The 144,179-nt window shown below is 42.2% G+C and overlaps 1 long non-coding RNA gene and 1 pseudogene across 2 annotated transcripts; one reads left to right on the forward strand and one right to left on the reverse strand.

Annotated features, from left to right (window-relative positions):
* Positions 1-9,930: 9,930 nt before the first annotated feature.
* LOC126484293 (uncharacterized) lies at positions 9,931-115,021 on the reverse strand. 2 transcript variants are annotated; one of them, XR_007587833.1, is made up of 3 exons: positions 114,894-115,021; positions 55,816-56,017; positions 9,931-10,060 (listed from the first exon to the last, which is right to left on the reverse strand). It is a non-coding gene; the product is annotated as an uncharacterized LOC126484293 (long non-coding RNA). The 2 variants fall into 2 exon arrangements; XR_007587834.1 differs by lacking the exon at positions 9,931-10,060 and adding an exon at positions 19,481-19,610.
* LOC126485720 (5S ribosomal RNA) lies at positions 98,833-98,950 on the forward strand (annotated as a pseudogene).
* Positions 115,022-144,179: the final 29,158 nt, after the last annotated feature.

Raw genomic sequence — 144,179 nt, forward strand, 5'->3', positions numbered from 1 at the left:
CAGAATGACGATGCACTGCGGCGACTACAGCCGTTATGAAATACATGAAATATATTCGCAGTTGCGATTATGGACAACCATTAGCTGTACAATGTATTGGAATGACAACAATGAAAATTTGTGCCGGGCCGTGACTCGAACTCGGATTTCCCAATTATGCGAACGGTCGCCTTACAGTTGAGACTATCCGAGCACGCTTCATGGCCAGACCCAAACTTCCATATGTCGTCAAACACGTGTCTACAACCTTCACTCGTACATCCTCCTTATATATAAAATTCTCGTGTCACAGTGTTAGTTGCCATACTCCTCCGAAACGACTCGATCAATTCTGATGAAATTTTACATGTATATTCGGTACGTCTGAGAATCGGTCGTAATCTATTTTTCATACTCCTAAGTGATAAGGGTGGTCCACCCCAAAAATTTTCTTATTTTTCGGACAAAACTTTTTATTTTTTATGATGTGGCATTAAGAAATACACACAACCCTAAATTTTCACCCTTCTACCACCACCCCCTATTTTTTAATAGCGACTTTAGTAATTTAATAATTTTCAACCCCGGTCGATAACTGATTAATTATGACTTGATCAGTTATCCCCGCCAGGTGTCTACCGGTGATAGTCTTTTACCATTCGATAGATAGGTAGTTGAAGAAAACGTACCAAAAGCAACGACTCGAATGTCCCTCTTTGAATCGACGTAAGTAGACCGAGAAGCTTAATTAGGTAGCACGCGTCATTCGCCAAACCGACATTTAGGCCTAGCGCACAAGCATCGATTTTTATCGTACGGAAATATATAGTGCGATCAAATTCTTTTAGTGGAACAAAGAAGTTCCTATGCTCTCCTTTTAATCGTACAATATTTTTACGTACGATAAAAATCGATGCGTGTGCGCTTGGCCTTGTTCATAATGCTGGCGAACACGTTTCGACACGAAATTGCCGCTATGGTTGTATGCTCATGGACGAGCCGTGTATCGCCTGCAGTTGTTAAATCCGTAGAAACGCTAGGACTAACAGTGGCCGATACTGCCGGACTTCCCCTTAAGCCTCCCTACACAGTTTTCGGCTATTATTATTGTTTATGTCCCGAGCTCCCGCCAACAACGGCTATTGTGTTACGCGTATACATTATGTTGCTACACGTTTACATTATTCTTATAGAGAGAGATAATTTATATGACAAAACAACGTTTGCCGGCTCAGCTATAAGATATAAAGATTTTCAGAGGCGCAACGAAGTTCGCCGGGTATAGCTAGTTAATTATGTATATTGTGGTACAGGGGAGACATTTTAGTTCAAAATCACTTGACCTGTGTCGATGGATATATACGACATTGCAGTGCTCAGAGTGACGATGCACTGTTCCTCCGGACATGGCATGTTATTATTTATTTAGCGTATGGCTCATAGAATTATTGACTCTAACACAAAAAAACAAAAGACGCACTACGAAAGATTTATGTAAATTTGTTACAAATTTATATTCATACAGGTATCGGCGGAAAATGCAAAATTGTAAACTTTGGCGGCCGATGGATGAATGTGTGACGCTTAGGTGCAGCTTCACGGTGCAGCTGGCAAGAATAGAAAACTGTCGACAAATCGAAATGTTTGCAGATTACTCTTCTTGTACTCAGTTGGACAGTAACTATACGCCGCAGGCAGACGCATGAGCAACATATGCAGATGTCAGGATTTGACAGAGGGCGTGTAGTTGCGCTCATTGGAGTAATCGGCGAGTCGCTCGATATGTGAATAGGGACGATGCCACTATACGACGATGTTGGCAGAAATCGAACCATGGCTGATCGCAGCAAGAAGGAAGCGATCAACCTAAAGAGACGACAGAACGAGAGTACCGAGTAATTGTCAGAGAGGCACTCAGAGCCCGGGATTCATCATTTTCTTCGATCCGACATTTCGCTGGACCACTAATAGGTGGCTCACAGTAAAAGGGCTGAGCTCACGAAGCCCTTTACCCCAACTACCAACGACCTCTGTACGCCAACAAACCCGTCTTAGTGGTGTGGGATACGTTCGGTCTGGAATCTCACTGACTGGAATAGAGTAGTTGAAAATGCACACGGAATAGAATTATCATTAGTGATGAGTCCCTCCTCGAACTGAGTCCGATGACCAGCGAAGACGTGTCTGGAGACGCCCTGGACAGCGCTGGGATACAAACCTGAGCGTCGCCTGCCATACTGCCCGACAACCAGGAGTGAAGGTCTGAGGTGCCATTTCTTTTCGTAGCAGGAACTCTCTGGTTGTCAACAGCAGCACCCTTAAAGCACATTGGTACGTCGACGATATTCTACGCCCCGTTTTGTTGCCCTTCGTGGCAAGCCGTGAAGACAATGTCCGCCCGCACATGGCGAGAGTTTCTGCTGCTTCTCCTCGTGCTCGCCAAATCGTACCGAGGCCAGCAGGGTCGCCGGACTTCTCCCCAGTTGAGAACGTTTGGGGCACTATGGACAGGGCTATCCAACCAGCTCGAAATTTTGACGATCTAACGCGCCACATTGACAGAAATTGGCACGATATCGCTCAGCAGGAGATCCGACAACTCTTTCAATCAATACTCGCATAAGGGTCAGAGGTTTATTAACGCGTTATTGGCTCGATCGACTTGTGACGTTCTTTCTCTTGGATAAATCATCCAATTTTTCTGAAATTGTAATAATTTGTCTGTACAGATACTTCACATGTACCGAATTCCGCCCGTTTCGGATAATTCCTTCGTGTTGGGTTGTTTTTAGATCTTAAGTGTAATTTACAAGTACGTAAAATTAAGTTGACATAAATATATAAAACATTCTCGGTATTCTTGCCGCGTCAGTTCTGGATAAAATCTCGAGCTTTCGACAATTACCTCCATCGTCATCATCAGGAGCCACAGTCAGCTCCTGACGATGACGATGGAGGTAATGGTCGAAAGCTCGAGACTTTATCCAGAACTGACGCGGCAAGAATACCGAGAATGTTTTATATATAAGTGCAGTCGCGAAAAACTTCGTTCCCATAAGTTGATATAAGATAAAATGATATGAATCAGTACAAACAGATACATCTACATATAATTGTGTATAGGTAATAATGAAAGCTGGAGAACTGCTAGTAGATAAAATAAGTTAACTGTCACAAGTGTTGCGTCTACGAAGACTTTCCAAGTAGGCATGAATATTCTTTTTGGGCAGTCGTGCAAAATATGCGCCAGTGTTAATTCCGATATTCCACAATCGCACTGGTCATCATCGGTAATTCCCCACTTACGGAGCGGTTCTTTGGTCAGGCCTGACCAGTTCTGATACGATTGAGCAAGTTCCATATTTCTCTTGGTTGGTTCACATCCGGGAGTTGGGTGGTCGGACTGTATTACCTCTCTTATGACCATGATGAACATCAACAAAAGCAAAACGAGGATAATGGAATGTAGTCGAATTAAGTCGGGTGATACTCAGGGAATTAGATTAGGAAATGAGACACTTAACGTAGTAAAAGAGTTTTGCTATTTGGGGAGAAAAATAACTGATGATGGTCGAAGTAGAGAGGATATAAAATGTAGACTAGCAATGGGAAGGAAAGCGTTTCTGAAGAAGAAAAATTTGTTAACATCGAGTATAGATTTAAGTGTCAGGAAGCCGTTTCTGAAAGTATTTGTATGGATTGTAGCCATGTATGGAAGTGAATCGTGGACGATAAATAGTTTAGACAAAAAGAGAATAGAAGCTTTCGAAATGTGGTGCTACAGAAGAATGCTGAAGATTAGATGGGTAGATCACATAACTAATGAGGAGGTATTGAACAGAATTGGGGAGAAAAGAAGTTTGTGGCACAACTTGACTAGAAGAAGGGATCGGCTGGTAGAGCATATTCTGAGGCATCAAGGGACCACCAATTTAGTATTGGAGGGCAGCGTGGAGGGTAAAAATCGTAGAGGGAGACCAAGAGATGAATACACTAAACAGATTCAGAAGGATGTAGGTTGCAGTAGGTACTGGGAGTTGAAGAAGCTTGCACAGGATAGAGTAGCATGGAGAGCTGCATCAAACCAGTCTCAGGACTGAAGACCACAACAACATGACCATGGAAGGACGCCCACTTATTCCGTCAGTTATCTCATAGATTATTGCTTCCTGGGGCGCATTGGCATAGTTTACCCAGATTGGTTCTCTAGATTTTAGTTGGGTGTGTGATAAGGTGGCCAATGTTTCATGAACTGATAAGTCTCTGGATCTTTTGAGTTTCATCATGAGTTACCGCTTGATGTCGGAGATTTGGAGGGGCTATGGTAGAGTGTATTCACAGACATGGTGTTGGTATGGATTTAAAGGTTCCTGTCACGATCCTCATCGTATCATTTAAGTGATATATATTTTGTTTACATGGCTACTTGTTCTCGAAGCACAACAACAGTATGCAGCGAAAGGATACACAAGTGCTTGTGCTGTATTTCTTAAGGTGTTTGCCATAGATCCCCAACTACGATCAGCCAGCTTCCTTAATGTTATTTCTAGATTTTAGCATCTGTCCTGTTAGTTCAAGGTGTTTCCTTAATGTCAGGGATCTGTCGAGAGTCACACTCAAACGTTTGGAAATTTTGAAATTTGTCGTAAGGTCTATGGGACCAAACTGCTGAGGTCATCAATCCCTAGGCTTACACACTGCTTAATCTACCTTAAACTAACTTACACTTAGGACAACACACACACCTATGCACGAGGGAGGACTCGAAATTCCGCCAGGGGGGAGCCGCGTGAAGCGGGACAAGGCGCCTCAGACAGCACGGCTACCCCGCCCGGCTCTCAAGTGGTTCAAATGGCTCTGAGCACTATGGGACCTAACATCTGAGGTCATCAGTCCCTTAGACTTAGAACTACTTAAACCTAAATAACATAAGGACATCACACGCGTTCATGCCCGAGGCAGGATTCGAACGTGCGTCCGCAGCAGCAGCGCGGTTCCGGACTGAAGAGCCTAGAACCGCTCGGTCACAGCGGCCGGTGGCTCTCAAATGTTTCGAGTGTTGACAGTGCGATAATATTTGAAGCGGAAGATTATAATCAATTCTCTGTTTTCCAATTCTGTTGGTTAGGTGGAATGAGCTGACTTCTGTTTCATTAGGTCTCTGGTGAACCCTCCGCTTCTTGTAATGCTGGTCGGACTTTTCTAGATCGTAAGTCTTTGTCTACATTCTTCAAAGTCATTATTTTCAACAACAAAAAAGGAGAATTTAAAGTAGGCTGGAGAGGCAGTGAGAATTTGGATCGAAGAGGGAGGCGCGTCAGGGTAATCCGTGCAGTTGCGTAAAATGCTGTGCCAAGGTGGCTTAGTGGCTAACGCAACTGCCTAGTAAGCAAGAGACTCAGGCTCGATTCCTGGCATTAATACAAATTTTCTCTTGCCACTTCAGTCTATATACATAAAAGAATCCTTCGTATTTCATTGTCGAACAATGAAAATCATTCTTATACTCAAGACAGCAGCATTCAATTTTTGCGGAAGATCTTGAAAGCGATACTTCCATCTACTCTCATGATTTAAAATGGTCGATCTCATTCATTGTTTGACCAGCTAGAAAAATAAAATTTCGTTTTCACAAGAATTTCGTGTTACATGCTTTACGCATTGCGTTTTGCTGCAGTTAAGCCTTAATCAGTTCTTGAAAATAACTTGATGTTTTTGGTTATCCTGTTAGCTACAGCATTTACACTATCATCCGTACACTTATTAAAGGATATTGATATGGGGTGTGTACACCCTTCGCCTTTATGACGGCTTTAACTCTGCTGGGAACTATTTCGAAGAGATGCCTAAATGTGTGTGCAGGAAAGATACTGTTGTTCTTCCTCAAGAGCCGAAACCAGAGAAGGTGGTGATGTTAGACATTGGTGTCTGGAGAGGAGTGAACGGTCTATCTCATCCCAAAGTTGTTACATCGCGTTCATACCGGACTCCTCGGCAGGCCAGTGTATCTGAGAACTATTACTGTCCGCAAACCACTGCCTCACAGATGCTGCTTTATGATAGGATGCATTGCCACACTGATATAAACAACCGTCGTACACAATACACAATGCTGTGAAATGTATTCATATCATTCCGCATCTAACTTTTTTTAACTCAGTAAGGGGACCCATGCCAGATACGAAAAACACTCTCATATCGTTGCAGCATCTCCTCTTCACCTCCTCTGTACTACACTGTTGGAACTAACGTTGACCAGGAATTCGCCAGACCAAAACTCCTCCATCGGATTACCACAGAGTATAGCGTGATTCACCACTCCAAAGCACTCGTTTCCAGTGGCGACGCTTGTTGCACCAATTCAAGCGTCACTTGACACTGCCTTGAGAAATGTGTGGCTTATGAGGAGTTGCTACTCGGTACCGCATTCTTTTTACCGACGTAGGCATTTTGTGCTAGCTGGACTGTTGACAATACTTTGTAACTCATTTTGCTGAGGCCGACCGGTGTGGCCGAGCGGTTCTAGGCGCTTCAATCTGGAACCACGCGACCCCTATGGTCGCAGGTTCGAATCCTGCCTCGGGCATGGATGTATATGATGTCCTTAGGTTAGTTAGGTTTAAGTAGTTCTAAGTTCTAGGGGACTGATGACCTCAGATGTTAAGTCCCATAGTGCTCAGAGCCATTTGAACCATTTTTGATTACACGAGAAATTCCTTTGGCTTTTAATGAGTGGAATTGTGAAACAAGTGATATACTGGGTCAAGACTAATCAATTACTTATAAAAGTGGTCGCGTTACCAACATGTTTTCAAATGGCTGTAGCACGGAGATAGTACGTTACCGGACTTAGGTTACAGTTCAAAATATTATCTACTCACTCCCCCCTACAAATCGAAGTAGTTTGTAAAGGGAATTTGCTAGCACCCTGTATAAGGGGAATTCCAATAAAAGTCCAACAGCCGCTGCAACGGGATCAAGGAGTGGTTCAATTAAAAATAAATAAACAGACGCGTTAAGACATTTATCCCACTGGGATACGAGACGATTAGTTCCTGTTTTGTAAAACGCGGTCGGCCACTTACAGATCCACAGACGCACCCAAATCCGCACTTCCTCGTCCGACTGAAATGTATATCCACACATGTCTTTTTTCAGGTCGCCAAACATGTGGGAACCGCACAGTGAAAGATCCGGGCTGTGCGGAGGATGCTGCAGTGTTTCCCAACCAAATCACAAAAGCGTAGCCTTCGTTCGATTGGCAGCGTGTGGACGGGTGTTATCGTTCCACAGGATGCTTCCTGTGCTCGTCGAGTTCCTGGGACGTGTAACGAGATTCAGTGCGCAGCACTACGAAGACTGCAGAAACGGCCACGCACCACGGAGTCAAACGCTCAGGAAATCACCAAGCAGTCAAACGCCCAGGACTGCTGTCGAAACGGATCATCCTGTTGCACGATAACGTCCGCCCCCAAACTACCAATCGGACGCAAGTTACGCTTAAGTGATGTGGTTGGGAAGCATTCCAACGCTCTTCGTACACCCCGGATCATTCCCCGCGAGATTTTCACATCTTTCGTGACCTGAAGAAATACATGTGCGGAGGTCGGTTTCAATCGGACGAGGAAGTGCAAGAGTGGGTGTGATTGTTGATCTGTCAGCGGCCGACCGCGTTCTGCGAAACAGGAACTGATCGTCTCGTCTCCGAGTGGGATAAATACACTACTGGCCATTAAAATTGCTACACCACGAAGATGACGTGCTACAGACGCAAAATTTAACCGACAGGAAGAAGATGCTGTGATATGCAAATGATTAGCTTTTCAGGGGATTCACACAAGGCTGGCGCCGGTGGCGACACCTACAACGTGCTGACATGAGGAAAGTTTCAAACCGATTTCTCATACACAAACAGCAGTTGACCGGTGTTGCCTGGTGAAACGTTGTTGTGATACCTCGTGTAAGGAGGAGAAATACGTACTATCACGTTTCCGACTTTGATAAAGGTAGGATTGTAGCCTATCGCGATTGCGGCTTATCGTATCGAAACATTGCTCCTCGCATTGGTCGAGATCCAATGACTGTTAGCGTTGGTGGGTTCAGGAGGGTAATATGGAACGCCATGCTGGATCCCAACGGCCTCGTATCACTAGCAGTCGAGATGACAGGCATCTTATCCGCATGGCTGTAACGTATCGTGCAGCCACGTCTCGATCCCTGAGTCAACAGATAGGGACGTTTGTCTGACAACAACCACTTGCACGAACAGTTAGACGACGTTTGCAACAGCATGGGCTATCAGCTCGGAGGCCATGGTTGTGGTTACCCTTGACGCTGCATCACAGACAGGAGCACCTGTGATGGTGTACACAACGACGAACCTGGGTGAACGAATGGCAAAACGTCGTTTTTTCGGATGAATCCAGGTTCTGTTTACAGCATCATGATGGTCGCATCCGTTTTTGGCGACATTGCGGTGAACGCACATTGGAAGCGTGTATTCGTCATCGCCATACTGGCGTATCACCCGGCGTGATGGTATAGGGTGCCATTGGTTACTCGTGTCGGTCACCTCTTGTTCGCATTGACGGCACTTCGAACAGTGGACGGTACATTTCAGATGTGTTACAACTCGTGGCTCTACCCTTCATTCGATCCATGCGAAACCTACATTTCAGCAGGATCTACATCTACATCTACATCCATACTCCGCTGTGCTCGTCGAGTTCCTGGGACGTGTAACGAGATTCAGTGCGCAGCACTACGAAGACTGCAGAAACGACCACGCACCACGGAGTCAAACGCTCAGGAAATCACCAAGCAGTCAAAGGCCCAGGACTGCTGTCGAAACGGATGATCCTGTTGCACGATCCTGTACGGGCCTTTCTGGATGCAGAAAATGTTTGACTGCTGCCCTGGCCAGCACATTCTCCAGATCTGTCACAAATTGAAAACGTCTGGTCAATGGCGACCGAGCAACTGGCTCGTCACAATACGCCAATCCACTATTTTTGATTAACTGTGTTATCGCGTTGAAGCTGCATGGGCAGCTGTACCTGTACACGCCATCCAAGCTCTGTTTGACTCAATGACCAGGCGTATAAAGGCCGTTATTACGGCCAGAGATGGTTGTTCTGGGTACTGATTTCTCAGCATCTATGCACCCAAATTGCGTGAAAATGTAATCACATGTCAGTTCTAGTATAATATATTTGTCCAATAAATACCCGTTTATCATCTGCATTTCTTCTTGGTGTAGCAGTTTTAATGGCCAGTAGTGTATCTTAACACGTGTGGTGATTGCTTTTGAATGGAACCATTCCACTGTCCCGTTGTGGCGGGTGTTCAGTTTTCATTTGACTGTTGCTCATACTTGCAGTCCGCCTCTCGTGACATTTAGTGATCAATTCCGCGTAAAATAGGGGTGTCCGGATGCTTCTGATTAGACAGTGTGCAGTATGTTCCACATCTTTCACAATAACACTTGCTTCTTCTACAAAAAGAAAAATTTTGGAATCATCTGCCATATTTAGTGGCAAATCTCGGATATTTATCAAGAAAAGTAGTACATCTGGAACAGTACCCCATGGCAGCTACCACTTAAGATGACCGCATTCAGATTGAAACACGTATGTAACGCAGCAGCGATGGCGAGGCATTGTAGCATCTGTGACCAGAGAGTATGCGCTTGACCGCGCGAGTGTTGCGAGCGGTTCTCAGTCAGTAGTAGTCGTTGCGAGTCTGTCAGTTCAGTCGTTGCGAGTCTGTAGCTCTGTCTAGTTGAGAGCAGTACTCAGTCTGTAGTCGTCATGCAGACCGGTCGGTCAGTAGTAGCAGCCCAGTGCGGTTGTGTGATGTAGGCGGTCGGCAACAATGGTCAAGATGAGGAATAAGGTATACTGTTAATTAATATAATCATTAGATAATGAAAAATTTTATTTATTGTAATTATTCTCCAACAAGTCTCCCAATAATAATTTTTTATTTCAAAAGCATTTTCTCAAAAGTTTAATTTTTTTTTTGAACTAAAGATCTCGTTGCACTTCCCATTTCATTCCACTTCTTTTGAAGGAAAATTTCACTAGAATCAAAAAAAAAAAAAAAAAAAAAAAAAAAAAAACAGAATATTATTATTTGCAATGCAGTTCCTCCAAGCGGTGCGCAACAACAAGAGCAGATATGTGACATCCATTTGTTCTGAGGTAAGACTTTAATTCTGATTGTTTTTACACAGGGCCAAAGACCGATATTTCGGTTTAATTGAATTTTCTTATCACTGAACGGACTTTAAATTTTGTGAAGAATTTATATTTGAGTCAGATTGCGAATTTCACATTTTTGTTGCCATTTTCAATACCTCTCATTGTGGGCGAGGTTACAATTAGCGCAATGTCCATTAGCATTCATAATTAAATATTGGCGTGTTTCTTTCTTTCAAATTTTTGTGGGGAGGTTACACTCGGCTCCCATTTGTATTGAGTATTGTCATTTTCATTCCTTTTAAAATTACGGTGGGGAGGTTACACTTGGCGACACCCAGTCCAGGATCGAATTTCGTTGAGAGTCTTTTGAGCGACAGTCAGATATCTGCTCTTATTTGCTTAAGTATAATTAGGATTTAGCGCAACGCTTTTAATAATATTGTGACTTTCTCTCTACAGGTCAACGGCAATTTGTTGCTTTGTTGTATTTGTGTGTTGCTTTTGCATTGTGTTGATTTGTTTTGTGAAAAATTTTGACTATTGTAAAAATGCCGCGAAAGACTGTGAATAGTGTATCGCGAAGTATTGTGAATGAAATTACCGACTCAAACAGCGTGACCGATAGTAATTATGACACGCAGTGTGATGATGACAATCCTGCGTTCACTAACAATCAGTGCAATACAACCATTAATGATGACTTTCACCTTAATGATGAACAAACGAACTCAATTGTCTCGTCTGTTAACTTGACGACAATTGATGACGCAGAATGCTCTATGGTAATGAGCGCTGCCGAGTTTAACACACGCGATTTAGAAAATCCAAGTAACGTACAGGCAAATTTGTCTAAAGAAAGTGATCAGGATACACAAAGTACGACGGATTTATTTAATTCCGGAACAGTGTCTGACAATGTACATCCGACTGATAAACGTTTTTGTAAATTACAGAATGACCAAATGGTCACACAAAACGCGACAATTGTAGATACACCATCAAACAGTAGTGAGAATAAAGTAGGTAATGTTACTTTGGAACAATTTATGACAATAATGCTACAGTCTAAGAACAAAAATGACGAAAATTTCAAACAACTTAGGGAAGATTTCAAACACTTAAATGAAAAACTTGACAATAATGACAAAAAACAAGACAAACTTAGTGAACAGGTCCGACAACAGAGTGAAAATTTCAAACAACTTAGGGAACAGAACAGACAGCTTAGTGAACAAATTAGAGACGTTGCCGCGCAGTGCCATGACACTAAGGAACAGTTGCGCGTGGAAATTGAGGCTTGTTCACAAAAAAATAGCGAAGAAATAAAGTCTGTTGCGCAAGAATTAAGGGAAATGCAAACAGCCGCGACAAATACACTCAGAGACGAAATTAGCGGAGTCGCCAAACAGTGCTCTGAAAAAGCTACACAATTACGGGACGAGTTTAGAGCAATGACGGTAGAACTTTCGCGCACTATGGACGCAAAGATAGACACGAAATTCGAACAGCAGAACACTCAGATTAACGAGCGCTTTAATCAGCACATACAGAACAGTGATACGCGTTTCCGCAGATTTATTCAGGATCAAAACAAAGTAAAACGACAAGTCATGGAAACAATCACTGCACAGAGACAAGAGGACAAACGTAAAATATTCGCGAAAGCGAAGACGTATGTAGACAATAATATTACTACAGTGTCCGACAAAATTAATACCATAGAACAATTGAACGCGGAATTACGGGATGAAATTTCTGACCTTAAAGCAAAAACAGATACACACACAGTAAATATTCAAACAGTGACAGATAGATTCGAAAAACTAGATCTAACACAGGATTGCGATGTCATCAAAGCTGATGTTAAAAAACTGAGCGAAACTACGCGCAAGTTGCAAAAACAGATTAATGCGTCTGATTCTAAAACCGATGATCAGGTTAAAATACTGACTGAAAAATGTGATGAATTGGCCAGTCGTATTGATGTTATCGAAAATACTAATGACAATAAATCAGACGATACTGCACCGGTTTCATTTATCCAAACGCCTGAATTTCAAAATTTACAGCAGACAATTAATGAAATCGATTCATCTAACAACACGTTACGTCGGAAGTTATCAAATTTACAACAAGAAGTAACAGAGATGAAAAACATGTCAGTTAATAACATACCACAACAGACGCCACTTTATGAACATGTGTCAGACTTACGCAGCGTGTATAATGTGAACAATTTACAGCAACTACGCGACTTAAAATCTGAAAAGCTACGCAACTTGAAATCCGAAATCACACAGACAAACAGACTTTCACACAAACCTGAACGTATTATCAAACTAAGTGACGAGAACGTAGATTTCGAGCAATTTGCATTTGTAAGCAAATGTAAAGAATTTAATAATGACAGAACACAGATACACGATGTGCACTGTATACGACAATTTATCTTTGTACATTCACCGCTATTACCTGTAATGCAGAAGCTAGCTTTGAACCAGATGCGACAATTTGCTATTGTATTTTCATCAGCATTACGTATTATGCAGAAACTGGAATTAGCAAGAATACAGCGATTTACTTTTGGAATTTTACCGCCATTGCCTGTAACACAAAGGCTAAAATTTATTTGCAGAGCGTAAATGACCTCAGGGGATTCATTATGCTTTAATGAATATGTGCCGTAGCGAGCATAGGGCCCCGAGCTGTAGTAGTGCTGTTTCATCTTTAGTTTTCTGCACTGCTGCCTTTTCTTCTACTATCCTTTATATCTATCCAAACTGCTCTTTAACTATTGCTCTACCTAGTATTAAGAAACGTATGTAATGAAAACCGGATACGACAAATCTTTTACCGAATGTGACAATTTTCAGTAGGCACTCCAGTACCGCCGTAATTTTAATTACGGATAAAATCGTAATCATCAGTATGTGTAAAAGTAAAATTAACAGCAAACGCATTTTTTGGTAACAATAGATGTTTTTCACCACAATAGCATGAAAGTCAACCGCTTAGCATACGTAACCAACAATGCAGTCTACAAGGTCAACCAAACTTTAATGTTTCGCCGCGTGCACGTATAGTCCCAGCCCCAACAAATAGTAACGCATGGCAGCAAAGAAATAACTACGTACAGACAACACACTATTTCAACTCGCATCGCTATGCGCCGTATAGAAATTACTATTAGGACAGACGTAAAAAGAATGATGAGCACAATTTTCAGCGTACATTTAATAACAGTCGATCTTATGAGCAGCAACAACATCAGCAACAACAAATAATCATGAATGGAACAGACAATAGGTGTCATCCATAGCGTAACACGTCAGTAAGAAATAACAGAACAGTTCATATAGTGGATATGCCACAGCATCCTCTCGTAAATAACAGGACGAACGATAGAATTTAACCAGATACAGCACAGATTGCATACTACAGTAACGCAAACATTACTTTTGACACGCAGAATTTTGTTCACGAGAATGTTATTTGAAACATGCTTTATTGAATGCTCTACTTTTATCGCACCCAGATCTCACCAGAAATTTTTCCATTGCCACTGACAGCTCTAACACCGCTTTAGGTGTACATATTTTTCAGGAAATTGAAGAAGATGGTTCTACAGTAATTAAAAACATCGTATTTGCAAGTCGCATTTTGTCACCTGCTGAACGAAATTATTCCGTTACAGAACTGGAAACATTTTGTGTTGTATGGGCTTTCACGAGATTTAGGCACTTTCTTTACGGCAGACATACCACCGTCTACACAGACCATAGAGCGATACAATTTTTACTTTCAGCTAAATTCACTCACGACAGGTTAAGCAGATGGAAACTATATTTACAGGAATTTAATTTTACAATAGTTCACATTCCCGGTACGCAAAATGTTATAGCAGACGCACTATCGCGTTCTCTCAGTAACAATCAGCAAGACGTAGCAACCAACTTCTGCAAAGCAAATTTCAGCGTCATGTACATTCAACAAGTTGCATTTGAAAATTTCATTTCGTCGTCATTACGAGACATAGTATTCTTTTTTTTTTTTTTTTCACATGCTTTGGTCAGCTGCGCGAGCTAATGCTTCTGTCCGTCAGCTGTGTTGTCTTCTGCTGTCACTACCAATTTACGACACTCACAAAACACAAACAAATGTTTTTCAGCAAATGATTAATTTTGACACGTGCAAACTATTACGGATAGTAACAAAGTAGAATCGGAACACAAAAGAACATGTCCGACCTCACTACCATGTTTTTGCTACATCTTTGTCGCTGTTGAACTCACTTCAAAATTTGTTACTTTCACTCCGTTACGCAAAGCTACTGCTAAAACTGTTTCAAATGCATTTATAAAACATTTTCTATCTCATGTAGGGCATGTAATGAAAGTAATTTCCGACAATGGATCACAATTTCGTAGTAGTATATGGACACGCATGTTACGAGCTAGAAACATTTCTCCGATCTATATATCCAAGTACCACGCTTCTTCGAACCCTTGTGAAAGATTAATGAAGGAAATTGGTAAGCTGTGCAGAATATACTGCCACAAAAGACATATTGATTGGGATACACACATACTCTCATTCCAAGATGTAATTAATTCCATTCCAAATGAATCCACTATGCTATCTCCGACTGTTATACTGAAAAACGTTGAACCACCGAACAAAATTAAAGAATTAATAGAATTCCCCAAAAATCGTCGCCTACGACACTACGAAATAATTGACATTGCGCTGAACAACATCAAACGTGCCGCAGAGCGCCGGAGAAGACAGCAAAAACAGGTTTGTACACGCCGCGACTTTCACGTTGGACAGAAGATATTAGTACGTACACACTATTTATCCAGCAAATTAAAAGGTAAGTGCAGTAAATTTGAACTTCTATACGCAGGTCCGTATCGGATTCGCAGCATCCCTCACCCCAATGTTGTACACGTCGAAACTTTGAGAACCAGAAAATCGAAAGGCAATCACCATATCTCAAACATTAAACCGTTTATTGAGTGAAACCACTGTATGATTCAACACACTATGATGCCATTTACTAATGCAATTAATTCACCTGACTAATTACTGATGATTATCGTATTTTTTCTTGGCAAGTGCCCGGCAAGGTAAGGTTAGCAGGTCGCTTTTCTTGTCGTTACACATCAGACCATGCATATTTTTCCAGATGAATTTACACATTTACGACTATTTCTGCAATTATATTTATGTGACTACTTATTGATGATTATCGTATTTTTTCTTGGCAAGTGCCCGGCAAGGTAAGGTTAGCAGGTCGCTTTTCTTGTCGTTACACATCAGACCATGCATATTTTTCCAGATGAATTTACACATTTACGACTATTTCTGCAATTATATTTATGTGACTACTTATTGATGATTATCGTAATATTTTTTCTTGGCAAGTGCCCGGCAAGGTAAGGTTAGCAGGTCGCTTTTCTTGTCGTTACACATCAGACCGTGCACATTTTCCATTTTTTGTGTATATGACTGTACTCCAGTTTTGTTTGTATGCACTATGAACTAGTTAAGATATAACACACACCAGTCGACTTTGACATTTTTTTTTTTTTTTGCCTTATGACATCTCAACATCGTGACTGTTTCACATTTTTTTTGCTACTGCATTGTATTATTCTGTGTACATTTTTTCGCATCCGAACACTGTCAATGTCTTGGACATATTACGTTTTCTGTCATGTTATGCTGTATGGTTAATTGTGTCACCATAAACCAGTCATTATTTAGTGGGTATAGGATTTAAATGCAAGACATTAATCTTTGTTCATCAATTTCAGAAAGGAATGATGATTCTAAGAAATAAATTTAACATAAATGGGAATTTCACCTACGGAATAAACGAAAGGAGATGCAATAACTTTATGAGGAAGAGTAAATGGATCAGGATTAACAAACATTAACAAGAATATACTATACTCATCACAGAATAGCAGTCTTAACTAATTTTTTCTTTCAGATTACAAGGTGATTGATGCAGGCTGTCAGACTGAACTACACATCTTAGTTTTAGTGATGAAATATGCTAGAGATAAGGAATAGTTGTATAATGAGTAACGAAGTGATTTTTTTGCAGATGATAGTGAATACTGATGAATAATGATGAAGGAAATGGTATTATGAATAATGAAGTTTTTCTTTACAGGTGATGATAATGGTGAAGTTGATGATATGGATAATGAAGTTTTTTTTTACAGATGAGGATAATGTTGAAGTTATGTATTTATGCTACGTAGTTATTTAAGTATTTGTTGCAGTTTGCTTTGACAGCAGGTGTTACATTGCATAGTAGGATGACGGAAAGTTTTGGAAAGGACAGCTATGGAACACATTTTATACACATTTCACTACTTGTTAATTCGAAGTTCACTACTTTTCAGCATAGTGTGCGTTTCTTCTTTCAGGTCAGTAATTTGTATTTTTTCCAGGAGAAGTTTTTCATGACACTTACTAAACCTGTTACTTATTATACCTGTTCTAGTACTTGCATTTTTATATTTTTTACCCATTTGTGTTTATCATTTATAAATGTGATCACATGTACTGCCTTGTTACATAATCTTGCTACAGCTGACTCATGACGAATGACGTTACCTATCCTCATTTGCAGCAATAGGTCAAAAGCAAAAAGTATTATGCCTCAGCAATTAATTATCGATCCCAACGCAATGCATTGCTACCAAAAAAATGTATTACCAGTCCCACATAATGTCACTAGTTTATGATAATTCTGAATAATACTGATCAACTCTGAATAGCACGTCACTCGAGTAATGACCTCTTAATGAGACTATATTCAAAATAATGCTTTGTCACTAGCTAATAACTGCCACTGTTTATTGTAATGCCTGTGATTACTAATGATTTGACTGTAATTAACTGATTTTTAATAATGACTTTGTAATGATCTGAATAATACTGAATGATGAACTATGTTTTATTCTATTCAATACTTGATGGCCACTGAGTGCCAATAATTAATGTCAATCAACGAAATTGTTATTAATTATGCCATTAATTAACTCTTGTTTTCAATGTTGATACTTTGTTGTTGGAAATGAATGTGACTGTTTCATAATGCTTTGTAATTAGGAAAAGACTAATGATTCTTAATAGATTGGAATGACACATAATTAATTAACTATGGTACTGTTTAATAATGCTTTGTAATTAATTAAGGCTAATAATTCTTAGTATATTGAAATGACAAATGATTAATTAATTAACTGTAATTAGACAAATGATTAATTAACGACAAATGATTAATTAACTGTAATTAGACAAATGATTAATTAACGACAAATGATTAATTAACTGTAATTATACAAATGATTAATTAACTGTAATTAGACAAATGATTAATTAATGACAAATGATTAATTAACTGTAATTAGGAAAAGGTTAATGATTCTTAATTATACTCTGTAACTGAAAAGAATGCGATTATTTCATAATATTTTGTAACCAGGAAAAGAAGGCTACTGATTCTATGTAAAACAATTAATGAACATTTTTCTGTAATACTACATACTTGGTACAGAAATGTTCAATAACTGGGCTATGAATGCCACGAACTATCAATGAAGACTGTAATTGTCAATATTATGTGACTTGATGTCCTTCACCTCATAAGCTGACTACCCTGAATTACTGCAATGTCCATTTGTCCTGTTTATCCCAGTGATCATGGAGCACTATATTTGGTTTTGCACTAATTCTACGTTGGTGTGCCTTGTAAGAGTGTGGTGTTGACACGACATGCTGTCCACCACCATGAGCGATGAAGACATTATTATGGTCCCACTGTTTGGTGTACCTAATGTACTGCCAAAATGAAAACATGGAACATTACTACGACAGTTCAGTGTCTTGGCTACACTGATAAATTCTGATGGGAAAAGAACTTCAAGTTGTGTCACTTGGTGTTGTACTACTGTGGAAAGATATGGACTTTCAGAGCAGCTGTGTGCAATCTAAAGTGCTACAACCATGATGCAATCCTTCCCTTTCCTATCCTGATTCTTGTCACATAAAAAAAAAAAAAAAAAAATTTTTTTTTGGTAACATCATTTATGTTCATAGGTTATACATTTTTCGATTCGCTAAACTCCAGTGTGAGTACACTTATGTCACTGGTCGACATGATGTTTGCCATTATGTTTATTTGTTGTGAAAATACTAAAGACATTTTTCAGTGCATGTGCACTTTGGACATGAATTTTTTTTTTTTGCCATTATGTTTATTTGTTGTGAATATACTAAAGACATTTTTCAGTGCATGTGCACTTTGGACATGATGTTTGCCATTATGTTTATTTGTTGTGAAAATACTAAAGACATTTTTCAGTGCATGTGCACTTTGGACATGAATTTTTTTTTGCCATTATGTTTATTTGTTGTGAAAATGCTAAAGACATTTTTCAGTGCATGTACACTTGTCAACATAATATTTTTTGCCAGTCTGTTTATTTGTTCTGAATATGCTAAAGAATTTTTTCAGTGCCTGTGCACTTTATCTGTCAAATAATTTGTATATACTTTTCTGATTTGCTACTATGTTTTGTACTCACATTTTGTCTTTGTCTGATATATTTTGTACTTAGTGCGTGTGCACAACATTTACTTTATGTACTACATCTAATTATTCTTGCCAGTCTGTTTATTTGTTCTGCATATGCTAAAGAATTTTTTCAGTGCCTGTGCACTTTATCTGTCAAAAAGTTTGTATATACTTTTTTCTGATTTGCTACTATATTTAGTATTCACATTTTGTCCTTGTCTGATATATTTTGTACTTAGTGCGTGTGCACAACATTTAAATATTCTGTAAGTTGTAGGATTTTGTTAATTAAAGAAAAATTTTGCCGCGCTTGGCAAGTCCAAATGACTCACCATCGCTGCCAAATTTTTGCCCTCCGAGTGGAGGGTTATGAAACACGTATGTAACGCAGCAGCGATGGCGAGGCATTGTAGCATCTGTGACCAGAGAGTATGCGCTTGACCGCGCGAGTGTTGCGAGCGGTTCTCAGTCAGTAGTAGTCGTTGCGAGTCTGTCAGTTCAGTCGTTGCGAGTCTGTAGCTCTGTCTAGTTGAGAGCAGTACTCAGTCTGTAGTCGTCATGCAGACCGGTCGGTCAGTAGTAGCAGCCCAGTGCGGTTGTGTGATGTAGGCGGTCGGCAACAATGGTCAAGATGAGGAATAAGGTATACTGTTAATTAATATAATCATTAGATAATGAAAAATTTTATTTATTGTAATTATTCTCCAACAAGTCTCCCAATAATAATTTTTTATTTCAAAAGCATTTTCTCAAAAGTTTAATTTTTTTTTTGAACTAAAGATCTCGTTGCACTTCCCATTTCATTCCACTTCTTTTGAAGGAAAATTTCACTAGAATCAAAAAAAAAAAAAAAAAAAAAAAAAAAAAACAGAATATTATTATTTGCAATGCAGTTCCTCCAAGCGGTGCGCAACAACAAGAGCAGATATGTGACATCCATTTGTTCTGAGGTAAGACTTTAATTCTGATTGTTTTTACACAGGGCCAAAGACCGATATTTCGGTTTAATTGAATTTTCTTATCACTGAACGGACTTTAAATTTTGTGAAGAATTTATATTTGAGTCAGATTGCGAATTTCACATTTTTGTTGCCATTTTCAATACCTCTCATTGTGGGCGAGGTTACAATTAGCGCAATGTCCATTAGCATTCATAATTAAATATTGGCGTGTTTCTTTCTTTCAAATTTTTGTGGGGAGGTTACACTCGGCTCCCATTTGTATTGAGTATTGTCATTTTCATTCCTTTTAAAATTACGGTGGGGAGGTTACAAGATTAAAACCTCTGTGGCGAAATGTTAGCGTGCTCTGCCACAGATCTGTGCGGTGTAGAAGTGACTGTAGATGAACCGCACGCGCAGCCGGATCGGAGTAGCGTCACGGCCGCCGTGACAGCGCTTTGATTCAGACAAAGCACGCGTGTGGGACGGTTCGGCGGCTTATTGATTACGGTGACTCAGTGTCGCGGAAAGCGGCGGCTAGGGGCACGCCGAGGGCTGCAAGTGGATGGGACAGGGACAGACGGCAGCTCCCCGTGTGCCGCTCCACGCCACTTCACGACAGCCCCTGCCTGCTTGCTATGTGTCACTTCGTCACTGCGCCTTAGACTCGGTCTCGCTCCAAGCGACTGCCCCGTATGGCTCTCAAAGTCTTAATACTCCGGCCAGCTTTATATGCGACAGCCAACCATAGTTACATGATGTTCAGATACCGTCAGGACTAATCGGTTTATTGAATAGTAAGTCAGTCACCGTTTCTTTTAACTCTTATGAGCTCGCTTTCTGGACATCTCCACCATGTTGGTGTCAACTAATCTGCTTACTGTAAATGTCAAGCTAAATAGCCCAGTGTTTAAGACACTGAACTCACATTCGGGAGATGGACAGTGTAATTCCCCGTCCCAGACATCTTGATTTGGGTTTTGCGTAGGGAAGAAGGATGAGTGGATTTTATGGTCCCGTCAGTAATGAGGTCATTCAAGAGACACAAGTTCGGAGTGCTTGTAACATGGGCAAGAACATCCGTCGCGTGAAAGCAAAATTTCACACTCGTGCTCCCCTTATGCTCTCTTTTAGCACTGCCGCTATTAATAACAGCCGCGCGGGGCAGCCGCGGGGTCTAGGCGTCTTGTCACAGTCCGCGCGGCTCCCCCCCTCGGAGGTTCGAGTCCTCCCTCGAACATGGGTGTGTGTATCGTCCTTAGCGAAAGTTAGTCTAAGTTAGATTATGTAGAGCGAAAGCTTACGGATCGATGACCTCAGCAGTTTGGTCTCATAATACCTTACCACAAATTTCCAAAAGAAAGTTATAAGTTTGTTTCTATTCCTGAGAGTGCGCACAGAAAAGTAACACCTCCGAATTTTTTATGTGAAAACTCTTAAAGATTTTTAAATACAAGGGGCGTTCAAAAAGAAACATGTCGGAGGCATTATTACAGAAACCAGACCCTGTATGTTACAAGTATTGACCCTGACTGTTAAGACACTTGTCCCATTGTGAGACAAGGCGGTGAATGGGTGTCTCATAAAATTCCCGGAGCTACGATGTTAATTAGTTCCGCATGCCGGCCGGGGTGGCCGAGTAGTTCTAGTCGCTACAAAAAAATGGTTCAAATGGCTCTGAGCACTATGGAACTTAACTTCTAAGGTCGTCAGTCCCCTAGAACTTAGAACTACTTAACCCTAACTAACCTAAGGACATCGCACACATCCATGCCCGAGGCAGGATTCGAACCTGCGACCGTAGCAGCAGCACTGTTCAAGACTGAAGCGCCTAGAACCGCTCAGCCACACCGGCCGGCCCTAGGCCCTACAGTCTGGAACCGTGCGACCGGTACGGTCGCACGTTCGAAACCTGCCTTGCGCATGGATGTGTGTGATGTCCTTAGGTTAGATAGGTTTAAGTAGTTCTAAGTTCTAGGGGACTGACGACCTCAGCTGTTAAGTCCCATAGTGCTCAGAGCCATTTGAACCATTTAGTTCCGCACGTACAGCTGGACGTCGTCGTCCGATGTTAATCGTTTGTCCCTCAGAGCTTTTTTTAACGGGACCGAAAATGGTGTAATCACAGGGAGAGAGCTCCGGACTGTATGAAGGGTGGCCGAGGACCTCCCATTTTAATTTTTTGCAGTAGTGGCGCGACTGTGTTGGCCGTATATGGTTTTGCATTCTCTTGGAGCAGAATGACCCCACGTGTGAGATTGCCAGGTCGTTTTGATTTGATCGCTTGGCGAGGGGTGGTCGAGGTTTGCGAGTAACGCTTGGCATTCAGTGTTTGTTTTCCCTTGCTGCAGGAAGTGAATCAGAAGGGGGCCATCTTGGTCCTCTTAAAAGGCTCTGAGGGACAAACGATTCGTCTCGGACGACGACGTCCAGGTGTACGTGCGCAACTGGTTAACATCGCAGCCCCGGGAATTTTATGAGACAGCCATTGACCGCCTTGTGTCACAGTGGGACAAGTGTCTCAACAGCCAGGGTCAATATTTCTAACATACAGGTACCGGTTTATGTAATTATGCCTCCGGCTCGTTTCTTTTTGAAGGCCACTTATAAAACAGACGTTATTAACACTCTACAACTTCGTTTTCCGTGTCTGCATATTTATTTCTTCACGTACTCACTCTGACGTCGAACACATTAGTCTCAACGAGACACCAGTTTGTTCATACCGTGACTGTAAAATGTTTGGCTTTGTTGACTCTTGCACCGCTTCATCACTATCAAAGTGAAGTCCTCGAAGACGTTCTTTAAGTTTTGGAAACAGATGAAAATCGGTTTGGGCCAATCAGGACTGTATGCGCGATGATCGATGATAATGAACTCAAGGCGTCCGATTTCTGCAGATGGATCAGCGCTCGAATGTGTCCTGGCTTTGTCATGCCGAAGAAGAGGGTGCTCCATGCGTGGAGAAACTCTTGAAATTCGAAACTCAATTACAGCAAGCTGTTTTACACCCACCGACATAGATACGTTACCCACTGCCATGTTACACGTTGCAATTCGTAGCCCTTTAGCGGCAGAGGGCTGCAAATAACGTTCTGGACAATTCGAGTGAATGATTTGGTCACCCACACCACTCATCATGAATCCCATCGAACATTTAAGGAACATAACCGAGAGGTCAAATCGCGCACAAAATCCTGCACCGACAACACTTCCGCAATTATGCACGGCTGTAAAGCCATCATGGCTCAATATTTTTGCATATGACTTCCAACGACTTGTTGAATGCATGCCACGTAGAGTTGCTGCACTACGCCGGGAAAAAGAAGATCCGACACGATACTATGAAGTATCCCATTACTTCTGTCATCTCAGAGTATATCAGTTGATATATTTAGCCCCCTAGAAAGTCGTGGGCATTGGCATGCTGCTTCTGGGGTTCGGGAAGGCAGGCCCATCACGGATTGTATCCGCCCAGCGGATTAACGACGAGAGCCGTTGTGCCGGTCAGCCTGGCTGAAGTTTCTAGGCAGTTTCCCACATCCGGATAGGTGAATACCTGGTTGGTACCCATCGCCCCTCTCAATTACACGATTTCTAAACATTACCAAAAGGTTTTCAAACTTTCACATAAAGTGACACTGGACGTAGACAGATGCGGTACACAAATTCTGTTCCGAAGTGAAGCGGTTGCTACATGAAGAACAGCTGGCGACCCTCTACCACTAACAAAGCCAAATCCGGATTGACATACCGATCCCGTGAAAATACGGGATAAGGCCAGGAAAAAGACATCAGTTAATATATTTGTCCATCAATTAATATATTTGTCCATCTTTCGCAGTAGCTGTTATATATCCATTATTATCTATTTTCCGTCTTAAGCTCAAGAGTGCTATTCGCCAGACGCGTTTCACTTTTATCTACAAAACGTTCTGGAAAATTGGTATATATAATTTAGGGACCCTTTCGGTATACTAAGTATATCATATTTCCAGAATCGAATCTGGTGAAAAATGCCCTTTGATTGCATTACGCTGAAGACGGGAAAACCAATAACAATTGATGTACAGGATGACTTAGCACTCGTACCGATGTCGTTTTATGCAATTCCACATAACAGAACAATGTTACTTGCGAGTTCGCTCTGGACTTGTGAAGCACGTTGTCAAAATATTGCAGAATAACTGGTAAAGTATACGAAGACATCTTAGACCTACTGTGCAATTTTTGTTTATTTAACAGCTTTAGCACATTACTGCGTAGAGTCATACATTAATCTTTTCATTGGGTTATATACCAGCATGCTGTTACTTCCACATTTCCCATTTTTATGTATCTTTTTTTGATCTTGTAGTTTCCATTGGTGAAACACACCGTATAAGCCAACGTTTCTGAACCATTTAGAAATGATTAAGTACCATAAAAGGAATAAACATACAGAGATATCCAAAACCGTATGACTCACCGCTAATTACACAAAGGAAGATTGGAAACACTTGGATAACTATGGCAGAAGTAGGGTAGACCTATATCTTGGTCCAAAAATACCACGTAACTCAATGGCTAATCCTCTCTTGCACTTTTTAAAGTATAATTCCATTTGCTAACAGTCGCCGAAAGTTGTGAGAGGGAACTTAGCGATCACGTTCTGTCGTCTGTCTGGTTGTCGTTCCTGATATACAGGTAGTGCAAGTTGCATAAAACGACATCTGTAGGGGCAGATGAATCACCCTATAGATCAGTTAATTTATATACTTTTATTCTTCATTACTTATATATCTATTTGCCATTTATAAATAAAATGTTTACTTTCTGCTTTGATTCATCCACACCCAACCAGTACGTCACCAATATTTCAGGACAAGAAAAGAAGTATAGCAGGCATGGAACAATTGAAGAAGCTATCCGGGTATTTAACTGCAGTGATTTAACTGAAACACTCGTAAACAGATTGAGGATGGCCAGAGGTATTTGAACACCATCCCTACTGAATAGGAGTCCAGTGTCTGAACTAATGCGTGGTGTAGCTCTGTCGCTGAGCGGTAATGAAGAGAACAGCAAAAATCTGCTGCGTCTCAAACACGAATGTACTGTGACCCGTAGGTGTTGGTGCACATATAGAGTGCTATATCCTCAAATAATGATGATAGTTTTTCTAGTCGTCGTTTGCCCTACATCCCCTAGAGTAATTGTATTAATTATCGGCCTGGCTGATGAGTAATGATAGCAGGTTACGAGAAAATAATATTACAACGGGTTACTGAATGACATTTTTCCATGGCGCCAAGCCGTTTCTATCTCCTGCTGCAAGCTTATTTCTCTCGTAAACGCTTAACAGATTGTGAAAGTTGTAAAAACGCGTAGATGTAAGCAATCAGAAAAGCGACAGCGGTAAGCATCCAGCGGCTAAAGTCGCCGGATCTCTGGCCGCAAACATTGAATTATGCATGATGCGCGTGGTGAGAGGCGGGGGCGTCCCAATAAATATTCAGCGTCCGTCGGGCCGATAAACAGGCAGATCAGCTTGCCTATTGGTTGCGAAGACTGTCAGATGCGGGCTGGGCAGTTGATGCGATACTCGGGGGAGTCGAGAGCAGACCGTGACTGCAGAGTGCGAGTAATGTTGCCAGGCTGCGGGATTTCATAAGGCGTTTGACACTGTACTCTCACCAAGAAGGTGGCGTTACATATGCGAAACTGGTTTTCCATTGGATCCTTAAATCACTTCTCGAACGATTTTCTTCTCTTTACTTGTTCAGAAGAGCAAATGGTGGCCCATTGATAGGGACCGGGCCAAATATCTCACGAAATAAGCATCAAACGAAAATACTACAAAGAACGAAACTCGTCTTGCTTGAAGGGGGAAACCAGATGGCGCTATGGTTGGCCCGCTTGATGGCGCTGCCATAGGTCAAACGGATATCAACTGCGTTTTTTAAAGAGGAACCCCCATTTTTGTTACATATTTATGTAGTACGTAAAGAAATATGAATGCTTTAGTTGATCCACTTTTTTCGCTTTGTGATAGATGGCGTTGCAATAGTCACAAACGTATAAGTACGTGGTATCACGTAACATTCCGCCAGTGCGGACGGTATTTGCTTCGTGATACATTACCCGTGTTAAAATGGACCGTTTACCAATTGCGGAAAAGGTCGATATCGTGTTCATGTATGGCTATTGTGATCAAAATGCCCAACGAACGTGTGCTACGTATGCTGCTCGGTATCCTGGACGACATCATCCAAGTGTCCTGACCGTTGGCCGGATAGTTACGTTATTTAAGGAAACAGGAAGCGCCGGCCGCGGTGGCCGTGCGGTTCTAGGCGCTCCAGTCCGGAGCCGCGCTGTTGCTACGGTGAAAGGTTCGAATCCTGCCTCGGGTATGGGTGTATGTGATGTCCTTAGGTTCGTTAGGTTTAAGTAGTTCTAAGTTCTAGGGGACTGATGACCACAGCAGTTGAGTCCCATAGCGCTCAGAGCCATTTGAACCATTTTTTTGAAACAGGAAGTGTTCAGCCAAATATGAGACGTCAACCACGACCTGCAAGAAATGATGGTGCCCAAGTAGGTGTTTTATCTGCTGTCGCAGCTAATCCGCACATCAGTAGCAGACAAATTGCGCGATAATCGGGAATCTCAAAAACGTCGGTGTTGAGAATGCTACATCAACATCAATTGTTCTCGTACCATATTTCTGTGCACCAGGAATTGCATGGCGATGACTTTGAATTTCGTGTACAGTTCTGCCACTGAGCAAAAGAGAAATTACGAGATGATGACAGATTTTTTGCACGCGATCTATTTAGTGACGAAGCGTCATTCACCAACAGCGGTAACTTAAACCGGCGTAATATGCACTATAGGGCAACGGAAAATCCACGATGGCTGCGACAAGTTGAACATCAGCGAGCTTGGCGGGTTAATGTATGGTGTGGCCTTATGGGAGGAAGGATAATTTGCCCCCATTTTATCGATGGCAATCTAAATGGTGCAATGTAAACTGATTTCCTACGTAATGTTCTACCGATGTTACAAGATGTTTCACTGCATGATAGAATGGCGATGTACTTCCAACATGATGGACGTCCGGCACATAGCTCGCGTGCGGTTGAAACGGTGTGGAATAGCATACTTCATGACAGGTGGATTGGTCGTCGAAGCACCATACCACGGGCCGCACGTTCACCGGATCTGACGTCCACGGATTTCTTTCTGTGGGGAAAGTTGAAGGATATTTGCTATCGTGATCCACGGACAACGCCTGACAACATGCGTCAGTGCATTGTCAATGCATGTGCGAACATTACGGAACGCGAACTACTCGCTGTTGAGAGGAATGTCGTTAGACGTATTGCCAAACGCATTGAGGTTGACGGAAATCATTGTGAGCATTTATTGCATTAATGTGGTATTTACAGGCAATCACGCTGTGACAGCATGCGTTCTCAGAAATGATAAGTTCACAAAGGTGCTTGTATCACATTGGAACAACCGAAATAAAACGTTCAAACGTACCTTCGTTCTGTATTTTAATTTAAAAAACCTACCTGTTACCAAGCGTTCGTCTAAAATTGTGAGCCATATGTTTGTGACAATTACAGCGCCATCTATCACAAAGCGAAAAAAGTGGTCCAACTAAAACATTCATTTTTCTTTACGTACTACACGAATATGTAATAAAAAATGGGGGTTCCTATTTAAAAAAACGCCGTTGATATCCGTTTGACCTAGGGCAGCGTCATCTAGCGGGCCAACCATAGCGCTATGTGGTTTCCTCCTTCAAGCTAGACGAGTTTCGTTCTTTGTGGTTTTTTCGTTTGACGCTTATTTCGTGAGATATTTGGCCCGGTCACGATCAATGCACCTCGCTGTATATGTTGGCAGCGGTTAGTATTGTATTTTGAAGAGAAAAGACAAATTTCCGAGGAAAGTTCAACTGCAATCATTCGTGCGTGAAACGATTCTTTTTGTTTTGTATAGCCCCGGTAATGTAATAGTATATCATAGAAATTATCGACATTATTAGTGAGACATTTAAAGTACCGAAAACGGCTTGTTAGATAACAAGTGCTGGAGACTGTAGCCTCTCTTTCCGAGCCTCGTGGGTTGTGTTAAGAGTAGTGTGCGGACTGGGAGTTTGGAGAAAGCGGCTGCTGCCAGTGAAGACAACAGCTGGTCTGTGGTGTACCTCCTTCCGGCCTCCACGGGGGGAATGGAGTGGTTCTCATTGAGCTGGCCGCTCACACCAAGGTACCTGCAGCAGCAAGAGGGCGCGCTGGACTGTGGTGTTCATTGGTTGCCACTCACATTACGCCACATTTTAATGCTGTTGATATTAGAACACACTGGTTCACTACTGCTAGCGTTCCTCGACTTAAAAAATTGAGACTAGTGTAGATTTTGGTAGTCCATCGAGATTCTAAAGTTATTGGGAATTGAAGTTTTCGTAGTTATTTTCTTACGCATTTGCGTCGATTTGCTGTTTCAAATTGCATTTTCTCCTCAATACAAACATATGGACGCTAATGAGTCCCATAAAATAAAAATCACCCAGCTACAGATCCTGTGTGTGGAGACGTGGTCAGCAGTTCAGCGGTCTTCTCTACATAGGCCTACCTAGGGAGAAAAGTAGAGAATGTAATCATCCAGCTACAGCGTCACTATACTGTCACATTGAGTCACATGTACTGTCTTTGTGATTTCTAGACACATGCATATGCATATGTACGCGTAATGCTGACACAGCAACTGATAAACACAGTAGTTAAATGAAAAATATGCAGGTAAGAACCACGAGTCCCACTCACCCTCTCCGGACTATGGTGTGAGACAGAGCGCAAGAAATGAAAAATACAAAAAATATTGAATATATTTACTACCTTAAATACTCACTTCCCCCTCCCCCCCTCCCCCCCATGAACCATGAACCTTGCCGTTGGTGGAGAGGTTTTCGTGCCTCAGCGATACAGATAGCCGTACCATAGGTGCAACCACAGCGGAGGGGCCAGACAAACGTGTGGTTCCTGAAGAGGGGCAGCAGCCTTTTCAGTAGTTGCAGCGGCAGCAGTCTGGATAATTGACTGATCTGGCCTAGTAACACTAACCAGAACGGCCTTGCTGTGCTGGTACTGCGAATTGTTGAAAGCAAGGGGAAACTACAGCCGTAATTTTTCCTGAGGGCATGCAGCTTTACTGTATGGTGAAATGATAATGGCGACTTCTTGGGTAAAATATTCCGGAGGTAAAATAGTCCCCCATTCGGATCTCCGGGCGGGGATTACTCAAGAGGACGTCGTTAACAGGAGAAAGAAAACTGGCGTTCTACGGATCGGAGCGTGGAATGTCAGATCCCTTAATCGGACAGGTACGTTAGAAAATTTAAAAAGGGAAATGGATAGGTTACGGTTAGATATAGTGGGAATTAATGAAGTTCGGTGGCAGGAGGAACAAGACTTTTGGTCAGGTGAATACAGGGTAATGAATACAAAATCAAATAGGGGTAATGCAGGAGTAGGTTTAAAAATGAATTAAAAAATAGCAGTGCGGGTAAGCTACTTCAAACAGCATTGTGAACGCCTTATTGTGGCAAAGATAGACACGAATCCCACGACTACTACAATAGTACAAGTTTATATGCCAACTAGCTCCGCAGATGACGAAGAAATTGAAGAAATGTATGATGAGATAAAAGAAATTATTCAGATAGTGAAGGGAGACGAAAATTTAATAGTCATGGGTAAATGGAATTCGATAGTAGGAAAAGGAAGAGAAGGAAACGTAGTAGGTGAATATGGACTGGGGGTAAGAAATGAAAGAGGAAGCCGCCTGGTAGAATTTTTCACAGAGCATAACTTAATCATAGCTAACCGTTGGTTCAATAATCATGAAAGAAGGTTGTATACATGGAAGAAGCTTGGAGATACAACAAGGTATCAGACAGATCATATAATGGTAAGAAAGAGATTTAGGAACCAGGTTTTAAATTGTAACACATTTCCAGGGGCAGATGTGGACTCTGACCACAATCTATTGGATATGAACTACAGATTAAAACTGAAGAAACTGCAAAAAGGTGGGAATTGAAGAAGATGGGACCTGGATAAACTAACAGAACCAGAGGTTTTACAGAGTTTCAGGGAGAGCATAAGGGAACAGTTGACAGGAATGAGGGAAAGAAATACAGTAGAAGAAAAATGGGTAGCTTTGAGGGATGAAGTAGTGAAGGCAGCAGAGGATCAAGTAGGTAAAAAAACCAGGGCTAGTAGAAATCTTTGGGTAACAGAAGAAATATTGAATTTACTTGATGAAAGAAGAAAATATAAAATGCAGTAACCGAAGCAGGCAAAAAGAAATACAAACGTCTCAAAAATGAGATCGACAGGAAGTGCAAAATTGCTAAGCATGGATGGCTAAAGAACAAATGTAAGGATGTAGAGGCTTATCTCACTAGGGGTAAGATAGATACTGCCTACAGGAAAATTAAAGAGACCTTTGGAGAAAAGAGAAACACTTGTATGAATGTCAAGAGCTCAGGCAGAAACCCAGTTCTAAGCAAAGATGGGAAAGCAGAAAGATGGAAGGAGTATATAGAGGGTCAATGCAAGAGCGATTTACTTGAGGATAATATTATGGAAATGGAAGAGGATGTAAATGAAGATGAAATGGGAGATATGATACTGTGTGAAGAGTATGACAGAGGACTGAAAGACGTAAGTTGAAACAAGACCCCGGGAGTAGACAACATTCCTTTAGAACTACTGACAGCAATGGGAGAGCCAGCCCTGACAAAACTCTACCATGTGGTGAGCAAGATGTATGAGACAGGCGAAATACCCTCAGACTTCAAGAAGAATATAATAATTCCAAACCCAAAGAAAGGAAGTGTTGGCAGATGTGAAAATTACCGAACTATCAGTTTAATAAGTCATGGCTGCAAAATACTAACACTAATTCTTTACCGACGAATGGAAATACTGGTAGAAGCCGACCTAGGGGAAGATCAGATTGGATTCCATAGAAATATTGGAACACGTGAGGCAATACTGACCCTACGACTTATCTTAGAAGCTAGATTAAGAAAACGCAAACCTACGTTTCTAGCATTTATAGACTTAGAGAAAGCTTTTGACAGTGTTGACTGGAATACTCTTTTTCAAATTCTGAAGGTGGTAGGGGTCAAATACAGGGAGCGAAAGCTATTTACAATTTGTACAGAAACCAGATGGCAGTTATAAGAGTCGAGGGGCATGAAAGGGAAGCAGTGGTTGGGAAGGGAGTGAGACAGGGCTGTAGCCTCTCCCCGATGTTATCCAATCTGTATATTGAGCAAGCAGTAAAGGAAACAAAAGAAAAATTCGGAGTAGGTATTAACATCCACGGAGAAGAAATAAAATATTTGAGGTTCGCTGATGACATTGTAATTCTGTCAGAGACAGCAAAGGACCTGGAAGAGCAGTTGTACGGAATGGACAGTGTCTTGAAAGGAGGATATAAGATGAACATCAACAAAAGCAAAACGAGGATAATGGAATGTAGTCGAATTAAGTCGGGTGATGCTGAGGTAATTAGATTAGGAAATTAGACACTTAAAGTAGTAAAGGAGTTTTGCTATTTGGGGAGAAAAATAACTGATGATGGTCGAAGTAGAGAGGATATAAAATGTAGACTGGCAATGGGAAGGAAAGCGTTTCTGAAGAAGAGAAATTTTTAACATCGAGTGTAGATTTAAGTGTCCAGAAGTCGTTTCTGAAAGTATTTGTGTGGAGTGTAGCCATGTATGGAACTGAAACATGGATGATAAATAGTTTGGACAAGAAGAGAATAGAAGCTTTCGAAATGTGATGCAACAGAAGAATGCTGAAGATTAGATGGGCAGTTCACATAACTAATGAGGAGGTATTGAACAGAATTGGGGAGAAGAGAAGTTTGTGGCACAACTTGACTAGAAGAAGGGATCGGTTGGTAGAGCATATTCTGAAGCATCAAGGGACCACCAATTTAGTATTGGAGGGCAGCGTGGAGGGTAAAAATCGTAGAGGGAGACCAAGAGATGAATACACTAAACAGATTCAGAAGGATGTAGGTTGCAGTAGGTACTGGGAGTTGAAGAAGCTTGCACAGGATAGAGTAGCATGGAGAGCTGCATCAAATTAGTCTCAGGACTGAAGACCACAACAACAACAACAACTCACTTACCGCTGGTATAGTACTTTTATCTCCATTTACAATAACAACTGCGAATTTGTTCTGATGCAATTGCTAAAATAGGTGTGAGATGTTCGCAAGAGTTCATCAGTATTAATATATATTTCGCTGTAAAGAATCCAGTTCGAATCTCATATTTCAAGTTGTTATCGTAAGTTTACGATACCCTAAACATTTTTCCAAGTGCCCAGTGAACGACTTTGATACTGAGACACAAAGTTCCTGTCTCTTTACTGAGAAGCTCTCCTGTTACCTTTTGATCTGTCGAGGAAATGCCGGCCGTGGTGGTCTCGCGGTTCTAGGCGCTTCAGTCCGGAACCGTGTGACTGCTGCGGTCGCAGGTTCGAATCGTGCCTCTGGCATGGATGTGTGTGATGTCCTTAGGTTAGTTAGGTTTAAGTAGTTCTAAGTTCTAGGGGACTGATGACCACAGATGTTAAGTTCCATAGTGCTCAAAGCCATTTGGTCGAGGAAATGCGCTACACGGATGGTAAACATAATCAAAATGAATGCTATGGCAGAAAAAACAGTTGCACTTTGTCAATAACTTGCAGCAAGCAGGAAAACTAGGTCTGCGCACTTCTGTCTCCAGTTTCCTCTGTGAGAAATCTCGAAGTGATCTGCATCGCTTACAGTTGAAGACAACATTGTGAGAAATGAAACTGCTGAAACTGTTTCCTTTTCATGTTAATGTTCATGATTATAAGCTTTCCGACAAAAATAAGTTATTTCCTCGTCATTCTCAATGACAGAGCCGTTATTTAACCAAAAAAGTGGTTGAGTGATCACACAATGCCTTACATATATCCTAATATTGTGTGTGAAGCCTATTTAACGTTCCCCTTCTTTAGTTAGAAGTGGATGTATTATAAACTTACATGATCTAACGTATCCTTCAGGCTGTGCACTTCTTTTCTCCTTTTTCATAAATTTCCGTATAATCTTAGGTAGAAGAACACAAATATCTGAGATTACACATTTACGCATCTGTTATCAAAACGATAGTGATACTACTCTTCTGAGACTAACATTATTTTCGTCTTGATTCTACTAGTTGTAAAGTAAAATTAGCTGCCGGATAGTCGTGACACTGTCCAAAAAATGGTTCAAATGGCTCTGAGCACTATGGGACTTAACATTTTAGGTCATCAGTCCCCTAGAACTAAGAACTACTTAAACCTAACTAACCTAAGGACATCACACACATCCATGCCCGAGGCAGGATTCGAACCTGCGACCGTAGCAGTCCCGCTGTTCCGGACTGCAGCGCCTAGAACTGCACGGCCACCACGGCCGGCGTGACACTGTCCAAATGATGCAGCCTGGTTAGAAACGACGGCACCACAGTTATGAAAGTGACAGGTCCAACGAAATCTGTTCATATTCTACGTAGTAGATATTTAGTACTGATTAGATAAAATACAGAACCGACATTCACCACAAGCGCTAATGCCAAGGACTTTTACCGACTACATTAATAATGACAACACGGGCAGGGAACCGAGCGAGGTGGCACAATGGTTAGCACTATGGACTCGCATTCGGGAGGATGACGGTTCAAACCCGCGTCCAGCAATCCAGATTTAAGTTTTCCGTGATTTTCCTAAATCGCTTCAGACAAATGCTGGGATGGTTTCTCTGAAAGGGCACAGCCGATTTCCTTCCCTAGCCCGCAGTTCGTGGTGTAGTGGCTAGCGTAGCTGCCCCTGGATCACAGGGTCCCGGGTTCGATTTCCGGCCGGGTCGGGAATTTTCTCTGCCCGAGGACTAGATGTTTGTGTTGTCCCAATAATTTCATCATCATTCGTGTAAGTGACGAGACTGAACAGTGAAAAGATTGGGAATTTGTACGGACGCTGACAGCTCAGCAGTTGAGCGCCTCACAAACCAAATGTCGTCGTTGTCATCATCATCATCATCCTTGCCTAATCTGAACTTGTGCACCGTCCCTAATGATATCGTTGTCGACGGGACCTAAACACTAACTTGCTGCCCCATAAGCATGGTGACGCGTATTACGACTTTACCGATATACAGAGTCAATCGAAGACGTGTTGGTGTTTTTATTTATGTTTTCTCCACTTCTGCTCCTAAGCCACTGGATCGATTTCAACTACACTTGGTACACATATCCCTTACTGTAGCGCAACAATCGCTGTCGGTGTAAGAAAAAATGGTTCAAATGGCTCTGAGTTCTAAGGGACTTAACATCTGAGGTCATCAGTCCCCTAGAACTTAGAACTACTTGAAGCTATCTAACCTAAGGACATCACACACAGTCATGCCCGAGGCAGGATTCGAACCTGCGACCGTAGCAGTCGCGCGGTTCCGGACTAAAGCACCTAGAACCGCTCGACCACCGCGGCCGGCGTTCGCTGTAAGAACAATCTACCTATCATGGTTCAGAATGATATGACGTCATACACAATGAGATGCATCAAAAACTGCCGCATCACGTATGATTTTTAAATTTACTACTTCTTTGCTAATAATTCTATTCGCAATAAATTTTGCAGGTAGTATTCACAGATGCATCTGCAAAATTTTGTCATGTTACGGCACACACAGTAGTTCAAGAGGTACGGCATCATAAACAATGAGATGGGAGAAGAAAATGCCGCATCACGAATTATGTTTTAATTCATTTATTATATATTGCTGAGGCACTTCAACTGTCGGGTCAACTTAAGGAAATCCCTGACACCTGGCAACACATTGACAGCTTTCGACTGCGAAGCGCAAATGGCTGTAGGCGAAAGCAACCGCCAGCTATAAAGCTATGAAGAGATGTTACCATAAAGACGTTTACAAAATCGCGTTCTAGACACGTGAAGCAGCTGCGCCCAGCCTACAGAAACTGTCCGGGATATGACACTACACAGCTCATTTTTTGTTTTCGTTTCTAATAGTAAATTGACAAAATGAATACCAGGGCAATGCAATGCCTCTTTGAATAATTCGACCATTTTGAAACGTGCTAATGAATACCATTTCTTCAGAATAGCTCTTTTAGTTTACAAGTGTTGGACTGGTATTGAAAACCAAATTAGAAATAATACAATCACAATGCAAGCTTTCAAAACTGTTACATTACCTCACCACATGCCCCCTGAAAAGATGGCGCAATGGCCAAGACATTCGACGCATAGTCGTGTACGGATAGTTGATCTGAAAAGGGCACGGTCGATATCTCTTCTCTTTCTTGTCCACCTAAGCTAATGATCCGTCTCTACTGCCCTTTCGTCGAAAAGATGTCAAATACTAACCTTCATTCCTCCAAATCGTCCAGGATGGACACTAAGTAGCTCAAGTGTACTAAACAATCAGTAAAACCGCAGCATTCCTCACCCCAATGTAGTACACCTCGAAACTCTGAGAACCAGAAAAAGTAAAGGCAATCACCATGTCTCCAATATTAAACCCTTTATTGAATGAACATACTTAATGATTTATCACACTGTAATGCCATTTCCTGATTTTTATATGACCAATGATGCAATTATATTTATATGAATACTTACTGATGATTATCGTATTTTTTCTTGGCAAGTGCCCGGCAAGGTAAGGTTAGCAGGTCGCTTTTCTTGTCGTTACACATCAGACCGTGCACATTTTTCCAGATAAACTTACATATTTTATGACCAATTATGCAATTCTATCTAGTGACATATTAATTTTATCAAATTCTATCTCCATTAAAATCTTTAACTCTCGCCTCTATCAACTACACAGCATACAAGCTGAACACAAAGAAAGTCATTTCTTGTCGTTATATATCAGACCGTGCACATTTTCCATTTTTCATGTATGTATGATTGTTTTCCTGTTTTGTTTGTATGCACTACGAAATCTTTAAGATATAACAAACACTTTGACATTTTGCCTTATGATATCTCAACATCGTGACTATTTTACATTTTTTTTTTTTTTTGCTACTACATTATGATACTCTGTGAACATTTTTGCACCTGAACACTGTCTATGTTTTTGACATAATACGTTTTCTGTCATGCTATGCTGTATGCTTAATTATATCACTAGAAACCAGTTTTTATTTAATGGGTATATGATTTAAATGCAAGATATTAATCCTTATTCATCATTTTCAGAAAGCAATAACGTGTAAAAGAAATAAATTAAACAAACCACAGTGGATTACTATGAAATGGGAATTTCACCTTCGGAATGAACGAAAGAAGATGCAATACCTCGTCATGAAGAGTAAATGGATCTGAATTAACAAGCGTTAACAAGAATATACTATACACATCGTATGATAGCAGTCTTAACTAATTATTTTTCTTTCAGAATACGAGGCGATTGATGCAGGCTGTCAGACAGAACTACACATCTTAGTTTTAGTGATGAAATATGCTAGAAATAAGAAACTCTGTACTATGAATAGTTGTATGAAGTAAATGGTGATATGAATAATGAAGTGTCTTTTTTGCAGATGATAAGGAATTGTGATGAATAGTTATATGAAGAATATGCTAATATGAATAATGAATTTTTTCTTTGCAGGTGATGATAGTAATGAAGTTATGGTAATATGAATAATGAAGTTTTTCTTTGCAGATGAGAATAATGATGAAGTTTATATATTTGCTATTAGTTAAGAGATGCTATGTAGTTATTTAAGTATCTGTTGCAGTTCGTTTTTGACAGTATGTCTTATGTCGCATGGTATAAGACTGAATGTTTTGGAAAGGACAGCTAGAGTACATACATATTGAGTACACGTTTCATTACCTGTTAATTCGAAGTTCACTACTTTTCAGCATAATATGCGTTTCTTCTTTCAGCTTAATAATCCATTTTTGTATTTTTTCTAGGAGAAGCTATTCATGAAATTAATGTGCTATAAGCAGTTAGTCATTAAACCTGTTCTAGTACTTGCATTTTTTTTTTTACCCATTTGTGTGTGTCATTCATGAATGTGATCACATATACTCTACTTGTTTCATAACCTTGCTACAGCTGACTCATGACGAATGACGTTAATAATCATTATTTGCAGCAATAAGTCAAAAGCAAATATTTTCATGTCCCAGCAATTAATTATCAATCCCAACGCAATGCATTGCTAGCACAAAAAAAAAGTATTACCAGTCCCAAATAATGCTACCAGTTTAAGAGAGTTCTGAGTAATACTGAATGATGTTTTCTAATCACAGACCTTGAATAATAGTTACAGTGTGTTACATTTTAAATATGTCCTATGTCACTTGAATGATGAGTTCTGAGTAATACTGAATGATATTTTGTAATAATGCATGCATGCTATGCCAATAATTTCTGTAAATAATATTTTTGTTATACTCTATAAATGCTATGCCAATAATTAACTCTCATTTTGAATGATGACTTCTGAATAATACTGAACAATGTTTTATAAAACTATATGAATACTTTGTAATTGGCCAATGAATGCCACTGTTTCTTATACAGGGTGATTCAAAAAGAATACCACAACTTTAGGAATGTAAAACTCTGCAACGACAAAAGACAGATCTAAGCACTATCTGTCGGCGAATTAAGGGAGCTATAAAGTTTCATTTAGTTGAACATTTCTTCGCTTGAGGCGCTGTTGACTAGGTGTCAGCGTCAGTTGATGCTAAGATGGCGACCGCTCAACAGAAAGCTTTTTGTGTTATTGAGTACGGCAGAAGTGAATCGACGACAGTTGTTCAGCGTGCATTTCGAACGAAGTATGGTGTTAAACCTCCTGATAGGTGGTGTATTAAACGTTGGTACAAACAGTTTACAGAGAATGGGTGTTTGTGCAAAGGGAAAAGTTCTGGACGGCCGAGAACGAGTGATGAAAATGTAGCACGCATCCAGCAAGCATTTGTTCGCAGCCCAGGAAAATCGACTCGCAGAGCTAGCAGAGAGCTGCAAATTCCACAATCAACTGTATGGAGAGTCCTACGAAAAAGGTTAGTTATGAAACCTTATCGTCTGAAATTGGTTCAAGCACTGTTTGCAGCTGATAAGATTAAAAGAATCGATTTCTGTGATTTTATCCTTGCTCAAATGGAAACAGATGAATCTTTCGTTTCGAAGATTGTGTTTAGTGATGAAGCAACTTTCCACACTAACGGGAAAGTCAACCGTCACAATGTCTGTATATGGGGCACTGAGAATCCGCGGGAAACAGCTCAGTATGAACGTTACTCGCCTAAGGTGAACGTTTTCTGTGCCATTTCAGCCAATAAAGTTTTTGGTCCCTTTTTCTTCGAAGGTGCTACTGTAACTGGACTACAGTATCTGGAGATGTTAGAGAATTGGCTGTTCCCTCAGCTCGAACAAGAAGCACAACAATTCATATTTCAGCAGGATGGAGCGCCACCACATTGGCACTTATCTGTCCGTAACTACCTGAACGTCAACTACCCGAGGCGATGGATCGGCCGCCAGGCAGCCCGTGACAGAGCACTTCATCACTGGCCTCCAAGAAGCCCTGATCTTACACCCTGCGATTTTTTCTTATGTGGGTATGTTAAGGATATGGTGTCTCGGCCACCTCCTCCAGCCACCATTGATGATTTGAAACGAGAAATAACAGCAGCTATCCAAACTGTTACACCTGATATGCTACAGAGAGTGTGGAACGAGTTGGAGTATCGGGTTGATATTGCTCGTGTGTCTGGAGGGGGCCATATTGAACGTCTCTGAACTTGTTTTTGAGTGAAAAAAATCTTTTTAAATACTCTTTGTAATGATGTATAACAGAAGGTTGTATTATGTTTCTTTCATTAAATACACATTTTTAAAGTTGTGGTATTCTTTTTGAATCACCCTGTATTTTAAATTTGTCTTATGTCACTTACATGTTATTATATATGAATACCAGTAGCTTGATGCTACACTCATTAGCTCTTGTTTTGAATGATGACTTCTGATGGTTTGTAACTGGCCAATGAATGCCAATGATTAGTATAACTAGATGAATTATGTAACTGGTATGCCATTAATTAACTCTTGTTTTGAATGATCACTTTTGAATAATGCATAAAAATGGTTTGTAACTGGCCAATGAGTGCCAATGTTCACTGTAATCAGATGACTTATGAATATTATTCTGTAATACTTCATACATAGTACAGAAATGTTTAGTAACTAGGCAATGAGTGCCACCAATTACTCAAATTGGTTGATAGACTAGTGTAATTCTCAATGATGACTAGCATAAGACTTAATGTCCTTCACCTTCTGACCTAATTAACAGAAATTACTGCAATATCCGTTTGTCCTATCTATCTTTATGATCATGGAGCACTATATTTGGTTTCTGCACTAATTCTACGTTGGTGAAAGAGTGTGATGTTGACACATCATGATGTCCACCACCTTGAACAATGGAGATGTTATTATGGTTCCACTGTTTGGTGTACCTAATGTACTACCAAATGATAACATTGAATATTAATACGACATGTCAGTGTCTTGACTACACTGATTAATACTTCAGGGAAGAGAACTTCAGATTGTCTCACTTGGTTTTGTGCTTCTGTAGAAAGATATGGACTTTCAGTGCAGCTATGTGCAACCTACTGTGCTACAACCATGATGCAATCCTTCCATTTCCTATCCTAGTTATTGTAAAATGGTAAAAATATATACAGTGCGTGTGCACTTTATGTCATTTGTTAATAGGTTTTGTACTCATTGCGCATACATTTTGTTATTTCTTGATATGTTCTGTACTCAGTGCATGTGCACTCTATTTCATTTTATGTTCTGCACTTATATATATGTATATGCTCTGTGACTGTAAACTTAGTTAATTAAGAAAAATTTGTTGCTCATGGGAAGTCCAGTTGACTAACCATCGCTGCCAAATTTTGCCCCCAGTGGAGGGTTATGTAAGAGGTGTGAGCAGATGTAATTTCGATGTATTGCTCATGCGCTGCCTGCGATATGCAAGGTATAAGAGAATCGCTGACCAGAGAGCAGTGTTGACTGAGTACGAAATGTGTAGCTGTAGCAGTAAGATGTTGCTAGTCTGCGCTTGTCTGGAGACTGCTCTGGTATAGTGTATTGTGTTGGCTGGGCCGGTCGCGGTGCAGCGATGCCGGAGACTGAGTATTATTGTATAGGGTAAAAAGCAGCCTCGCGCATATCTAGTAATGTTATGTGAACTCCCATGTAAATCTTTTAAATTGTATTTCCAACAAGCGTTCATTTCAATTTAAAGAATTTACTAATTTCTCCAATCCATGATCATTCTGATTGTTGCAAAAGAAAAATCAGTTGCTTCCTTTCATAAATGACAAATCTATCGGGCAGCATTGCACAGAGCTGTGCCGGAAAAAGTAATTGTAAGAGCAGATAGTTGGCGACTTTAATGAGGTAAGAATTTTTGCTTTTTATTCAGAATGATCTTATAGGGCCATGATGCAGCACTGCTGTCGTCCAAAATTTACCAGGTTACTGAATTTATTTTTTATTACGAAGTTTAGGAATTTTTCTGTTTCGAGCTTACATTAAATGAGAAAAGAATTTTGTGGGTACATTAAATGGGAAACAAATTTTGTGTGGAGGTTAAATGTGAATGAATTTCTGTAGGGAGGTTATAAATGGGAACCAATTTTGTTCTGAGCTTACACTAAAATTAGAATCAATATTCTTATTCATTATTATTTATTTATTAAATTTTGTGGGGAGGTTACAACTGGTGTGATTCTAGGGGGATAGCGAATAAGTACCAGATGACGTTCTATCACGTTGTTGTAGATTATGCAGTCGAGACAAGAGAATCATCGAACAGGGTGGAAAGTTTTGTCTCTTTCAGACAGAACTAGAAGTAGCGTATTTTGAATTATAAGTGGAAAGAGGCAATGAGAACTGGAAAAAGGTAACAAGTAATAAGCGAATGTCAGATATCTTGAAAGGTCTCTGTTGGATTCCTTTCATGTTTAATTTCTTAAATCTGTTGTCATTTATGGAGTAAATTCCTCTTCTAAATTTACTGTGGCGTTTCTGACTATCTGGGAGGAGACTGAGTAGTGGAACGTGTTACTTTTACACGTAAACAAGAACGATCTGTCACACTACTACACTTTAAAACACAGTTTATATGTAATTTCATGTCACACAGTCTCATACGGAACCTACATCCGCTTTCTGTTATATACTGTATATGATAAGATACTGTCATCCCCCTTCCCTTCTGTGTGAGAGGATGAATGATCAAATGTGTTTGTAGTTGCATGCTTGAGGGTAGCAGACAAGGCTGTCTGCTAGAGAACAGTAGGACCAACGTCGGAACAGGTAGCTACGCTTTCTTAAAGCAGAGAGGTTTCTATCCTTAGTATGGTTCTGTCCGTCCGTTGTCATGTTGGTATAGGAAGCTGCCCCTCTGGCCACTTCCGTTTGTCTTTGTGAGCAGTCTCAGGAAGCACGCTCGGCAGTAGGCAGTTGCAGTCTGGCGGTGGCGAGCGTCTGAAGTGGTAAGATCTCCGGCTAAGCGCGTGTCTGCTAAGTCCATAGGACAATGGATTTGTTAAGTTCAGCCTAACTGAAAATTTAATCATCTTTATCTCGGGTTTAGCTCTAAAATATCTAAGGTTATCTTAAATTGCAGCGTAGTGTAATTCTCGTGTGAAGTTCAGATTATTTTGGGGTAGTTGCTTTGTCATTACTTTGCGAGTAAAGTGGAACCACGTGTTGATCAGTAACTCTAACTAAGTTCATCAATCTTAAATGTGAATGCTTGTGTGATTATAACGTCTCGTCTTGACAATATTTTACAATATAACAACTTTTCTTTATGCTTTTCTTTATGTTCAACCCACGTGGAGTGTACTTTGCGAGACCAGTACCACGTGCTTATATAACTGTTTGACCCATCAGGTTAATAGTAAGACGTTAGTAACCAGTTCAAGGTTTTGCTTTTGTCAATTGCTTTTCGATCTAATGTATTTTAATTATCAAAATTATTGTGGAGTTGTACGCTTTGTGTAAACCAAGTTGACCACGTGGAGCATGTGGTGTAATCATCAAAGTAGCCTTCAGCTATTCTTTTTGGGAAGATTTCACAAAGAGTTAATATGAATTTAGTATACCAGTGTGTGGTAATTACATGACGGACAGGATTGTGTTACGAACGTAATTTCTTTGGGTGGAAACTGAATCTGTTGGTTGTGGTTAATTTCTTCTTGCTTATGTTTCAATTTCTTTGGGTGTTGTTTTGTGAATGCAGGGTTGTATGCAGTCTCCCAATCTTGGCTCCATATTTGATGTGTTCCGTAAGATTTTCACCATCCTAAATAAGGCACCAGCTTGTTACGAATAGAATTTAATATGCTGAAATTTCGATGATCAATCTTAAAATAAATTTCCAAATATAAACTGATTTCTTTCTTTTTATTTAAATTCTCCTTTTATATATATATATATTACCGGTTGTTGTATGACTGTTAAAAGATTATCATTAATGTTAGTCTGCTTGGTAAACCTAGACTAAATATCTGATGAAACAGTTGCCCAGTAATCCACGGTTAACGTCCCCAGACAGATCACGGCTTTTGACCCACTTTCATTGTCAATTAGCACCGATATCAGCATACCAAAATTAAAGTTACAACATTACACAGCAGCATAGCAAATTAATGTAGCAATATTACACATGGCGACCCTGTTCTGTGATTCCGCTAGACTCTGGAATCTCTGAAACGTTAGATTGCGAGCGTGTTATAATCTTAATTTTTTTCCTACAGCGCTCAAACAACTTCTGTGTTGTTTCCGAGCAGACTTTCAAAAGATTCACGGCGTTGTTGATCGGCGTTGCGTTGTTTGTCTTGTTTTGTTTTTTATATTTGTGTGTTTTATATGTCTGTGTGTTTTTTATTCTCGCTTGTAAATTCCACTGTTTCGATCAAAGATAAAAATTTGTTTTGCGTGTGAAAAAGTGTGTACTAGGTTGGGTATCTTTCGTGTGACTGTCGTAATTTTTGGGGGACACATTTATTGTGATTAGTGTGTTGCGTACTGAGTATAAATTGCACTAATGCAAACACGTAACCAAGCTAAAAGTAAGCGGTCCAACAACTTAAGCAACATGGACCAAGGGGATAATTTGATTTCCAATATTAACGCGTCGGGCGGTTCCGAAAATGCAATGGGGAATACTTCAGACGAAATGCAAAACAGCACGAACGGGCTCACAGCAGAGCCAGAAATTAATTTGCCTCCAACTAACCAAATTGATTTAGCAGAACTCATGAAAGCCTTATTGCAACAAAATAAAGAAAACACAGAGAAATCGATCCGCGAGCTAGGGGAACAAATGACGCAGAAATCAGAAAAATCGTTCGAACAGATGACGCAGAAATCTGAAAAATCGATCCGGGAGCTAGGCGAACAAATAGACGAAAAACTAATCCAGCAGACAAATAAAGTCGACAAGTCGATGCAGAGAGTGTCCGATGATATCTCACAAAGAATAAACAATCTGGCAAGTGAGATAAAAAGTGATATTATGAAAGAATTAGGCCGTACATTTGAACAAATCGATGATCGTCTGCAAGCCTTAGAACAGAGCAAGCGGAGGGGCGATGCCGAAGCTAAAGAAAGCGAAGAACGGCTACTTAGGAATTTCCAAGAGCTGAGGGAAGAATGCCAAAGGGAGCACCAGCAGGTACTCTCGAGGGTCCAAGAGGCAGAAACGCATTGTCCCACGTCCGTTAGCAACACAATAGCGGACAACAGTTTAGCGATCCACGCGTTAGAACAGCAAGTAGAACAATTGAAGCAGACTGGGGCGGAGGACAAGAGACAAATTGATGATAAGATTGCGGCATTAGCGGACATTGTAGGCACGATGAAGCTGACGGAAAGCGAGAACAATACTACACCGGTAGCGGCCGCAGAGACCGAAGAAGTGCGTTCGCTTCTGAGATTTCAGAAGGGACAGTTCCAAGTGAACAGGCAAAACAGAGCTGTAACAGGCGAATTACAAGAACGCGTGGCGCATCTGGAAAACCGCATGGCGTGTGATTCCGAACTCGTCAATAGCATTAAAAATAGCCGTACGAACAGTGCAGAGAGGGACTCCGGCCACGAGGGAGATTTTGACGACAGGGAAGAATGTAATTTGAGGGGCAGACATGAGAATAATAGAAACATTCAAGGGCCTCGCCAGGAGGAAATGCGGGGATTTGATTTCAAACATTTCCTTACGGTGAGAAAGTTTGAGATATTCCGAAATTCGCAAAAAGGAATACATCCACGAGCATGGCTCGAGCAATTTGAGTTCTGTCTTCCTCCCGACTGGGCAAGTTCACATAAGATAGAATATATGTGTGGCTATTTAGAAGGCGAACCGGCGAGTCGCATGAGGTCGGCAGCGCGTCACTGCAACTCCACTCGGGAGTTTCGACAAGCCTTTCTCTCCGCCTATTGGTCGGAAGCGGCACAAGACAGGGTCAAACATGGCATAATTATGCTGCCAAATTTGAACCAGTCTGGTTTCGGCAGCCCTGCACGCCTATTCGACCACATGCTGCAGGCAAATCAATTTTTATACGACCCATACGGGCCTGCGGAACTAATTAGGATATGCATCACCAAATTGCCGATGCACTTGCGGCACGTCATTCTTGCGGGACGATGCAAAGAGGACGTGGAAACGTTTAAGACGCTTCTCCAAGAGTTGGAATACAATACAGCAGAATGCCCGCCTAATCAGGCACAAAGTTATTACGGGGCACAGCAGCGCAATCGCAGTCGTGGCCGTAGTACTATTGAACGGCGTGACTGGTCGTCGCGACGCGAACGGAACAATAATCGGGACAGGCCGTATAGAAACTGGGGTAACAGTCGCGAACACAGGTGGAACAACGGAAATGATAGAGGACGTGGACAAGATCGTGAACGCAATAGTTATACAGGAGACTGCCCGACTAATCAGGCACAAAGTTATTACGGGGCACAGCAGCGCGACCGCAGTCGTGGCCGTATTACTAATCAACGGCGTGACTGGTCGTCGCGACGCGAACGGAACAATAATCGGGACCGGCCGTATAGAAACTGGGGTAACAGTCGCGAACACAGGTGGAACAACGGAAATGATCGAGGACGTGGACAAGATCGTGAACGCTACAGGTACGGCAACCAGAATCGATACTACGACGAATACGGTGGGAATAGGACTGTAGGCGGAGCACCTCATGATGTGGAAATTCGGCCGGCTAACCCTAGACATAATCCAGCAAATAGAAATGAGCAAAACCGGAAATGACTAACGATCAGCGCAGAAGGCGCCCAATCGGAACAAATGAGCGACATGGCAAATGTGTAGAAAGGACAGTGGGGAGTAGAGAGGACGGTGGAGAGAATGAATTGATTAGTTTAAATTTGTGACATGCATTTTGAATAATATGTTGGTAAAAATTAATGATAAAGATGTTTTTATGTGATTGATTGAAGTGATGTTGTTAATTTGTTTTCTTTCCTTGTGCAATTAGGATTTAGTTTGATTCAAACGTAAAGATAAAAGGTTTCCTTGTAAACGAGTAAAATGCTGTTTATGTTTTTTTTGTGTGTAAATTGAAAAGAGTCGCTCCTGAGGAAAGCAAGATCGTTGCTGAATTAGTGCATAAACTCAGGGGAATATCCGATCTGTGGGTATTATGGGTCTGGCAAACCCAGGTCCCCAGCTGTTAGTAGCCTTGTTTCCGATTTTCGGCTTTCAGTGCTACTATCTATCTATTACTATTCTATATCTGTCAGTATAAATGAGGATCTCCTACTATAGTATGCGTGCTGTATGAATATTTTAAGATAGGAGAACTCTGAGAAAGGAATGAGTAAGTTTGGAATCTTGAAAACAGGATGCGATAATACGATTGTTGAACCATTGGCTTCCAATATGCGATGATATGTTAATATTGATGATATATGTCTTTGTTGTTCTTTATAGCTGAGTACGTAAAGTGCTGTCTGTGGATTTCGTAAGTATATTGATTCCCGTCAAGGTGAAAGAAGAATTGTGGTTTGTGTAATTTACGTGGCCCTGAAATATTATTGTGGTAGTCAAATACGAGCAGTTTTTCAGCAAATGGAGAATGGAACAGAAATATGGATCCTTTCTGTACTCTTGATTGATGTTGAGCCAAAGCCTAAAAAAAAAAAAAATTATTCTGCGTTAATACTTGTCCTAGAAAAGCGACGTTTATGTGTTTTGCTGATGCTGTGAGCATTACAGCTTACTGTTTTCGCTGGTGCGGGATGCACTGCAGCCTATATGATGTGTACTGAGGAAATTTCCCTCTTGAAGGTAGAGGATGATTAAATAATTTTGATTATGGGACAGAAGGAAACCTTGGTTTAAGGTAATAAGGATGAAGCAAAACATTTGTCATTTAAACTGCAGGAGGATTCGGATCTTTTGTGTCTGTTGTAAGTTCAATATGTTAAGATGATACTGTTTTACAGAATAGAGGTGACCACAATTTTGCCATTCATGAGAAATGAATCCAGAATAACCACCACAGGCAAAATAACTGATTTGGAAGCGAAAGGTAACTTAAAGAAGGAACGAAATCGCAACGAAATGGGTAAGAAAATGTAGTATAACCTGTATAATTAAAATATTTGTACCCTTCTCAGAGCCATCTGTGTGATTAATTCTTGTGATAACGTAATTTTAGATGAAATTTTCTTACTGTTTTATGTGTGAATATATGAGTATGATAAATGTATAACTGCGAGTCTCTTTTCAGGTGTGCGAACTGGTATAAATGTTTTGGTGTGTAAATAACCATTGTTCTTTTTACTGTGTATGTTTAAGGAAAGTTTCTCCATATTTATCATGTGACAAGACGTATGCCACGAGCGTCAAGAAGAGGACGAATTAGAACAATGTTGTAGTGGTATATACATGGTGTTGAAATAGCATTGAAGTAGCTTATTGGCTTAACTAGTAGTGGATAGAAGTAGAATATTGAGTAATGCATGTTTATGGGTAGTTAGTTTGTAGAATAGACAACAGGTGTGCATGTATGTGTGTGTAAATAACATGTGAACCCTATGCTGTCCTGACCTATACTTGCACAAGGCATAATCCTATTCATTTTAGTGAATTAATAAGTAGCATTGGATTTATTAAAACGTAAGTGAACCACATTAGTGATGTGGATTTAAATATTATATTGTCAGTTCATTTAATTTTTTATTTTTTTTACATTGTAAAGTCATTTCACTTTTATTTTTTTTTACATTGTCAAGTCATTTAAATTTTATTTTATATTGTCGATTCATCTAATTATTTTTATAAAAAAAAAAAAAAATTAAGTCTCACTTTGTTCTTAAAAATTGTGAAAGACAATACTAAGTGGTAATATGTATGATATTGTGTAATCACATAAGGATGATGAAAAAATTTCTGTGAATGCAGTTGAGAACGTGAAAGCGAACCGGCAAAACTCTTAAGAGACAGCGGGAGCAGCCGGACTAGTGTAAACTGGCGGGTTTCCCAGCAGGACACGCTGTCAGCTAGGCCACTTCGGGAGCGCGGCCGGCAACAAAAGAACGCGGCAAACACTTTCCCTTGTACCTGGAGCTAATGGGCGGCCGCCCCGGGCGACCCTTCCTCGAGGCGATGACCTGAGATGGGCGAGCGGTCCACCGCGCGGAAATCCATCTGCTGGCAACGCACCACACGCACGCGACCGTGACGAGACGGCCGCGGAGAAACAACACAAGGGGCGTGGAGCCTTTTGACAGGTACTGTCCAGAGAAACTGGCAGACTGCAACGACGCCTGTCAACATTTCCTGAAGGATGCCTACTGTCAAGCGACAGTAAATCATGGTTCGATGTTCTCTGGTCGCTAAGGGTGGCACAAAAGAAGAGCCATTAAGTGTCATCCTTGCCCAGGAATATCAAACTGGCGTGTCAATCGAGGATACCGCACGAATTTGACAACACAAACATGGAACCAAATCGAGATGTACGTGACACAGACCACCAAGAGAAACTTCATGAGAGGGCAGAGACGGCGGGATTGCACGCAACAGATGGACAAAAAAAATCCCTACTGACAGCTGCGGCGACGCACCCCCTTCCCCACCCCTTATATTGTGCCTCGGAACAGTGGAACTAGTGAGTGTATCAGTGAACAGTGATTATACGGTTCTTAGTTCAATGCATATACGTGTGATTCTGTCACAGAAACTTTGACTCGTGTGTTTTGCAGGGATTCGATTTATTGGTGTTTATTAGACTGACTCTTGTATTTTGCAGGTGTTCTATTTATTAATTTTTTTTAGACTTTGACTCTCGTATTTTGCAGGTGTTCTATTTATTGTTTAGTTTAGACTTTGACTCTTGTATTTTGCAGGTGTTTTATTTATTGGTGTTTTTTATTAGATATTGACTATTGTACTGTTTTATTGATCAATGTTTGTTCTTGTGTGATGTATTAGATTTGTGTTATTTTGTTTCGTAAATTCATTCATGTGGCATTGCATAGTTTATCAGTCAGATTGCTATTCATTCTCATTGGACTGTGATCAATTAGCCTTTGCATGGGGCATATTTATAGTGAGGAACCCCTTAAGGGTAACAATCACATAATTAATTGTATTTTCGGTATAATGACACAGTGCTCATTGTTTGCTAACTAACTGAAATATAGTAGAGTGATTAAATTAATGCCACATAGTTATGTTAATTCTACAAATTATTAGTTTTATAAGATATAGAATTTTTTTGCGATAACCACTTTGTAAAACATGTTTTTTCTCTTATCAATTTTTGCTTTTGCGGATTATGCATTGTAATGTTCTGCTTTATAATACCGATGTTATTTCATGTTCGTTTTTAATTGCTGTGGCACCTTTGGTATTTTCATAAATTTTGCTTGTTAATAAACAGTCATAAATTTGCCTGTGATCAGTTGGCTCTTGCAATGAGCAAATACTGGTGAACTCCATAAGGGTAACAACCAGAAATTGTTTTCATATTAATGACACAGGAACCATTGTTTTTACTTGCTGACCGAATTAGGTCTACACTATCTTTTAAATAGGTGTCACAGATTGTGTTCTTTTTTTCTGTTTGAAATTAGTAGATTTTAAAGATTTGTTGAAATTATTGTTTTAGCAAGTAGCTGGTGACCTTTTGCTTTTTCTTTACACTTTTGGTTTAAGTAGGGTGTGAGAAGCCTGCTTGGGAATGTCCTAGCATGGCCAGAAAATTCCCTGCACAGTCTTTTCCCGGAGCGTTGGGGTTATGAAAGGTCTCTGTTGGATTCCTTTCATGTTTAATTTCTTAAATCTGTTGTCATTTATGGAGTAAATTCCTCTTCTAAATTTACTGTGGCGTTTCTGACTATCTGGGAGGAGACTGAGTAGTGGAACGTGTTACTTTTACACGTAAACAAGAACGATCTGTCACACTACTACACTTTAAAACACAGTTTATATGTAATTTCATGTCACACAGTCTCATACGGAACCTACATCCGCTTTCTGTTATATACTGTATATGATAAGATACTGTCATCCCCCTTCCCTTCTGTGTGAGAGGATGAATGATCAAATGTGTTTGTAGTTGCATGCTTGAGGGTAGCAGACAAGGCTGTCTGCTAGAGAACAGTAGGACCAACGTCGGAACAGGTAGCTACGCTTTCTTAAAGCAGAGAGGTTTCTATCCTTAGTATGGTTCTGTCCGTCCGTTGTCATGTTGGTATAGGAAGCTGCCCCTCTGGCCACTTCCGTTTGTCTTTGTGAGCAGTCTCAGGAAGCACGCTCGGCAGTAGGCAGTTGCAGTCTGGCGGTGGCGAGCGTCTGAAGTGGTAAGATCTCCGGCTAAGCGCGTGTCTGCTAAGTCCATAGGACAATGGATTTGTTAAGTTCAGCCTAACTGAAAATTTAATCATCTTTATCTCGGGTTTAGCTCTAAAATATCTAAGGTTATCTTAAATTGCAGCGTAGTGTAATTCTCGTGTGAAGTTCAGATTATTTTGGGGTAGTTGCTTTGTCATTACTTTGCGAGTAAAGTGGAACCACGTGTTGATCAGTAACTCTAACTAAGTTCATCAATCTTAAATGTGAATGCTTGTGTGATTATAACGTCTCGTCTTGACAATATTTTACAATATAACAACTTTTCTTTATGCTTTTCTTTATGTTCAACCCACGTGGAGTGTACTTTGCGAGACCAGTACCACGTGCTTATATAACTGTTTGACCCATCAGGTTAATAGTAAGACGTTAGTAACCAGTTCAAGGTTTTGCTTTTGTCAATTGCTTTTCGATCTAATGTATTTTAATTATCAAAATTATTGTGGAGTTGTACGCTTTGTGTAAACCAAGTTGACCACGTGGAGCATGTGGTGTAATCATCAAAGTAGCCTTCAGCTATTCTTTTTGGGAAGATTTCACAAAGAGTTAATATGAATTTAGTATACCAGTGTGTGGTAATTACATGACGGACAGGATTGTGTTACGAACGTAATTTCTTTGGGTGGAAACTGAATCTGTTGGTTGTGGTTAATTTCTTCTTGCTTATGTTTCAATTTCTTTGGGTGTTGTTTTGTGAATGCAGGGTTGTATGCAGTCTCCCAATCTTGGCTCCATATTTGATGTGTTCCGTAAGATTTTCACCATCCTAAATAAGGCACCAGCTTGTTACGAATAGAATTTAATATGCTGAAATTTCGATGATCAATCTTAAAATAAATTTCCAAATATAAACTGATTTCTTTCTTTTTATTTAAATTCTCCTTTTATATATATATATATTACCGGTTGTTGTATGACTGTTAAAAGATTATCATTAATGTTAGTCTGCTTGGTAAACCTAGACTAAATATCTGATGAAACAGTTGCCCAGTAATCCACGGTTAACGTCCCCAGACAGATCACGGCTTTTGACCCACTTTCATTGTCAATTAGCACCGATATCAGCATACCAAAATTAAAGTTACAACATTACACAGCAGCATAGCAAATTAATGTAGCAATATTACAATCTCATTTCAAGTTCCGGTTTGGAAGCAGTTTAACTTGTTACCCTGAAGAAGAACAGTCCCAACCTGTTTGTGTGAGCAAAGCAGAGTGCAGCAGACTTGTAGGAACAACTTTAAATCTAGGTTGATAGAAAAGTCAAGCAGAAATAAGAGCCCTGCCGCTAGGCAGCAGTCACGAGGTGTGAGTCAAATGCTGCAGGGAACAAGTAGTTGTAGAATACCAGGTCACAAGCATCGTGAAATCTAGTGCCAGTCTTAACTAGGTGGCAGAGAACGTAGGGGCTTTGTGCAGAGATTTTGATGGGAAAGATCGGGAGCAGGAAAGAGCCTTGCTAGCAACTTATATTACATTGTTTAAGATGCTTTGGATGAAACAGCAGCAGCAATACCACATTATCCTGTGGGGTTTTTGGACCTCAAATTGAGGCCACAGTACCAGATGGCTTTTGACGCTGTACCTCACAGTAGCCTTCTAATAAAATTGCGGTTCTGTGGGCAACTGCAGCAGTTTTGCGAGTAGCTTCATGTTTTCTTATCATAAAGGTCACAGTTCATAGTAAATGAAGGAAAGTAATCGCTAGAAATAGAAGTGATGTCTGGCGTTCCCCAAAGAAATGCCATGGCTTATCTATATAAACGAGTTAAGAGACAACCTGAGAAGCCCTCTTGGGTTGTCTGCAGATGATGTAGTTGTTTACCGTCTAGTAAAATCGTCAGAAGATCAAAACCAACTGCAAAATGATTTAGACATGAGATCTATACTGAAGCGCCAAAGCAATTGGCATAGGCATGAGTATTCAAATACAGAGATATGTAAACAGGCTGAATACGACTCTGCGGTCGGCAACGCCTAATAAAAGACAAGTGTCGGGCGCAGTTGTTAGATCGGTTAATGTGCTACAGTGGCAGGTAATCAAGATTGAGTTTGAACGGGGTGCTATAGTCGGCGCACGAGTGATGGGACACAGCATCTCCGAGGTAGCGATGAAGAGGGGATTTTTCCCGCACGACCGTTTCACGAGTATACCGTGAATATCAGGAACCCGATAAAACATCAAATCTCCGACATCGCTGCGGCCGGAAAAAGATCCTGCAAGAACGAGTCCAACGACGACTGCAGAGTATCGTCCAACGTGACGGAAGTGCAACCCTTCCGCAAATTGCTCCAGATTTCAGTGCTGGGCCATCAACAAGTGGCAGCGTGCGGACCATTCAAAGAAACATAATTGATATGGGCTTTTGGAGCCCGGAGGCCCACTCGTGTACACTTGATGACTGCACGACACAAAGCTATATGCCTCGCCTGGCCGTCAATACCGACAGTGGATTGTTGAGGACTGGAAACATGTTCCCTGGTCGGACGAATCGCGTTTCAAATTGTATCGAGCGGATGGACGTGTACGGGCATGGAGACAACCTCATGAAACCATGGACCCAGCATGTCAGCAGGGGACTGTTCAAGCTGGTGGAGACTCTGTAATGGTGTGGGGCGCGTGCAATTGGAGTGATATAGGCCTCCTGATACGTCTACTTACGACTCTGACAGGTGACACGTACGTAAGCATCCTGTCTGATCACCTGCATCCATTCATGTCCATTGTGCATTCCGACAGACTTCAGCAAGACAATGCGACACCCCTCACATCCAGAATCGCTATAGAGTGGCTCCAGGAAGACTCTTCTGAGTGGAGAGATTTTTCAGCTCCATGAAAAGCCCTAGTCCTGGGTAGACAGTTGTCAGCCATGTAAATAAAGAGGTGAGTGGAGTGCCTTTGACTGAAAGTAAGTCTAGTATCTGTTTTGCAACTGTCGCTGCAATTTCAGGGTGGAGTGTGCAGATCATGGTCTTCACCCCAAAGAGGGCAGATTAGCTGAGTAATCTCGCAGAAAGTGTGAAGGAGGGGAAAGGTGGTACAAGCACACAAGTCAAAACCCCTGTGATCACTGGAGCCATAGGGGCACTTTTTTTCGGTTGGTGTCCGGTTATAGACAGACAGTTTTTAAAGAAATCAGAGCAGAATAAGATCTTATTATACGCAACAGTTTCCAAAAAAGTAAAATCACCTTGTTTCGTTAGAACGTTTGGGTGCTGTAAGACAAGATAGCCGAGCTCCTTGTATGATCAGAAGATGTGGAAAACTCTGAAGCGATAGATGTTCTGAGTCTCTTTAAACACGATGTAACCACAGGGATAGAGAAGTTAAGTCATTATAGACAAGTACCATTTTCTTGTAGACTTAACATAGAAACAAGAGTTGCAACATATGTGGAAGTTGGGCACAAAGTCAATAGTACTGAAACAAGCAGTTTTTGAATCGAGTAGAACCTAGCATCGTTGTTACTGCAATATAATTTTCTTGTAACAGTCTACGGATCCTCTTTAGGAAACTTTCAGCTATTTATGAGAAAATTTTATTCATTAGTGAGCTACCTGTCAGACAAAAAAGAAACACACACAATAGTTTGTAAAATTTCCGGTGTAGATTTCTCAACAGATTCTGACAGGAAAACAAATATAATCATTATTTGGGTGTCTCGATGTGGTTTTAGCAATTAATTTTTCAACTTATGTACACAAAGACACCAAGACCTTAACTGATAACATTTGTGTAGTCAGTGATCAGCTGAAACAGTTAACGTGTACCAGTTAATCGAAATAAACAAGGTAGCACCTCACAAGTCTGAGGCATGTTCATGCAAAGCCGTGAGGTTCAATTGTATCAAAATACAACGCATCAAGAATAAGTTAAACGAGGTGATGCGGAAGATTATATAACATGGAAACACAAGTAGTTTCATATACTATACATACGCTAATGAAATTCATCGTAAATACATCTACAACACGAGAAGACAAAGAAGACTTTTTATTACCCATTATTAAAGCTGTCAGTGGCTCAGAAAAAAGCTCAACTTGCATAACCCAAAATTTATTATTTTCCCAATGACATAAAATGTATGTAAGGTTGCAACACAAGTTTTAAATCTAATCTGAAATCATTTCGTCCGGACAACTAGTTCTCTTTCATAGACGAATTTTTATTTAAAACTGGTGGCTTGTAAAAAAATACATAAAATTTTTAAAAAATCTGGTTTGAAGAAAATACGTAATTTAAAAAAAAAATCTAATTTGAAATGTAGTTACATGAGTTTGACATGAAAACAAATGCCCATAAATGTTAAAACTGATCATGACTACATATCCCGTTAACTGACTCATTCTACATCATTTATGTAAAAAAAATCATTCAAATGGTTTATGTAAAATGTATCGAACTGAACTGAACTCTTATGAGTATCTGTTTTGTTAGAAACCATACTATGTACTAAATTGTGAGTTGTGAGATTCTGGCTGTTAGCTTTGGTTTTTCTCTCCCAATGGTAACAAGAAGTAGCGAATGTCCAGTGATTTTAACAATACTGGAACATCATCGCCTAAACGAAAGATTGTTCATCACAGCTTTTCGCTTTTTTGTCCGATCATGAGCCGAAGTCTTATAGGTTAAATCACTTTTATGCAAGGGGGCAGCTAGGCTGCAGCAAGCAGGGCATTACCGCGGGGCCCCGAGTGCGACGGGCACCTGCCGCCAGAAAGAAAGATACGAAAAAAGGAGGGAAAGCTGAACTGGAAAGATGTTAGTAAAAATCGATCAATCAAGCGAAGCCTTACTCTATAATGAGATAGTCAAGTTTGTTTTGGACGTCATTCTGAAGTACGTAAATGTACCAAAATCGTTTACTCAATCTTCAGCTGGCAGACGATGCTGTGTTCAATGGATCTATGTACTCATAAATGAAAGTAAGCGTAATACGCGTAGTTTTAAGATTACAGAAATGTTACATGTCTTTAAATTTGAAATGGTTGAAATTTATTCATACTTTCACTTAAGATACTCTGTGCACACAGTACTGAAAGCTAAGACTGGTAGCGACTGGAAAGAAGTAGACACCAATCCGAAGTCATACACAATCCTTAGGCTCCTGCCTAAACAGTTACTCCCGTCTGCCTCTGGTCCTAGAGTCTTCTCAGAGTGAACAATTAACATTATTGTGTCAAATCAGGGCTTACACAATAGCGTACAAATGACACTCACTGCTAGAAGTTACTAATCACTGAAATTAATCCCAGTACGCCCACAATTTCTTGACTTCACGTCATTACTCAATGACAACTATGGTGACGGGCCTCTTGTGCACAGTATCATTTGATCAAAGTCGGGAGCGAGAAGAATCAAAATATTAGCAGCTCGAATTTCATCGAGGTCTACCAATTCAGTACTAGGGAGACGTGAAGTCAAGAAATTGTGGGCGTACTGGGATTGAGGGTGCGAACTGCGCTGGCACAATGACGAAATCTAATCGACGTTACCTAAATATTCGTACGCAGAAACAATATTACATCGCATTTGATTCTCTTTATAAGACACCCGTGGTTAAAAAGGCAGGTTAGTTTTCTGACAAAAGTGCAGCTTAATGTTCGACATTTCCATATAATGATTGGAAATTCTGACAAAAGTATCCTTTTATGCATATGAAAAATCTTATGTTTCAGGACACCGCGGTTATACATTCGACTTCAAGAAAAATGTTTATACGAGCAAATATAGATCACTTGGCGCGGAAACAAAGCAGAAAATTCATGATCTGTAGTAGTCCGATTTACTTGTAATCACAAGATGTAACGAAATTCAAGCTCCTTCAGTACAAACTACAACACTCAAACATTGATAAACAGGCTGTCTGACTGGTTTGCAAAATCAGATTACCCTCAACGTAATGCAATGTCAAATATATTAAATATATACTTGCCCGTAAGAATGTGTGTTACGCATCCGCAGAACGTTCTATCAATCTGACGCCTGTGTTTTAGGTACCATGGATTGGTGGAACTCAGATAGCTTACCTTCTAACTGCTATCGTGGCTCTGCATTCTTACTGCAGTTCGCGGCTTTCTTAAGACACTGTTGACTAGAGGACGGATAGATTCGCGCCGTTCACCAATCGCTCCAACTGTTGCTCGGCAACGGCGTGGGCCGCTGCAGGATCCCCTCTATTGTTGAGGTCTGCGGCACGTCGCGATACGTTGTTAACTCTTGGAGGACGTGCTGAAAATAATCGCCGTTTAATAAAGGAAACTATCCAGTGATAACAGCAGGGGCATGACTAAGTTGGGATGACCGGGGCAATGCCTACGAGAATAAAGTGCCTCTAGAATTTTAAAAAAAGAAAAAATGGGGAAACATTCAGATGGGAAGGAAAAGTGGAACATTCAGTAAAATCAATCAGTCAAGAGAAGTCTTTCACTATGTTAAAACAATCAAAGAGTGTTTTGGAAATCCTTCAGAAGTAAAGAATGCGAATCAGTCTTTACACACGTGAAGGATCAATGACTGGGCATCAGTCATGAGTGGCGTATACAACGGTGTGCAAAAAAGAATCAGGTCATTATTCAAATCTAATCCTTGAACAAGCTGTAGAGGATAATCAAGTATCAGTCGCGTATTTCTTTAAGTTGGTAACACTATTACTTGAGGGCAACAAAAGCACTTGTTCAAAATATAGTCTGCCACTACAGTCACACACCCACGCACAAGGAAGCCAAGTCTCGTAACTGAATGCAGCCAGCTTGCTTACCTCACGTCTCGTTTCTTCTTCGTCGGTCGCGAGCTCTAACACTTGTGCAATAAACAGTTCGTAATAATGTGACACGTGGGTAGGTTTAAATGCTAAGCATAATAAGAATCGTAAAATGTCAGGATGCCAGCCCATTTTGTTTTATTTCCCAATCACAAAATTAGTAAAACTATTTCTAAAGCCCGTCTATCGTTAACATTCATAACAGGATTCCGGTCATTAATCATTAGCTCCCCAGCACCGCAAAGGTCACAAAAATGCTTCACGCGATTTTAGAATCAGATCGCACAAATATGTTTTCCGATGCAACTTTAACAATTAATTCCGTCTTTACGCGGAGTTGCGCTTCACACACTAGTTCGCGTGTTGCCACCTTGAGAACCGATCGTAGACTGCCTTGGATTAACATAACATCGCACAAGCAGTCATCCTAGGTAATTTTTCAAAAAACTCTTCCGTCTTTACATTAAATCAGATTTTATACCCAGATTTTTGCACCGCCCCGTCGGAAGACGATCGTAGACTAGTAATGAGCTACCTTAGTAGTTTGGCGCCTGCCTCTCATGGCGCATTTGTGATTGATCCATCCTTTCCCTCAATACGCACTCACAGTAACATAAATTTGTAGTTACCATTTCCTGATGAATTGAGTGATATTGAAATTATTATTAACAAGTTCTAAGTGCAAGTAACATCATCAGCATGGTTGGAGCTGTATATTTATCATTAAACAGTAAATATAAATAATAAAAGATTCGCTTCTTGGCGCCCACTGTCTCTCTCTGCTCCGTAAGGTACAGCCCGTGCTCGGCAGGCGTTTCTCATGCTATGTGACCATCTGGCGCTTCGTTCGATGAGTCTGCCTTGTGATTCTACCTAATCTATAGTCTCCGGTAGCAAAATCTTCTCATGCTGTGCATTAAAACATAGCAACAAAAATTTAACATGGCCAGGGTGTGGAATAAACGGAACAAGTTGAGAACAGATGCAATTTTTTTAGCAGCAGCTTGCTGTGATGGAAAGATTCAGAAACGTGTTTCCTGAACGGTTCCGAGGTTACGCTAAAGATATTAAATCCAACGCGTTGGCCTGGCAGATAGGACACAATCTGTGTAATTAAAAAGAGATTCATAGACGTTGTTAAGGTTCTGAGAAACATAATGTAACGGATTAAGTGTAGCAATAGGTGCTGCACCGTTTTAACTCTTCTAAGATTCAACGTGAAGTACTAGAAGGAATCAGTCTGTCGTCTAAGGTCTTGTAGTTACGAGTAAGGACTTTGCAGTAGCAGTGGCACTGTCAGAAATTTAAAAAAAACGAGGTTATAGTTTAACGTCCCGTCGACAACGAGGTCATTAGAGACGAAGCGCAAACTTAGGTAGCGGAAGTTAGGGTAAGGATCAGGAAAATTTTCTCATCAGGCACCATCTCAGCATTCAGCATTTGCAGTGGGGGGGGGGGGGATGGGCGGGGGAGGGGCGACCATGTAAAACCTCATTCCTGGATGTCCGGACAGGGAAAAAACAATGTATGGGAGAAGTTTTGTTGGGTTCGGATTGGAATGAGGTGGAGGCAGGCGTACAGTAATTGGTACGACGTTTAACTAACTGATAATGGTTTCTATAATCGAATGTAACTAGTGTCATTTTCATCAACAACAATGTCTAACTACAGACGCATTAACTCATAATTTCCGAGACTGCCATACAAATTCTTTAAGTTGCACCGCTGCTTGTATGTAAATTTTACAGAACGACCATATATGAGAATGTGAAAGTTTTAGAACACGTCGATATTAAATTTAATAAACTAATTATTACTACTTTTCAGTAGATCTTGAAACATCCCCTTAGAAAAATTTATGAATTACTGTGCCGGTAAACCTCTAACGTTATTTGATTTTCAAACAGCTGAGCAAAACTGAACGTACTCAGACATTTCTCTTTTTACCTATTCTGATCATCACTAAACTGACACACAAGCACTATATCACACGTCGGCAGTCACATCCCATGTGCAACGATGTTACACTATCAAGCAAAGGCAGTTGGAATGCATGTATTACTCGACAAAGTGAACCTGGCCACGTGACAAGGTACAACCATGTTCGCACTGTTACGTCGCATTGCCAGTATGGAAAATGATGGCAGAAAATGCCTTCGCGAGCAGACGCGGCAGATTGCTCCTAACGTCGTGTAATTGATATGAAAATGAGAAGAAGAATGGAGTGACAGTGCGAACAGTAATGTGGCAGAACGTGTAAGCTAAATGTTGAAGCTGAGTAACCGACAGTGTGCCAGTTACCCCAGGAGGGGTCGAACCCGAGCGGAGTGGGAGTCAAGTATCAAGAGGAAGAAGAAGAAGATGATGATGATGAAGAAACAAATTGCACACAATGAATATACCACTGAATGCACGGGTAAATGTTTTATTAGACACCAATTTCTGTGACATTACAAACAATACAAAGAAATACCAATTTTCGGAAACTATGTGATTTGGTTTTGAAACGTGCCATAGTAGACTAATCACCATGTGCGAGCGAGACGACATTAAGAAAGGGCATGTTGAATGACATCTTTAAGAAAAAAATAACCAGAATTAAAGCGTCAAAGCTTTATTCAAACGAAATGCAGATACATACACTTTAACTATGAATAAACATTGTCGCAGTGTTCGTGAGCACGTAGTATTGTCAAAAACAGTGCCAGTCAATTTTTTAATTGTTGCGCTACATGTTGACACACATATAGAGGTGTAATTGGCTCTAAGCACTATGGGACTTAACATCTGAGGTCATCAGTCCCTTAGGCTTAGAACTACTTAAACCTAACGCCATCACACACATCCATGTCCGAGGCAGAATTCGAACCTGCGACTGTAACAGCATCACGGTTCCGGATGGAAGCGCCTAAAACCGCTCGGCCACAGCGGCTGGCATATAGAAGTGTATTTATTTATTTATTTATTACTGCTTACAATATCAACACCCCCCACCTGGAATCTAATGCGGGTCGGATTTTCGAATAACTAAAGAAGCATTCAAAGCTCAGGCAGCACTGCAGAACACAAAGCAGGGAGTAAGAGTACAGTTCCCACACGCTGACTGAAGTACTGTAGCTGCTGGACTATATGGCATTGCCGATAGACGGTGTGGGGAGGTGATGAGACTAGCTGCGAGAAAGACAGTTACCACCAGCGCACGATATGTAAGGAAACCATAGCCATTCTGGCGCGAAGCAGGTAATAATAATTACTAATAGTAACCACTTTTTCCACTACAGATATTAGGAGAAGCCTGCGACTGGTCCCGGCGGAGGTTCAAGTCCTCCCTCGGGCATGGGTGTGTGTGTTTGTCCTTAGGATAATTTAGGTTAAGTAGTGTGTAAGCTTAGGGATTCATGACCTTAGCAGTTAAGTCCCATAAGATTTCATACACATTTGAACATTTTGAGGAGAAGCCTAGTGGTCATGAATACTTTCTTTCTACAATATCATTACAAGTGAAAGAAGCCATTTCACGAAACAGATGAATAACGTTTAAGATAACGAAGTTGTACAAAGACGTTTCACGATTGGACGTACAAGATCTAGACTGTGCACCGTGGTCGCCAGTCGCCGATAAGATGCCTTTCAATCTTGTTCTGTTGTGAGTCAAATTTGATGGATTGTTTTATTAAACGATGTTTGCGGAAATAATCAGAAGAGCATTGTTTCAGGTAATATAACTTCCTGCTTTCATCACTTAGAAACTACAGGACATAGTTTGCACTTTCCATAAAATCCGATGGCGCTGGCACTGCTTCTGCGAGGGACATCAACTACGAGAGCTTTGCAGAAAAACAGGTAGCAGGATATCCTAAGCGACAACTCACAACGATAATACAAAGACGGGGTGTCTTAACACCTGTAAGTCTCGAATGGAAAAGCATGGCTAGTCATACGGCTCTTACGCCATCTTCACCGAACTCCCTAACTAAACTGAGTCACTTCTGGAGGTTTAGTAAAAAAAAAGGGGGGAGCTCTTACAATTTTAATGTAATTTAAGCGTTTTCAATAACTGGTAAAATTAAATATGAAGGAAATAGAAAATTTGGGCGTTTCTGTATCCTACATAAATATTCAAGGGTGTCAGGCAGCAAATCATACCCCTACATGGATTAGCATGGCTCATAAGCATCCTCTCCAGGATGGTTAGAAACATGCCATATACTTCAAATGGTTCAAATGGCTCTGAGCACTATGGGACTTAACATCTATGGTCATCAGTCCCATAGAACTTAGAACTACTTAAACCTAACTAACCTAAGGACATCACACAACACCCAGTCATCACGAGGCAGAGAAAATCCCTGACCCCGCCGGGAATCGAACCTGGGAACCCGGGCGCGGGAAGCGAGGACGCTACCGCACGACCACGAGTTGCGGACACGCCATATACTCTGCGACATGTTGTGATATTGTCTCAGTCTCTCTGACACTCAAGCGCTTTCCACTATTTTAGCTCTAGTTTGATTGTTATTTTCGGACTCACAATTTTTCTCACCTTGGAAAGATTCTCTTTGCGAAGCCACTAGAGAGCTCCTCAGAGATCCTCTGTATGTGGCACTAATATCTACTGGTCACACACCAGGTATGACAAATAATGCCTACAGTGGTATTGTCCCAGATGCTACTGTGAACCTTAGCAGTACACTCCTCCGTGTACGCCTTAGGACTCACGTCGATTGTATAGCATTTTGTGTGCCCGACGTGTGGCGTTTGACAGCTATTCGCTCGCAAGAATACCTGAATGTACGCTCCCCGTTCCTCGGTCGTAAACACGACGGTGTTACCACTCTGACCAGGTTTTCAGTTTGCTTTGCAGGGTAATAAGTTGCGAAGACAGTGTACTAACAACGATAACAAACACAAACCTCAAATCTTATACAGGAATCCTTGAAGCGTGAGTTTCGTTTCTAGCACTGCAGGCATGTACCAGCTTTCCTTATCTGCGAGGCGCAGTATCGAAGAACATGACAAGCGCTAGTCGCAAACAATTCTTGCGTAACGCTAAGCCACTCTTCCACACTACAGCAGTTTTCCTCAATGAGAGACACACAAAAACAAACCTATAAGTGACAACAACGCTTGCCCATGAAACGTCTGTGGAAAAAAAAAAAAAATAGGATGGGTGCTCTCTTCCTTCCGGCCACCAACGGTTTATGGACTCCAAAGGCGATCACCTTGTTTTTTTACTCGTGCACATGTTCCAACATTTTGAAAATATTCTTCCACCTGTCTCAAAATGAAGTTTACTTGTAGTCTGGAGTAAATTCCATCTTCTTTTCAAGTCCAACCTGACTTAGTTAGCACTAGTGAGCACTACTTTCAGGACTACTGATGTTAAAGATTACTTCGTGACATCTATCGCCTAGTTACTGTGGGACTAACTGACAGGTGCGAAACTTACAGTGTTTCGTCTTCCACTGTGATTAAACCAACATGTATTCTGTAATCATTTTCGGGACAATAGTAAGCCGGCTGCATGCACCTTAATGTTGTGAGACTTGCCATCTAGTGGATCTTTAAAGTCCCTTACATAACGTTCGCAAGGAAGGCATGTGAGGTCACTTCGAATCTGGGTACAGGCTTTTTATTCATTATAGAATTCTCAAAGATCTCAAGCAATGATTATCAGCGACTCTACTGAACTGGTGAGCCCGACTGGAAACACTGACTTTAGCAACCATTATAATCTTGGATTTTTTTTCACACTTTTTTCAGATCAGCGTTATTACATGAGGGACAAATGGAGGAAAATGAATATCTTAAGAGAAGAGAAATCTTGAACGACCAGTGCGCGTGCGACATGTGTTTGTAGCCAGCGTAGGTTTTATCGACGTTGTTGGCTCTAATCTTGAAAAACAATGCACCATCGTTTGTGACACATCCACTGTGAGTTTACTATTGTTTACAGTTCATGATATATCGGAAATAGAGAACTGCTCGTCACAGGAACTTGAAAACATGGTTGTAACGTGCGGTGAAGTAGAATTTAACGTTCACAAAGTCGAACGAATGCACAGAGAACAATTTCGCAGTACGTGTCACTCTAGGAACAAGGAATTGATTCCCGTGTACAGAAAATTACGAGCAGCCTGGTCGTTCAAGCCACAAGGAGCTGACCAAAATTTTCACAAAGAATTGTTGCCCAGTAGAAATTGAGAAAATGTAGTTGAATCTTGCGGAAAAAGATTCATCAATAAACATCTGTCAACGTGCCCGTGAAATGCATTCTTCGAACAGTACAATGTAGAGAGAACAGGTGGAAGAGAAACTACACCCCTATCATAAAAACTGGGCAAAAAAATGACGCGAAATAACGGTGACCCTGCAGTTCTTTCAGTGTATCAATTATCTGGATTTGCTGTCTTCGGAATTGCGTGGATGATATTCTTCCAGAAGTCTGATATTATGTCTCCAGACTAATAAATTCTACACGATGATTTGAATAGTCACATAGTTACCCCTCCCCCCTTTCCGTTATTTTACAGAAATTCCGAAGGAATATTATCTGTCCCTTCTGCTTTATTTCCAAACCTCTAGTAAACTCTCACTATAGTACTGGATCCCCTATGTCTTCCATATCGACTCCTATTTCTTCATCAATCAATTCATTAGACAAGTACTCCCCCTCGTAGAGACCTTTAATATTCTTCCCACCTATTTGGTCTCTCTCCCCTACTCTTAACACTGGAATTACAATTGGACGCGTAATGTTGACGACGTTCTTTTCATTTAACCGAAACTTGTTCTGTCTTTCCTACATTCTGAATCAGTCCTTCCGACGACCATTTCCTCACAATTTTCCTGTGGCCATTTCGCTTTCGCTTCCCCGCACTTTCTATTTATTTCATTCGTAAGTGACTGATATTCTGCACCTCTGAATTCCCCTGAACGTTTTTGTACTTCCTTTCTTCGTCGATTTATTGCAGTATTTCTTCTGTTACCTATTGTTTATTCACAGTTACCTTTGTTGATCTGTGTTTGTCTGTCCAACTTCTGTGGTTGACCTTTGTGGAGATGTCTCTACCTCATCAACTGAAACTGTCTACTGTGGTATTCATAAGGTAATATCTTCAAAGAATTTCAAACGCATCATCATCCCTCAGTACAAAAGTATCCCATTTCTTTGCACATTGATATTTTCGGTCGGGTTCCTTCAAAAAATGGCTCTGAGCACTATGGGACTTAACTTCTGAGGTCATCAGTCCCCTAGAACTTAGAACTACTTAAATCTAACTAACCTAAGGACATCACACACATCCATGCCCGAGGCAGGATTCGAACCTTTCTACCATAGCGGTCGCGCGGTTCCAGACTGTAGCGCCTAGAACCGCTCAGCCACTCCGACCGGCTCGGGTTCCTTCATCTTTGGCCTAGTCTTCATCATTACTAAATTGTGATCCGAGTACATATTTGCTCCTGGATATCCCTTGCAATCCAGTACCTTATTTTGGAATTTCTGTCTGACCATGACGTACTCTAGCTGGGCACTTCCTGCATCTCCAGGCCTTTTCCAAATATACCTCCTCTTCTTGTGGTTTTTGAACAGTGCATACGCTATTATTAGATGAAATTTAATGGAAGACTCAATGAGACTTTCTGCTCTCTCATTCCTACTACCAAGTCCACAGTCTCCCGTAATTCTTTCTTCTATTCCTTCCCCTACTACCGCGTTCCACCCCCCATGATTTTTACTACATTATCATCTCCTTGTATGTACTGAATTATTCGTTAAATATCCTCATACACTACTTCTGTCTCTTCATATTATGCTTCTAACTTCGATATACATTGATGGAAAAATAATCGCAGCACCAAAAAAGTAATGAACGTAGAGCAATAAAATTTCGGGAATACATTTCTCTAGGTAACATAGTTTAAGTGATTAACATTGCGGGATCACAGGTTAATGTAAGTTCAAAACAAGCCATTGAAAATGTGTAATGCTGGTAGTTAGCCTGCATGTTGAATGCAAGCCTGCAAACGTCCATGCACTGTGTTGGCAGGTGCCGACTGTCAGTATGTGGGATGGAGTTGCATATGAGTTGCACTTGGTCGGTCAATGAGGGGACGAATAATGCTGTTTGTCCTAAATGTGCTCGATTGGAAAAAGAACTTGTGATCGAGCAGGCCTAGGCAACATGTCGATAAACTTAAGTATCACCAGACTGACGTACAAATTTACAGTCAGGGTGTGTGGTATAACCGCAAGAGTGCTCATTCTGTCAAACGACATTGCACCCTCGTTCATAGTTTTCAAGTAAGCTCTCGCTTGACACATCGTAGGTCTCAGACACATCGTAAGTCGCAAACGGTGGTGGTTTGGGGTCAGTGGAATGCACGCTACAGGACGTCTCGCTAGGAACTGACCTTGAGGTAACCGATTTGTGACAGTTTGTTGTGTCACCGGGGTGCCAACTGCTGCTCAAATTGCTGCTGCAGATGCACTATGCCGCGCGGAGTGGCCGCGTTGTTAAAGGCGCTATGTCACGAATTGCGCAGCCCCTCCCGCCGTAGATTCGAGTCCGCCCTCCGTCATCGGTTTGTGTGTTGTCCTTAGCGTACGTTACTTTAAGTTAGTTTAAGTAGTGTGTAAGTCTAGGAATTCCCTTAGGAATTCACACACAAATTTTTCATGCATTACGATGCGCCAGAGCAATACACCAAACACGTTTCTCTTTCCTCTCAGTAGAGCTACGTGGCCTTCCGGAGCCCAGTGTTCTTGCGACCATAAATTCCGATGACCTCCGTTTCAGCAATCGTGTAAAGTGGCTACATTCCTCCCAAGTCTTTCTGCATTATCGCAGGAGGAAGTTCCACCTTATCATAGCCTCGTTCAAACTCAGAGAGATGGTGATAATGGCGTCTATGTCGCCTTAAAGGCTTTTTGACTAACATCAACTTACCATGTCCAGTCTCAAAGGTAACTAATGCTCAAGACCGTTACTGCGCATATTTAAAGCAAACCTGATTTGCATCCTCGTTGTGCCGCTACTAGCCCCACTCTTAGGCGTCTGGTTTCGTTTATGTCGCAAAGCTCCTCCTTGATTTCGCGTTTTATTTTTCTGTCATTGTATACAGGGTGGTCCATTGATAGTGACCGGGCCAAATAGCTCACGAAATAAGCATCAAACGAAAAAACTACAAGAACGAAACTCGTCTAGCATGAAGGGGAAACCAGATGGCGCTATGGTTGGCTCGCTAGATGGCGCTGCCATAGGTTCAAAAATGGTTCAAATGGCTCTGAGCACTATGCGACTTAACTTCTGAGGTCATCAGTCGCCTAGAACGTAGAACTAATTAAACCTAACTAACCTAAGGACATCACACACATCCGTGCCCGAGGCAGGATTGGAACCTGCGACCGTAGCGGTCGCTCAGCTCCAGACTGTAGCGGCTAGAACCGCACGGCCACTCCGGCCGGCGCTGCCATAGGTCAAACGCATATCAATTGCGTTTTTTAAAATAGGAACCCCCATTTCTTATTACATATTCGTATAGTACGTAAAGAAATATGAATGTTTTAGTTGGACCACTTTTTTCGCTTTGTGATAGATGGCGCTGTAATAGTCACAAAAGTATAAGTACGTGATATCACGTAACATTCCGCCAGTGCGGACGGTATTTGCTGCGTGATACATTACCCGTGTTAAAATGGACCGTTTACCAATTGTGGAAAATCTCGATATCGTGTTGATGTGTGGCTATTGTGATCAAAATGCCCAACAGGAAAAGGTCGATATCGTGTTGATGTGTGGCTATTGTGATCAAAATGCCCAACAGGCGTGTGCTATGTATGCTTCTCGGTATATTGGAAACATCATCCAAGTGTCCGGACCGTTCGCCGGATAGTTACGTTATTTAAGGAAACAGGAAGCCACATGTGAAACGTCAACCACGACATGCAACAAATGATGATGCCCAAGTAGGTGTTTTAGCTTATGTCGCGTGCTAATCGGCACATCAGTAGCAGACAAATTGCGCGATAATCGGGAATCTCAAAAACGTCGGTGTTGAGATGCAACATCAACATCAATTGTTCTCGTACCATATTTCTATGCACCAGGAATTGCATGGCGACGACTTCGAACGTCGTGTACAGTTCTGCCAATGGGCACAAGAGAAATTACGGGACGATGACAGATTTTTTGCGCGCGATCTATTTAGCGACGAAGCGTCATTCACCAACAGCGGTAACGTAAACCGGCGTAATATGCACTACTGGGCAACGGAAAATCCACGACGGCTGCAACAAGTGGAACATCAGCGACCTTGGCAGGTTAATGTATGATGCGGCATTATGGGAGAAAGGATAATTGGCCCCCATTCTATCGATGGCAATCTAAATGGTGCAATGTATGCTGATTTCCTACGTAATGTTCTACCGATGTTACTACAAGATGTTTCACTGCATAACAGAATGGCGATGTACTTCCAAGATGATGGATGTCCGGCACATAGCTCGCGTGCGGTTGAAGCGGTATTGAATAGCATATTTCATGACAGGTGGACCGGTCGTCGAAGCACTATACCGTGGCCCGCACGTTCACCGGATCTGACGTCCCCGGATTTCTTTCTGTGGGGAAAGTAGAAGGATATTTGCTATCGTGATCCACCGACAACCCCTGACAAAATGCATCAGCGCATTGTCAATGCATGTGCGAACATTACGGAAGGCGAACTACTCGCTATTGAGAGGAATGTCGTTACACGTATTGCCAACTGCATTGAGGTTGACGGACATCATTTTGAGCATTTATTGCATTAATGTGGTATTTACAGGTAATCACGCTGTAACAGCATGCGTTCTCGGAAATGATAAGTTCACAAAGGTACGTGTATCACATTGGAATAACCGAAATAAAATGTTCAAAAGTACCTACGTTCTGTATTTTAATTTAAAAAACCTACCTGTTACCAACTGTTCGTCTAAAATTGTGAGCCATATGTTTATGACTCCTACAGCGCCATCTGTCACAAAGCGAAAAAAGTGGTCCAACTAAAACATTCATATTTCTTTACGTACTACACCAATATGTAATAAAAATAAGGGTTAGTATTTAAAAAACGCCGTTGATATCCGTTTGACCTATGGCAGCGTCATCAAGCGGGCCAACCATAGCGCCATCTGCTTTCCCTCTTCAAGCTAGACAAGTTTCGTTCTATGTAGTTTTTTCGTTTGCCCTTATTTTGTGAGATATTTGTCCCGCTCACGATCAATGGACCATCCTGTATACCTGATCTTTCTTTGTTGTCGTTGGTTTGCCGTCGTTTCTGAAGAAAATAATCCTGTCATTGAACTGTTCACAGTAAATTACCCATTTCCCCACTTTCCTATTCGTAACGCATCCTACTTTCGTGACACTGAGCCTTTGCATTTCTCTTTCCAGATTTTCAGGTTGCTTACCACATTCAAACTTCTGACGATCATAGTTCCGAAGCATAGTATGTTACCCTTTCGTTGGTTATTCAGTCTTTTTTCATGGTTATCCCTCCCTTGGCAATTCCCTCCCGGACATCCAAATGGGTTACTAACCTGGAACCCCTTTCCAATCGACATATCACCATGACACTTTTCTAATTACGGGCCACATGACCTATGGATATACATTGTCTGTCGTTAATGCAGTGCAGTTTCTATTGCCTTCTGCAGTGCAGTTTATCATTGCTGATTCTTCCTCCTCTTACGGTCTTACGGGCAGTTTCCCACCCCGAGGGCAAGAAGCTCTTTGAGCTCTACTATCATCTTTGACAACGCCGATGGCAGAATGAGGCTGACAACTTATACTGGGAACCTTCGGCTGCCATTGCTGATGACTTCTACTCAAAATTCAAACAACGGGTAGGTGGGAACCATATATACAAGGTGTTTTGATTTCCAGATCACAGACCCCTGACATATGTATTTCGGGGAGTGTAGCCAACAATCTATTGTCGTACTGGCCGATAACGCTCCTCCCGGTTATAGGCAAACTATTCGACAAAAATGGTTCAAATGGCTCTGAGCACTATGGGACTTAACATCTATGGTCATCAGTCCTCTAGAACTTAGAACTACTTAAACCTAACTAACCTAAGGACATCACACACATCCATGCCCGAGGCAGGATTCGAACCTGCGACCGTAGCAGTCGCGCGGCTCCGGACTGAGCGCCTAGAACCGCTAGACCACCGCGGCCGGCAACTATTCGACACAATAGTAAATAAAACACTTATACACTAAGCCGAATATCAAGACGTATTACCAAAAAAGCGCTTAACAACTGTCACTACGCCCCTGCGTTAATTTTAGAGACGGTCTGGCATATCGAACTTTTAACAGAAGCTCCCGATCAATGGAAGCAATGGAATTACGACCAGCCTGTTGCACGAACTAGCAGACACGCTAGATAAAAGGCACACACATATCTACCTGCTGTTTAGTGATTCTCTCGCAGCTCAGGCATAATATACAGGATGTTTATGAACTTGTTATACAAAAGTAATCTTTAGTTGTGAGAAGGGTAAATAATTTACAGAAATGTTTGATACAGCACTGAATGCAGTATATCTTGAAGTTTTATTCCCGCCTAACACTGTTAGTCCCCGACGTACCCGATAGATGGCATGCGCGAACGAGTTATTCCAACATTCATCATGAAGTCGTGTAACAGCGCAGAGTGCTATCAGTATCGTTTATGGTTTCATGAATCTAAATCCAAGACTACTGTTCAGAGACAATTCAGGACTAAATATCGCAAGCCACCACCTCAAAGACAAAATGTTATTAATTGGTACGACAGTGTACCACATAGGATGCTGGGTCAGGGTCGGTCAACAGCCTATCAAGCAGCAACTGAATACATTCGGCAGTCTTACATTTGTTGTCTTGGTTAATCAACGACACGTGTCAACTGAGAATTGAATATGTCTAGCGTTATGGTGTGGAAAGTACAACGGAAACGCCTCTCACTAGAACCCTGCAAATTGGAACTGTTGCAGTCGTAACAGAAAGTGACAAAGAAAATCGAGCTGCGTTTTCTGTAGAAGGATGTAAGAAAATGAAGACCGAAGATGATTTTCTTAATAAAATCGTGTTCAGTGACGCAGCCACCTTCCATACACACCGTAAAGTGATTCGGGGTAATGTTCGGACATGGGGTGAGCAGAAACCACGTCACATAATCCAACATGTACAGCACTGGACTAAGGCAAATGGTTTTTTGCGGTGTAAACTATAAAAATATTTACAGTCCTTTTTTGCTGAGTCAGCTGTAACTGACACATCGTGCCTGGACATGCTTAAACATTAACTAATGCCTGAGTTAAAACAGGATATGGGCACAGACTTTATTTTCTAGCAAGATGGCGCGCCACCACATTATCAACCTGAAGTTGTCGCGTATCTCAGTAGCAATCTACCCACTTGGATTGGACATGGTGAAACAACATCCTGGCCACCACGATCACCTGATTTAACCCCAATTGAATTCTGTGTTTGGGGTTACATTAAAGATAAACGTAAACAAGCTGCTACATAGAATAGCACAAACAGTTGCCACCATACATCAAGGCTTGTTTGATAGGATTTGGCAGGAAACTGATTACAGGCACGATATTTGTCGTGTTTCAAAAGGTAGCCACACAACATTTGTAAATAAAATTTGAAGATACACTGCATTCAGGGCTGCATCAAACATTTCTGTAAGTTATTTGTCTTTCACAATCAAAATTTACTATTGTATAACTAACTTATAAACACCATGTGTACTCTGATTTCCCACAACCTGACAGCTGGAGAGTTGGGCTTGTACAGTACGCTGCTAGCACGGCGTACTGGTGTCACTCGTCAACGGTATATGCTTAGTCGCGGGAAACCTTGGAAACATAGAACATCTCATACCTTGACTGAGTCAATGGAATCTCAAAACAGATACGCAAAAGAGCCAGTTCATAATATTCCATTGCTGTTACAGGACGCAAGGCCTAGCGAGGCGACGCACTTGGAAGCATAGAACATCTCATACCTTGATTGAGTAAATGGAATCTCAGAACAGATACGCAAAAGAGCCAGTTCATAATATTCCATTGCTGTCACAGGACGCAAGCTCTAGCGAGGCGACGCAGGGGTAAGACAATGGCCTCGCATTCAGCAACCATAGCTAGATTTTCTTTGGTTCCAGTAAATCGCTTAAGGCATATGGTTCCTTTGAAAAGAACACGGCCTGTTTCCTTCCCTGTCCGTCTCCAATCCTAGCGTATGATTCATTTTTAACGACCTCGTCGTCGACGGGACGTTAAACCCTGGTTTCCTCCCTTTCAGGAAACAATAAAAGGCGTAGCAAAGTAACGACATGTCGTCCATCAGACTAAGTGGAAAAGAGATCACGCCAAGAGAAACAGCTAAGTCCCTAATCCCTCGACCGAAGATTCTCCTGTCTGCAACACAAAAATATCACCGACAGAGCACGCAGCGAGCTTAATTAATCTCATAATCAATAAGAGGCAAAATAGCCTACGTCACTCGTATAACACTCAAAGACAAAAGTACTGAACACCACTTCGATGTTCATTAGATCCTCACCAACAAAACAGTAACAACTGAAAGGAGAATATTAAAAATTTCACAACAGCTCCCCTATGAAAAGCAGCGTACAGTACATCTGAAACAAACGCAGTACAAAACCGACCAGTGAAATATGCAGCAAAGTTATGCAACATTCCACGATATTGATAGGACACCTACTACGTGACAAGAACAAATTGCAATTTAAATAGGTTGAAATATCCTTCTAACCCTATAATAAGAAGTCAGTTTTAACGGGCAATAGAAAATGAAAATGTAATAGAGCAGCACACAATGGACCTGGAATAAAATCTGAAAGATGACGAATTAGAAGAGGAATCTACCAAACAACAATCTGGAGACACCTCGCCTGTGAAGATTTCTGGAAGATTTTCTACACTATACAAGCAAATTCCAGGGTCGTGATTGCTTCTACACAAGTGCTCTTTCTTTCTTGTTTGTTGGCATTCGTTTTACAATAGCAATCAACGTCGCTCATTGTCGCCGCTATAAAAATGTGTGTAGTAGGTAGGGATGAGATGTGGATGAATGGCCTACCATTACTTATGTTATCATTAGCTAAATTCTTCCAACTATAAACGTATGAACATTGTACACGAGTACACCAATAAATACTTGTGAAATTACACGTGTAAGTGATTATATGCCTACTTGTATAAGTTAATTAACTTTTCACTGCGGTCTCTTTTTGTATTAAACTAGCATATATAATATTATTACGAAAATAATCTTTACATGAGTAATTACTAATAGTGTGATTTGTTTTTCATGCACAGATACACAAATCACAAGGTAAGTACAGGTATGAACTCTGGAAAGCCGGCCGCTGTGGCCGAGCGGTTCTAGGTGCTTCAGTCCGAAACCGCGCTGCTGCTGCGATCGCAGGTTCGAATCCTGCCTCGGGCATGGATGTGTCTGATGTCCTTAGGTTAGTTTAAGTAGTTCTAAGTCTAGGGGACTGATGACCTCGGATGTTAAGTCTAGTGCTCAGAGCCATTTGAACCATTTTGAACTCTGGAAAACTACGAAAAAGAATGGAGAGTGTTTCTGATTACCAATGTTCGCCAAACAATGGCCGACAACAGAAGTGAAAGAAACGACTAAACTTAGCTGAACAGGAAGACAGATGAAACTTCCTGGCAGATTAAAACTGTGTGCCGGACCGAGACTCGAACTCGGGACCTTTTGCCTTTCGCGGGCAAGTGCTCTACCAGCTGAGCTACCCAAGCACGACTCAGGCCCCGTCCTCACAGCTTTAATTTTGCCAGTACCTCGTCTCCTACCTTCCAAACTTTACAGCAGCTCTCATGCGAACCTTGCATAATTAGCACTCCTGAAAAAAAGGATATTGCGGAGACATGGCTTGTCCACAGCCTGGGGGATGTTTCCAGTATGAGATTTTCACTCTGCAGCGGAGTGTGCGCTGATATGAAACTTCCTGGCAGATTAAAACTGTTTGCCGGACCGAGACTCGAACTCGGGACCTTTGCCTTTCGTGGGCAAGTGCTCTAACAACTGAGCTACCCAAGCACGACTCACGCCCCGTCCTCACAGCTTTACTTCTGCCAGCTTCTGTAAAGTTTGGAAGGTAGGAGGCGAGGTACAGAAGCTGGCAGAAGTAAAGCTGTGAGGACGGGGCGTGAGTCGTGCTTGGGTAGCTCAGTTGTTAGAGCACTTGCCCACGAAAGGCAAAAGGTCCCGAGTTCGAGTCTCGGTCCGGCACACAGTTTTAATCTGCCAGGAAGTTTCATATCAGCGCACACTCCGCTGCAGAGTGAAAATCTCATTCAGAAAGACAGATGTTATCAATTTATCAGAGTCTTACAGAGAAAAAAGTGAGTCGCGACAATATGAAAAACACGCAAGGCGCCTTTATTAATGTAATTACTCAAATACGGGTTGGAGACGAAATTTACAGTGCCTTACATCGATGAAGAGAGCAGACTTAAAGACACAGTAGGACTTATCTGCATTGTAACACGTGTTTACGACCGCATAAGCTCGATTTCATATCTACGCACACCTTACATCCTGCCGAAAGAGTTGCTAATTTAACGTTTACAGCAAAACGAGTTTGTCACTCAGAATTATGACACACGTGTACTTCTTACAGGCCAGCTTTCGAACTAAAATTCAAGACTTTTACAGCCAGTCATTGGCCAATAAATAATACCACAATCGCATCCAACTCTTACTTGCAGTTTTCACTTCCATGTTGTGTTTGCTTCCTTTCCATATTCTTCAAGTACTCCGCCAACGAGTACCATCACAATCGATGCAGCTCCTCCTTGCAGTCTTCATTTCCATGTTATGCTTGCTTCGTTCCAACACTCATCAGGTTCTCAGGCATAACCTTCTCGTCTCCCAAGACATGTTTGCCCGCTTTCTCTTCGTTTCCAACTCCAAAATTTATGCCGATAATTCATGCATCTTATGCGCTTCTAGCAGCAATGTGAGTGGCAGGAAACGAAGGAGTGTTCCATCAGCAGGGTGCGTCAGCGTTTGCATCGAAGGCCACGAGACAATTGTCTGCAGACGAAACGGCTGCCACAGGAGTTTCAGACTCCCCACAAATCGTATGCTGGAGGCTCAGAGCAGTTGGTTTTTAAACCAGTGATGCGGCAGTGCTCACGATAAAACACACATCGCCCTGTACGTCCTGAAATCAGCAACACGCGCATTAGACCATGAAGGAATGAAAGAGTATGCTCTTCACAGATGAATTTCGTGGGAAGGAGATTTCTTGTGGGTACTGGGTCCTGTGTATGTAAGCATATTTACACTGAGAGTCGAAGGAATGATTTTGACTCTCAATTGTACAGAGATGAACTAATGAAAAACCATATTCGGCTTTTCAGAGGCTACTACTACAGATGGAAATGTAAAACATTTCACTTTTTTCTGTAAACTAAACTGTTTGGGCACGCCTAATCTAAAAACTGTAATTTTTGGAATTGCAGTAGCTATCAATTCAAGATTAACACTACGTATTTAACAACAAAAATAGTAAGTCAAAACGAAAGACTGATATGTAATTGTACTGACAGATTATATAAGCACATAGTAAATTTTGAATAGAGCAGTCCTTATTGTCAGAATAAAACGTAGATCGTCGTTGCACGCGGAGTGCAGAACGTGCTCATCGCGAAGAAAAGTCGTTTTCCAGCAGAGAAGTGATACAAACATGCACCTAAATCTACAGCTACAGCTACAACTACATCGCAATACATACTCCGCAATCCACTGTGAAGTGCAAGGTAAGTGTACTTCCCATTGCATCACTTACTGGAGCTTCTGCCTTTTCTATTGGCGCATGGAAAGCCCGAAGACCTGCGCGCGCTATAATTAGTCGGCTACCACAGCGCCTATGAAAGCGATACGTAGTATATTCATCACTTAAGATTGGTTTCCGAAACTTTGTAAGTAGACTATCTTGCGATAGTTGCTGTCTGTCTTCAAGCGTCTGCCCATTCAGGTGTGACGCTCTACCGTGTGTCAAAACTATCCTGTGACAATTCGTGCTGCCGTTCTTTGTACACGTCCAGTATGCACTGATAATCGTAGTTAGTAAGGATTCCACACACTTGAATAACGCTATAAGATGGGTCGTACGAATATTTCGTAAGCAATCTCCTTTCTGGACAGATCGAAATTTTCCAGTACGCTACCAATGAATCGATTCTGCCTCCTGCCCTACCTACGACTGAACTTAAGTCATCACTTCAATGTCATTATCCCTACAAATTGTTACAGCCAGGTACTTATGACTTACATGACTCACTGATGTGCTTACGGGGTATTACGTTTTTTGTTTAGTGAAGTTCAAATTTTTACATTTCTAAAAATTTAAACTGAAATGCCTTTATTTGAACCACTGAAAAATGTGATCACAAATCGACTGCATATTTCTGTGCAGCTTTTTAACAGATGACTGTAACTGCATCGTCGGCAAAGAATCTTATTTTACTATTCATATATTGTCTGCCAGATCAGTAACATACAACCGGAGCACCAAGGGACCCAGCATTCTTGCCTTGGGCGTACCAGAAGTTACTTGTACGTCTATCGATGACTCTTCATTCAAGATGACATGTAGTGTCCCACACATCCAGAAATCGAGTACTCAGTCAAAAGATTTTGTTCGATGCGCTACCATATGATGGTACTTTCGTTAGTAAATGTTAGTGTGGAACTCCCTGGGTTTCGCATACAAATGATTTCGGAATCCATGCCGGTTGGCGTGGAGAAGGTATTCTTCTCGAGATACGGCAACGTGTGTGGGTTAGGAACATGTTCTACGATTGTGCAACAGATGGATGTCAAAGGTATTGGACGGTAGTTAAGTGGATCGATCACTTGTGACGCCCATCTTGTAGACAAGAGTGGCCTGTATAGGATCTGACAAGAATGCCACCTGGAGCTCCAGCTGCTTCTCAATGACGCTGACAGTTCTTGTGCTGCATCGTAATGTTCGATATCAAATGTTAAGACAGACTAATTACTAAGCCTGTCTACCTCATTTTTCTGTATAGATGACGATGAATCAGCAATTCATGAACTGGTGACTTCAGTCCCACCAACATCAACGCTACGAATCTGCTAATGCAGCGACTGCACCCTGCTAGCCAAGTTAGTGTTCAAGTGACTACTGCAAACATGAACAACTCACTTAGTGATTGAAAAGATATATAATTCACTTAAAATGTTAAACTGTTGTTGTGATTTTGTGTGCTGATTGTTACTAATTGAAACAATTACGGAATTAATTCAGCTTAAAGTTGATTATCTGGCCAACATTATTCCTTGTTATTTTTACGAAGATGACGTGACTGCTTAAATAGACGAGCATATTCTCAATGCCTCGCTGTAATTCAATCGCACTTATAAACTGAGTATAAAAGTACTAACAGGCATCTGACTTTTTGGACTATGTAAAGTGGTAGATTCCTGTTGCGAATTTCGTTGCACTTGTCGTTAAATACACTCCTGGAAATTGAAATAAGAACACCGTGAATTCATTGTCCCAGGAAGGGGAAACTTTATTGACACATTCCTGGGGTCAGATACATCACATGATCACACTGACAGAACCACAGGCACATAGACACAGGCAACAGAGCATGCACAATGTCGGCACTAGTACAGTGTATATCCACCTTTCGCAGCAATGCAGGCTGCTATTCTCCCATGGAGACGATCGTAGAGATGCTGGATGTAGTCCTGTGGAACGGCTTGCCATGCCATTTCCACCTGGCGCCTCAGTTGGACCAGCGTTCGTGCTGGACGTGCAGACCGCGTGAGACGACGCTTCATCCAGTCCCTAACATTCTCAATGGGGGACAGATCCGGAGATCTTGCTGGCCAGGGTAGTTGACTTACACCTTCTAGAGCACGTTGGGTGGCACGGGATACATGCGGACGTGCATTGTCCTGTTGGAACAGCAAGTTCCCTTGCTGGTCTAGGAATGGTAGAACGATGGGTTCGATGACGGTTTGGATGTACCGTGCACTATTCAGTGTCCCCTCGACGATCACCAGTGGTGTACGGCCAGTGTAGGAGATCGCTCCCCACACCATGATGCCGGGTGTTGGCCCTGTGTGCCTCGGTCGTATGCAGTCCTGATTGTGGCGCTCACCTGCACGGCGCCAAACACGCATACGACCATCATTGGCACCAAGGCAGAAGCGACTCTCATCGCTGAAGACGACACGTCTCCATTCGTCCCTCCATTCACGCCTGTCGCGACACCACTGGAGGCGGGCTGCACGATGTTGGGGCGTGAGCGGAAGACGGCCTAACGGTGTGCGGGACCGTAGCCCAGCTTCATGGAGACGGTTGCGAATGGTCCTCGCCGATACCCCAGGAGCAACAGTGTCCCTAATTTGCTGGGAAGTGGCGGTGCGGTCCCCTACGGCACTGCGTAGGATCCTACGGTCTTGGCGTGCATCCGTGCGTCGCTGCGGTCCGGTCCCAGGTCGACGGGCACGTGCACCTTCCGCCGACCACTGGCGACAACATCGATGTACTGTGGAGACCTCATGCCCCACGTGTTGAGCAATTCGGCGGTACGTCCACCTGGCCTTCCGCATGCCCACTATACGCCCTCGCTCAAAGTCCGTCAACTGCACATACGGTTCACGTCCACGCTGTCGCGGCATGCTACCAGTGTTAAAGACTGCGATGGAGCTCCGTATGCCACGGCAAACTGGCTGACACTGACGGCGGCGGTGCACAAATGCTGCGCAGCTAGCGCCATTCGACGGCCAACACCGCGGTTCCTGGTGTGTCCGCTGTGCCGTGCGTGTGATCATTGCTTGTACAGCCCTCTCGCAGTGTCCGGAGCAAGTATGGTGGGTCTGACACACCGGTGTCAATGTGTTCTTTTTTCCGTTTCCAGGAGTGTATGTAATAAACGTATTGTATACGATTTAGGAAGTGTTACTTTCCAACTTTCTAAAGAAATTGAGTTTTCTCCTAAAATGAAATTACACTGTAAGTATCCGGGCACCCCTATGTAATGTGGAATTGACAGCTAGGTGTCACAAGATGCCAAACCGCTGCTATGAAAGGAGAGGGGCGGATTTTATTTCCCGTAGAGAAGCAATAACAGCAGAGTGGATGGAACAGGGCAGCTCAGTGACATTGTACTTGGACTAGTTACTGGATGTCAACTGAGTAAGGGACATCTCAGCTCTTCTAAAGTCGCGCAAGTCGATTGTTGCTGATGTGATTGTGAAGTGTAAATGCGAAGGAACAACATCCAAACCTAGACCAGACAAACCTAATTAGCGACACACTTCTGCAGTCACTCCCGAGCGACATATGAGTTGGTGTAAACAGCGACAACACTCGACCGTGGATGACTGGAAACAAGTGATTTGGAGGAAGAATCACGTTATACGCTGTAGCAATCCGATGGAACGGTCTAGCTGCGGCAAATGCTAAGAGAAAATTACCTGCTTTTAGTGACACACAAAGGAGCTGGTGTTACAGTATGGGGGAGCTTTTAGAGTCTGGGATGTGCTCCGTCCATTGCGCTTAAGAAAACGCTAAATGCAGAAGGATATGAACACGTTTTACAAGACTGTGAACTGCGTGCAGTAGAGGAACAGCTCGGAGAAGATGATTGTCTGTGTCAGCATGACAGTTCATCCTGTCATAAAGCAGCATCTGTGAGGAAGTGGTTTGTGGAACAACATTCTTGATATGAACACCCATGCCCAGAGTCTCAGCCTGACCATAGTGGAACTGCTTCGGAATGAGTTAGGACATCGACTTCGGTCCATACCCAAGTCTCCAACATCAATACTTTATCTGGTTTCGGTTCCTCCACAGACATTCAGATACCTCACTGAATGTGTCCCCAGCATAATTCAAGCCATCATAAAGACGAAGGTTGGACACACCCCACATTAATGTTCGCTAATAGGTGTCCGGATACTTTTGATCCGATAGTGTAGCTAATCTCGTCCGCAACATAGTCTCTTTGTCTCGTATGTTGCATAAGGCCTATACCAGAGCGAGCTTAATTAAATGCTTATCGTTGTATAGCAGAAGTCATCTAAATAATTAGATATGCTGTTAGAGACTAGACTCGCTCTAGGGAGTGCATATGGTGTAAGTAGGCTGTTTAGGTTTTTTTATTGGTAACGCCACCTCTCTATAAAAATCACTGGCTGTGCTGTGTGAAGTCTGTGGCTAGTTTGCATTGTTGTCTGCCATTGTAATGTTGGGCAGCGGCAGCTGGATGTGAACAACGCGTAGCGTTGCGCAGTTGGAGGTGAGCCGCCAGCAGTGGTGGATGTGGGGAGAGAGATGGCGGAGTTTTGTAATTTGTCATGAACTGCTTTATATATTATGATGATATTAAGGTAAATACATTGTTTGTTCTCTATTAATATCTTTCATTTGCTAACTATCCCTATCAGTAGTTAGTGCCTTCCATAGTTTGAATCTTTTATTTAGCTGGCAGTAGTGGCGCTTGCTGTATTGCAGTAGTGGAAGTAACCAAGATTTTTGTGAGGTAAGCGATTTGTGAAACGCATAGGTTAATGTTAGTCAGGGCCATTTTTTTTTGTAGGGATTTTGAAAGTCAGATTGCGTTGCGCTAAAAAAAATATTGTGTGTCAGTTTAAGCACAGTCGTGTAGAAATTCTTCAAAAAGGGGACGTTTCAATGGACACGTGGAAGCAATTTTCCTTCGGTTTTATAATCTTAAGCAACGGCCTTGCCGCAGTGGATACACCGGTTCCCGTCCGATCACCGAAGTTAAGCGCCGTCGGGCGTGGTCAACACTTGGATGAGTGACCATTCGGGCAAAAAAAAAAAAAAAGGTTGCCATTCTTCGGGGTGCACTCAGCCTCGTGATGCCAATTGAGGAGCTACTCGACCGAATAGTAGCGGCTCCGGTCAAAGAAAACCACCATAACGACCGGGAGAGCGGTGTGCTGACCACACGCCCCTCCTATCCGCATCCTCAGCTGTGGTTGACACTTGTGGCCTGAAGACAGAGTGCTTTTTATAATCTTAAACATTGCAAAGAGATTCCCGTAATTTCCGCAAACTCTTTACGCTCAACCGAGTAAGTTGCACCAGACTCCCTTTTCAAGAGGGATGGGGGTGGAGGTGGGAGGTGACGCCCATCCATTTCAAGCTATTCTGGCTACTGGCGCACATGAAGATATCCACCGCAAAGATGATCAGCGATGTCTCCAGATCACAAACGTTTATAACATGTATGATACTGATTGCTGAAACAAATTGCAGCCCGTCCGTCGCCCCCCAGGACTCATCCAGCAATTCAAAAAGTTCTTTCTAAGGAATGGTATCGAATATCGATACAGTTCTTGAACCACCTTCTAGAGTGCATGCAACCTCGTTGCCAAGAGCATGTCATAGCAGTGGTATTTCCCTATTAACTTACATTGGTGTGGAAGAGCTGCCTCTGTAGCTCAGTGGTCAACGTGTGTGGCTGCTATGCGTTGTAGCCATGTTCGATTCCCGGTTGAGCCACGGATTTTTCCTTGGTGAGAGGGCTGGAACGGGGGCCACTGAGCTTCATGATGCCAACTGAGGAGCTACTGAAATAAGAAGTAGAGGCCCTGAGATCAAGAAATCCGACGACAGCCGGGAGACAGGTGTTGCGGCCTCACGCTGCTCTATACCGCTTCTAATAACGCCATTGGTAGAGTATAACACGGCAGGTGGACCTGACCCATCAGGGCCAGATCGCGGAGCTACTGATGTAGTTTCCCGGTTTTTTGTATTTTTTAAAACGTGTGTCTTCAGCTTCAGAACTATTCTACTAATATATTTTGGTCCTTGTCGTATGACAAATGCCGTGTGGTTAATGTTCTACGTCCCTTCCGACATGCTCTCACTTGTTGATAATTGTCACGTTTGGACACCGTAGTACCCTGTGGCCGGTGGCTGGTTGATGGGTTGTGCTGTCACCCACGCATAGCTCGGTACAGGGTGGATCCCCGGGCGCGGTGCCGCGGCGCGTCATCCAGTGGAGGGGCACGTGCAGGCCAGCTGCTGGCGGGCGTAACTGCGCAGCCGGCCTCCGCTGCTGCCGAGCACTGAGACTGCGGCGGTCACGCGGCCCAGCATGCGGCCGACACGTGCTCACCGCCCGCACGCGACGTCCGAAGCTGCTTCGTAGGGGTGGCATAAACTACACTACTGGCCATTAAAATTGCTACGCCAAGAAGAAATGCAGATGATAAACGGGTATTCAATGGACAAGTATATTATACCAGAACTGACATGTGATTACATTTTCACGCAATCTGGGTGCATAGATCCTGAGAAATCAGCACGCAGAACAACCACCTCTGGCCGTAATAACGGCCTTGATATACTTGGGCATTTGAGTCAAACAGAGCTTGGATGGCGTGCACAGGTACAGCTGCCCATGCAGCTTCAACACGATACCACAGTTCATCAAGAGTAGTGACTGGCGTATTGTGACGAGCCAGTAGCTCGGCCACCATTGACCAGACGTTTTCAATTGGTGAGAGATCTGGAGAATGTGCTGGCCAGGGCAGCAGCCGAAAATTTTCTGTATCCAGATAGGCCCGTACAGGACCTGCAACATGTGGTCGTGCATTATCCTGCTGAAATGTATGGTTTCGCAGGGATCGAATGAAGGGTAGAGCCACGGGTCGCAACGCATCTGGAATGTAACGCCCACTGTTCAAAGTGCCGTCAATGCGAACAAGAGGTGACCGAGACGTGTTACCAATGGCACCCCATACCATCACGCCGGGTGATACGCCAGTATGGCGATCCTGTCTGTGATGCAGCGTCAAGAGTAACCGCAGCGATGGTCTCCGAGCTGCTCCAAACGTCGTCGAACTGTTCGTGCAGATGGTTGTTGTCTTGGAAACGTCCGCATCTGTTGACTCAGGGATCGAGACTTGGCTGCACGATCCGCTACAGCCAGGCGGATAAGATGCCTGTCATCTCGACTGTTAGTGATACGAGGCCGTTGGGATCCAGCACGGCGTTCCGTATTACCCTCCTGAACCCACCGATTCCATATTTTGCTAACAGTCATTGGATATCGAGCAATACGAGCAGCAATGTCGCGATACGATAAACCGCAATCGCGATAGGCTACAATCCGACCTTTATCAAAGTCGGAAACGTGATGCTACGCATTTCTCCTACTTACACGAGGCATCGCAACAACGTTTCACTAGGCAACGCCGGTCAACTGCTGTTTGTGTATGAGAAATCTGTTGGAAAGTTTCCTCATGTCAGCACGTTGTAGGTGTCGCCACCAGCGCCAGCCTTGTGTAAATGTTCTGAAAAGCTAATCATTTGCATATCACAGAATCTTCTTCCTGTCGGTTAAATTTCGCGTCTGTAGCACGTCATCTTCGTGGTGTAGCAATTTCAATGGCTAGTAGTGTATTACTTACGAGTAGTAGCCTACAACGTTCCACTTCCAACCAGGTAATAGATTCTAGATAACTATTAATTACCTTTTGACAATGTTGTCTAAAATACACCCTGTGGAATTCTGAATGTAGCAAGAATACAATAAGGGAGTGAAAAGTTATTCACAACTTTTACAGGAACCAGACTCGACTTACAAGAGTTGGGCATGAAAGGGAAGCAGTGGTCGAAAAGAGAACAAGGCAGAGTCGTACCGTATTCCTGATGTTGTTCAATCTCTACAGCGAGCAAGAAATAAAGGAAACCAAGGAGAAATTTAGAAATGGGGTTAAAGTTCAAGGAGATGAAATAAAAACACTCAGATTTGCCGACGACTTTGCCATTCTGTGAGAGCAAAGGACTTGGAAGAGCAACTGAACGAAAAGGGCACCGTCTTGACAAGAGGTTATACGATGAACATCGACAGAAGAAAAAGAATAGTAACGGAGTGTAATCAGATTAAAATGTACGATAATGAGGGAATTATAGTAGGAAATAGACACTATTTGGGCAGCAAAATAACCGATGATGGCAGAAATAAAAAGGATATACCATGCAGACTGGCTATAGTGGGAAAACCATTCCCGAAAAAGAGAAGAATTTTAACATGTAATACAAATTTAAGTCTTTTTTCTGAAAACATTTACCTGCAATGTAGCCTTTCACAGATGTGAAACGTTTACGACAAGATGTTCAGACAAGAAGAGAAGGTCTACAGGAGAATGCTGAGATTAATTGGGCAGATCAGTAACTAGTGGCGAGATATCGAAGCAAATTGGTGAGAAAAGGAAGTTATGGCACATCTTGAGTATAAAAAGGGGTCAACTGATAGGATGCATCACGAGGCATCTAAAAATCATCTGTTGGTAATGGAGGGATGTGTGTGTATGGGGAGGGGGGGGGGGGGGGGTTAAATGGTACAGAAAGTAGTTGAACAGAGATGAAGAGTCTTACAAAGGATAAATTGGTTTGGGGAGCTGTATCAAACCAGTCTTTGGACTGAGAATCACCACAACGTTTAATAGTTTCCACCTAGGCTATGAACTACACTGAAACCAGAGAAACAGTTCGCATTTTTGTAACACTTTGTCTGTTAATTGACAGAATTATTGCTGAATACAGTCGTCCAGATGTTTCCTCAGGTTATTCTCAACTGCTGTACATGATACTGTTCGACAGCAAATGTCATACCACCGCGGACCGAATTTATTGAACTCAAAAATGTACTGTCACAAAAGTACTGAACTAGTGCGCTAGGGAAGTGAACGCAATTACACTTTTCGTTTGAGAATACAAAGTAAGAAGCAAGGATGTCAACAGCTGGCAAAACAAGTCTACATCACAGTCAAAACAGAAGTCTATAATCACAGCAATACAATAGCCAAGACAGATGGTTGAAGGCAGGCACACAGGCACTTCCGGAAGCGCCTTTCACAGGCTGCGGCAGTGCAGATATACACGGGGTGGACAAATATGTGGAAGCACCAAAAGTATAACACATTACCATGTCTAATATCGTCCAGAAAAGCAGTCGGTATTCAAAACATCTTCCAGTTGTCTCGTAATGTATAAATACAAGTCCAAGCTCAGGTTACGATTATGGAGGTGGATAGCGATCACGGACCCTTCTCTCCAAAGTAGACCACATAGGCTCAATAATATGAGATCTGGTGTTCTAAGTGGCCAGGAAAGACGTGACAATTCATCCTCGTGCTCATAAAATCAGACGTGGACGATGCGAGCTGTACGAACACGAGCACTGTCGTCTCGGAATACATTATTACAGTTGGGGAACAAATACTGTAAAATGGGATCGACCTGATCAGCCAAAATTGACACAGAATCCTTGGCAGTTATGTGACCTGGCAGAGGAACCATGAAGCACATGGAATACCACGACATGGCTGTCCAGCTCATCACCGAACCTCCGCCATGTTTCACTCTTGGGACCTAACTCGCCCGGAAGTTGGAAACTGTGTGAAACCGGACCCTTCAGACAATATGACTTTTTTGCATTGATGTTTAACCCAGGTCTTATGGCTTCGACACCACGCGTTCCCCTTACGGTATTTGGATCACTGATGGGCGGAGCTGGAGTTCCAGCTCGCCTTGCATCTCTCTGGTTATGGAGTTCTTTCCGTTTTGTTTAGTTGTTAACGTGGTTCGTGAGTGCAAAATTCAGTTCTGCAGTGGCTTTTACAGCTCTCGTCCGCTTATTTTTCGTCACAATAGTCCTCAACGACCGTCTTTCACGATCACTCAACATAAACTTTCGTTGGCGTTCGACATAGCGGCGGTTGTTTTTCCGTTGTCACTTGTGTGACACAAATATCGATATGGTTCCTCTTGAAACACCAAACACTTTGGCTGCCTTGGTTATTAAAGGAACCAATTTGCCCACGTTCGAATGCACTGAGCTCCGACATAATGCTCTCAAAACTACAAAATGGTTCAAATGGCTCTGAGCACTATGCGACTTAACATCTATGGTCATCAGTCCCATAGAACTTAGAACTACTTAAACCTAACTAACCTAAGGACATCACACAACACCCACTCATCACGAGGCAGAGAAAATCCCTGACCCCGCCGGGAATCGAACCCGTGATCAAAACTACACATAGCGATGTTCTGGTCACGACTGACACTTGCAGCGCATTGAGGACATTGCATAAATGCCATTCGTGATCAGATTTGATCCAACATGCGGGTTTGGTTAGCATCTGCATTTATTTTCAAGCATGCATTTCCGGCGTGTTTCCATAGTTTTGTCCAACCCCTGTAGTTTCGAACATTATGTCTCATCAACTGGCACACAGGTGAGTACTACGGAACAGGTGAAGTTTAACTGTTATCACACCTCAAATAATTAAAAAACCAAATAAAGTATCCTGTAAAAAGCTTCCCATTTTATGAAATTTGGAAATTTGTGGTAAGCTTCTATGGGACCAAACTGCTGAGGTCGTCGGTCCCTAGGCTTAAACTAACTTACGCTAAGGACAACATACACATCCATTTCCGAGGGAGGACTCGAACCTGCGATGGGGGGGGGGGGGGGGGGGGGAGGGGCAACGCGAACCGTGACAAGACGCCTGAGACCACGCAGCCCATTTTATGGTTCAAATGGCCACTAAGCACTATGGGACTTAACATCTTAGGTCATCAGTCCCCTATACTTAGAACTGCTTAAACCTAACTAACCTAAGGACATCACACACATCCATGCCCGAGGCCAGATTCGAACCTGCGACCGTAGCAGCAGCGCGGTTCCGGACTGAAGCGCCTAGAACCACTCGGTCACAGCGGCCGGCTCCCATTTTATGACATTGTGCGAAAAAACAAGTGTGACTGTAAACTAGCCAGATCAGTAGAAAGTCCTTGTTTCTTAGACGGGAGTGTTTAAACACAGACGACGCTCTTATTGCGAAACGTTATAGCGCGGGTATAAAAACAAGCGTTCGAAACAGATTACAAATAAATTTTCAAGATCTACATTATATCTAACGCAAGAGCCGTAAGAACACGATAAGAAGGGTCAGGGCGTCTTTAAAGGGGGCAGGAGTGGGTTATACTTACTCATTCTTCTCACGCTCGATTCGCGAGCTAAGCGAGAAAAGGAGGACAAATGACGAGCTAACCTCCGCCGTTCATTATACAGTGATTCTAGAGTACTTATGCAGATATGTGTGGATTGAACAACTTGAATCTCTCAATATGTGGTAAATGAAAAGAGCCGCAAGGAGAAAAATTTGATTTTTCTTATCTCAGCGAGGACTCATAAGCGTGTGAAATGGATTATTGTGGTTCCTTTTTTAATGAATTCATTCAAGATACTGGACGCGGATAAAATCATTGCTAATGTGGAAGATCCACTGTTTCTGCAATGAGATGGTACAATGTTGTGAGAAGTATTTCCTTAGTTTCTTTCTAATTTACGTTTCAGGAGTGTTTTTCACGGAAACTGTTTTCCCGGAGTAATTAAATCTATGATCGTGTCGTAGAGATAGATTTGGAATCATTTCAGATGCTTCTGATCCAAAAATAGCCTTGCTGTGCCTTTGGAACCTAGTAGATATTATGTCAACATGAAAACGAAAGCCAAATGGATCAAGGATCTTTGGACTACCTAAAAATGTAAAAACCATGTCTTTAAATCGCGTTACGTGCAGGAATTACGCAAGGAAACGCTCTTGGAATTTCTGGTGAAAGTGCCGTAAAAGAGCTTTGAAATGTACCGCTATAGTATGATGCCAGTCCACTAATTTAGCGATACAAACGGGGAAACCACCAAGTCTTTTGTCAGAAATACCCATTACCTACTACCTGCAGGCAGCTATTCTAATTAATGATGAGGCACTGGCGCGGCCCCAGAAAGAAACGAACATTTGGCTGTAGCTGATAGGTATCCCTTCACGAACATCCGTTTCCTATGGAGCTCCACATTCCCACAGAATCTATTGCAAATCAGATCTCCAAGGACTTTTTCCTCAAGAGAAACACTAAACCTAACGCTCGAACATGTCGGTCTGGAACTATTCAAAATTAGCGGAACCGATACGACAAAATGTCATTGTCAATAAAATACGTGAACGGATTCAGCAAGATGCCATTAACGGCAAGTATCCGAGCGTTGCTTCGAAAAAGTTTCCATCGAAAGTACTTATTATAAATAAGAGATTTTTGTTATCCTAATTTTGTTTGTTTTGCATTGGCTATCAAGAAGCTCTTTTTACCGCCTCGTGTGCTAGGCAGAAAAATTCTCGCAGCCGATGGCGTTTGACTGCGCCTAACAACTTAAACGCAGACGGCCACGATCGTCATTACTTGAACTGCTACATCTTCATCATTAACTTTTCTAACATCTCTTGCAGCGGATCATGAAACTCTTGAAGAAAATAAAATCTCGTGAACAGGAAATGTTATGATTCAGTGCATGGGCGTGCCGCAGCAGATGCAGAGGACAGGATAAGGGTGTACCAAGTCGCAACGCAGCGCAGGAAACAGATAAGGACAACATTGTTTGTGCAGGTGGCTTGCTACGTCGTCGGGGGGCTATTTACCCGCAAGTGTACAACATAACAAATCTCTGCTCTAGTACGGTTGATCAGGAACCTCAGGATCACGTACCTTCACCAGTCATAACCCCCCCCCGAAAAAAAAGTACAAATGCGTGTGAAATCTTACGGGAATTAACTGCTAAGGTCATCAGTCCCTAAGCTTACACAGTACGTAACCTAAATTATCCTAAGGACAAACACACACCCATGCCCGAGAAAGGTCTCGAACCTCCGCCGGGATCAGCAGCACAGTCCGTGACTGCAGCGCCCTAAACAGCTCGGCTAATCCCGCGCGGCATCATTTCCCAGCCTAGGCTATGTGGTTCCCATAGAAAGCAATCATTTGTCAGTGTATTTGCTGCTGAATTTTCGCTAACAGACACTTGCCAATATGTACAGCACGATATAAGTTTGACAAACGGTCGATGATGATACGTCCAACAAATATAAGGTGCGTGTTTTGAGAGGAGGATGCTGCACGCGGAATTTAAGTTTTACCCTCTCACTTATTTAATCTTCGTCATCGAAAACAAACGCCCCTGAAACTTTACAAAGCTTCATGACTGTCGCCCTCACTGAGAGCTCGGGCATGAAAGCCGGTGAAGTGCCTCCCAGTGACGAGGCATGTATCCGGATGACAGATTTGCGTAAAGCAAGTAAGAAGCTACATGTTTCTGTCAGGAACGACTTGTTTAACCATCGCATTAACCAAGAGAGGAAATTTTTTATGGGTACTGTGATAGCTTCAAATGACTTGAGAAATAAGTTTGAAGAATAACACTGTAATCAAACAGATAACTCCATGCCCCATATCATTTTTACAATTACTAACGAAACTTGGCACGAATCAGCTTAAAGGTCACTTGTACATTATTTTCTTGTATGTATAGCTGAATGCTATGCTTCTGCATCTTATAGGGTGGCTCAATGAAGTAAATTTAATAAAACTGAACATGTCATTCTTCGATAAACAAAAATAAATATCTTTGACTTCTATACTACACTCATCCTCATAAATTACGGATAATTGCAGAATGTGGTGCCACACAACGTGGCGCTACACAAATCTGGCGCTAATAGCATAGGCACATAGAGAACATACACGACAAAGATCTGTAAGTCCATGGCATTGGTGATAAGTTGAGAAAACCATCCCGAAACACATGTGCTACAAAACGCCACTGTTTCCTGCGCATGTACCCCGACGTCAACATGGGATATGATCAACATGCACACGTACACAGGCAGCACAGCGGTTGGCATACTCTAGATTAGGTGGTCGAGCAGCAGCTGGGCTATAGACTCCCATTCTTGCACCAGTGCCTGTCGGAGCTCCTGAAGTGTCGTAGGGGTTTTAAGACGTGCAGCGGTACGTCGACCGAGAGCATCCCAGACGTTCTCGATGGGCTTTAGGTCTAGAGAACAGGCAGGCCACTCCATTCGCCTGATATCTTCTGGGAGGAATGTTGGACCCACCGCACCCCTGAAAAGGTGGACATACTGATGCAAAATGACGTCCCGATACAACTGACCTGTTACAGTTCCTCTGTCAATTTCATGCAAGGGTGTACGTGCACCAATCATAATCCCACCCACACCATCAAACCACAACCTCCATACAAGTCCCTTTCAAGGACATTAACGGGTTGGTCTCTGGTTCCTGGTTCACGCCAGATGAAAACATGGCGGGAATCACTGTTCAGACTATACCTGGACTCATCCGTGAACATAACCTGGGACCACTGTTCCAGTGACTATGTACTGTGTTCTTGACACCAGACTTTACGGGTTCTCCTGTGACCAGGGCTCAGTGGGATGCACCTTGCAGGTATCCGGGCGAATAAACCACGTCTGTTCAGTCGTCTGTGGACTGTGTGTCTGGAGACAACTGTTTCAGTGGCTGCGGTAAGGTCCCGAGCAAGACTATCTGCAGTTCTCCGTGGTCGTCTGCGGGCGCTGATGGTGAGATATCGGTTTTCTTGTGGTGTTTTACACTGTGGACGTCTCGCACTGTAGCGCCCTGACACGTTTCCTGTCTGCTGGAAACGTTTCCATAATCTTGAGAACGCTCTTTGTAGCACACGGAGGGCTCGTGCTACGACCTGCTGTGTTTGACCAGCCTCCAGTCGCCCTAGTATTCTACCCCTCATAACGTCATCATCATGTGTTCTTTGAGCCATTTTCAACACACAGTCACCATTAGCACGACGACTGCAGATCAAATGCACCGCATGGTCATACCCCGAGGTGATTTAAACACGCAAACCGCCCACCAGAGCGTTGTTTCACCATGTATCAGCATTATCCTTAATTTTTTGAACATGAGTGTATATCAGCTGCTACGTTTTAATTGAAAAAATTATCTATAGAATACGATGAGGAATTTACAAGAAACTGCATCGGTTCATATTTAAAATCTGCTTCGCTACGTGTCAGACATTTTAAGCAAATGATCAAAGATTTTTATAGTCACGTCAGGAATATTTATTATGCACCGAGAGAATTAGTGAAAAGCAATGAAAGTCGTTAGTTTTTCTCATGATCCAGTTGTGGTCTTCTATTCCCAAATTGTGGTGTATTTTTTATGGCGAATTTCTTAAGTAGGTAATATATCTCTTCTAAAGATGCAGTTAGAACATCTAACTCCTTGCAAAGGCATCTACTTGATGAAATTATGTCAACATCACGTTTCTGCCCTCTGCTCGTATTTGTGAAACACAAACTATCTTTTTAAGCGTTAATTATTCCGGCATATGTTGTTATCATACATCATTGAGTGGGTGTATAGGGTGATCGGGAACAGTGTGAAAGACTTGTAAGGGTGTAGCACGGTAGGTTGTGCTGAGAAAGAAGGGTTAAGAAAAAAATCAATACGTTGCACCGTTTCAGAGTTAATTAGCACTGAAGTTAGCCAATGAGATCGTTGCGAATAGAAATTCAAGCAGTCCGCCAGAGACGGGCACGCCAAATATGTACTTCGTCTAGTTTCCTAAAACCGAATAAGAAAGCGATACAAAAATTGGACATGGGACGGTAGTAAGGATAGAACCCGAGCCACAGGCAGAGCAGTCTCATGCGCTATCATCTAAACCAAATGATGGTTCCCTAAATTTTCTCAGTAGTGTTCCTCGAAAAGAATGTCGCCTTTCCTCCAGGGATTCGCATTTGAGTTCCTTATTAACACTTGCGTGTTGTTCGAACCTACTAGTAACAAAACTAGCAGCCCGCCTCTGAGTTGCTTCGAAGTCTTCCTTTAATCCGACCTGGTACGGACCCCAAACATTCGAGCAGTATTCAAGAATAGGTCGCACTAGCGCCCTACATGCTGTCTCCTTTACAGACGAACCGCACTGTCCTAGAATTCTCCCAGTAAGCCGAAGACGACCATTAGCCTTATCTATCACTATCCTCACATGCTCGATCCATTTCATATCCCTTTAAACTTTACGTCCAGATATTTAGACGGTGTCCGGACATTTGCCACGCCGGACATTTGCCATGGTTTTACCTGCTCCGAAGGGTTCGGTCCCTTGTCTCCCCTCCCCCTCCTCCTCCTCCTCATCCTCCCGCTCACCCCCCCCCCCCCCCCCCCCCCCGCCCATTTTGCTTTCGAAGTTCCTAACGTGACCATCAGTATGGAAGTTATTACAACGAACAAGGGCAGGCCTCCTGCTCATTAGAAAGGTTACGAATATCTTAAACAGAGGGAATCAAATGAAGGTGTTGTTACATGGATGTGCTTACGCCGAAATGCGGATCATTGCAAGGGAAAGCTGCTTTCGAGGAACGGAGAAGTGTTGAGCGTGTTAGAACATCTCTGTGGACCACCTGACGATACATCTTTGAAAGTAAGAAAGCAAGTGGAAAGAGCGAAGAGAAGGTCTCGAGAAGAAACTTCACAGTTATCGGAGATATACGCGGATGAAATGGGAAATCTACATAATAAAGTTCATGACTTTGTTACGCTGATGCCTAATTCGGAATCTATGAAGAGAACCATGCGTCGTCGATGGAGTCAAGAGTGGGGGAACCAACAAGAGCCTAAGAACTCTTATGAAATTGATCTTCATGAAGATCTATTAAAAATGGGAGATGGCAGTAGTTCTCTTCTGGAAGTCGATAGATTAGAGGTGAGAATAATGATTTTTAGTGGAAGCAAAGGAAAAGAAAGTTTAAAAATATGTTCTCATTTTTTTATGGATGGAACATTTAAGAGATGCAGCAAGCAGTTTGCACAGATCTACACCATACACGTAGACTTAGGAGGCCCGATTAAAGAAACAAACATTCTTCCTACTGTATTTGCACTGCTCCCTAATAAGAAGAAAGACACATATGATCGTCTGTTTCGTCTGATAAAACAGGCAGTCTCTGAGTGGTGTCCTAAACAAGTAAAGATGGGCTTTGAGGCAGCTGCGATATCGACCATTCGTCAAGTTTTTCCCACGACTGAAATAAATGGATTCTATTTACATATGAAGAAGAGTTTATGGAGAAGAATTAAAGTTCTCGGTCTAACTGAGGAGTACCGCTAGAACGAGGATTTAAGATTTCACGTCAGCATGTGTGCAGCGCTGGCAGTTGTAAAACCGGAGGTCGTAAGCAATGGATGGATTGAAATTCATGCAGAAGCTCCTGATAACGGAAGGTTCTCTCAATTTTTTGACTACTTTGTGGATAACTGGCTAGAGAATGAGGATATCGCAATAGAAATGTGAGACTGTTACGGAAAAAGGCACACGACGAATGCTGTTGAAGGGTGGCACAACAAAATAAATAGTATTATTGGAAACCCTCACCCTAAAATCAACTATTTGGTGGAGTGCTTGAAAAAGGAAGCAGAGCTCACAAACTGAATGTACATGAAATTGGAAATGAATCTTGAAGGTAAGAAGAGGAAGAAGAAGTACTTGAAGCTGGACCACAGGATAGAGAGAATCGTAATGAATTATGAAGAGACTGGCAACTTTAGCCCTTGCTTGAAAGCCATTGCCCATATTCAGAAACTGGACTAAAATACGTTAAAAATAATGTATTAAAAACTGTGAAGACCACCGAGTCCTCGCAGGTTACTGACATAAAATTATTAAAACATTGAAGCAGCATTATCGGAGCTAATATTAAGTTGTAATTGTAAATAGAGTGTACATTAGTTCAGCGTGTTTAGGCTGATTTTACACACGTCAGAATGGTAGATGGTCATTTATCATTTTCACGGTCCAAAGCCTGTGCAAAGTGTGATGCGAATCAGCCTTTAATGTAAAAATTAATAAGTGTTTCAAGCCTCACAAAAGTATCCCTATTGTTGTCCCGTTAAGATAACTTTTTTCTGCCTTCCAATATTATGGCCATACAATTAAATAATTGTGAGTTCTAAAATAATTTTCTGAAGCTTCAGAATCGCAACTATCACCTAAAATATCATGGTTTGTTAAACTGATAGTACATGCTTTCGTAAAAGAAAATGGGAACTGAACCTTTGAATTGCACCTAAAATTGACATCCCAAAACTGATCTGATGCTAAGGTAGACAATTTTGGCACCTCAAATATTTTTTATTTAAGTTTAGCTGCAAACATTTATAGTAGATGAAAATCTACTTAAGTACATTTAGATATAATCTTTTAAAAATTAAAATTTCTTACTAAATTGTTGATTATCTTTAAACAGGTCAGTAAAAGCAAGGAGCTTATTACTGAAAATTAATTGTTACTAAAGAACATCAGAAACAAATGTATTAGACCTACTTTTCTTATACATTAGATACTTTTTGAAAAGATATTTGATCATTTCCTCTGTCACTGACAGTGCAATTTCAGTTGCTTTGCAACACCAGGCATATCTACTTCTAAATTATGTTTGCAGCTGTTCTCATTTCGAATTCTGGAATATTTACTTCGTCTTCTTTGGTGGAGGAATTTCGGAAAATGCATTTACTAACTCCATTTTAGTGGCACTGTTCAAAAAATGGTTCAAATGGCTCTGAGCACTATGGGACTTAACATCTGTGGTCGTCAGTCTCCTAGAACTTCGAACTACTTAAACCTAACTAACCTAAGGACATCACACACATCCATGCCCGAGGCAGGATTCGAACCAGCGTCCGTAGCGGTCACGCGGTTCCAGACTGAAGCACCTTTAACCGCACGGCCACACCGGCCGGCTTAGTGGCACTGTCATCAGTAACATTACCGTCGCTACGTGCAGTAAAGGTACTTAATGAGGCTTTCTGCTGGTTTACTTAACATGGGACCAGTATCTCTTTGGATTTTCCGCCACATTTCTAGAGCGAGTTTCGTTGTGGAAACTATTAAATGCATCTCGCATTGAAATCCGCACCAAACTTCGAGCCTCAGTAAAACTTCACCAATCTTGGAGATTTTGCGTTCATCTAAATTATGCGTGCCTTTTGCGGTGCTCCTGCAACAGCGTTCTGTCGTGTTTTGTGTACCATGGGGGATCAGTTCCGTCTCTTATTAATTTATTTGGTATGAATATCTCGAGTGCTGTTGATACTATTTCTTTGAACTTAAGCCGCAAGTGGTCTCCATTTACATAGTTTGGAAGGATTGGAGACTATCTCTTAGAAAGACGTCACCTGAATTTTTAGCTGTTTTTATAAATAGATATATTTCGCGTTTAGTTTTGGTGAATTTCTTTGTTACGGAAGTGAGCCTCTCTACGATTGCGTGTTCACTAATCCCTGTATCCGTCGTGATACTCAGGATTATTTGTGGCTAAAAGGTCAAGTGTGTTTTCGTAACCATTTACAATTTGAATGACCTCGGCAACTAATTGTTAAAAATAATTTTTAAAAAAGCATTTAGAACAATTACGGAAGTTGTTTTCTATTTACAATATGGTATGAAAATGTATTTTTGTCAACATGCGGAAGGTAGATTGAAGTAACTGCCAACTATAATTGTATGAGTAGGTTACCTATTTGTGATGAGACTCAAGTTTTCTTTACTTTGAACTGTTCAGCAACTGTTTCATCTGAGACAGGGGCTCGGTAAAAGGAGCCAGTTATTAATTTATTCCTGTTGTTGAGTATAACCTCTGCCCATACTAAGTCACAGGAACAATCTGCTTCAAAGTCGATTGTGAGCTTACATTATTTTTCCTTAAGTTGTCCTTGTTTCTGTTGTAGCGCAGATAATTACAATTACAGCTTTTCCCTTCAGAACTTAAGATGCTTTCTCTGTGACCCTGTAAATACCAGAGCTAAACAATGTAGAACAACAACGTACGTTACAAGCGTAGCATTCTGTATTACTTCAGTTCCTTATTTCTAACATTTTAAAATTGTAAGTCGACTTTAGATGACATGTCAATTTGAACATTGTCCTGCTACACTTTATTAACTAATGTTTTTAGAGAGTAAATTAATATGGAGTATGTCGTTCTTCTTTTCAAACATTCACAAACCCATTTATTCTTTCCCTATTGTCTTTTGGGTATGCAGATGTAGTAATTAAAGTAGGCACAAATGCAGTGATAAAAAAGAAATGATTAGCGTACATTTGCATTCTCGTTTCATCGTTCCTTTCTTGTTGCTCCCATGCCGATGGACTGTTTCTATCGCAATCAGTAAGCGTGAAAGGAAGCTACCGTACAGACAGAGGAATCTATATTTATATTTGGCAGAACTAATTACATACGGACATAATCGTCGGTATTGCTTTCGTTTTCCAAAAGTTATAAATATTTCGATTTCGGAAAAGAAGCTCTGTATTTGGCCAAGATGTCGAAGAAGAAGGTCCCTTACGTACTGGTTGTATCGAGTAAGATGTGGAGACGGCGGTTTGAAAGCGGACAGAGGTAGTGCGGGGAAGGGCGTCCCCTACCTGAGGGATCGCTACTCAAGCTACCTGGCGAAGGGGCAAGTGTGGCAAATGTCCGGCGTGGCAAATGTTCGGCGTGGCAAATGTCCGGCATTCATTTAGACGACGCAACCGCGTCAAGTAGGACACTACTAATGCTGTATCCGAACATTATGGGTTTGTTTTTCCTACTCATCCGCATCAACTTACATTTTTCTATATTTAGGGCTAGCTGCCATTCATCACACCAACTAGAAATTTTGTCTGAGTCATCTTGTATCCTCCTACAGCCACTCAACTTCAACTTCTTACTGTGTACCACAAAATCATCAGCAAACAACCGCAGGTTGCTGTCCACCCCGTCGCTGTATCATTTATGTATATAGGGAATAATAGCGGTCCTGTCACACTTCCATGGGGCACTCGCCGTCGATGACAACATACTGGGTTCTATAACTTATAAGTCTTCGAGCCACTCCAATATCTGTGAAGTTATTCCATATATTCACACCTTCTTTGACAGCCTGCAATGGAATACCGTGTCAAGTGCTTTCCGGAAATCTAGAAATATAATCAAATGTTGCCATTTCCCCTCTGCCCCATTCCGTGCTCACTGGTATTTGGCTGGAAGGATCAAGGGTTTTTCAATAGCTCTTCCTGTCCAGTTACGGGGTGGGAGAGGGGGGGAGGGACGGGGGGAGTGAGTGAGGCAAAAAAAGAGTATATTTGTAAATGCTCGCAAGCATTAATGGCGGTTACTATTACAAAATTAAAATGTAATCATGGATAATTTGTATGCATTTAGTTTACACCGTTGGGAACAATATGATAGATACGATGTGATTTCAAAAACTAATTTACACATTATTATGGCAGCCAAGCACCTTTTATTGAATGCTACACTATACTTGAAAGAGATACGGATATATGTCCCTATTTTTCAACGTTGTCATCAAGTCTATGTAAAAGAAAGGTCGGTGCATTTACTAATCGCTCAGTTCCTCATCCTGTGTGCAATTTAGACGCTCTGCCCGCAAGAATCGTACTGTACAGCATACTTCAACACTTGAGTGCGTTTGCAGTTGACGCACCGATTCATTCGCGCACTGTGATGCCCCTGTCGACCTTACCGCAGCGTGACTATGTCTGCAGGGAACTCAACAGCAGGTACTCTTTAAGACAAAGTGTCGCTCTTGCTGTGCAATGGTCTGAGCTTGGAACGGCATAACATGTAACTTAGTTTTTTAAGTCCCTAAGTAGATAAGCTTTTTGTTCCATAGCAAAACAGTGAAGAGATTCTGATGGATGCAAAAGACGTCATAGGAATAACATTAGTCTGTTACTGATAGCACACGTTCTTCTAAAAACTCGTTGCAGTACACAGTCCAAGTATATTTCAGGACCTTTAAGTGTGCCTGCGAAGTCACGGCCATAGTTTCGAAAGGATCATAAATCTCGTTTGGAGAAGCGGGAAAAAATAATTGTACACTTGTAACACTGTGTGCTCATGAGCGGTCGAAGTAGAATATAGCCTAGTCTTGGCCAAGACGAATACGATCGATCACAGAAAAACCATATTAGCCACGCTGTTAAGCGACTTTTACACGATCGAGACAATTGAGTCTGCTGCAGCGCCCCTGGCGTTTTATTCCTGTAGTGACCCTCGTCTGTATCGAGTGATCATTTTCGTTTGCAAATCAACGTCAAAACTGAGTGTGTTGTGAGAGCTGTCTGCAGTGCAGTTTGGCATCAGAACGGTGAAAGTAAGGTTTCGGGGGACTTCACTTTATACGAAAAAATCGAAATGTGTAAGTAATGCACAATGTAGGAACAAGCAATGATAATAAGTCTATTTAAGCAGAATTTACAGTGGAAGTTTCTGTCAAAGGTCGTGTGATAAATCTTTTACACTCCTGAGAATTGAAAAAATATGGAAAGTGTCATCCAAACATTTCAGAAAATGTATACTTGCAATGACGTCAAATAATATCTAGAACGCAGTAAAGAGCGCCTTTTTACTTTATCGTTTGTATCTTGTTTTCTTGTTACTTGCCCAATAATGTGCAAAATTATTTTTCTTGTCAAATAATTCTGACATTTTCAGTGTTCAAATATTTTTTATTAAAACACGTTTATCTATTTACGTTCTTATTTAAGCACAGTGTAGGTTTTTTCTCTGTTAAGCGCAAACGCCTTTTTGCTTTTGGATGTTTCGGTTCTCTTGCAGGAGAAAACTAGTACCTTGTGTAATTTTTCAGTGTATCACGAAAACAAATCGAATAGACAATAAAGATTAAGAAGACACGAAAGCACCAAATCTGCTCCTGTAATAGGAGTGACGTCGGCCAATATTAAGAAGACACGAAGGCACAAAATCTGTTCCCAAATAGGAGTGAGGTTCGCCAGAATAGCTTCCGATTTTAGCAAATGCCGCCGTAGCCCTTTGTTTCTGCGCATGCGCAGAGTGCATCATACTCTGAAATATTTTAGATCTCCGCACGCGACACAAAACGTAGATCATGACGCATAGATACACTCGCGTCGGGACGACTGCTGATTTACACTTTGTCGTGAAAGGCGCACGCACATCGAGTAGTCAGTTTTGACCAGAAAGCCGCTCGCACAAAACTGGGTTTACTAGTGCTCCATATGACCAACAGGGAGGTAGTTACAGAAAGTTACTTTGCATAAAGGAAAGCCGATCATTAGACAAGGAAGCTAGACACGACCTATCGCTGATAATGAGGCTCCGATAAACATTTACTGGCGGTATGTCCTCGGGCATACAGGCGCTTCCGGCGACGATGTGGTCACAGTAACGTCGGACGTGCCACAGCACGCAGCGTACAGCGGAGTCGGGACTGTGTGAATCGTTCCTTTGTGGGCGGCAGCTGGTTCGCCCTACGGTAGCGCCCGCCGTGCAGCGCGTCCTGCTTGTAGCGTCAGCGTCCCGTTAGGCGCAGGTGGCGTCCAGCGCTCTGGCAACGCCGCCGGCTACCGTCTCCGTTTTGTCTCGCGCCCCGCGATCTCCTCATCGGACAATACTGGAACGCCGAGCTGCGCCACTTACCGCAACACACTCAACGGCCGCCACAGCACGACCAATTCAGCCACAATTCGCCGTTGTCTTACGTCAAGAACAGGCTGCTAATACAAATGTTGGAATATTTACCTGACGTGATACTGTAGCCCACTTTCATTTCAATTGCTGAATCCTATCGAACAGTGAAATAGAGAAAGTAAGATCTATCAGCCTCAGTCATTCCAGTTCAGTGGGAAACGTCCATTATCTAGGACAACTACAGCTCCATTCAGAGCGCATAGTCTGTGTTGAACGGAAAGATAGTCGACTGTCCTGCAATGGCACGAGAAAATATATGCGCTCATGTGCCACTTAAGCAATGTTTTTTTCTCTCCTTTTCAGCTAGTCAGCGAAAAGTGTATTATAATGAATGCGTGCCAGTGTATGTTGTCGTGGTTTTCTAGTGCGAAGTCTAGTTTGATGCAGCTTTCCATGCTAGTCCATCCTGCACAATCCTCTACCGCAACATACAACCATTTGAAGCTCATTACTGTATTCAAGCCTTGGTCTCCGTCTTACACCCCCCCCCCCTCCCCCTCTCCCCACACACGTACTTCCTTCCACTACCATTGACTACATTACGCAACAGAATTAAAGGATCACTTTTTTCAAACCCTGTAGATGCCTCACACTGCGACACTTGAGTGTGAAATTTGGCTCTAAGTTACATTCAACATTCCTCTGAGATGGTTCAAAAGCTTGGCGTCCTACGACGTCACTCCCAGACTCGACGACGCTTCAAACAGCAAGGTGTTAACACCTGTGGCCAACGGCCTTGCCGCAGTGGTAACACCGGTTCCCATCAGAACACCGAAGTTAAGCGCTGTCGGGCTGGGCTAGCACTTGGATGGGTGACAATCCTGTCTGCGGAGCGCTGTTGGCAAGCGGGGTGCACTCAGCCCTTGTGAGGCAAACTGAGGAGCTACTTGATTGAGTCTCGAAAACTGACATACGGCCAGGAGAGCGGTGTGCGGACAACATGCCCCTCCATAACCGCATTCAGTGACGCCTATGGGCTGAGGATGATACGGCGGCCGGTCGGTACCGTTGGGCCTTCATAGCCTGTTCGGGAGGAATTTAGTTTAGCTAGTTTTAGTTGACACACGTGAAAAATAGGACACAGCTCACAAGTTCATGTGACGTGTAATGTGGGTTAATGACGTCACATTGGCACCAAATTTCGTCACAGTTCTGCTGAACGCGACTGTGGACGTGTCACGCGATGAGAAGCTAGTCACAGACCCACTCATCCACATTTCACTCCTTCTTTTGACGCTTCTGCTATGGAGGTCAGAAGCGTGACACCCATCGATGAAATCACGCAGTTTTCTTAGGAGTGGCCCAGGGTGTTGCATAGGGCATCAATGAAACCATGCCTTTCCCTTGGGCGCCGATTCCCATATTTTTCGCGGTCGAAAACGAAGTTCGCAGTACGATGAGCTACAGAAATAAGTTCGTGACAGCCTTTGACACTGCTGACAATCTCGAACGATCCAACCCATCATTGTGGGGCTGCATCTCCATCGAACGTGCTCGCACCCATTTGAAGTGCAGCACAACAGCAAGTTTATCTCTCGTCTAAAGCTTGGAACCACTACTGGCAGTTCAAAATCATTCGATGAAATCTGAACGTGATTGGAAGCAGCAGAGGGTACTTATGCTCTTTCAGCTCTCCTGTTTTGCGCCCTCCTGTGGTGTGAACAGGGGACAGCGGAACATTAGGATGAGCACGAACAAAACGGCAAAGGCTCTCTCTAAGACTCCCAGTTCAGCGACACCCTCAGTGTCACCCATGCACCTTTGCTGAACACGATACAAATGTACCTACTTGAATTATCGACACGAAATCAGCCTCGTAGCTACACTAGTGTCAGAGGGTTAGATAAGCCCTTCAACTCCCTTTAAGTTGGATATGCCTTCCTTCAGGCACTAGAGTGGCCGCAAGGCCGAATTGGTGTTGAAATTTCTGACGGATACATTTGCAATGTGCTCAACAGAGGTGCGCAGATGCCAACATGCCGCACGAGGGGCGGGGTTCCGTTTTATTCCACGAAGTACCCTTTGCTGCTTCGGATCAAGTTCAAATTCGCCGAATGGTTTTGAAAGGTTCCTTATGACCCCAAACTGTACACGACAGCAAAATTTCGGTCACGCTGCACTGTATAGGGGTGCGATCACGTTCAATGCAGATGCAGCCCCACAATGTCAGTGACAAGTTGAAACGTCCGAGGGTGTCAGCAGTGTCAGAAGTTGTCAAATACGGCTTCCTCGTAGCACAGCAAACTGTCGTTTCCGATCGCGTAATGTGTGGGAATCAATACTCTGGGGAAAGGGGTTGTTTCACTGACGCCCTTTATGCCACCCCCCTGAGGCCTTTTCGAGCCGATTCTTAGTGGCGGCGTGTTTAAAATTTTTCCTCGGCCACCCACAAAAAAGTACGTGATTTCAACGCTGATTGTCGCGGTTCTGACCTCCGTCGCAGAAGCATCAAAAGAAGAAGTGAATGTGGGTTAGAGAGGCTGTGACGCTCTTATCATTGTGTGACAGGTCCACTATGGTGCTGGGAGGAATTGTGGCGAAATTTAGTGCCAATGTGACGTCATAAACTACCTTACAGCTCGCTCCAATGTGCATTCCGTGTGCATACCGGGGGGAGTCATTCCAGATGTGGAAAGGGTCCTTCCGGATGCCATGAAGGGTACAGGGTGCACCCATCTGCAGGTGGTCGCTCATGTCGGCACCAATGATGTGTGTCGCTATGGATCGGAGGAAATCCTCTCTGGCTTCCGGCGGCTATCTGATTTGGTGAAGACTGCCAGTCTCGCTAGCGGGATGAAAGCAGAGCTCACCATCTGCAGCATCGTCGACAGGACTCACTGCCGACCTTTGGTACAGAGTCGAGTGGAGGGTCTGAATCAGAGGCTGAGACGGTTCTGCGACCGTGTGGACTGCAGATTCCTCGACTTGCGCCGTAGGGTGGTGGGGTTTCGGGTTCCGCTGGATAGGTCAGGAGTCCACTACACGCAACAAGCGGCTACACGGGTAGTAGGGGTTGTGTGGCGTGGGCTGGGCGGTTTTTTAGGTTAGATGGCCTTGGGCAAGTACAGAAAGGGCAACAGCCTCAACGGGTGCGGGGCAAAGTCAGGACATGCGGGGACCAAGCAGCAATCGGTATTGTAATTGTAAACTGTCGAAGCTGCGTTGGTAAAGTACCGGAACTTCAAGCGCTGATAGAAAGCACCGAAGCTGAAATCGTTATAGGTACAGAAAGCTGGCTGAAGCCAGAGATAAATTCTGCCGAAATTTTTACAAAGGTACAGACGGTGTTTAGAAAGGATAGATTGCATGCAACCGGTGGTGGAGTGTTCGTCGCCGTTAGTAGTAGTTTATCCTGTAGTGAAGTAGAAGTGGATAGTTCCTGTGAATTATTATGGGTGGAGGTTACACTCAACAACCGAGCTAGGTTAATAATTGGCTCCTTTTACCGACCTCCCGATTCAGCAGCATTAGTGGCAAAACAACTGAGAGAAAATCTGGAGTACATTTCACATAAATTTTCTCAGCATGTTATAGTCTTAGGTGGAGATTTCAATTTACCAGATATAGACTGGGACACTCAGATGTTTAGGACGGGTGGTAGGGACAGAGCATCGAGTGACATTATACTGAGTACACTATCGGAAAATTACCTCGAGCAATTAAACAGAGAACCGACTCGTGGAGATAACATCTTGGACCTACTGATAACAAACAGACCCGAACTTTTCGACTCTGTATGTGCAGAACAGGGAATCAGTGATCATAAGGCCGTTGCAGCATCCCTGAATATGGAAGTTAATAGGAATATAAAAAAAGGGAGGAAGGTTTATCTGTTTAGCAAGAGTAATAGAAGGCAGATTTCAGACTACCTCACAGATCAAAACTAAAATTTCTGTTCCGACACTGACAATGTTGAGTGTTTATGGAAAAAGTTCAAGGCAATCGTAAAATGCGTTTTAGACAGGTACGTGCCGAGTAAAACTGTGAGGGACGGGAAAAACCCACCGTGGTTCAACAACAAAATTAGGAAACTACTGCGAAAGCGAAGAGAGCTTCACTCCAAGTTTAAACGCAGCCAAAACCTCTCAGACAAACAGAAGCTAAACGATGTCAAAGTTAGCGTAAGGAGGGCTATGCGTGAAGCGTTCAGTGAATTCGAAAGTAAAATTCTATGTACCGACTTGACAGAAAATCCTCGGAAGTTCTGGTCTTACGTTAAATCAGTAAGTGGCTCGAAACAGCATATCCAGACACTACGGGATGATGATGGCATTGAAACAGAGGATGACACGCGTAAAGCTGAAATACTAAACACCTTTTTCCAAAGCTGTTTCACAAAGGAAGACAGCACTGCAGTTCCTTCTCTAAATCCTCGCACAAACGAAAAAATGGCTGACATCGAAATAAGTGTCCAAGGAATAGAAAAGCAACTGAAATCACTCAACGAGGAAAGTCCACTGGACCTGACGGGATACCAATTCGATTCTAAACAGAGTACGCGAAAGAACTTGCCCCCCTTCTAACAGCCGTGTACCGCAAGTCTCTAGAGGAACGGAAGGTTCCAAATGATTGGAAAAGAGCACAGGTAGTCCCAGTCTTCAAGAAGGGTCGTCGAGCAGATGCGCAAAACTATAGACCTATTTCTCTGACGTCGATCCGTTGTAGAATTTTAGAACATGTTTTTTGCTCGAGTATCATGTCGCTTTTGGAAACCCAGAATCTACTATGTAGGAATCAACATGGATTCCGGAAACAGCGATCGTGTGAAACCCAACTCGCTTTATTTGTTCATGAAACCCAGAAAATATTAGATACAGGCTCCCAGGTAGATGCTATTTTTCTTTACTTCCGGAAGGCGTTCGATACAGTTCCGCACTGTCGCCTGATAAACAAAGTAAGAGCCTACGGAATATCAGACCAGCTGTGTGGCTGGATTGAAGAGTTTTTAGCAAACAGAACACAGCATGTTGTTATCAATGGAGAAACGTCTACAGACGTTAAAGTAACCTCTGGCGTGCCACAGGGGAGTGTTATGGGACCATTGCTTTTCACAATTTATATAAATGACCTAGTAGATAGTGTCGGAAGTTCCATGCGGCTTTTCGCGGATGATGCTGTAGTATACAGAGAATTTGCAGCATTAGAAAATTGTAGCGAAATGCAGGAAGATCTGCAGCGGATAGGCGCTTGGTGCAGGGAGTGGCAACTGACCCTTAACATAGACAAATGTAATGTATTGCGAATACATAGAAAGAAGGATCCTTTATTGTATGATTATATGATAGCGGAACAAACACTGATAGCAATTACTTCTGTAAAATATCTGGAATATGCGTGCGGAACGATTTGAAGTGGAATGATCATATAAAATTAATTGTTGGTAAGGCGGGTACCAGGTTGAGATTCATTGGGAGAGTCCTTAGAAAATGTAGTCCATCAACAATGGAGGTGGCTTACAAAACTCGTTCGACCTATACTTGAGTATTGCTCATCAGTGTGGGATCCGTACCAGATCGGGTTGACGGAGGAGATAGAGAAGATCCAAAGAAGAGCGGCGCGTTTTGTCACAGGGTTATTTGGTAACCGTGATAGCGTTACGGAGATGTTTAACAAACTCAAGTGGCAAACTCTGCAAGAGAGGCGCTCTGCATCGCGGTGTAGCTTGCTCGCCAGGTTTCGAGAGGGTGCGTTTCTGGATGAGGTATCGAATATATTGCTTCCCCCTACTTATACCTCCAGAGGAGATCACGAATGTAAAATTAGAGGGATTAGAGCGCGCATGGAGGCTTTCAGACATTCGTTCTTCCCGCGAACCATACGCGACTGGAACAGGAAAGGGAGGTAATGACAGTGGCACGTAAAGTGCCCTCCGCCACGCACCGTTGGGTGGCTTGCGGAGTAGATAAATTTCTGAGCTGTGGACTCTTTATTTTCCCATGTGTCGACACGTTGCTGTTTGAAGCGTCGAGCCCGAGGGTGAATCCGCAGGGCGTCACGCCTTTGCACCATTACACAGGAAAGTTGTAGGGACCTTTGAGTCAAATTACAAACTTATGCATCGCAATGGGTGCCAGTTACTGGGTATCCAAAAAAGTGATCCTTTAAACCTGTTGTGCAGTGTTTTTCTTGATGGCTCAGCATGTGATCTATCAACTGATCGCTTCTTTTAGTCAAGTTGTGCCATAAATTTCTTTTTTTCCCCAGTTCGATTCAATAGCTCCTCATTTATTATTAGACCTACCCATCCAAACTTTAAGAATCTGCTATAGCACCAGCTTCTATTCTCTTCTTGTCTGAACTTCTTGTTATTCACGTTTTACATCTGTGCAAGGCTTTCTAACATTTAAATTATGCCAGACGTTAACAAATGCCTTTCGTTCATCATCAGTTATTTTACAGCGTAAATATAAAAATCTTTTCTACTGCTTTTAGTTTCTAGTTTCCTACTCTAATTCCCTTAGGATCGCCTGAATTAGTTCTATTACACTCTCCCATCCTTGTTTTACTTTTGTTGATATAAACTTTTTTCGAGACACTGTCGTTCCGTTTAATTGTTCTTCCAAGTCATTTGCAGTTTCTGATAGAATTACAATGTCATACGCAAACCTTAAAATTTTTATTTCTTCTCCATGAGCTGAAATTCACTTTCCAAATTTTTTCAATTTCTCATTTGTTTCCTTTACTGCTTGCACAATATACAGATTGTATCCTATCGAGAATAAGCTACAAACCTCTCTCAATCCTTCTCAATCACGGCTTTTCTTTAATGTCCTTTATCTCTTATAGTAGCAATCTGGTTTCAAGTTGTAAATATCGTTTCACTCCCTGTATCTTATCCCTGTTGTAGTCAGAATTACAAAGTGTTAGTCCAGTCAACATTGTCAAAATATTTCTCTAAATCTACAAATGCTACGAATGTAACTTTGCCCTTCTTTAATCTTTATTCCAAGTCATAGGGTCAAGCCATGACTTATTAAACTGGTGCTTCAGCAACAGCCTTCTTTGGTATTGGAATTAGCGTATCGCATTCTTCCTTAGGTGTGAGGGTATTTCGTCTGTCTCATATATCTTGCACATCAAATGCAATAATTTTGTCATGGCTTGCTCTCCCAAGGATTTGAATAATTCTAAGTAATGTCGTCTATTCTAGGAGCATCGTTTCTACCTAGGTCTTAGGTCCTTCATTACTCTGTCAAATTCTTCTCGCAGAATCATATCTCTCATCTCATCTTCACTTGCTTCCTCATCCCTTTCTGTTAAAATGTTCTGTAGTAGGTGAGTTTCAAGAAAGACAAAAACATCACTTACTCGGATTAATTTATTACATAATAGTAGCGACATTATCTTATTACACCACTCTAGTTTTCCTATCTTCTGGTGATCTTTTAATCTCACGTGCTTACTGTATCCAAACAACCTGTTCTACACTGCATCCGTTGTTTATCATGTGGTAGTTAAACTTTTAAAAAAGTATGAAGCCTTCAGATGAATAGCTTCTGTCGACTCTTCACACGCCACACACAGTGTGCGGGAATAAGGAATTACCAGGCACATATGGATGTAAAATCAGGCAGATAATAGTTAAACAGAAACCTCAATATCTTTTGAAAAGAAGCCCGAACGCCGATTAAGTTTGCATGCTGCGATACAGAACCAAGGATTTTATTTGTTTGTGGATCTGATGTTGAGATAGGGGCGACTTGAAGACACAGAGAAAGAAAAAATGAAGCGGTAAAAAAGGAATTACGTGTATTGGCAAGGAAGTAATTCACAGAAAATGATATCTTTTTTAAAAAAAAGCTAGAAAGAAAAGTTTTGTTATCATTATGATTTCTCTATGGTGAGATAAGTGGTGTTCTTGATATATTTCGACAGTGGACGTAATGAACACGATATTTTGGGATGTATGAATAAGCAGAAATTTGCGAGATTGTTCCTTCGTTTCACCTGATGATTGCCCTCCTGCATAAGTGCTCTCAGTCGACCAGTATTTGGTAGGGGACCAAGGAAGAAACTTAGCGATATCATATGAATAATATATTATAAAGACAGTTAGGGGTGGGGCATAAACATGACAGCTATAAAGAACTGCATATCTTTTAAATTCCGCCCACGTTTTGTACTAGAGGCGCATAAATAGCTGACGAAAATGTAATCCCGAAATGAACTGGCGGATTTCACTTATGAACTAAAAACTAGACATGACGCTTTTCTTCTGGTTCTCTAATTTGTAGATTTCTTTAGCTGTATTTACTTTTTATTTCAAGGTGCATGGGGACTGAGACCAAAGGCAGTTGAGTCGAGATGACATTCTACATTAAATTTCTGTTCAGTGCGACACCAGCTATCGTGGAAAGAATGAGAGACGAGTTTGCATGGCTAAAACATAATGGGACGTGACAAATACGGAAGACCTGGAGTCATGATTTGGATGGCACCATGATCAATCGGAGACCACTAATGCATACCTTGTAAGCAGTCTGCGACACAAGGATATAGTATAAAGCACAATATCGAAATAGTGGATGGATATTTCGTGTTGCAAATACAAACGTCTACAACGAAGATGGGCGAGGGGGATGGGAGGTAAGGCGGAGCACTTGTCCCCTCCACCCCACCCCACCACCAACCAACGCCTCCCACTGAACCTAGAGTACAGAGTTAACTGCTCTATTTTCTAACTTATTGATGGTTTGTTGGACAGATCACAGATTTAATCATATAACGGCACAATTTCACATCATCAACTTCAAAACTCTGTCACGTTCATAATCGTTTTACTAATACTAAAAGAAGAGAAATTTGTTAACATCCAGTATAGATTTAAGTGTCAGGAAGTCATTTCTGAAAGTATTCGTATGGAGTGTAGCCATGTATGGAAGTGAAACATGGACGATAAATAGTTTGGACAAAAAGAGAATAGAAGCTTTCGAAATGTGGTGCTACAGAAGAATGCTGAAGATTAGATGGGTAGATCACATAACTAATGAGGAAGTATTGAATAGGATTGGGGAGAAGAGAAGTTTGTGGCACAACTTGACCAGAAGAAGGGATCGGTTGGTAGGACATGTTCTGAGGCATCAAGGGATCACCAATTTAGTATTGGAGGGCAGCGTGGAGGGTAAAAATCGTAGAGGGAGACCAAGAGATGAATACACTAAGCAGATTCAGAAGGATGTAGGTTGCAGTAGGTACTGGGAGATGAAAAAGCTTGCACAGGATAGAGTAGCATGGAGAGCTGCATCAAACCAGTCTCAGGACTGAAGACCACAACAACAACAACAAATACTAAAAGATGTACTTCGAATAATCATGAAATCATGCTTACCCCTTGAGTATCAATGTACTCTAGCCATAACAAATACTGAAAGAATAAACGTCAATTCTCTGGGATATAGTAAGTTTTTTGTGTCAGCTAAAAAATTTAATTCTTGCTTCATGACATGTCTCAAAACTGACCATATAATTTATTTAAAAAATGGCAATTTTAGAGCCTTGCTCTCCCCTACCTCCACCCCTACATAAATTTCTGCAGACGCCTGTAATAGTGAGCGTAGACTCCATTTTTATGTCAATACTGCAGATTGCGGCTGTAAAGTGATTTGCATATTCTCTAGACGTGAAGTTTATCGATGCTGTGCGAGATTAAGGAGTGATTACCTCCGATACTTCAGCGCTTGCAAATCTTGTGACGAGGGACTAGGAGGCCAGCATAACTAAAGCTGATATTTTCGAAGAGCCTGTGATTTTCCAAACAGATGCTGCTTGTACAATACTGTAATTTCTCATCTGTTGGCACTCACGGTCTAATGACTGTGCCTGCCATTGCACAGGACCGCCAACACCTATTGTATTGGATATGGAGCACGAGCTCGGTTTAAGAAAGGTCGGGGTTAGATAGCTAAAATGGGTACTTTTCAAAGCAACCTCCCAGCGTTAGCCCTGAGCAATTTAGGGAGACCACAGAATCCATAAATCTGAATGCCCCAAATGGGATTAGAACCGCTCTCCTCCTGAACGCGAGTGCTCGGTCTAAAACCTCAGCCCCTCTCGGTCTGTTTGAGTGCCCTTATAGCTGCCCGGGACCTGTTTTTAACGGAGAATGGGTGTAGTGTCACGTGCTGTTGGCGTACGTTGTGTATTGGGTAATTTTGCTAAATAATGGTAAAATGCAGGACACGATCTCTGAGAAGATAATGAGCAAAAAAGGTCATATGGACATAGGCCAGAAATGCGTTCCGAGGAAAGTGCACAATCTAGAAGATGGAGATAAAAGATCTGTAACAGTGTACGTTTCAATAGTTAAAAGAATGCATGAGACTACACCAGTCAAGTGGTAATGTTCTGTCTGTACTAGTGTTTGAGCTCCGCAATGAAAAGGCCAGTGAACTGGAGCATCATCACGTACTAGCCACATTACCCTCAGTATCACCAAAGGCACGTCTTCCAGCAGGGGAGACCGGGACATCCGCAGGAAGTGCAGATCACAGGCATTGTGGAAAGATTAGTAGTCCCACGAGACGGTCGCCAGTCATCCCCGCCCACACACTTAGACTGAACCGGTGCTGATGGTTTGCTGCCACCGTACGACAGCGAATCTCTCTAGCCCACAGGGGTGTCGTGAAGGTTGACGATACTGACTCTCATTAAGGTAGTCTCATCTGTGAATAGGATGGATCACAAAAATCACAGCTGCTGAGGAGTCAAGTCCGTATTTAAAAAGGCCTGCACGCGTTGTAAGTGATCCGGATAGTGGCAGTTGCAATGGAGAATGTTCCAAACGTTCTGGTTCAATCCAAGCTGGCGGGCCACCTGCCCGGTAGATACCAGAGTCACCACCAAAGGTCTTTCATCTCCATCTTCAAGTGTGTATACTTCTCTTGAAACGCATTTCCAGTCATATGTCCATATCATCTTTTTTTGCTCGTTATACTCTCCGGCATCGTTTCCTGCTGTTTCTTTCCATTTAGCATAATAATTCTGTATATTCAATATGTGTGATAATGTCTTGGTCCCTATCACAACGAATATGTCAACACGATGTGTCATTTGCCAAACAGTGTTGTTACTGGCATTTATGTCGTTCGTACCTTCATCGAAGACTGATGACCACAGATGTTAAGTCCCATAGTGCTCAGAGCCATTTGAACCTTCATCGAAATGAAGTGTCCTCTCAGCTTAGAATATTCTTTTCTAAAGGATCTCGTAAGTCATTGTCCCTTCGTTTACAGAGCGCTTCACAACTTGGGGCCGTGCGGGGTAGCCGCGCAGTCTATGGGCACCATGTCACGGTCCGTGCGGCTTCCCCCGTCGGAGGTTCGAGTCCTCCCTCGGGCATGGGTGTAAGTTTAAGTTAGACTAAGTAGTGTGTAAGCTTAGGAACCGATGACCTCAGCAGTTTGGTCCCATAGGTCTTACCACAAAATTCCAATCCACAACTTGGAGTAATTACTCCCGCGGCAAAATTAAATTTTCTGAAGCGTAAAGACAAAAGTGTTCGATTGTATTTCGCTCACGAACCTAAACTATTTTAAAATATCATTACTAATAGCACTATTTCATGAGACCCTGACACTGATTTCACAAATTACCCATAATTACATTCTTTTTAAAATACTAGCATTAATGTGCGGCAAAATGTGGTGGAAGTTTCACTTTGTGAAACGAATACATAAACAACATTCTCTTCATATAGTTCACCCACTACACACATATTTTCCACCTTGCATTTATGACAATAAAACTGAGACATATACGTCACGTATACTTAAATACCTCATGAAAATGCCATCCGTGTTGTATATAGTTCCCGCAGTGCGCCATAAATTGCTTCATTATTCCCTTCGGAACAGATAAACGAATTGATCGACACCACTACGCAGCAGTAACTATGTAGTGACTACTACATTGCTGTAGGGCCTACACATTATTATTATTATTATTATTTATTTTATGGGCTTCATTGGACCACTCTAGTCAAAAATACAAAGTTGTAAACAAGTTGTTACTCAAGGATACAATTAGGCTCAACAATAACTTAATATGATATTTAGGTAATATAATTATTAGAGTCTATTCTTATATGAAAGGTGTTTTTCTCTTCTGTCTGCCCAATATTTCTTCATTCTTTCAGATATTTTCTTTCTTCCTACATCTGAGACCACTCTTCCTGTACTCCTTTTATTGATTTTCCTTTTGTAGTCTGGTTTGCGGGTCTTGCATTATTCTGGTTTTCTCTGTCTTGTTTTTTTAGGTCATCTACTGTAATTTGGAGTTCTTTTATATCTTCCTTAATTTCTGTGATCTATTTAATGTCGCTCTTGCTATTCCACAATTTTTGTATTATTTTTTTACTAATTCTCTTTTCTGGAGTTCTCATCAGATGTCCAAAGAATGAGATGCGTTTCTTCCTCATCGTGTTCATGACTGGTTCTATTTTCTTATATACTGTTTCATTTGATGCTATTCTCCAATGTCAATTTATTTTATACTGTTTATTTATACATGTCCTAATTATTCTTCTTTCTATTTTTAGTATTCTGTCAATTTCTGCTGCATTCGTTATTTTGAAGATAGTTTCAGCTGCATGCGTTATTTCTGGTTGTGTAACTGTTTTATAGTGTTTTAATTTTGCATCTATAGATAGGTTTTTTTTGTTGTATGTAGCTTTGGTAATGTAATTTGCGTACTTCAGTTTTTTCAAGTATTCTGCCATGATGGCTTCTCGTTTACATTATATGTTATTATTTCGCCTAAATATTCAAATTTATCAACAATTTTGATTTCCTGTTCTCCTATTGTAATTTTGTTTGCAAGTGGTGGATCAGTTAGCATAATCTCCGTTTTTTCAAATGATATTCTAAGGCCTACTTTCTCTGCTATTTCTTGTAGTGATTTCACTTGTTGCCTGGCTTCTTGAACGGTGTTGGCTAGGAGAGCAAAATCATCAGTGAATCCCAAGCAGTTTAAGCTAACGTCATCTTTTGCACTTCCAATTCTTATCATCTTTGGATTGTCCATGTACCATTCTCTCATTATGTATTCCAGTGCACAGTTGAACAGTAATGGTGATAGGCAGTCACTTTATCTTAAGCCTGTTTTTATGAGGAATGGTTCCGAAATTTCTCCTCTAAACTTCACTACTGATTTTGTGTTAGTTAGAGTGAGTTGGATTATTTTAATTAGTTTTGGATGGAGTCTTATATTTCTTAAAAATTTTAATACTGAAGGTCTGTGGAGTCATATGCCTTCTTACAATCTGCCAGAGGTTTCTTCCGTTTCTTGTAATATGCCATAATCAATTTTAAACTAGTTATCTGCTCTGCACAGCTTCTCCATGGTCTGAAACCTTCCTGATATTCCCCTAATTCCTGTTCTAATTGCTCCTTGATTCTTTCATCTAGGATCTTGGACAGAATTTTGTACGTGCAATCTAGGAGAGAGATTCCTCTGTAGTTGTCTGGGTTGCTCTTATCTCCCTTTTTGTGTAGTGGGTGGATGGTAGCTGTGGTCCAATGTTCGGGGAATCGTTCTGTTACACAAATTTTTGGTAGACCCATGTGTAAGGAGGTCTTGACTGTGTCACTTGCATATTTACACATTTCAACAAAAATCTGATCTTCTCCACATGCCTTATAATTTTTTTGTTCTCTAAGAATTTTTTCTACTTCATGGAAAGTTGGAGGGTCTAGTTTGTTAGGTTTGGTTTTTATTGGGGTTTTTATGTTGATTTGTAAGGATTCTTTGGATTCCTCGCAATTCAAAAGTTTGTTAAATGCTTTTGCGATGATTTCTGCATTTTCCTTGTTACTGTGTGTCATTCTTCCATCTTCATCTTTCAGTATTAGTGTAGGGGCCTCATATTGTTGTAGTTGTTTCCCAAAGATTTTATAGTAGTTCCTGGAGTTGGTTTTATGATAATTGCCTTCTATAGAATTTTTAATATCTTAATGGAATGCTCTCTTGATTCTTCTAATATTTTGTGTGATTTTTTTTCTTTCATTTTTTAGATTGACAGCATTTTCTTTAATTTTATGTGTTTGAAACTTTAACCATGCTTGGTGTCTATCTTCATGGAATTTGTCACATTCTGATGTCCACCATGCATGTTTCCTTCGTGGGTTCAAGGGAGCTAGAGAGTGTGCTTCTTTTTTAAGATTAAGCACTAGTTGATCTAGATCATGTGTTAATTTGATGGTTTGTGTTATTTGTTGGTATTTATCATTTTCAATTAGGTGATGTGGGTCAAACTTCCTTTTTATTTTATTAGTTTTTCCTGCCCTCTTCTTTAACGGAGTGAATTTGATTTTAATTTTAACTATATAATGGTCTGAGCCTGTGTCTAATCCTCTCAGTACTTTAACATTGTGGATATCCTTATGAAAATTTTTTGTCCATACAGACATGGTCTAGCTGCCACTCCCCCTTCCTCCAGTTTGGATGTTTCCATATTTTAAGTTTACTTGGCTTCATCTTAAAGTATGTTGATTTAGATATAAGGTTGTGTTCTCTGCAGAGTTCTACAAGTCTTTGACCGTTTTTGTTCGTAAATTTATTATTATTATTATTGGCAATGTTCAAAACCCACGTATAGGCAGCCTAAAGTCTCCAGTTCCTACAAGTTCAGAAACAGGGAGTCCAGCAATCAAGTGATCTTCAAGCAATAAGTGCAGTGCAGACATTTTAATTTAGTTGATTTTAAAAAGTGGTACATGGTATGGGTGGAGCAAGTGTCGCTAGGGAGAGGAGTAGTGCATAAGAAGCATGTTTTGTAACAAGTGTCTACCATCACTGTGTAAATTAGCTCTATTTTCTGTGAAGGGGCTGTAGTTAGCACACACGATGAACTTTCTGTAAAAAAGTTTGGCAGAAATAAGTAGTAACAATATCCTCACTGACTCATTAGTTCGTGGTTTAACAAAACGACTACAAAACTAATTATAATTTACCTTTCGTCATTATAAAATTAAATATGTTCAAAGAAAATTATTTATCATTGTAAAGTTTAAGTGCTATTGACAGAGTTGGAGGGGGGGGGGGTGAAGGGGGAATTACTAGCTGACATCTCGTTGCACTCAGGGGTTATGGTCTCAGAAAGGTTGGGAACGACTGGTTTACAGCATTTACTGTCGTGTTTCCCAGCACTAACAAAGGAACGGCCGGGTGTCCTCACAGCAGTCGGTCATAGCGCTCCACCACGCATCACGCTCGTTGTGTGAGCTGTCAGATTTCAGCCAGCGACCGCTTGTTCCGCGCGCTACTCTTGGAGGCTGGACCAGCCACTTTCTCCTCAGGGTGTCCGTGGCGTCACCTCGCTGCTCAACGAAGCTCAGCTTGCCACCCACACGACTGTCTACATTTTAAGTCAGACTTGCGCTTTTCTTCAATCGTTGGGTATCCGTTGCTCCAGTGACCTACGATAAACTGGTGCTAGAAGGGGGACAAGTACTTCCATATAATTCTGTAGAACCTTACTGGTATCTCATCTGGCCCTGATACCTTTCCACTATAAAGCGACTGTACTTGTTTTTCTATTCCATGATCAGTTATCTCAATGTATGCCATTTCGAAATTTGTACGATTGATTGAGACGAAGGGTCGTGTTACGATCTTACGCGGTGAAACAATTTCGCAAAATCGAATTCAGTATTTCGGCTTTCTCTCTGTCATTTTCCATTTCGGTGCCATTACGGTCACTAAGTGACTTAATCGCTCACTGACGTCCACTTATTAACGCATTTAAAGTAATTTATTCCTAGAAAACATGTGGAGTCCGTCATAGGTCATACCAACCACTGAAAGGTTTCGGGATTGAATCTACTCTTTGGAAAAACGATGCTCAAACTGCATTAGCAAACGAGAGGTCTACATCTATTTTCCACAAAAAATACAGTTTTTCCACTGAGAAATTTTCACTTAGTCCCTTCTTTTGTTCATCCATGCACTTTTTGACGGAATTTTTCTATTTCCAGATTTTTTTCTGTCTAAAATTCACAAACATTGAAAAATGTCATTATCATCCACCACTGACCTGGTTGTAGAAACTGTTGCACTCATCATGGATTCTATATACCGCTTTTGTCACAATGTACAATGAAACATTACGAGAAATGGGTTAAATTAGACAACAATTAAGTCAATTGGCGCTGCCGATAATCTTATGTAACCAGAAGTCAAATAAAAAAAAGATGGAAAAAGCAGTAAGTAAACTATTTATTATTTCAAAGGTAATTACCATAACTGTCAATACTTTTATCCCACTATGAGGCAAGATGGTCGATGCCTTCATGGGAAAATGGTTGTGGTTGTCTACGAAAACACGATTGTACCCAGGAGTGCACCTCTTCGTCCGAAGCAAATCCACAGCCAAGAATGTCTTTCTTCAAGGCTCCAAAAATATGGAAATGCATGGAGAGAGATCGGGACAGTATGGAGGACGTGTATGGGCATCCTAGCGAAACTTCTGCAGCGTGTTCGAAACAACCTTGGCAACATGTGCGCCCGCACACATGCTGCCGAGATTGTTTCGACTACGCTACAGAAGATTCTACGTTCATCGGTGTACTAAAGCCTAGAAAACAAGATCTGCTGGCCAAAAATGTGTCCAAGATAACCAGTGTAACTGGTATCTAAAACGTTTTGTCATTTACGTACACTCAAAGAAGCTGAGTTTTGAACAGAAGACAGCACTGACAAAGAGCTCGTACAGCGGCCTTACAGAAAGAAGATCAACAACGTAGGAAAATATGGCCTTGAGCTAAGGCGATTGCATTGCTTCCGTATCTCACCTCTGAAAAATTTAGGGCTACATTTTCGCCACTGCACATCTGGTCTTCTACTCCTGTTCCGCCAACCTATCGTTTGGTTTGCCAGCCAGTAGAATCCATTACAAAGTCGTCTGAATGTCACGTCTATACTGAGCCAACTGTCTTGCCAACAAGGAAATGCTTCAAAGGTCCATCTGAAGCAATGTGACCCCTGAACTTCGCTCCGTGTAGATAGTCTGATCTATAGTGGCGAGACGTCCATTGGTTCGTACTGTTCACTGAAGTCCTAACTACGTGGTATCTTTGAAATTGAACATTTTACGTTAGCCATAAGTATTACGAACGACAATTGAAATACAAGAATAACAAAAACTTGGATGCCTGATAATACTACCAAAGTGGATGGATTCACTCAAATTATCGTAACATAGGTCGTTTGTACGTACGATTTTCTGGACAACCTGTGACATTGTCTTTCAGTGCTCACGGGCTGCTTTTCAGAACGTTATTTGCAATAAAAATTTCACCTGGCATAAGCAATGATTGGGTAATATTACTATAATATAAATGAATCCGCCTGAACCGCGTACGGTAAGGTAACTAAACGTGACTGATTAGTTATTTAGATATTTGAATTATTTTGTGGTATGATCAGTGCACGGGCATGGCACTGATATATCTGACAGAATTCAATGTGCCAACATTCCAGTTGTTAGCCGGCCGAAGTGGCCGTGCGGTTAAAGGCGCTGCAGTCTGGAACCGCAAGACCGCTACGGTCGCAGGTTCGAATCCTGCCTCGGGCATGGATGTTTGTGATGTCCTTAGGTTAGTTAGGTTTAACTAGTTCTAAGTTCTAGGGGCTAATGACCTCAGCAGTTGAGTCCCATAGTGCTCAGAGCCATTTGAACCATTCCAGTTGTTGTGCACTCTCAATAGCGGAAGCTTGTCCATTATGAATACTGTAGAACGCCGTGGCAGTGTTGTAATTGAATTATAAGTACAGACATCTGCGACCAGTCTCTTATGAAATATTTATCTGCCATCTCCAAGAGTTCCATCCTCTCAGGCGACAATAGTGCAAGCAGCAGTTGTTTGTGTTTCCATAGACCCTTTAGTTTAGTGCTCTCACCGGCTTCTGTCAAGAAGCGAATATTATCTGTTTGTTTATCTGTGTTGAATAAGGTTTGATTACATTCTCTCTCTCTCTCTCTCCCTCTCCCTCTCTCTCTCTCTCTCTCTCTCTCTCTCTCTCTCTGTGTGTGTGTGTGTGTGTGTGTGTGTGTTTGTGTGTGTGTGTGTGTGCGGGCCAGAGTGGCCGATCGGTTCTAGGCGCTACAGTCTGGAACCGCGCGACAGCTACGGTCGCAGGTTGGAATCCTGCGTCGGGCATGGATGTGTGTGATGTCCTTAGGTTAGTTAGGTTTAAGTAGTTCTAAGTTCTAGGGGACTGATGACCTCAGAAGTTAACTCCCATAGTGCTCAGAGGCATTTGTGTGTGTGTGTGTGTGTGTGTGTGTGTGTGTGTGTGTGTGAGAGAGAGAGAGAGAGAGAGAGAGAGAGAGAGAGAGAGAGAGAGAGAGAGAGAAGAGAGCATATGAGCTGACTACCTAGTGAAAGGTAATTGTTTTTTCAGTAGTGTGATTTTTCAGTAGTGTAATTTACTATTGTTTTAGGAGTTTGGGGATTTTGTGATCTTAGAGTTGAGTGTGAACTGTCTATAGCAAATTTAAGTGCTAGTCTGTTGTTTATTTTTCTAGTTTCTGTTTTGTGTGCATTGCAACTTTAGTAGCGCCATGTTTGGTAATTTTATTTCTTCCTGAGGACTGTTCGTTCTCAGTTAGTCATGACTTATTTGTACATTATTGTTGTTGTTTACACAGCGTGATGTTGACAGTGATTGTGCTTATTGTGTACGGAGTCATGAAGAACTGGCCGCTGTCTGGAAACAGCTGGAATCTGCGTTGGCCCCCGTACACAGGCTCCTGCAACGACGTTGGGGCACGAATGACGAAAGCTGCGACACCTTTGAAGCCTTTGGAATCCCACGGAAATACACTTATCTTCCGATGCGCAACATCTGACCGGTCTCTTTTCACTCGAGTGTGAGTGCCAGGCAGTAGTCAGTTTGAGTATCTTTGGGCGTAGCGCGAAAGTGGGAACTGACCGCAGCGGTTGCCCCTTTACACCTCAGCACCAGGTATGAGCACACGATGCCTTGTCTATTGGGCCAGGGCAGATTTTCCTGGTCAGTGCGGACAATCACAAAGGGCAGGTGTACTAGTTATTAGGAGAAAAGGGAGGAATATTAGAGTTTAGCGTCCTGTCGACATCGAGGTCATTAGGGACGGAGCACCAGATAGGAATGTTTCACGGATGGAAGGAAAACGGCTGTGCCCTTTCAAAGGAAGCATCATAGCATTTGCCTTCAGCGATTTAGGGAAATCATGGGAAACCTACATCTGGATGCTCTGACGCGGATTTGAACCGTCGTCCTCCCGAATGCGCGTCCAGTATGCTAACCACTGCGCCACCTTGTTCGGTGCGAGTTATTGGGAAGTGCAATATTAGGCGGGTAATGGAGCACTTCAGAGATACAGCAGGCAGGTCGGGAAAGAAGTCCAGTGTGCATTCGGTATGTTGGCCGGGAGGTTTTGTCGAGGTGTATAGGAGGTCCTGCTGGCGGATACTGAACGCATCGAGTTGAAGTAGCTGCAAATGCTGACACATGTCGGAACGAATGACGCCGGCCGCTTAGGTTGTAAGGGCATCCTCGGTTTCTTACGGCGACTGGGTGAATTAATGAAGGCAGTTGGCATCGCACAAGGGATGCAAGCTCAATTCATTACTTGTCGGTCAGTCGTGGTCCTCTGATTTGAAATAGAGTAGAAGCTCTAAACCAGACGCTGAGACATTTGTTCGACTATATCGTATGAGAATTTCTTGATCCCTGCTGTCGGGTGAGCAACTGTTAAGGCTCCCCTCGATAGGTCAGGCGTGCAGTACAAACAGGAAACGGCTACTACGATAGCGGAGAGCGCGTGGCAAGTACATGGCGGTGTTTTGGGTTAAAAACCTCCTCCTTCCTGATTGAGAACAGTGAAAAATCGTAGATGGATCAACCACATTACTCTTAGAAAACGTTCGTCTTCGCAGATCCGAAACAGAAAGCGTAATATGATATTAGAAAGCTGCAGGGGCATCCACGGTTAGGATACCAGGATAAGTATTCCTCATGAAAAGGGGTAACAGTATCCAGATGCTTGAAACCATAAGTGAATAGCAACGAAATCCTTGGAACATACAAGGCGAACGGTAATAAAAACGACAAATCGCTGGGACGGTTTCCTGACTGGAAATGGAGGAAAAGAGGTCCTATGAACGTGTGTCCGGAAGCGCATAGTTGCCACGGTAGATGGCGCTGACGAATTACGGTTCCTCTGACCACATGCGGCTGGTCCCGGCGGAGGTTCGAGTCCTCCCTCGGGCATGGGTGTGTGTGTGTCCTTAGGATGATTTAGGTTAAGTAGTGTGTAAGCTTAGGGACTGATGACCTTAGCAGTTAAGTCCCGTAAGATTTCACACACATTTGAATTTTTTATCCCACATGACGCGTGTTCCTTGTGAATTGCAGGCAAAACAAGTACCCTCACAGACACCAACCACATGACAACATTTCAAGCACTTCTTGGGTGTTGGTGAGACCATGCGTCTCTTCAGACAGACAAAAGTACAGTGAGGCGGTGAACTGTGCGTACACCAAATGCGGAGGACCGGAGTCTACAGGACATTGAGACGGACCCTAGTATAAGCTCCAGGCAAATTTGCCCGCCGACATGGTGTAAACCAAAGTACGATTATGTGTATCCTGCATGACAACCGCTACTAACCCTATCATCTGCAATCACATGGAGGCAACTGGATGCTGTACAGCTCTGTGCTGTGTCCGGGACTATCTGTTGTGATTGCACGTATACTATCCATTTCTGGACACATGTTCAAATGGCTCTGAGCACTATGCGACTTAACTTCTGAGGTCATCAGTCGCCTAGCACTTAGGACTAATTAAACCTAACTAACCTAAGGACATTAGACACATCCATGCCCGAGGCAGGATTTGAACCTCCGACCGTAGCGGCCGCTCTGTTCCAGACTGTAGCGCCTAGAACCGCACGGCCACTCCGGCAGGCCGACACATGTTCATAGGACCTTTCTTCCTCCACTTCCAGTCAGGAATCCCTCCCTGAAGTTTGTCGGTTTTATTAATGTTCACCCTGTATATCGCAAGTCAGTGACTGCAGTCGTGTACCTGCAAATAAGCGGAAAATTAATCGCCTATCTTTATTGTTTCGAGGCACTAATTAAAACTGTCCGGCCCCGTCGTCCTTTAACCAGACTTCCCAAAGCGGCAGCCTGTTACATTTCCATAGCATAGCGTGCGGGCAACTCCGCGTGATAGGAAGGTCGTTGGCAGTTTAAACTGCTCGAGTTAGTATCAATAAAGACCTACAGCGAGTTTACAGCATCCGGGAGGGGCCCGACTACGGCTAAATATGGAGAAATTGTAAGAGCGGAGGGGGAGGGCTGGTTCTGGCGGGACGCTGTGAGTCACCAGCGCGAAGGAGGAGAAGAGAGGAGACCAGAGGAGAAAGCGGCCGCGAGCCACGTGGGCGGCGCGGCGCGGCGCGGCGCCGCGTCACGCGGCTGACTCAGCCACAGGGCAGCCCCGCCGTGGGAGCCGCGCCCCCAGCCACCAACAACACACCCCTTCCCGCCGCAGCGTCACTGCTTGTATTACGGCACACAACTCCACCTGTTGTCGACACGAGTAACGGAGCATGCCTGTCCGAGTAGCTGCGATTCATCTGCTATACTCTTCAGTCTCTAGACTGGTTTGAGCTCACCACGCTTGTCAATCGTGAGCAGGCCTCTTCATGTCTGTATAACTATGCCAATCTTCAACCATTTGTCCATGCTTATTGTAGGCAAGCTCTTGGTTTTCCTGTACAATTTTTAACCGCCCCCACCACACACACACACACACACACACACACACACACACACATACACGACGTGTCCTATCAAACGATCCCTACATTTAATCACGATCTGCCATAAATTTCTTTTCTCCCCATTTTCACTATTTATCCCACCTACGCATCTAGTCTTAGCGTTCTTCCGTTGCATCACATTTCGAAAGCTTCTGTTTTCTTGTCTTGTACTTGTCGCCCCGTTTTAATCTACGCACAGGGCTACACTCCAGACAAATACTTTCCGGTCTAAGGCGCCAGTCATGGACTGTGCGGCTGGTCCCGGCGGAGGTTCGAGTCCTCCCTCGGGCATGGCTGTGTGTGTTTGTCCTTAGGATAATTTAGGTTGAGTAGTGTGTAATCTTAGGGACTGATGACCTTAGCAGTTAAGTCCTATAAGATTTAAAAAAAAAATACTTTCCTAACATGTAAATTAATATCTGATGTTAACGAATTTCTCACTTTCAGAAAAGCTTTTCTTGCTGTTGCCAGTCTACAATTAACACTGAACAGCCAAAGAAACTGGTACACCTGCCTAATATCGTGCAGGACCCCGCGAGCACGCAGAAGTGCCGCAACACGACGTGGCACGGACTCGACTAATGTCTGAAGTACTGCTGAAAAGAACGAACACCATGAATCATGCAAGGCTGTCCATAAATCCGTAAGAAAAAAATGGTACAAATGGCTCTGAGCACTATGGGACTTACCATCTGTGGTCATCAGTCCCCTAGAACTTAAAACTACTTAAACCTAACTAACCTAAGGACATCACACACATCCATGCCCGAGGCAGGATTCGAACCTGCCACCGTAGCGGTCACGCGGTTCCAGACTGAAGCACCTAGAACCGCACGGCCCCACCGGCCGGCAAATCCGTAAGAGTACGACGGGGTGGAGATCTGTACTGAACAAAACGTTGCTAGGCATCCCAGATATGCTCAGTAATGTTCATTTCTGGGGAGGCCAGCGGAACTGTTTAAACTCAGAAGAGTGTTCCTGGAGCCACTCTGTAGCAATCCTGGACGTGTGGAGTGTCGCATGTCATGCTGGAATTGCCCAGATCCGAAACAGAAAGCGTAATATGATATTAGAAAGCTGCAGGGGCATCCACGGTTAGGATACCAGGATAAGTATTCCTCATGAAAAGGGGTAACAGTATCCAGATGCTTGAAACCATAAGTGAATAGCAACGAAATCCTTGGAACATACAAGGCGAACGGTAATAAAAACGACAAATCGCTGGGACGGTTTCCTGACTGGAAATGGAGGAAAAGAGGTCCTATGAACGTGTGTCCGGAAGCGCATCGTTGCCACGTAGATGGCAATGGACATGACTAGATGTAGGTGATCAAACAGCATGCTTAGGTACGTGTCACCTGTCAGAGTCGTATCTGCACGTCTGAGGGGTTCCATATCACTGCAACTGCTCATGCCCCACACCATTACAGAGCCTCCACCAGCTTGAACAGTCCCCTGCTGACTTGCAGGATCCATGGATTCGTGAGGTTGTCTCCATACCCGTACACGTTCATCCGCTCGATACAATTTGAAACGAGACTCGTCCGACCACGCAACATGTTTCCAGTCATCAACAGTCCAATGTCGATGTTGACGGACCCAGGCGAGGCGTAAAACTTTGTCTCGTGCAGTCATCTAGGGTACTAGAGTGGGCCTTCGACCCTGAAAGCGCATACCGCTGATGATTCCTGGAATGGTTCGCACGCCGACACTTGTTGACGTCCCAGTATTGAATTCTGCAGCAATTTGCGAAAGCATTAGACTTCCGTCGCGTTGAACGATTCTCTTCAATCGTCGTTGGTCCCGTTCCTGTAGGATCTTTTTCCTGCCGCAGCGATGTCGGAGATTTGATCGTTTACCGGATTTTTTATATTCACGGTACGCTCCTGAAATGGTCGTACGGGAAAATCCCCACTTCATCGCTACGTCGGAGATGCTGTGTCCCATCGCTCGTGCGCCGACTGTAACACCACGTTCAAACTCTTTTCGATCTTGATAACCTGCTATTGTAGCAGCAGTAACCGATCTAAAAACTGCGCCATACACTTAGGTGTCTTATATAGGCTTTGCCGACTGCAGCGCCGTATTCTGCCTCTGTATTTGAATACGCATGCCTATACCAGTTTCTTTGGGGCTTCAGTGCGTATCGTCTTCACTTTTGCCTTCGTCAGACATTTTCCTTCCCCAGTAACAGAACCATCAACTAGTTTCAGTGATTAATTTTCTGATGTAATTCCCGCAGCTTCAAGTGATTAAATCCGACTACATTCCTCACTCTCATTTAACTTTTGTTGACGGTCATCTTAAAACTTCTTTTCAACACGCTATCCATTTGGTTCAACAGTTGTTTAACAGAATTCTTGACCATTGAAAATTTACCTTGCATGCTTCGTGTAGACAGGATTACTGTGAAAAGCATCAACAGTTGTAAGATATTTGACACATACCTCATTCTATTATTACAGTACATCGTCTTCTGTCAGAGCTACTGATAGTCGTGGGAGAGCCAAACATGACAAAACTTTTCCACCTGGTGTACAAGATGTACGAGACAGGTGAAATACCCACAGACTTCAAGAAGAGTGTAATAATTCCATTTACAAAGAAAGCAGACGCAGATGGGTGTGAATATTACCGAACTATCACTATTAAACTGATGTACGCAAAACACTAATACGAGTTCGTTACAGAAGAATGGAAAAACTGGTAGAAGCTGACATCGGCAAAGATCAGTTTCGATTCCGGAGAAATGTAAGAACACGCGAGACAATATTGCCCCTACGACTTCTCTTAGCATATAGGTTAAGGAGAGGCAAAACTACGTTCATAGCATTTATAGATTTAGTGAAAGCGATTGGCGATGTTGACTGGAGTACTTCCTTTGAAATACTGGGGGTACTAGGGGTAAAGAACAGGGAGCGAAAGACTACAACTTCTATAGAAACCGGATGGCAGTTACAAGAATCGAGAGGCATGAAAGGGAAGCAGCGGTTGAGAAGGGAGTTTTAGCCTATCACTGATGTTATTCAGTCTGTACATTGAGCAAGCAGTAAATGAAACGAAAGAAAAATTCGGAGTAGGATTTAAGTTCAGGGAGAAGAAATAAGAACTTTTGAGGTTTGCCGATGACATTGTAATTCTGACAGAGACTGCAAAGGACTTCGAAGAGCTGTTGAACGGAACGGGCGGCGTCTTGAAAGGAGGATATAAGATGAATATCTAGAAAACCAAACAAGGATAAAGAATGTAGTCGGATTAAACCAGGCGATGCTGAGAGTATTAAATTAGAAAACGAAACAGTAAATGTAGTAGATGAGTTTTGCTATTTGGGCAGAAAAATAACCAACGATGGCCGAAGTAGTGAGAATACAAGATGTGGACTGGCAATAGCAAGAAGAGCGTTTTGAAGCGTAGCATGGTGAGCTGCATCAAAACAGTCTTCGGACTGAAGACCACAACAACAAAAACAACAGTACACCGTCAAACAACATTCGTGTCAGGAGACGCGTCCAATCATATATTGTAAGTACTGTTTCAACTTCCAGTGCGTGATACCTTATTGTAAACAGCAAACCCGTAAGTGAATGAGGGAAGCAAGAGAGACAAAGAAGATTCAAGTTTGTTACATCGCTTGTTCCAGCCTGCCGTCAATTACGTCATTGAAGCACCATTACCGTGAGAGACGTAACGGCAGTGTATTCTCGGGTATTGGTTGGCTCTAACCTTTTTGCTTCCGAAAAAGTGTGATGAACCTTGTTGTTGTTGTTGCGGCCTTTGGTTCGAAGATTTGTTTGATCTTGATCTCCATGCTAATCCATTCTGTGCAAGCCTCTTCATCTCCGAACAACCACTGCAACCTACATCCTTCTGAATCTTACTGTATACATCTCTTGGTCTCACTCTACAATCTGTACCCCGCCCCTCTTCCCATACGCACTTTCTTCCAAAAGTAAACTGGTGATGCCGTAATGTCTCAGAATTTGTCCTATCAACCGATCCCTTCTCTTAGTCACCTAAAGCCGCAAATTTTTTTTCTCCCTTACTAAGTAACTCCTCAAGAGTTAAGCAATCTACCCATGTAATAATCAACATTCTTCTGTAGTACCACATTAATAAAAAAATCTTTTATTTTCTTCTTGTCTGAACTCCTAATCGTCCACGTCTCACTTCCATACAATGCTAGACTCAGGAAAAACATCTTCAGAAAATACATCCTATGACTTAAATCTATATTTGATGTTAACAAATTTCTCGTCTTCAGAAACACTTTTCTTGTCATTGCCAGTTTACATTTTACATTCTGTCTACTTCGGCCATCATCAGTTATATCAGTTATTTTACTGCCCAAATAGCGAAACTCACCTACTACTTTTAGTGTCTCATTTACTAATCTAATTCCCTCAGCTTGGCCCTGATTAACTAGACTACACATACAATGGTCGAATCGATGCGCCGGTTTAAGAGACATTACACAGCCTCTCGTAAGGATCTGATTCTTAGATATTCTTCTACAACCATTTCGGAAAATTTCTGGCTTGTTTCCAATTTTCGGCCGCCATACCTAATTAGATAACACAAAAGACGAATTACATACAAAACTTCCCTTTATTGTAGGCTGAGACTAGGTGGCATCACGAATGTCCATCTAGTAACAGAAACAATTGATTGAAGATTGTAATGAGCAAAGAACTGATACCAGTTTGAGCAGTTAGCTATCGCTACTGGATATTGGATCACTTTTTCGAGCCCTGGTTGTTAGCAAGAACGAGCACGGGAGGAGGAAGGGATGCAGTAGGAGTATATCACCCACTGTCATTTTCGGGCGTGTATAGCAGCCTGTTTCATCTGCCCTATTAACACAACTGTAGCTCTGTATCCCGCTCGGCAGTGGATTGCGGCAACAGTACTTGGCCCTCGTAAGGATCTGGTAAACTATGCATCTACAAATTGCGCAATCGCGTGTAATAGAGTGGAGCCGCACAGCTGAGCGGCATCTCTAACGAGTTAACCAACTACACTGCGTCGGCGCCCTAAGTGGGGTCAACTGGATCCGGTCTCTCAACTGGCTTCTGCCGAGGTGAGCCCCCTGCCCCTGTAACGGCCTTACAAGCGGGTGAGATTGCCCTCCGCGATAATGGCGCCCGTGTCGTGTTAGCGACCCTACCCAATCGCCGACACGCTAACCACTGCTCGTCTGCTCTAGCGCCTTCCCTCAACTGTTTACCCATCTCTGTCAGTCCCGTGTGGCGGAAAAGTGCAGTACGGGTACTGAACTATGAATTGCACAAGAGATATTTGGAAACAAATTCGATTGTTTTCAAATGAATCTCCGTTTGCCCCTTCAGTTACTATTGCATTTTAGTTTTACTTTCTAGACTGCCACCGAAGTTTCTAGGTTAGGCGCTCTTCGTCAGCTGCCCCTAAATTAAATCATGTTTTACATGTTCCTGTTTATATTGCTATCTACCGGTTATCGTCGTGCAAGATCGTTCGAAAACGAAAGAGTTCGGCAAAAATAAGTAAGTGAGAGCCACTGCACTCATAAATGCTCATCAAAAGAAAACAACTCAGTTTTTTAATGTGAAAGTAGTGTCCTTATGGCTGGAGGAGGTACGAAAAATCTGCATGAAGACATAATGAAAATAAACAATATAGTAAACGTATAAAAAACCAGGAGGTGAATGCTTTTCTAGAGCCTAATGATTAAGGTACTTTCTAGCTGAGGAGCTCAAGTTCATCATACAGTCCTTCACCACTCAAGCATGCAGCCTGGAGCAGAGCAGACTGACTTCCACCAAACAGAAAAATGATCTACATGATGAACCAAATGTGATTAAAGAATCAGTAACTATAATGGATACCAAAGTAATTTCACTGACTACCTCTCCAAGTAAGATGTAGTATTAGCAGGAGAGGGACAGACATACGAAAATTAAATTTCTGTAGGAAGTATTACACGGAAATTCCAAATATGTTCAAGTCCTGCGAAACAGGAATTTAATTTTCAACTGCTTAAAGAACACCACAAATATTAGGAACAATTTAACAACTTGCAAACTAAGTTACAGTAACACTGATATTTGTAATAAAATTATTTTACGCTTGAGTCATTCGATATAGAAAAGGCAGGAATGGATTTCAAATGAGATATAACGCACACATAAATTCTTTCAGTCTCATCTCCCAAATGAAATCTGCCGTCTCCAGCCGTATTTACGAATCTATCACCCATAGATGAACATGCACAGAGATCTTCAGATCATGAAATGGATAAGAGAGTGATCTTGTATTAAGAGCTATAAATACTTTTCAGTTGATTAAAAACAAACGAAAATAATGAAAGGGTAGAAGGGGCTCAATACAATTCATAAAAAAATGTCCTTTTCTTTCAACCAGAGGAGACCGGCAACACGAGACCATATGCGAGTGCGGGCATATGGGAGCAGGGACGAAATGAAGACTTGCATTGCCTGGAGAGCAGATCCCAGTTACCTAATACGTCAGAAGACAAATCGGACACATTAAGTGTAGTGTATTTGTAGTTGAAAGTAATACTCCCTTCGTTGTAACTGAGTTTAATAAAATTTTGTACATAGATAAACCTAGTGTGAACATACTAATTTTATACAAATTGTACTTGTTATGCTATAAATGGATTTAAATGCTGTACATACATAGCAGTCAGAACCGACAGTTTTTAGTAATGTGTATAAATTATGGTTATGGTCACAAAACCATAAGCCAATAAATAAATTTAAAAAAAAATCCGTCTCCGTTCGAGTACCTTCACACAAATCACTAATGGTAATTTCATCCACCGTGTCACATAAAAAATAATACCCCCTTTTCTAACACGTAGATTATACAGCACACGAGCTTCGATCCATAGCTTATAAAATACCTTAATCTGTCGTGCCTACACATGCTAATATAAAAGTCATTAATGATGCATCCTAGCTGTCTGCAATAGTTGCTGAAACTATGGTTGTTGGTCACACAAAGGGTGGAATTTCAGCTCACGCTTATACACTATTAAGTTTTACAACCTACCACTATAAAGGAGTGTGTAGTAGATTCATAGCGGGGTGTTCCTGTTTTCTCGAGTGATTCACCGCTTCATGAGAAGTACCACGTGCGTGACTCACTTGGGAGATAATGTAGTGTGAGACTATCTGTGACCATGATGCGATAAATGTAATCTCAGGTGAACTAATAAAATGAAGAGCAAGTAATTCTACAGTGAATATTATTTACATTATGCCAGTCTCACTCAGTATTTTGAGCCTATTAGCAACTTCAACAACAAAGTAAGGAAAGAGGACATCTGTGGGAAAAACAGAGAATGGAAGGGCTGTGCGTCCAAGAACAAAAATATATAAACGCGAAGGAAGAGGTGGTGGTTTACTATCACTCCCTGTGGACAGATGCGCATTAGTGTATCTATTACATTGATCTAACAACGACAGTGTAGTCTTCTGTTACCTGAAGGGACACAAAATTAATTATTCTACGACTGTGATGTGCTCATCTTCATTTGATTTAAAGCTATTTACTTCTTTCGTCTGGTGGGCTGATTTTCCACGTTAAGCTGATTTATTGCTAGTGAAACCGTGTATATTATTATATCGAATGTCATTCATAAACATCGTTTTCCGTTATTAACTGACAAACGTAGTTATGGTGGAATTAGTCCTTATATTTACTCGCCCATCTCATGCCTCCCATAGCCTCTGCTGTTGCCCACACCTCTATTTATGCTGTGAGCGTAGACAAGTACTGGCACGTAACGGAACACGCAACATTCGTCACGACGTAAGGTCAAAGTACTCTGACAAGCCGTGCGGAATTTGAGCTCAAGATAACCTTTCGCTGCTGTCTCGAAAAAGCAACCGCCTAAATCATTAGGCTCTAAAACAGCATTCAGTTCCAGAACGAAACAGAGCTATGACGGAGTAAATCAACTGCCACACAGTCGCACTCGTTTCCGCATTTCCTTCGTCTTCTTCTTTTTCCTGGCCTTATCCTGTGTCTACACAGGGTAGGCATGTTAATCTTGATTTGAATATGTTCGTGGTAGACGGTGGCCGTACGCCCTTTCTGTCGCCACTTCTAATTTCTGTATGTATGAGCTTTACATTACTTGCAACAACGTGAACAGTAAAAACTGACCTATCCTTTGAGCAAAGCCTTGCTAGAGTAACATCAGTAATAAAGAACGGGTACAGTTCGTCTCACTGCAAAAAACAGTAAATAGTTTGGGGAAATATTAATGAAAGTAATTCCACGGGCCAAAAAACAGAAATCCTTAGAGAAATCATTACAAGCATTATTTGATACCGTGTAATTTCGCGCCTGGACATGATAATCGCCTGGATTCGGTTAGCAAGTGAGTCCAAAAGGTTGTGAAGGTACGTCGCATCCTGATAAGCCACTCATTGAAGATTTGGTCGCATAGTTCCACCAAATGGCGACGATGGTAATGTCGGCGTTTTACCCGCTGTTCCAGCATGTCCTACAGATCGTCTATGGTTTTTAAGCCAGGTAATTTTGTAGACCAGTCGAGATCTAATAGGGTGGGGGACTGTTTAGAAAACCAGTCACATATTCTTCCTGCCTGATGAACTTTGCTGTAGTCGTCTTTATGTGCCGGTGTGATAAATGACCTATTGCGAGGTGATCGACTGCAAATATTCATTGCATCCAGGTTCCGTAACAATGTTCTCTCGCCTGTAGCAATTCCCATCGAGTTTGGAAACGAATTTGATTCACAAGCCGTGAAACGTGTCTCCGTTGTCCCTCAGTCAGGACATTTTTCCAACCACAATTCTGTCGTCGTGTTTCGTGGCTACTTTTGCTACATCACTGCTTGTAGACACGTCCGCCGAGAAACACTAACAAATCCAGCATGTCACACACCGTATGGCCATGGGCAGGGCCAAACACGATTGCCCACTTTCGCCATTCTGTCACGTTCTTATATTTATCGACTTTTATGTAAAACGTGCGCTTGAAACATAAGTGTCTCACTGATCAGTGCTGTCTTAACGCTCACGTAGAGGCAGTGCGCTATCGATTGATCACGTGATTCGTTCATTGGGCCATCTGTAAAGGCGTAACGGGGATGAGATTCTTCAAATGCGAATATTTTAGCTTAGGCTTTACCGTGACTGTTACTGATAGCGAATGAAACAACAAGTTTACTGTTAGCAGTCACTGTGTATTAATATCCACAACACATTTCGAAGGCTTAAACCGCCACCATCAGGTGGATTTTTATGTGTTAGTACGACGTATGTATTTTGTGTTACGACTTGGGGGAAACCTGTGACACTTTCAGTGGTCAGGCTCGTTTCTCTGCCGTAGTACATCACATATAAATTGTCATACTCTTTAAACAAAAATAACAATTTACATGTAATGTATTACGGCAGTGAAACGAGACTATGACCACAGGAGACGGTGCCAGAGGACACCTCAAAGTCGTAACACAAAACACACATGACGTACTAACACATATAAATCCATCTGACGATGGAACACATCTGCATATTTTAAAGCATTAACCAATGTATTACTCCAACCCTTAGGCAGTTATTACATTTAACAAATATAATATAAGCTTCCTAAAGAAATCAACAGCAAAATGTGTTTGTGCCGTATTTAATTAATGTATGTACGTAATCAGCTATCCGACATCCAGTCCTGAATGGAGACCTTCTTCAGATTTCTCCAGTCGTTAGATATAATCCTAAGATCTTCTGCTTTGGAAAGTTTGCTCCCTTCTAATCAGTCCTTCCACCCCCTCTCTCTCCTTTTCATTTTCTCTTACTCTCGCTCTGGACCCAGCATTTCATTTCTATCTGTGAATCCCAACAAAAAATATTATTTGTGTATAATTTCGCTACTGTAACCAACATAATTATTGTACTCAAAGGCTGCTACATGTCACCTAATTCCATAAACGAGTATGAAATTTGAGCTATATTAACTTGACAAAATCGGGTTTATATACCACTAAAATATTTGTTCCAGCTCGTATATTGAACTCCTCAAAACAAAGATCTCCAAAGCCCTCTAAATTTATTCTGTGATAATGCTGTTACGATGTATTTCTTTGTACTTTGTGTTAATGCTTCTCTTGTGCTATATGATCCTTTATCGACGCCGTATTTGTTTACAAAATATGATAGTAGACATGTGAGGTGTTATGGCAGGCCGGCCGAAGTGGCCGTGCGGTTAAAGGCGCTGCAGTCTGGAACCGCAAGACCGCTACGGTCGCAGGTTCGAATCCTGCCTCGGGCATGGTTGTTTGTGATGTCCTTAGGTTAGTTAGGTTTAACTAGTTCTAAGTTCTAGGGGACTAATGACCTCAGCAGTTGAGTCCCATAGTGCTCAGAGCCATTTTTTTGTTATGGCAGTGAAAGGAACCTGTGACCACTGGAGGTACTATACTTTACTTAATTTATTTTTACCGTTGGATATACGTTAAGTTTTTGGTCAAAAGAAACACAAAGCCATGTGCTGAAACAGTGTTTTGTTTCTTCTGCTAGACAGTGCCACAAGTTCCTCCAAAAAATAGTAACACAACACACACACACACACTTCATACAAACAAACATACATCCACCTGATGATGGAGGTTTAAACCTTTGAAACGCATCGTGAAAATAAATAAAGAGAGACTGGTAACAGTAAACTTGTTGGTTCATTTAAAGAACACAAAAGACGAACAACTTTTACATATTCAGTTACGTTTACTTATTAAAGAAGGCCACGTTGCAACGTTTAACTTGAGGGTGGTCTTGCCGGCCTCACTCGGTCTCTTATCTGTCCCTGTTGTTTGTGCTTTCTCTTTTATCTCTGCTGCCCTCCCCTACTCATCACCATTCTGCGTCCGTTAACGACACGTCGCATTAATGCCTCGTTATAAGTTAGCTCAGTTAGCAATATTTCTAGCTAGACAAGTATTTGTCGTTCGCAGTTGCCGCAATAATTCTTTTATTTTCGTAGCTTAATATTCTGCTGACTTCCATGTTGTTTTGAAACTGTGGCGCATCACACACACACACACACACACACACACACACACATACAGGATATGGACAACGTCTACTATTTGCCACTTTTTTTTTTTTAAAAAAAAAAGAAGAGATTGTCTTAACCACTAATGAATAACACAGTATAAGCTTCCTAAAGAAATCAACAGCAAAATGTGTTCGTGCCGTACTTACTAATGTATATACATAATAAGCTATTCGACATCCAGTCCTGATTAGAGACCCTCCTCAGATTTCTCCAGTCGTCAGGGTCTAATGTTTTTGTAAGCTAATAAAGAATTTTCTTGATCCATAGTCCATCCATTCGCCGACTACATGCCTCGCCCATAGCAATTTCATTTTCATTATAGTCGTAACTGTTTTCTTTTCCCACAGTTCCCTGACCCATTTGCTTATTTTTGGATACATCTCCGAGTGTCTCGCCGAGTAGTCCTCTGCTTTCCAATGGATTTCACGCTGAAAATCAGTAACTCCAATCCACAAGTCGACACTGGTAACTAACAGTCAATATAACCTTCCCTTTTCAGATAAATCTGGAGTTCTGTTTTAAGAAACTCAATTTCGTTTACGCCATTTTTACTTCTAGTTCATTATTTCTGCTGCCCAATCGTTATCTTCAAGCACTCTAAGGAAATAAACTCATCAGATAGTTCTTTGATTTCAATGTTTATACGTACTATTTACTTTTCTTTTGGATTTCAAATGATGTCGATGATTACTCTTCCGATTACTCTGCTGTCACTGGAACGATAAAGCCCTAAACTTTTCTTCCTTTCAGTCGATACTTTGATACCATATCCATGTATTCCTAACCTTTGTCAAGAACTTCATCTCTGAGTTTTACACGCAAAGCTGTATATAAACTGCGCTAATAATGCAATTTTTGTGTGCACTTATAGCTTACATGCTCTGCTTATCCTCACACTTTTTCCTTCCTATGTTCTTTCCAGGAAGTTTTTTTTCGCAGTTTATCTGTTCACTTAATTTTTTACGTCCTCGCACAGCATCGCATTTAATTTAGGCCCAGGTTCTTATTCCTAGGATTTTGATGCTTTTCATACCTACTACTTCGCACGCTATTCTCTTGATTATTTTCCAGGTTTGACACCACTAGATTTCTCTACTTGATGAAAGCTCTTTTCGCCTCTGTCACTTTGTTCCTAATACTTTCCCCACGTGATTCCTCATGTAATATCTTACTTGTTAGGTCGAAGAATTCCTCCAATTCTTCACTTTTTTCCCCGATTTTGATACTTAAAACTCGATATTCTGCTTTAATCCTTGTATTGCCGACATCTCGTTTACCATCTGTCTTCTCTTTCCGCCATTAGAAACGCAAACAGGATATTAGAGTCTACAATCATATGTCACGGACGCCTACACTAAACAACTACACTTCTAGCAGAACACGCATACTTCACGATCAAAGGTGCAATGGTGCATGAGGGAGGACCCATTGCGATACCATAGCCAGTAGTGGCTCCCGATTCTGTTTTACCATGAGCTTACCATTTTTAGTGTTCTCATTTTATTTTTGCCTCTAGTTTCTTTTAGATCCTGAGTTTATCTCTGCACTTCGTGATCTTTCTTGGGATTTAGTGCATCTTATTCCATCTTATATTGTCCAAGGCTTCCTATACGTTCACGAATACCATGAATGTATCCTGTATTTTCGTCCTCCTTTTTAACCCTGTCTTCCAACAAAAACAATAAATTAAGAACTGCTTCTCAGTTTCTTCGCTCTTTTCTAATGCAAACCGGCCACGCTCAGCATTCTTCAGTCCTTCTTTACGAAGAGCTGTAACATGCATGGCCACAGACTCACGGACCAACATCAAGGAAACTCTGAAACATTGAATTTCCAGTGCGTAATAAAGCATTCGTTCATGCAGCATAAATTTTCCGAGAAAATTGCAATAATGCAGTCCATTGAGAAATCTAGAAACACCTCTCTATGAACTGCTCATGTAGGAATCGTAAGGATAAAAGTCAATTACAGTCTGCACTCTTTGTTCCATTATTCAACTGTAAATCGACTGAGAGGAATATTTCATACGAGCACATGGTACAGCGGATAGTAAGACATTTGCACATGCCTTAGTGTATTGTAAAGTACAGATGTAGATGCGGATGTGTATGAAACTAGCAAGGACGTAACTCCGCCACTCATCCAGTACCCCTTCCCCTTTACCCTCACGACCACCCTCTCCCCTCCCCCACACCCACCATCTCTACTCGCCACAGAAAAGAGCAACTTCCATGACCGCATGGCATCACCAGGCTGTCAATAGAGCTGTGCGAGAGGCAGTGAGAATGAATACACTAGCTCACCGGAGGACGTGAAGCCTAAGAAAAGGAGTGAGCTAGAGGAGTCAAGTGGAAGAAACCTTGCAACAGTTTCGCTCAGTGACTGGCAGTGAGAAACATTTGTAAGACGTCCTCGTTGTAGAAGAAGCTAGCAAATTTTTAGGTGGTGTGTGACAGTGATTTCCAAGAGTAGTAAATGAATGGTTGGATGATATACTTATTTTAAATAACGAGCAATAAATTCAGACTCACCATGAAAAATCTCAAGTGCAGAATATTTCTGTTTTCTGCTATGGTTTAAGGTCTAGTCGATAATGATATATCAGTGACGGACCGCTAGATCTCACCGTAAGCAATCATATTTAGACTTCCGTTTCCAACATTTTCGTTGACAGTTTTTGAAAATCACAGAAACGTACATCAGAAAGAGAACATTTACGCTGCGTTTAAATTCACTCTTTATAATGCTTCCCATCAGCTGTACTTTTCCGAGATAGGTGATATAAAAGTAAATAGCAAACTATCTTGGGTACCTGTAATGCAAAGCCACAGGCATGGGATAAAGCCAGTCAAATAAGTTCCGTCACAAGTTGAACAACCATACTAAGAAGACGGGTTCTGACAATTTATAGAAATACTCATCATTTCAAATACGAAAGTAGTCGATGGACTGGCCTTATTCTTGTTAGCGCTGTCATCTTATCGTCTGCCTGGCGTCTTAGATGTAGGTTATAATCCGACTACCACCGGCCACTGTTCAAATACAGTAGCGCTAATTAGGCGTCGCGAATCGGCAGAATACGGACAGTCTCTGCAAATTCTAGAATTGCCTGCCCATATGTGCTGCCACATTATAACTCGATAATTCTCATGTCAATAGTGTGGTAACCTAGATGCGTCGTTCATATCAAACCATCAGGGACTAAATTAACAACTTTCTGTACCGACCGTGAGGCACTGCACAGAAAATGCATTTCGTTTGGTAAGCTTATTATTATTATTTCTGGTTTTTTTTCTGTCTTTAGACAGATGAATAGGTCTTCAGCATTCTAGGCATTATTGTAAGCTTTTTGTATTCCTTGTTGCACGTTATGATGACAATTGCTTCTCCTTTCATGTTAGCAGAAGCTGGAATCGAACTTCCACTATACACATTCACTGGCTTCATTATTTCACAGTTTTTGCGTTTTTTCAGACATTGCATATGTTTTTGGCATAATACACTTTCATGATTTGGAACTTTACGTTATTCGTCTCTCTGTGGGTGTTTGCGTTGAGAAATCAATGCTGTGTAGTGTTTTCATTCGCGTTCCTGTGTTTTAGTGATAATGCTAATGACAGCATTCTTAAGAAAAACATTTCCTACGTCCATAATGATCAAAAGAAGTGTGCAATAGTGGACTGGGTGGCTTCGTGGCTAAATGTTACACTACAAATCCAAAGGCCTGCTGTTCCTTTTCAAAAGATCGTCGGAGTCCATGTTATACTGTAGATCGGCCTATAACCAGCTGTGTAAGTCAGAACAAAGGTTGGAGGAAAACGAAAGCTGCACACCATAACACCTGGACCACCAACACTATTCCCGTATGCATTACGTGTTCCCATCTCCCGTCATACAAGGGTACATCCAGAATCATCGTTTTTGTGGTGCAGGTATCATCGTGTGGGAAGACATGTTATTGCATGGGCGGGTGGAAGAATGGAACGTCCTTCCACGATGACTCCTTGCTAACCGCGTGGCCACCAGGGGAGCACGTTGCAGAACACGCACTGTCGTCCGTGTCATTACACATCCCATTAACAACGATGCATTGCGTTTTGCAGTGTTTAGGGAACCATTATAAATCGCGGTCACTTCAGTGTAATTATTGGTTTTGAGTAAAAACGTTATTTCTGTTCCCCTTATTGCTTATTTCTTTCAGTTACCTTATGTACTATACTGTAGCAGTTCTTTCTGGATATGGTCCACGTTTCATTGATTTATGTTACATGCCAGTGACACATCATGCAAAAGTTACACTAGTCCTTAACTTTTGCAAAGTAGTGTATTGCGGCAGCTATAAAAGTTAAAAATTATTTCCGTGCGTCAGAAAATTTGCCACATTGTCAGCCAAAGTTTAGCGGAAGCAGCATCTAGATACAGTCACTCGTACTGGTTAGGTTTATATGGTTTGCCACATCTGTCCTCCCATCTCTATTAAACTGAAATCAGTGTCCTGCACTGCATTAGCCGTGTCATTACACACTAGTACCGCTACGAGCGAATATCGAATTGTGAGACATTAGGGTATCGCTATCTTTGGAGAATCTTGAGCAAATGCCTACAATTCTTTGTCCGGGCACTGGTGTAATGAAATTATCTTTTTAGTTACTAAGGACAACTTAGGAATTCTGTACATTTGCGAGCAGACAAATTGTGTCTTATATTCGTGTCGGGGTTGGCCTCCAACGACTTCTTCACGTCGTGAAGTCTGAGCCAGAGACGAGAACGTTTTGGGTTGCTGTGCTGGCAAAGAGGTGTGGGATGACCGCTGTGTGGCCTAATAAGGACGCGACAAGTGTGCCGCGCCTCTCGGCTTTAAATGGATACGCCGGCCGCCAAGGTTCCAGCTCGCCATTCAGTCTGCTGACAGGCACAGGAAGCTATGCTTGGAAACGCGAAACTCACATAGAGAGCGAATTATTTTCCACAACAGCGTGAAAACTACTTGAAGTTTGCAGTCTCACATGCAATGTCACGAAGCAGAATGTTTATTTTACACTAATTTTAAAAAATGATAAGCAACAGATGAAGATCAAATTAAAATGTGATCGAGTCTCTTCCATATCAGAAGGAGATCAAGCTGTAAAATTATATTTACTTAAAGGGTTGGCTTCATGGTCGACAAATCGCGAGTCATGTCATAAGCTGAAAAAAGCCGACTGAAATGTTTATTGAGGTTGAAAAATCAGGCTGAAGCTATTTCTATCTTCTTCGGAAAATTTATCAACGTTCACCGAAATGGTACCGTTAGAAGGTAATGCCAAAGATTTGATGCCACAAATATTAGGGATACCGGGAAAACTATTCGGAGGAGTATAACAACACTGCAACTGACGTAATGGAAACTAAATAACGGTATCTGCACCAGGTAAAGTGGACGTAGTTATTGGCTTTGAATAAAAATGCCATTTATGTTCCCCTTATTGCTTATTTCTTTCAATTACCTTATGTACTATACTGTAGCAGTTCTTTCTGGATATGGTCCACGTTTCATTGAGTGGTGCTCAGAACAGTGGCGAGGTATAAAGATTCAGAAGAAACACCTCTACCCTGGCTTAACATGCACAGCTTCCTTACCGTAGGAATACAGGGTGATTCAAAAAGAATACCACAACTTTAAAAATGTGTATTTAATGAAAGAAACATAATATAACCTTCTGTTATACATCATTACAAAGAGTATTTAAAAAGGTTTTTTTTTCACTCAAAAACAAGTTCAGAGATGTTCAATATGGCCCCCTCCAGACACTCGAGCAATATCAACCCGATACTCCAACTCGCTCCACACTCTCTGTAGCATATCAGGCGTAACAGTTTGGATAGCTGCTGTTATTTCTCGTTTCAAATCATCAATGGTGGCTGGGAGAGGTGGCCGAAACACCATATCCTTAACATACTCCCATAAGAAAAAATCGCAGGGGGTAAGATCAGGGCTTCTTGGAGGCCAGTGATGAAGTGCTCTGTCACGGGCTGCCTGGCGGCCGATCCATCGCCTTGGGTAGTTGACGTTTCATAACTAACCTTTTTCGTAGGACTCTCCATACAGTTGATTGTGGAATTTGCAACTCTCTGCTAGCTCTGCGAGTCGATTTTCCTGGGCTGCGAACAAATGCTTGCTGGATGCGTGCTACATTTTCATCACTCGTTCTCGGCCGTCCAGAACTTTTCCCTTTGCACAAACACCCATTCTCTGTAAACTGTTTAATACACGTTTAATACACCACCTATCAGGAGGTTTAACACCATACTTCGTTCGAAATGCACGCTGAACAACTGTCGTCGATTCACTTCTGCCGTACTCAATAACACAAAAAGCTTTCTGTTGAGCGGTCGCCATCTTAGCATCAACTGACGCTGACGCCTACTCAACAGCGCCTCAAGCGAACAAATGTACAACTAAATGAAACTTTATAGACCCTTAATTCGCCGACAGATAGTGCTTAGCTCTGCCTTTTGTCGTTGCAGAGTTTTAAATTCCTAAAGTTGTGGTATTCTTTTTGAATCACCCTGTATACTGAGAAAGAAAATGCAGGTAACTGTGAGACTCATTCTAGTCAATAAGCTAATGGATCGTATGAATAGGTGTCCTATTGGTCCGCAGCTCTTGGTCGTGCGGTAGCGTTCTCGCTTCCCGCGCGCGGGTTCACGGGTTCGATTCCCGGTGGGGTCAGGGATTTTCTCTGCCTCGTGATGACTGGGTGTTGTATGATGTCCTTAGGTTAGTTGGGTTTAAGTAGTTCTGAGTTCTAAGGGACTGATGACCGTAGATGTTAAGTCCCATAGTGCTCAGAGCCATTTGAACCATTTTTTTGCCCTATTTTTGTTTTTCTTTCATTGTTAAACTCTATTGTTATACAGGGTGCCCCAGAAATGTTGCGACAAATTTCGGGGAGTTGTAGATTGAGTCTTGACGAACAAGTCGAGGATAGGGACTCTTGTCTATCCAATGGCGGAAGAGAACGTCGAAGTTATAGGCGCTTGCGCGTGCGCCTGCCATTAGGCCCTCCTTCGGCAGAAAACGTTACTTTGTACGCTGATAGACGCTCGCGAAAAGTTTCGCAATGTTGTTTGTCATTCAGTGATCACGACTGATTGCCACGATCGTCAGGGGAGAAGACGAAACTAGCTACTGCTCAAACATTTTCAAATGTGTGTGAAATCCTAAGGGACCAACCTGCTGACGTCATCGGTCCCTAGACTTACACATTACTTATGCTAAGAACAACACACGCACTCACTCGGACAAGGGAGGACTCGAACCTCCGGCGGGAGGGGCCGCGGAATCCGTGACATGACGCCTCAAACCACGCGGCCACTCCAGGCGGCAACTAGCTACTGCCTTGTAGCCGATTATCCTATGAATGCGATGCTCTGTTGTCTCGATGGATGTCAGGTTTTCATCTACAGCATATTTTTCGCCGAAGGAGTGGCCTGGCATCAGGCACCAGCGCCTATAACGTGGACACTTTGTAGCGTAGTTAGACGTTTCCCGACACAGGCTTCTATCTTCGATTTGATCCTCATGACACCATCCACAGTCATTCGAAGCAGGTTTCAACATATCTGTGACACCCTGCGTACTGAAATTTGTTCATATTGCATGAAACGTTATGAAAAGTATAAAATTGCATTTTTCAGCATCAGTCGTGGATTATTTCGGCAGTATGCAGCCATTACCATATGCTTAATTGTTATTTGTCCAGCAATTGTTAATTATAGTTTCTTGGGAAGGGCGAAAAGACGTTTTGCTAAGTGTCCCTGTGAGGATATGTTCCACAACATATTATCCCTGCTCAGTGGAGCGTGCACCAATATGTGTGTCGTATTATTCCAATTATATCAGACATTTTTCTTATGTGTAGCGGAATTATAGCCTTATATACACAGAAAAGCACAATAACACAGACAACAGTATCACTTTTCGCTATCTCTTAAAGTTGTTCACAGTGGGCTGATTAGAACATACCACAGAGTCCTCAGCCACTAAGACAATACTTATACTAAGAGTGCAATATGTTTTACAAGTTTGTTTATACTGTGTCTTTTGAAATCCCTCCCAGTATGGTCTACATAAAGGACCTTACATGTGTTACAAATCCTTCTGTATATGTCCAATTCTGTGTGTTTGTTTATATATGTTGAACTGTTTGTTGCAGTTTATTTTGTGCTGTGAAACGATGTTGACGCTGTGCTGTCTAAATATAAGATCATAATTGTTTGGTAGGGTAATTTACTAATGAATGTTACGCAAACAGTGGGTTTATTTCCTAACAAGGAACCCCTTGAGTGCGAGGTCGCAAGTTCAGTCTTTAGTAACGCTCATTTGGAAGTGATGTGTTAACCATTACGACAGGAAAAATATTAGCTGCTAATGACTTGCCATCTGCATCAGGAAGACGACAGAAACGAGTATCCAGGAGGTGCGGAGATCAACCGTCTATGGGATGTACTGTATGTATTACACTTCATAAACTGGATAGCGTCGACATACAATAAATGTTGAAAACAAACCATTAACTTGCACCATCAACACGGAATAAAAATGGTGCACCGCAGCGGTGACAAAGGTTCGCACCATAAAGATCGAAGACGAGTTCCTTGGAAGTTACAGACTATGCAGGACGTTCCCATAGAATCATATTGGTGTACTGGGACGATGAGAACTGATGGCATTTGCTGACATGCACCCAAATGCGAAACAGTCTGTCGCGGAGATTACCGTGCAACTGGGGCCTTTAAGGCCTAGTTGCAGGTAGTGCGATAATTTATTTTGTAGGCGTGGAAAAAACAAACATCCAGAGGCTGAATTTGTCTAGTGGTTCCAGGTGGTATGAATTACAATGTCAGACTCTTTTCAGAAGGAATAATTTGCTTTAAAGACGTATGATTTTTATACGCAGACCAGGAATCAAGCAAAAGCAACAGGTAGTGATCAAAAGCAGTGTTCATACCATTGTTGTAGTTCTCTTACGCCCATTTTCCCACTCTTGCTTGCTGTTACGTAAATATTCCTCACTGCCGTTACAAGAACGAGTACACGAGAAAGAATCTTAGGGGCAGAGCCCCTCAAACTTCTCGCAGCATAATAAATAACTTTCAAGCCAATTTGTCATCCAGATTAACAGTCGGCATTATTGTATACGGATGTGTTAAGGCTTTGATGTTTATTGAGCTTGATACAAGTCTTTGGTACCTCTAATTTCCAGTGTTCCTTATTGAACGATGGAATGGTTCAAATGGCTCTGAGCACTATGGGACTTAACTTCGGAGGTTCAAAATGGTTCAAATGGCTCTGAGCACTATGGGACTCAACTGCTGAGGTCATTAGTCCCCTAGAACTTAGAACTAGTTAAACCTAACTAACCTAAGGACATCACAAACATCAATTCCCGAGGCAGGATTCGAACCTGCGACCGTAGCAGTCTTGCGGTTCCAGACTGCAGCGCCTTTAACCGCAAGGCCACGTCGGCCGGCACTTCGGAGGTCATCAGTCCCCTAGCGCTTAGAACTACTTAAACCTAACTAACCTAAGGACATCACCCACATCCATGCCCGAGGCAGAATTCGAACCTGCGACCGAAGCGGTCGCGCTGTTCCAAACTGTAGCGCCTAGCATCGCTCGGCCACCAACGATGGAATAAATTTCTTTATATCATCTACAAATTTTCGGGTCCATTCCGCAGTTTGCTGTACATCGTCAAGTTGACGCTTTGTTAGGAATATCATCATCTTACGTCTTCCAATTCTGTAGTACTGTTTGAAGTTATACAACAATCCACTGCTTACTTGAAGTAATTGTATACGATGTGCATAACGTAGTACGTCATTATCATGCACATCCCGTAAACTGTATCGAGCATCCTTGAAACGTATAATCACCAGTTTTTGTAACACGTACGCCTTTTCCTCCCTTGAACATCTGTAGTTTTGCTTATGCACTACACGGTCACGTTGCTGGCTTGTTATTTGAAATCTGTTCATAATTATTTTATTATGCTGCGGAAAATCTTCCACGTATGCAAATATAACACCCGCTCCTTGGACAATGATTATCCTTTATTACCTTTTTCTGGAGACGGAGTTTGTGGCTCCCTGCCCGACAAGGAAGATAAACTACATAGCTCGGCACCTATTTCAGAATCACTTTCCCTTGTTAAGCACGTATCGTCGTCATTGTACTCCACATATACACCGTCGGCACAGTCGGACGTATACGACACCACACATTCGACTGACTCTCCTTGCAGAAGCGCAAGTATCTCGTCTGCCAGTTCGCTTTGCGAAATTCCTTGGGTTCATTTCTAAGTAAATCGTAACCTTGGCAAATGTTGTTGTAGATATAATGCAATGTTTCCTTTGTTTGTCGCTGCCAATGCTCTGCTTTGTATCAACACCACTACCACTCTAGCATTATTGTGAGTTCCTCGTGGACTAAGCAGTTCAACTACGCTTCCTAGCCTCATACTGTGCTCACCACTGGATACCTCCAGTCCCACCGTACATCGCCATTAGCAGCGAATATTGTGGTTGCATGGTAGACAATTTGTGGGGCGTCGAATGCGGTAAACTTTATTGACCTTTTGCGACCTCGAACTCAAAGGTTCCTTGTGAGTCGTTTATTGTCTGTTTTCTTTTCTTTATGAGACTGCCTACAATGGTGTCAATACAGTCATTTGCTGCACAGATTTGTTTGACTTCGCTGAGTCGCTCATGCTCCGCATCTCTATCAAGGCTCTGTTATCTAGTACTCCACATGCAGGATGTTTCCGTGGCATTGGGCGGCTAGATGGGCTGCGTGTAGCAATGTCTGTTGTAGTTGTTCTGTGGGTTTTGAAGGTGTGTATGTTGTTTTCTTTGCTGTTGGTCATCATTTTTAACTTACTGATGTTCATCGAGCCAGTAAGGGGGTAAGACACAGGAATTACTAGAAGCGACAGGTAAACAAACGAATGGATTTGATGATGTACTGTAGTTATGACCGCAATGAAAATGAAATAAAGGATGAGCATGAAATTTAGTCAGGAGATTTCCATGGTACATACAATCTTTTCTGTTCTGTTCGAAGATCCAGATGATGTAGTAATAATTCCGACTGCGTGCTGGCACAAAGAAAGTTATAGCCTTTCGGCTTTGTCTTCATACGTGGTTCAAATGGCTCTGAGCACTATGGGACTTAACTTCTGAGGTCATTAGCCCCCTAGAACTTAGAACTACTTAAACCTAACTAACCTAAGGACATCACACACATCCATGCCCGAGGCAGGATTCGAACCTGCGACCGTAGCGGTCGCACGGTTCAAGACTGTAGCGCCTAGAACCGCTCGGCCACCCTTGCCGGCTCTTCATACATGATAAAGGAAAATATATACACGATTTTGAAGAGACAATCTGGCAGTTGTAAATTCCTTGTATCTCTTCTACATCTAAATCTATATTGATAATTCGCAAATCACATTTAAGTGCCTGGCAGAGGGTTCATCGAACCACCTTCACAATTCTATATTATTCCAATCTCATATAGCGCGCTGAAAGAATGAACACCTATATCTTTCCGTATGAGCTCTGATTTCCCTCCCTATGTAGATCGGTATCAACAAAATATTTTCGCATTCGGAGCAGAAAGTTGGTGACTGGAATTTCGTGAGAAGATTCCGTCGCAACGAAAAACGTCTTACTTTTAATTACGTCCAACGCAAATCCTGTATCATTTCTGTGACACTCTCTCCCGTATTTCGCGATAATACAAAACGTGCTGCCTTTCTTTGGACTTTTTCGATGTACTCCGTCAGTCCTATCTGGTAAGGATCCCACACCGGGCAGCAGTATTCTGAAAGAGGACGGAGAAGCGTAATGTAGGTAGTCTCCTTGGTAGGTCTGTTACATTTTCTAAGTGTCCTGCCAATAAAATACTTTAAAAAAATCTGTCACGACTTTTTTCTCCGTTTTGGTTTACCCAAAGCTCAGTGAGTAGTTTAGGCGTGTGTGTGTGTGTGTGTGTGTGTGTGTGTGTGTGTGTGTGTGTGTGTGGTTAGCGGTGGGTAGAGGGTGTCGGGGGGGGGGGGGGGGGGGGGCGAGGTAGCTTAGGATAAGTGCTTTCTCTAACAGTGTAGGGTGTTAAATGACAGAGTAAGAAGAGTTATTGACAGTTTCAACTTCTAATAGAGTCGTGAGCTCGTAAGACGCGTCTCTCGCACGGTAGTAATCTGTCAGGAAGGTTCAAAATAAATCTGTGTCGTCTCTCTCTGCCACAGACTGTAAAGCAGTGCTACTCACCCATGAACACCTATGTGTAACATTGTAGTAGTATCCTTCTTAAATTTGTTATAAGTGGTGATTGAAAAGTTTCCTTTCGAAGGGCGTACGGTCCAGAATCGCTATGCCAATCAGCCAAAATCGCCGTGAACACTGAGGCAATCATCCCACCGAAGCGCCAGGTTGAATGTGCCCTTTTGGTAAAACACCGTGTACTACTGCGTGAAGAAGTCCGTAACTGCCTGTTGCACATCCTCGTCCGACGGAAATCGCCTATCTTTCAAGGCTTTTTTGAGGAACCGGAGAAGTGATAGTGGTATGGACAGAGATCGGGACTCTAGGGTAGGACCTAGAGTGTCTCCCATCTGAGTTGGCGTTAACTTCTGCGTTACGACACTTGCGATATGTGGACGTACATTATCATGAAGCAACAGCACCCTTTGGCACACTATTCCACAACGGTGGTTTTCGACAGGCATGCTGTCCCATACACATTCTTTATTTTCTGATGGATGTCTAGGGTTGTTTGTCCTTCGGCACCCAAAAAAATAAGAGCACGTTGGCCCCGTCTGGACGTATTTGCTAAAAAGGTCGTCGTATTTGATGTTTCCGCGTTCACCACATGTACGTCAGGAAGACAAGAATCTACACTGATCGCTTGCCTACATATCTGTGGTTATATACCCGCAATAGAGTTGCGCTATGTTGCATATACCCTATGCTGCTGCAGAACCCTCGAACGGAAGCTTTTTGACCGCCCCTCATAATATTTGCAGCTATTCTTTCTGAGATGTTAAGTTCAGTTACGTTTACCATGTAAATAGGAACAAATATCATCCTTCTCTATCCGTTTTTATTTGCATTCAGTTGCTAAACACGA

Source organism: Schistocerca serialis, chromosome 6 (assembly GCF_023864345.2).
Source record: "Schistocerca serialis cubense isolate TAMUIC-IGC-003099 chromosome 6, iqSchSeri2.2, whole genome shotgun sequence".
Lineage (NCBI taxonomy): Eukaryota > Metazoa > Arthropoda > Insecta > Orthoptera > Acrididae > Schistocerca > Schistocerca serialis.